Genomic DNA, 144179 nt, shown 5'->3' with positions numbered 1-144179 from the left:
GGGAACCCCCCCACTTTACTTAATAGAGATTGCGCCGCGTTGTGGGGGCGTTGTGGGGGTGGGGGGTTGTAACCCCCACATTTTACTGAAAACTTAACTTTTTCCCTGTTTTTAGGGAAAAAGTTAAGTTTACAGTAAAATGTGGAGGGTTACAACCCCCCAAACCCCCCCACAACGCTGGCACGATATCTATTAAGTAAACTGTGGGGGCTCCCCAACAAAACCCCCCGTCGGAGCCCCTAAAAACTGTAATTTTCTTCGGCGCGCGCCTCCATCTTGCGCTCAGTTGTCGGCGCACGCCTTTGTCTTTCGCCGAGTTGTCTATGAACCATTTTTACATTTAAAAACACTGCTATTTAGATGTGTGAAGGCCATGGTAGCGATTCCCTCATGGCATATGTGACGCAGCCCATTCAATTCCTATGGGCTACGTCGCATTTGCCAGTACTCATTACCACGGCTTTGTGAAAGGGGCCCCACGCAAGCTCCTCTAATGAGCTTCTTTAGCTGCAGGACAAATAGTAGGGTTTTATGCCTATTCAAATTATGATGCTCGAGTTCATTCATCCAAAGTTCATCTATTCTCACTGTACAGCAAAGATGAATGCTACTATATGCAACTCTGATGAGAGAAAAACAGCACAAGAGCTCCCCATACTGCCTTCGAGCATGTGTTTATTTATTTATGAAAATGTATTTATTGATGTCAAAATACCTATTGCTAACAATTCAGTTGGTAAGAAGAGCTGAGGGTCAATCATACTGATAATAAGTAACTGGTAGGAAAGTGATACAGAAATATCTGCCATTGACATTATAAAAGACGGGTAATCATGTCTAACTGGTCAGTTCCCGGTGCCAGTTCGTTGGGGAGGGCCATCATTGGCGGGATGGGAGTTACTTTTTTTCTTTTTTTTAATGGGGCAGATAGTGTGCATGTGTAACATTACAGCATCTGTGACCATAAAAAAAAAAGAGCTAAACTAAGATTAGACAGGTAAACGACTGATCTTGAGCAGTCGCTTTTTTTGGATCGCTAAAAGCGATCACTGTTTTTTTGTGCATTGGGAAGCCATGTTAGAGCATCAGTCGTGCTGCTTGTTTACATGGCATTTCAATATTAGTGCATGGTCGGATTGGGGAATGAGCAATTGTGCAGAAAACCATCGGATTGGCAAATGCGATCATCGCTAAAGCTGTCAAAATAGTTTTAGTGACGATCCGTTGGCTTTAGTGCATCTGGGTCTAAATAAGGATCTTTAAATTTCCAAAATGGACTTGCTGGGGGCCAGGAAAACTGAAGAAGGGGAGAAGGAAGGGAAATTCAAACTAATGTTACGAGAGAATGAAAAGCTACAGGATATAAAAAGGGAACTTTTGGCCTGACATTTAGCGGAACTGAAACCTATCAGATTTTTTTTTTCTTCTGTTTGTTTGAGCCTCGTATTTGTTTTGATGGAATTAGGCCCTGCAAATTGAGGCAGTGCTGAAGAGGCAGCTGAGCTTTAAGGCTGGACAGAGAGACCATTGTGAAGTACAGTAACCAGCCAAGTGGACTGGAATTCAAAGGGCCGGTGAGTTTTCTGGTTGGAGGAGATACCTTTATTGAATTTCTGTTGTTTAAAGGAGCTGATAGCCACAGTAATGGAACCGGAGCAAACTGTTTGTGTTCTGCTCTAATAAACTATATTAATTACCTTTTTCTGGAGTATAACTTGATTGGTGTGAGACTGAAACGGAATCACTGGTGCAGAATCGAACACGGTTCTAGGAAGTGATTCAATGTAGCTGTTCACACTGTTTTATTTCATCCATTTGCATCCTTGTTCTCTTGAATACTTTCTCGGCTTTTCTTATCATTGCCAGATACTATCTATCTTCTTTCTGTGATCTTTTGTAATTTATGAACACTAGACTCTATCAGGCCAATATTCAAAGCAATTTAATGGGCCAGGAACGGCTCCTGGTCAGTTAAATAGTATTTTAGTGCCTAACTGCAGATGCTCAGTGAGAGATAACTGGCTATCTCTTGCTAAATATTCTCAGTTACTGCTAGTCAGTAACCCCAAAATTCTATAAAAAGTGTTATAAATGCATGCAGAGTTTTGGTCACCTACCCAAATTGCATGTGCAATATAATTAAATAATGAGGTAACTAGCACTAATTGGCATTTTAACAAGCAATTATTGGTGCTGTTTAAAATCAATTACCTGTTGCCTAAATTTGTCCACACAATTTTTAGTCCTTTGAAAAAAAAAAAAAAATTGGAGGATAGTAGCACTGAATAGATGTATTAATTTAAACACTGGTGCTCGTAATTAAACAAAAATGCATACCCTCATCTGAATATTCCTCGCTACATTGAAAGGAGTTACATTTTGAAAAGGATACAGCACTAAGTGAAAGAGAATCCCATTAGAATGGTCAACCCTGTTGTATGTCCGTTTAATTAAAAAATCATGAGCCAATATTCAGGCCATGGGGAGTGGGGGTGGAGGGCAGACCAGCTACTTCCCACAGTCGGTGGCAGATTCGGAAATTCATTGTCAGGGTCATATCTGACCATCAGCATTGGCTGTCTGGCTAAGATATAATGGCCGATAGACCTGCTGCATAGGTGAGTCTATCTGGCTGCTGGACTTAGCCGGTCAGCCAATGAACATTGGTGGTAACTGGCTATGTTATGCGACGTAGCCGGTGACCAGGATATTCAGTGAGAGATAGCCAGCTATTTTCCTGTGATAGAGTGGGGCAGCTTGCTCAGGAGAAGGGTTGCATAGCCATACAGACAGACCACACTCTGGGCATTCAAGAAAAAAAAACTTTTATTCAACAGTAGAGCAGAACCTGTTTCTTCACAGGCTCCTATAAATTTGTGTTCTTCAAATAAAACGGTTAGGCTTTTCCCCAGTCTTTCTCAAACACAAGTCCCCTTCTCCATAGGGCATGCCACGCCCCAAACAGTCTTTATTCCATGTGCAGGGAACAGTTAGGCAGCATGATGTCCCAGGTCTTAGCAGGCACCAGAACAAAGGCAGGTTTTTTAAAAGCAGTAGAGTCTTACCTTCTACAAACTTGGTCAATGCCAGGCCCTTCGACCAGCTTCTCCAGCTCCTAGGTTCCCTCTAGTACACACCCCTCTCTTCCTGGGTCTGGCTTGGCCTTTTAAGTTCCTCTGAGTCACTTCCTGGTTTCCTACTTTTCTCCCCTCCCCCCTCCCTGGGAGAAACTCTTTCTCAGTGCTGCTGTGGTTGTGAAACAAATTAGCCAGGAGGGAGAGTGCCGAGTTTTCCTGAAGTTTATTCTGAGTTTGAGCAGTAGTGTCACCCAGGGGAAGTGGCAGGGTTTCATACACTCTGTCATATTCCCCCTCGTCCTCTTCTCCACCCTTCCCTGCTCCTTGCCCCCTGCCATGTGCATGTCCCTTCACTTCCCCTGTACATGTTTAGCTTCCTGCCTGACGATGCCAGGTTTTGAAAAGTCGCCCGGACCCCAGGACACATCCTCAAAAGGGAAATCCATAAGTCTGGTAACTCTAGCAGGGAGAGCCCCGGCCAGCTGAGCCAACAGAGAGAACAGCAGCCATAGGAGGAGGTGTACCTACCACAAATAGCATGCATATAATGTGCATGTTAAGAACATAAGTAGTGCCTCCGCTGGGTCAGACCTGAGGTCCATCATGCCCAGCAGTCTGCTCATGCAGCGGCCCAACAGGTCCAGGACCTGTGCAGTAATCCTCTATCTATACCCCTCTATCTCCTTTTCCAACAGAAAATTGTCCAATCCTTTCTTGAACCCCAATACCGTACTCTGTCTTATCACACCTTCTGTAAGCGCATTCCAGGTGTCCACCACACGTTGGGTGAAGAAAAACTTCCTAGCATTTGTTTTGAATCTGTCCCCTTTCAACTTTTCCGAATGCCCTCTTGTTCTTTTATTTGTTGAAATTTTGAAGAACTTGTCCCTATCCACTTTCTCTATGTCCTTCATGATCTTGTAAGTCTCTATCATATCCCCTCTAAGTCTCCTCTTCTCCAGGGATAAAAGCCCCAGTTTCTCCAATCTCTCAGCGTATGAAAGGTTTTCCATACCTTTTATCAGATGTGTCACTCTCCTCTGAACCCTCTCGAGTATTGCCATATCCTTCTTAAGGTACGGCAACCAATATTAGAAACATAGAAACATAGAAAGATGACGGCAGAAAAGGGCCACAGCCCATCAAGTCTGCCCACTCCATTTACCCACCCTATTAAGTCTGAGTGCTAATGACTTAGTTCCTTAACTCGACCGTCGCAGGGATCCCACGTGGATGTCCCATTTATTCTTAAAGTCGAGCACACTGGTGGCCTTGATCACCTGCACCGGAAGTTTGTTCCAGTGATCTATCACCCTTTCTGTGAAGAAATACTTCCTGATGTCACCACTAAATTTCCCTCCTCTGAGTTTGAGTGGGTGCCCCCTTGTGACCGAGGGTCCCTTGGGAAAGAATATATCGTTTTCCACCTCTACACAACCTGTGACGTACTTGAATGTCTCGATCATGTCACCCCTTTCCCTGCGCTCCTCTAGGGTATAGAGCTGCAGCTTGCCCAGTCTTTCTTCGTATGAGAGACCCTTGAGTCCAGCGACCATCCTAGTGGCCATCCGTTGGACCGACTCAGCTCGAAGCACATCTTTCCGGTAATGTGGCCTCCAGAATTGCACACAGTATTCCAGATGAGGTCTCACCATGGTTCTGTAGAGTGGCATTATGACTTCAGGTTTGCGGCTGACGAAGCTTCTATTGATACATCCCATCATTTGTCTTGCCTTGGATGAGGCCTTCTCTACTTGTTTGGCAGCCTTCATGTCTACGCTGATGATCACTCCCAAGTCCCGTTCTTCTGAAGTCTTAGCTAGTATTTCTCCATTCAAGGTGTATGTTCTGCATGGATTTCTGCTACCGAGATGCATGACCTTACACTTCTTAGCGTTGAAGCCCAGCTGCCATGTTGAGGACCAGTTTTCCAATGTGATCAGATCCTGCATCATACTATCTTTGAGATTGCTTTCACCTACTATATTACACAGTTTGGCGTCGTCGGCAAACAGTGCTACTTTACCCTATAGTCCTCGGGTCAAGTCCCTTATGAATATGTTGAAAAGGGATGGTCCCAGGACTGAGCCCTGCGGCACTCCGCTAGTCACTTCCGATGTCTCAGAGAGGGTGCCATTGACCACCACCCTCTGAAGTCTTCCACTCAGCCACTCCTTGACCCATGCAGTTAGTTTCTCACCTAACCCCATTGATTTCATCTTGTTTAATAGTCTACGGTGTGGGACACTGTCAAAGGCTTTACTGAAATCCAAGTACACTATGGCCAGAGACTCTCCCAAGTCCAGCTTTCCTGTCACCCAGTCAAAGAAGCTGATAATATTGGACGCAGTACTCCAGATGCGGACGCACCATCGCCCGATACAACAGCAGGATAACTTCTTTCATTCTCGTTGTAATACCCTTCTTGATTATACCTAGCATTCTATTCACTCTCTTAGCGGCTGCTGCGCACTGTGCTATCGGCTTCATTGTCATGTCCACCATTACCCCCAAGTCCCTTTCTTGGGTACTCTCATTCAATAACATCCCTCCCATCGTATAGTTGTACCTCAGGTTTCTGCTTCCTACATTTAATACTTTACATTTCTCAGCGTTGAACTTCATCTACCATCTTGTTGCCCATTCCCCTAGTTTGTTCAAGTCCCTTTGTAATTCTTCGCAGTCCTCTTTAGTTCGAGCTCCACTAAATAGTTTGGTGTTGTCTGCGAACTTTATCTCGCACTTCGTCCCTATTTCTAGATCATTTATAAATATATTAAATAGCAGTGGTCCGAGCACCGATCCCTGCGGAACACAACTCGTGACCCTTCTCCAGTCCGAATAGTGGCCCTTTACTCCTACCCTCTGTTTCCTACCCACCAACCAAGTGTGATAGTGTCCTGAGAATCACCAGTAAAACAAAAATCACTCTTACCATGGTATTTTTTTTACCATGGTGTTGGAGCTTAGAGAATCTGGCGCTTAATCCTAATTTCTCCAAGTTCAAACTTCTCTCTTCCCCTGGATATTGTGGCTGCCTTATAACCCTCCACCATCTTCTTCCAGCCATTTGAATTCCTTTCTTCTCTGACTTCAAGCACTGGAATTCACCCCCAAGAGGGGTTGTTTTTTTTACCGTGTGTTACTAAAACTCACAGTTTGCTCCTTTTTTTTATCTGGCTGTAAGATAAACATCCATAGGCTCATCTGGGGAAGTTTTCTTTTCCTGGTTAGGAAGGCTCTCCCATTCCATTTCACTTGTATCAGCTGAGAGTATCTTTAACCAGCTGTCAAGCTCACTGCCAGGGGGGATCTTCAAAACTTGGAGCAGTGCTAGCTGGCCTAGGCTCTCTTTTAGATTCCCAAGGAGATTGCCATTCCACTTTTCCCAATCCAGTCCTACTTTCCTCTTCAATACGGCTAATCCCAGATGGAGTGGGCCAGTCTCTGCAGTCATGGAAGTTAAGTTTTTCAGTTCATCGATCAGAGAGGTTTGGGAGAGGGGAGCTCTCTTCTCACTGAGGGCCAGATTCTCTAAGACTCCAACGCAAGGTTAAAAATGCCATAGTGGGAGCAATTTTTCTTGTACTGGCAATTCTCAGCACAATTTCATGCAAATTATATGCATGTTATTTGCACAGAAAATTGCCAGTTATCAGCACCTGGCAGCCTGTCATAGGAAAGCCTAGCAGAGCTGCACAGAGGCGGCTTAAGTCATCTTGGGGGTGGGCTAGGGACCCATGGAAAGGAGTACCCAGGCCCATAAGCTACTGTAATCACTGCATTCATGGTGAAACATGTGCACTCCCCCCAAAACCTTGCCATATAAGTGGCTCTTGCAGCCATAAGGGCTATTGGGGTTGTAGACAGGTGGGTATACCGTATAGTACATTTTGGGGGTGTTTTGGGGGGCTCACCATGACCTATAAGGGAGCTGTAGTGAGATGTTTTGGGGCACCCTTTTTGTGAAGTTCACAGCAGTGCCCTGTAAAGTACCCCACTATTCAGGTGCCATGTCTGGGTGTCCAGTCCATCACTTTGCTGACCCTTCCCACATCCAACAGGGCTTATTCTAGGCGTTTTTGACTTGGACGAAAATGTGGTATAAAGATGGACGATTTAGCAGCTTGGACCATCAGACAGCTGGACATATAGTTAGACGATTTTCGGGAAAAAAAATATTTTTTGAAAATGTGGTCTAAGCTGTGTCTGACTTTGGACGACTTGTGACTTAGGTGAAAACGGACTTAGACGTTTCTTTCGATTATGCCTCTCCACATTTTTGAATTTTACACTGTTATAACTTAACCTGGAAGAGCAATCACAAGACATTAAATTTTTTTAAAAAGTGCATTGTCTCCCCTTCATAATGTAGCCCTTGCATATATCCAGTGAGGACAGATACCCAAGGGACCTACTACTCCTGTCAACTAAAAGACAACAATAACAGAATATATTATATTCTTAATACAATGAACTAAGCCTTTACGACTTAATGCAGTAAGAAGCATCTCTTTAAACGTCCAAATCTTTTCACAGATAATTGTATTGGTCTTGCATATGATTCCTGGTGCATTTGTGTGAGAGGAATTTACTGCACTTTTCTGGCTGCTTATTCCCTATAGTTCTCAAACTACATCACCAAATCAGACCTCAGAGAAATGAACAGTAGTTATAAATAAGAATTAATACGGCAAAAAATATCCACATGATCCCTTCAAGGATTAAACAGTTTAGTGTCTTCATTTTCAAGCTGCAGGTTAGTTGTGTGTATTGCTAATGATTTGAGGAAGTCCTTATTTTACAATCAAATGAATAAGCATGGGTGAATATTTGGAGGAAATAGGCAGCATTTGACATTTTCTCGATTTGCTGTGAAAGGCTCTCAGCCAAACGGGCAAGATGTCAGCTGTAGTTAAGAAAATTGGTAGAGCATATGCCAGAAGAAGACAGAACCTTTTTTTTTTTTCCAATATCAAATCATACATTTTCAAATGCAGAATAATTGATGCCTGGAAGTTGCTTGCAGAGTCCTTTTTAGCTCCTTGTTGAAGGTTATTTCATAATGACTCTGACTGAAAATTCAAAGTTAATATTAAGCAACTTCATACAGGAACCTGAGAGATTCAGTAACCATATCAGTCTTTTATTTAAGAAAGTGCCCCAGTGTGCTAGGTGCCATGCTGAGATAATTGGTGTCTTGCGGATTCTTGTTAGCTGAGAGCAAAGCTGCCATGTTGCCCAGTTCCCGAAGGGAGATTTTTAGGCCATTCCTGGACTTCTGACAATCACTATGGAACCTGCAGCACTGACTTCAGTGAGTAGAATCAGTGACTACTAATACCTCTATGCTCTTGAATATGTGTTCAAAATCAAAGCTGACCACATCAAAATCAAAGTTGGCTATAAATGGCGCCTACCGGTAGGTACCTAGATCGGGGCACCTACCTAACTTATCAAGCCGCATAAGAGTTTTTTTTATCACCAACATCTGTGGTAAAAGCTCCTATGCTTATAGAATTCCTATGAGTGTTGGAGCTTTTACCACAGTGGTCAATGATAAAAGAAACCCTTACGCAGCTTGATGAAAGGGGGCCTTAATTTTTTTTTTTAATTGATAAATTGGCACTGATACTTAAAAGCATCATGAAAAACCAATTAAAAAATTTTTTTTTTTAATTAATGGCAAGAACATAAGAATTGCCGCTGCTGGGTCAGACCAGAGGTCCATCGTGTACCAGCAGTCCGCTCACACGGACTTAGGTCAAAGACCAGTGCCTAACTGAGACTAGCCTTACCTGTGTATGTTCTAGTTCAGCAGGAACTTGTCCAACTTTGTTTTGAATCCCTGGAGGGTGTTTTCCCCTATAACAACCTCCGGAAGAGCGTTCCAGCTCTCCATCACTCTCTGGGTGAAGAACTTCCTTACATTTGTACGGAATCTATCCCCTTTTAACTTTAGAGAGTGCCCTCTCGTTTTCCCCACCTTGGAGAGGGTGAACCTGTCTTTATCTACTAAGTCTATTCCCTTCATTATCTCGCCTCTCAGTCTCCTCTTTTCAATGGAGAAGAGGCCCAGTTTCTCTAATCTCTCATTGTATGGCAACTCCTCCAGCCCCTTAACCATTTTAGTCGCTCTTCTCTGGACCCTTTCAAGTAGTACCGTGTCCTTCTTCATGTATGGCGACCAGTGCTGGATGCAGTATTCCAGGTGAAGGCGTGCCATGGCTCAGATAACCTTCTCCGATCTGTTCGTGATCTGCTTCTTAATCATTCCTAGCATTCTGTTCGCCGTTTTCGCTGCCGCCGTGCATTGCGCAGACAGCTTCATTGACTTGTCAACCAGTACTCCCAAGTCTCTTTCCTGCAGGGTCTCTCCAAGTACTGCACCAGACATCCTGTTTTCGTGTATAAAATTTTTGTTACCCCCCTTTTTTTTTTTTACTAACTCAGATCAGAAGGAAGAAGGTGTTACCTTTGAAAGCTAATCATAAACTATATTAAGGTCCCCTTTTATCAAGCTGCTTTAGGGTTTTTTATTGCCAGATGCTGCAGTAAAAACTCTGATGCTTATAGAATTCCTATGAGCATCGGAGCTTTTACCGCAGCAGCCAGTGATAAAAAACCCTAATGCAGCTTGATAAAAGGGGACCTTAATGTAGTTTATGATTAGCTTTCAAAGGTAACGCCTTCTTCCTTCTGATCTGAGGAAGAAGGGACTAACTTCAAGAGTTAATCATAAACTACATTGAGTCCAATAAAAATGGTATTATATTTATTTCTGCTTTCAAACTTTTGGTTCAGTCGCTATTGCAATATCATTTATTTAACAAGCTCTAAGAAAAATATGGCCAGACTGAAATTGATTCAGAATACTGCAGTTAGATTGATCTACGGCTTGAAGAAATATGATCATGTGACTCCATTTTATCTTGAGCTGCATTGGCTTCCTGTAGAGGCTCGTGTTGTCTTTAAATTGGGTTATCTTTGCTACAAAGTTGCCTTCGGTTCAGCCCCGCTTTATCTAGCCGATAGATTTCTTGTAGCATCCAATAATAACAATAGACGATCACGTGCCCTTTTCACTTTCCCCTCTGTTAAGGGGTGTAAAAGCAAGAAATATCTTGACCATATACTTTCATACCAAGCAGCTTCCTATGACAAAGAATTTCAATCGTTGTTCATTACATCTTGTTCTTACGAACATTCCAGAAATCAGTTGAAAACCTTCCTCTTTTCAAAATATCCATTGTACTTTTTCATTTTATAACTTTTTGTAAACTGCATCAAACTTATGGTTATATGGTCTAGAAATTCAATGTTACGTTATGTTTTTGTTTTATTTCTGCATATTATCTTGAAGAGTGACCTAACACGGCCACTACACCATTTCACTACAAAATAAATTAGCCAGTAGAAAACAACTCAGTAGGCGCCTACAACTGTGATATAGGTGTGTACACTAAAGCGCCTACCTGGAGGGGCAGAGTTTGGCGTGGATTGAGTTAGGTGCCAGTAGGTGCCTACAGCGCTGCATATACCTTTCAGCACTGTAAAAATGATAAATAGTAGTAGTAGCAATTGTAATAGCTTAGGTACCAGGCTAAAACTCATTCATTCTATCGTTTCTCTCTTAGACCTCCCCACCTACCCCCATCCATCAACATCTTGGTCGCCGTACCTGAAGAAGGACACGGTACTACTCGAAAGGGTCCAGAGAAGAGCGACTAAAATAGTTAATGGATTGGAGGAGTTGCCGTACAGTGAGAGATTGGAGAAACTGGGCCTCTTCTCCCTTGAAAAGAGGAGACTTGAGAGGGGACATGATCGAAACATTCAAAATACTGAAGAGAATAGACTTAGTAGATAAAGACAGGTTGTTCACCCTCTCCAAGGTAGAGAGAACAAGAGGGCACTCTCTAAAGTTAAAAGGGGATAGATTACGTACAAACGTAAGGAAGTTCTTCTTCACCCAGAGAGTGGTGGAGAGCTGTTATAGGGGAAAACACCCTCCAGGGATTCAAGACAAAGTTGGACAAGTTCCTGCTAAACTGGTGAGACTGGACTCATTTGGAGCACTGGTCTTGACCTAGGGGCCGCTGTGTGAGCGGACTGCTGGGCAGGATGGACCACTGGTCAGAGCCAGCAGCGGCAATTCTTATGTTCTTATGTTCACTTTTTAGTTATCTCCCACATTAATTACTGCAACGCCCTGTATCAAGGCATTATGCAAAATAAAATTTGCCGGCTTCATCTCTTACAAAACACTGCAGTTAAATTAATTTTCAAAGCAAAAAAATTTGACCATGTCACCCCCTCTTCTGGCTACCCATCCCTCACCGTATCACCTACAAAACACTTCTACTAACATTCAAAATCAAACTGTCCAATTCACCAGCTTTCATCGCTAAACTTCTAATTCCTTATGCTCCTTTCCAAACTCTTAGATCCAACACTCAAAATCTACTTACAATCTCATCTATCCATGAATTATTTCTTGACACAACCCGTAAAACTATCTTTTCGGTCACTGCCCCCTCGCTATAATGCCCTTCCATCGGACCTCCAACTAGAAACCTCTCTTGAAAAGTTCAAGTCTAAACTGAAAACATTCCTTTTCAAAGACGCCTACGACTTTTGATTTTTCTCCTTTTCAATTAGAGTCCAAAATGTTTTCCATGCAGTTGGTAATACTAAATTAAAACGCTTCTTTTGAAGTGAACCCTACCCTCTTGTTTCAATTCCCTTCCCTCGCATCCCTCCCTCTTATGGTTTCTTATTTTAAATCTCGATGTACTTATTCACTTACCAGTTCCCGCCTCAACCCTTATTGGTTCCAGTAAGTCAGTTTGCTCTGTTCTCCCTTCTAAATTTCTTTTCAATTTTTTTTAAATAACATTGATAATTGTTAACCGTTTAGGTATATATTTGATAAACGGTATATCAAAGATTAAATAAATTTGGTAAACTTGGAAACATGGCACATGCTTACCACAGGATTTTAAAAAAACTCTACTGCAGGGTGCACTCAGGTATCTCTCAATGCTTCTCACGCACTAAAAACAGAATTTATTTAGGAAGGGAGAGTGTGGCGCAGCTGTTAAAGCTACAGCCTCAACACCCTGAGGTTGTGGGTTTAAACTCACACTGCTCCTTGTGACTCTGGGAAAGTCACTTAATCCCCCCATTGCCCCAGGTACATTAGACAGATTATGAGCCCAACTGGGACAGACAGGGGAAAATGCTGGAGTACCTGAATATATTCATGTAAACCGTTCTGAGCTTCCTTAGGAGAATGGTATAGAAATTGAATGAATGAATAGATTAGCACTGGGGTCATCAGTGGCATAGTAAGTGTGGTGGGGGGGGCCACTGGCACCCTTCCTCCTCTCCGTCCCCGCCTCTTCCCACACCTCCCCTCGCGCATGCCCCCTTCCCTTCTCCCATGCCTCTAGGTGTTCACCGCCATGAGCAACAACTTTAACGTGCTGCGCGCGACCGCTTCATCTCTCCCGCTGATGTTACTTCCGGGTGCTGGTAATAGACAGTGACATCAGCGGGAGAGCTGATGGGGTTGTGAGGAGCACATTGAAGTTCTTGTTGTTCAAGGGAAGGGGGCGTGCGTACAGCAGAGGGCAGTGGGAAAGGGGCGGAGACGAGGGCAGGGGAGGGGCGCCTCTCACCCTCACTACACCACTGGGGATCTTGTCTAATCGGTTAGCCCAGCTATATTGCCGCATAGTTCGTGCATGAGCCCTTACTGCCTGAAAAATAGGTGTCTGTAAATGCTCACGCGCTAATGGGGAAATCAGCATGTGGCCATTATTGGGGAATAATGAAAAATGGTGCATTTTACTGCCACGCTAAAAATGGCCTCAGCACACAGGGAAGACCTGAGCCAGGCATAGTGCTGGCCACATTTTAGCGCAGCTTGGTAAAAGGGCCCCAAAGTAACACCGTCAATGTCGACAGATATATAGACCCGCACAGTCCATTCAATTTGCCTAACAAATGGCTAGCATTGAATTTCGCACTCTACATAAGTTCCACTTCTTCATGATTAAACATGTTAGCATTTCTGTGAGAGTAAAAAAAAAAGGAAAGAAAGAATGTACACTGAAAAGGAAAATTTAATAAAAGGTTATTTCTTTTAAAAATAGTTACTGTTTTTGAAATCATCATCTTTCTTTTTTGAAAAGAAAAAAAAAAGGTTATTTTTATGTGTACATTTTTTATTTGTTTCTATCTTTTTTGGTGTGGTGCACCTGCCTCTGTATTCTACCATAGCTCTGTGAGAGGATACAAGATGTATCCTTCATTCTCTCCCACCCCCTCTCTAAACAGGAAAACATATCTAAAGTGCCACCATCCACTTCAGTGCTGTCAGACCTACAGTAGCTTTGAGAGTGCATCCTTTTTTATATACCTTCCTATAGTTTGTGGTGGAGGAATATTGAAACCCTATGTATTCTGTGTGACACAAATAGATTGAGAGCAGAAGCCTATGGATCACAGTGACTGACTGCTCTGGCCTGAGGTACAGTTGCTTAGCAACCTCCCAGTCAGAAAATTCCTTCTTCCATTTTTGTCTATATTGTTAAAGCTTGTAGGCACATTTCATCAATTTTAATTTTCTGCATTGTATCTGAATATGTGGAAGGGACTCAGTCTACCAAGTCGCTCAAAAGTAGTCACTGTGTTATATGATGACCTCATTCACCACACTACAAATATAATACCTCTAAAATATTCCTAAACAATGGGTATACTAAATAGCTGAAAAGAAGGATTTCTTCCCTTATCAAAAGGATATTATAGATGATAATTGTTACTAATTTCATTATTATCAGGGTTTATTTGGTACTTTAAAAATATTTCTGAGAGGTAGTCCCAAGATGGTGGTGGGACTGTATCTTGGGTTCTGATCTCTTGGTATTTAGTGTGTTTCACTTTTTCTTGAACTATGGGGGAAAGGAAGGTTAAAGGCAGTGCTTACGCCAAAGCTCTGGCTAATTCTTCTTCGTTTAGAGGTCCAATGGACTTGATGTCACCCTTGTGGCGCCTATTGTAGATTCTCTGGCAGCACCTGAGTTGCTGGGAGGTTTAGCAGAGAAACGTTTTCTTGGTGCCTTTCTTGATTTGGAAGTACCCATCAGACCAGTGTTACAGATTCCTTCTAAACAACCTGGACTGTATATCACGGAAGCTGCCCAAGGACTTCTGGTATAGTCAGATGCCACCAGCATTGTAGAACTTGAAAGCTGGTATACCCTGTTATAAGTCTCCAGCTGAAGAGCAAGCAAGCTGAGATAGGGGTAATAGAGATGACAAAAGGAACAGCGTACTGAGAAGGGGATCTGGATGCTATTCTATCCCAGAAATTTCTTCAAATCTCATTTTCTGCAGATTTTCAGGTAAGTGAATCCTTTCGATCAACTACTACAAGCATAAGAAGGTCTCCTTAGAGAGAAAGTTATTTATGATCACAATTCCAAGCATTCTGGTTTCTCGGGAAGATTACAGAGATTGAATTAGAGCGTATAGGTTTCAAACAAATTTGAATGTTTGCAATCTATTTCTGATAGACTGCAGGAAGAGAAAGGGACCCTTATTTGTGATATGATGAATTTAAGATCTAGAATAGAAAATGTTTAATGAACACTCTGAGATTTATACATTTTCCCAAGTCCCCATTAATTTCACCTTTGGACTTACTGAAAAAATATTTTTTGAAGTTCTTAAAATTCTTGACTGCATGTCCATTTGTTCATCAGGCTTTTCTTCCATCCTTCCAGAACAAACCATCTGAAGCAGAAGCTAGGAAGTATCTTTAGGTTCTCTTAATCCCTTGGACATTCTAAGTACTTATCAATATTTGGACATTCAAGTAGCAACTTATATTGTGGATTTTGTGTTGTCTCCTAACAGGAATTAAATACTTAAACTCTTAAAATTTACTTGCAGTTCCAAAAAGGGGGCATGACGATGGGAGGCTCTTGGGTGGATCTGAGTTGTTCCTACAATTTATACACACAGTTATAGAATAAGGGGGAATCCGTGCCTAATTTACCCCCTCTTTTACAAAGCCTTGCTAGCGTTTTTAGTGCTGGCAACCGCAATAACAGCTCTGACGCTCATAGAGTTCCTATGAGCGTCCAAGCTGTTACTGCTACAGCCGGCGCTAAAAACATTAGCACGGTTTTGTAAAGGAGGGGGTTATGCACATATATTTACACCTTATTTCAGTTAGTGCAAATGGCAGTGCCTAAAGTTACATCCAAAAATGGAATTCACAAAAAGAAATATTTTTTCAATTCTTAAAGGAAGAGCACTTCTTCTCAATCCATTGCCCCAACAATTTATATTATGATATCATATCAATCTTTATTTAGTCTTATAAATTTTCATTTTTCTTCTTATTTGTAGAAAGGGAGAAAAGACCTCAGACAGGTTTCTGGTACTTACAAAACAGCCGGAACAGCTGTTCCGCTGAATGAAACCATGCTATAATCATTGGTCCTCCTCCTCCTCCTTAGCTGCTCTAATGTGCAAATTCAGCAATCAAATCTCTTAAAAATTCTTAAATAGTTGTGTTAAATATATAATTTCAATTATCAAGGCCACTTATCTTATTATTTTGATGCTAACTCTAACGAGCCCGTTCGCCCATTTTCTTCTTCAGAGAACCAGTTCAAAAAATTGAGACTGGAAACATACCAGTCCCCCTGTTACATTGTAGTCACAAGTGCAATTCAGAAGGACACCAACTCTTCGATCTCATAAATGTACTGTTGCTTATATGACCGCTGCTACCGTGCCACAAATAATGGCGTCTCACCATTATTAATGGTACGGTAGCAGCGGTTATAAAGATGTCTGGGTCTTCAACATCTAAGCACTCTGAGGGACATAATCGAAAGGGACGTCTAAGTCCGTGTTCGTCTAACTCGCAAGTCGTCCAAAGTAAAAAAACAGCCTAGGACACATTTTCAAAAAATACGTCCAAAATTTTTTTTCTTTCGAAAATTGGTTAATTATACGTCCTGCAGATCTGATCATCCAAGTCGCTAAATCGTCCATCTATATACTACATTTTCGTCCAACTTTTCATCCAAGTCAAAAATGCCTAAAACAAGCCCTGTTGGATGTGGGAGGGGTCTGCAAAGTGATGGACTGAACACCCAGACATGGCACCTAAATAGTGGGGTACCTTACAGGGCACTGCTGTGAACTTCACAAAAAGGGTGCCATGTCTCCTCCTCACTACAGTTCCCTTATAGGTCACAGTGAGCCCCCCCAACCACCTCCAGAATCTCCTAGATCTACTTATCTACCACCCCAATAGCCCTTATGGCTACAGAAGCCACTTTTATGCCAGTACAAAAGGGTTTTGGGGGTGTATAGGGGAGTGCACATGTTTAAGTATCAATGCAGTGATTACAGAGATTTATGGGCATGGGTCCTCCTCTGCATGAGTTCCTAACTCACCCCCAAAATGGCTTAAGCCACCTCTGTGCTGGACGACTAGGCTTTCCTATGCCAGGCTGCCAGGTGATGATGGTCTGGAGGCTGAATTTTAAAGATGTGATTAATATTGTTATGGTGGTGGGGGGTCGGTGATCACTGGGGTAGTGTGTGGGGGTCTGTTTTATGTGTTTGCAGTGCTTATCTGGTGACTTTAGTTAGGTTTTTCTGACTTAGACCATGTTTTACATGGTCTAAGTCATAACATCCAAGTTCCGTTGATCCTGGGCTGTATAACTTTTGGTTATACATGCTGTACGACTAAGTCTAAGCCGGCCCACGTCCCGCCCAACTCCCGCCCTCGACACTCCTCCTGAAACGCCCCATTTAGCTTTGGTCATTCAGCGGCACTATGAAGGAATAGGTCGTTTAGAAATACGTCCAAAACCCGTTTTTATTATCGGCGGTTTTTGGACGTTTTTCTCTTTCGATTATGAGCCCCTCTCTGTTTATGTCAAATGTTTTGGTTTAGTAAGTGAAAAAGATAACAATATGTATGTTAAGTGTAAGTTGTAGCTGGTAAGCCACAAACCTGAGAGCAATGAAGTGGGCATCACTACCAGCAAAGAAATAAAATCTTGTTCAATCATAGTAAGATAGTGACAGCAGATAAAGACCCAAAGAGTCCATCCAGTCTGCTCTATAAATCAATCATTTAATTTAAATGGACCTTTTTCTTAGATATTTCTGTGCCGGAAACCCAGAGCTCTGCGTGGTAGTGTGCTTAGGTTCTATCTATTTGAGACTCTGTCATAGCTCACTCTAGCCCATCTTAACCATCCCAGCCATCGAAGCCCTCCCCAGCCTGTCCTCAACTGAATGTCCATATACAGGATATTTCTAGGCCAGAAACCCAGAGCCCTGCCTGATAGTGTGCTTAGGTTCTATCTACTAGAGTCTCCGTCAAAGCTCACTACAACCCATCTTATCCACCCCAGCCATCGAAGCCCTCCCCAGCTTGTCCTCAACTAAATGTCCATATACGGGACACAGACTGTGTGACCAGCGAGATCAGTTACGTGTCATAAAAATCTGGTTGGATATCTTGAAGATAAATTTAGCAAAATGAAAGAAACCCTAACAGCTCATTTGAGCAACAAGCCACGTTTGCATAAGTGCTAGTATTCGGATAAGTCATAATCACATTTTCTTCAGTGTGACTGTTCACTGGTTAAACAAAACTTCTCTATAGCACAACTCTGCTGCTCTTACATGTTAGTGTATAAAGGGGCTTAATTTGATGAAGTGGTCAAAAGAGCTTGCAGCAAATTAATAGAGATAAAGCATTTGGTGAAACATGTTGGCAAAGTCATTCCTACTTATATGGCAACTAAGTTAAGTACATAATTTAAGATAATAAAAATATAAATGTAATTTAAGAAAGATATTTATACCTAAAAGGGAAAAGATCCAGTGATAATTAGACACTCAAAGCTTTAGGCAATGAAGCGTTTGAGCCTAGAGTGGCGTCACTGAGGATCTGAAGTAAGAGACAATAGTGGGGGAATGGAGTGTCTATATTGCATATATAATATATAATGTATAAAAGGACGACACACTTATGATTTGATAGCATCAACTCTTGAGACTGTCCATAATAAATATTATCTGCGACCACATTGACTCAGCTAATCATTACTTGTTTCTCATTTTGTGCCTTTTTTTGTCTCGTAACGGGGGAGAGGGGATGGCTAGCCGCTAGAGGGATAGCCATCCTTCCTGCCAATTTTCGCTAGCACAGGGGATGGGGATTCATTTATCAAGAGTGCATTTATCAAGGGTCATTGGGGAGGATCGTCATCATTGGGAGGAGTGAGGTTTTTTTTCCTTTTTTTAAAATGGGGCACATATTGTGCATTTGTAACACGCACAGCATCTGTGCCCATTAAAGAAAGAAAAAAAAAGGTTTCCTGCCCCAAACAGCTCAGTGGCAGGAGGCTTTCCCCTGCCTCTCAGCTGTTCAGGCTTCCCCTGCCAGCTCTGCGCATGTGTGAGAGTCAGTGATCAAATGGACATCAGCGTCTGGGATTACAACAAAAATCTGCGTGAATCATTTGCATGCAAACTTTTTAGTGCATCAATAGCTCTTTCTGAATCAGCCAAAAACTCAGATCGGAGCAGACCCACACGGTCTTACCAATCCTCTTAGTGTATCAAGGCCTTAGTCCTCAATCTAGAACATATGGTCCATCAAGGCCAGTAGCCAGTTCTCACGGTGGCTAATCCAGGTCACTAGTACCTGACCAAAACCCAAAGAGTAGCAACATTCCAGAATCTCAAAGAATAGCAAGATTCTGGAACCCCAATGAGAGCAACATTCTAGAGCTGAGATTGTGATGTCATAATGCCTCATTCCACAGTGCCTCAGAGCCAACCTCATCAGTGATGTTACAATGGCTTAATTGTTCTATACTTGGCTCACGTAAGAACATAAGAATAGCCATACTGGGTCAGACCAATGGTCCATCGAACCCAGTAGCCCGTTCTCACAGTGGGCCAATCCAGGTCACTAGTACCTGGCTAAAACCCAAAGAAAAGCAACATTCCATGCTACCGATCCAGGGCAAGCAGAGGCTTCCCCCATGTCTTAATAACAGACTATGGACTTTTCCTCCAGGAATATGTCCAAACCTTTCTTCTGAATCAGAAGACATTGTATTTTTACAAATATAGGCAAGGTCTTGATAGTTGCAATACAGCAGAAGAAAAGTAAGCTTTACCACCACACTAATGACGTGCTATGTATACTCTAAACTTGGTAGTTGTTAATGACTCAGAAGATGCTTGTAACGATACAACATACATGAAGATTTTTTTTCAAAGCTCAGTGGCAAAGTGTTCAGCGTTATGAAACAACACAAGTCAAACTGCTCAGGCAGCTGATATTTTACAAGAAAAATGCAATAAGCAGCTGATTGTTCCTAATGCAACATGTTGGAACTCTTTCTTCTATGATGTTGAGAAAATTGATTCCATTGTTGTTAATCTGCTGAATGAATTGTGCACAGCTTTCTTAGTAACTGAACTCAGACATTATACTTAATCTTAACCAAAAGGCCGAGAATCGATGTGACTGGACTTAGAGAGGATGAAATAATTTTTTATGAGTGGGTACTGCCATGTCATGAGTCCACTAGCAGCTGCTCTGGATATCCTACAAAATGAAGGAAAGTGTTACTTGATGTTTTTGTTGCCCACTTTGGTCATGTTAATAACAGAGCTGACTAACGTTGGTACAGACCTTAAATACACCACATCTCTGATTCATGAACTTGTGGGCTTGATGAGTAGTTTGGTAATTATCTTGACCACAAAGATTTGGTTCTGGCTGCAGTTATGCTGACACAGTTTCATCTTCATTGGGTGTTGAAGGCATCAAAATGAAGATGAAATGCAATAAACTTCTTTTTGAAGCAATGAAGACACTAACAACTAGGAACATAGAAATATGATGGCAGATAAAGGTCAAATGGACCATCCAGTCTGCCATCTACAGCATCCACCATCTCCTCCTCTCCCTAAGAGATCCCACGTGCCTGTCCCATGCTTTCTTGAATTTGGACACAGTCTTTGTCTCCACCTCCTTTACCAGAAGCCTATTCCATGTATCAACCATCTTTTGTGTAAAAAAGTATTTACTTAGATTACTCCTGAGCCTATCACCTTTTAACTTCATCCTATACCCTCTCATTCCAGAGCTTCCTTTCAAATGAATGAAACTCACCTCATGCGCATTTATCATATCTCCCCTATCCCACCTTTCCTCTAAAGTATGCATATTGAGATCTTTAAGTCTGTCCCCATATGCCTCATGACAAAGATCACTGACCATTTTAGTAGCATTCCTCTGGATCAGCTCCATCCTGTTTATATCTTTTCGAAGGTACGGTTTCCAGAATATTCTAAATGAGGTCTTATCAGAGTCTTATACAGAAACATCAATACTTCTTTTTTCCTACTGGCCATACCTCTCCCTATGCACCCTAACATCCTTCTAGCTTTCGCCCTCGACTTTTCAACATGTTGGGCCACCTTAAGATCATTACATGCTATCACTCTCAAGTCCCACTCCTCTTTCATGCACGGAAGTTCTTCACCCTAAACTATACTGTTCCCTTGTGATTTTGCAGCCCAAATGCATGACCTTACATTTCTTAGCATTAAATCTTAGCTGCCAAATTTCAGACCATTCTTCAAGCTTCACTAGGTCCTTCCTCATGTTATTCACACCATCAGAGGTATCTACTCTATTGCTGATTTTGGTGTCATCCATAAAGAGGCAAATCTTACCTGACAGCCCTTCAGCAATATCACTGACAAAAATGTTGCCTTCCACTAAACCAATTCCTGGCCTAGTCTGTCACTTTGGGACCCATCCCATGGGCACCCAGTTTATTTATTAGACATCTGTGTGGAACACTGTGAAAGGCTTTGCTAAAATCTAAATACACCACATCTAGCGCACTCCCTCTATCCAATTCTCTGGTCACCCAGTCAAAGAAATTGATCAGATTTGTCTGACAAGACCTACCTCTAGTGAATCCATGTTGCCTCAGGTCCTGTAATCCACTGGATTCCAGAAACTTCTTTTTTTTTTTTTTTTTATTTCTTTATTCATTATAAATTTTCAAACAAGTGTACAATAAATCACTTCATAATATACATTTCCACTTGAAATTATTACAAATTTCACACCACAAGAATTATCTCCCTCAACCCCATACATATAACTTTATAAATATCCAACACTTTTAAACCCCCCACCCCCCACCTCCACACATACATAATAAATGGGGTTAAATACAATTTATTTATTATAATAATCTATTTACTATAATAATCTATTAATGGCCCCCAAACATCTTTAAATTTATTAAAATATCATTTTTTAATTGCCAATGTTTTTTCCATTTCATACATATGACACACCGAACTCCACCAAAAGCAGTAATTTAACCCTCTATAATCCTTCCAATTGTATGTTATTTGTTGAATGGCAACTCCTGTTAAAATCTATGAGGCAGACATGGTTTTTCCTGTTACATAGAGCTCTCTGGACCCCTGTTCGTTTACAAAAATTGGATTGCTCTAAGTCTAATAGATGCTGGCATTGTCATCTCGAGCCTGGAACTCTAGATCATTTATTATTTTATTGCCCTTTTATTAATTGTTTTTGGAAATTGATCTGGAGTCAAATAAATTGTATGTTGGAAAATCATGTAGCCCTGTCCTATGACACAATTTTATTTGGGGTGTCTATGAGGGCTAAGTGTCAGTTATCCTCTAATAATAACAAGCTTTTAATGATTCCAGAAACTTCAATATTCTCTGTTTTAAAAGTGTTTCCATTAATTTGCTGAGCATCAAAGTCAAATTGGAGCATTTAGTGCCCCAGGCTGTGGTAGAAACCTTTACCACATTTTAGTAAAACAGGGCTTAAGTTAGGCATCTAGATCGGCTAGGCACCTAACTTTATGTGTCCTGTATAAAATCAGGGCCAAAGGCCCAGATTCTCAAAAATCTACTGAAGGTTAGTCACCGACAGGCACCTAGATCGCAGGAAGGACCCTAGGTGCTGGAATGCAGGCCTGTAAAACTTAGCCTACACTTCTGGTGCCTAGGGTCCTTGGGAGCTGCAATTCTAGAAGCAGTACCTGTCAGTGATTGGCATGTGGCAGGTGCCCGTTTTTTAGGCATGTGCTTACAGAATCCAGGCCAAAATTGCTACAAAATGAAATGAAAATTCTCATAAATGACACAGAAAACCACACAAAAAAAACATTTTCTGTTTATCCAGCTATATAGCACTAGTCTTATAGCCTGTTACATTAACGGGTGCTAGAATATATATGTGTATGTCTGTTTTTATTTTTTTTTCTCTCTCCTTAGTCACTTTCTGTATTTCTGTGTGTCTTTTTTTTTTTTTTTTCCTTGGCTGTCCACTACCACCCCTTGCCTGCTCCCCCTGTCCATTCTCCCTTCCTTTTACCTCCCCTGTGTTCTCCACCACCCCATCACTGCTCATCTTATCCAGCAGAAGCCCTTCTCTCTTTGTTTTACCTCCCCCTGTCCATCATCACCTCCTTCCTGCTCCCCCTGTCCAGCAGTAGGCCTGTCTTTATTTTTCTGCCCCCCCCCCTGTTCATCAGCACCTCTTCCCCTGTTCATCAACCCCTTTTCTGCCCTCCATTTCCGTGTGTTGCAGCATTTGGGTGGGCCTGAGCCTAAAGTGATTGGGCATGAGACCCCCATCCCCTGCCCAGCATCTCTGCTTCCTCTCCTCTCCCCCCACCCAGGTGACCAGGAATCTTTCAACTCTCTGCCTTCTCGCTCATCCATACCTTTGAAAGTCTCCATTTTTTTATTTTGATTTGATTTGAGACATCCGACTCGGGTCGCCGCGGCCGACATCCGACTCGGGCCGCCGCGGTCAACATCCGCCACGGGGGGGATGAGGAAGAGAGAGAGCGGAGAGGCGGCGACGGCAAAGTTAGTGTAAGGGAGATGCTGCGTCTTTCAACAGGGAGCAGGACAGAGCGTAAGCCGTGCATGCGCACTTCCTATGTGTCGCTACAGCTCATGGAATACCGGCGCACACATAGCGGCCTAGCGTTTTATTATATTAGATAGTACTATACACATATGTACAGTATATTAATATTGGCTGGGACTAATAGTAGAAATAACTTCTTTTAATTCAAGAGCATATATCATTGATGCAATGGAATTGCTATATGCAGCAGACTTGATTTAATGCTTAGGAAGACAATGGCACAGAAGTACTTTTACCCCCCACATTCGGCAAACAAATGTAGATTTAGCAATACTGTTAAAAAAAATAAAAGCTAGCGATATAATGAAGTGTTTCATTCAGGATAACAACCAATGAGTTTAGAACACAAGTTTGTAAATGTTGAGTACAAAGGTGAAACAAAGTCAGTGACGATCCTGGTAATGACCATGACTCATATCAAACATTGCAGTTCAAGGAACTTTGGAACTACGACGTTTTATTGTCAGACTGTCATTTCAGTTTCGTAATTATTACAGATATGTTTTATATATTAGCCATCATGATTAGAGTCAGTACTGCATAGAGTTGTTTGGTATTGGTAGGAAGGGAAAACCAAGAAAGTAATGAGGTCAGATTTTTGTTATCTGCGAAAAGAGATAACCAAGTCTCAGTCTGCTTGTCTGGCATTGCCGCCTGTATGTCTCAATGCCATCCGAGACTGAACATGGCAAAGACCGAGCTTCTTCTTTCCCCCCATGTTCTATTTCTGTGAATAACACTCTCCTCCTCCCTTGTCAGTTCCTAACCTTGGGGAAATCTTTGATGCCTCTCTTTTTTTCTCCATAGACTTTATATCACAAACATCCGGTTAAATATAATATTCACCCATTCATAAATGAATATTCATAAGGAAATACTTTGATACTCGATCCTCAGAGGGTTGATCTCCTGTTGGTTCAGTGCCCTAACTAAGACCAGCCCTACCTGCGTACGCTCCGGTTCAGCAGGAACTTGTCTAACTTTGTCTTGAATCCCTGGAGGGTGTTTTCCCCTGTGGGTGTAGAAGAGAACCAAAAAAGTATAGTGGATGAATAGGAAAATAAGTGCCTATGTTGGAAAAGCTCCTTGATGCCAGCAACGATGGATGGATCTGTTGCAATAACAGGAAGATGCTTGATCAACTGGGCACGTGATGGAAGGATGTTGCAGGTGGTAGGCATCTGATCAGCAGACAAGACTCCTGTTGCCACATCAAAGTCAGGCAAGACACAAATGATGTCATTTAACAGTAGTTCGTTTAAATCCAAAAGCAGGTTCTACGGCTGGGCCTATTCTGTGGAACACCATGACTGGCACTCTGAGGTTTTGTTTATAATCTGCTACAATTCATAAAATTGCTTATCTTTTTGCACAGGCGTTTTGCTGTTAGATCGCTACTTCGCAACGATAATTATGTTACCATCATTAAGACCCTCATGCTATAGTCTTTAGATTTTTTACCTCTGCTTTTTACCTGATACAGTATGTACTTGGTCTTTTAAGACTGTATGTATTTTAAACTGTGTACGTGAATTGTGAGCTGTTTTGGTAAAAATGTGAATTATAACATGTTTTAAATACATAAATAAATACAGGGTTGTTGGGGGTTTTTTGGTGGGGGCGGGGGGTTTAATTATTAAACTCAGTTGCCAGTTATCTAAGATGTGTTAAGTTTTTACATATTGATACTAGCATTTTATAAATACTATTCCATCTAATTGGAATAGTCTGTCTAAGGGCTAGATTCATTAAGCTTTGCGAGCCTTCTCCAACCAGTTTGCCAGCCTTCTCCGTCCCTGACCCTATTCACTAACCTCCTGGCCAATCAACCTCCTACCCAATCTGATCCGCCCATGCAAATGAGGGGAAATAGCATGCTTAAGTAGGAAGGCAACAATTCACCAAACAGAAGAAGGAACACCGATTGGGCTGGCTGATCCAAAAAGAAGCGACTGCTGAGAACCAGTCGCTACCGACTCTCCTGCTCTCTGCCGCCCTGTCCCTGCCAACTCTCCTGCTCTCTGCCATCCTGTCCCTGCCGACTCTCCTGCTCTCTGCTGCCCTGTCCCTGCCGACTCTCCTGCTCTCTGCCGCCCTGTCCCTGCCAACTCTCCTGCTCTCTGCCGCCCTGTCCCTGCCGACTCTCCTGCACTCTGCCGCCCTGTCCCTGCCGACTCTCCTGCACTCTGCCGCCCTGTCCCTGCCGACTCTCCTGCACTCTGCCGCCCTGTCCCTGCCAACTCTCCTGCTCTCTGCCATCCTGTCCCTGCCGACTCTCCTGCTCTCTGCCGCCCTGTCCCTGCCAACTCTCCTGCTCTCTGCCATCCTGTCCCTGCCGACTCTCCTGCTCTCTGCCGCCCTGTCCCTGCCAACTCTCCTGCTCTCTGCCGCCCTGTCCCTGCTGACTCTCCTGCTCTCTGCCGCCCTGACCCTGCCAACTCTCCTGCTCTCTGCCATCCTGTCCCTGCTGACTCTCCTGCTCTCTGCCGCCCTGTCCCTGCCAACTCTCCTGCTCTCTGCCATCCTGTCCCTGCTGACTCTCCTGCTCTCTGCCGCCCTGTCCCTGCCAACTCTCCTGCTCTCTGCCATCCTGTCCCTGCCGACTCTCCTGCTCTCTGCCATCCTGTCCCTGCCAACTCTCCTGCTCTCTGCCGCCCTGTCCCTGCCAACTCTCCTGCTCTCTGCCATCCTGTCCCTGCCAACTCTCCTGCTCTCTGCCATCCTGTCCCTGCTGACTCTCCTGCTCTCTGCCGCCCTGTCCCTGCCAACTCTCCTGCTCTCTGCCATCCTGTCCCTGCCGACTCTCCTGCTCTCTGCCGCCCTGTCCCTGCCAACTCTCCTGCTCTCTGCCATCCTGTCCCTGCCGACTCTCCTGCTCTCTGCTGCCCTGTCCCTGCCGACTCTCCTGCTCTCTGCCGCCCTGTCCCTGCCAACTCTCCTGCTCTCTGCCATCCTGTCCCTGCCGACTCTCCTGCTCTCTGCCGCCCTGTCCCTGCCGACTCTCCTGCTCTCTGCCGCCCTGTCCCTGCCAACTCTCCTGCTCTCTGCCATCCTGTCCCTGCCGACTCTCCTGCTCTCTGCTGCCCTGTCCCTGCCGACTCTCCTGCTCTCTGCCGCCCTGTCCCTGCCGACTCTCCTGCTCTCTGCCGCCCTGTCCCTGCAGTGCGAGCCCATGGTTTTAACCCATGGGCTAAAAGTGTGTTCTGTTCCCTCTGCAGTGTCCACTCAAAACTGGAGCCACACCCCCCCCCTTTGTTTTGACCTCACTTGTGCGGTCTGCGCGTGCTTCTGGATCGCTCTGCAGCGATCCGTGGGGTCGCTGTGGGGCGTGCCTCTAATCAAATTAATTTGCATGAGGACGCGTAATGAATCAGTCGCCCAGCAAGTCTCAGCCACGGATTGCCCAACAAGGTGAGCTTTAGTGAATCTAGCCCTTAGTCTCTAAGTCTTGAGCTTTTAGAGAATGACACAAGGACACAGTTTGTATCCCCATCCCTGCCCTGCCTCTACCCCGCAGGCTCTGTCCTCGCCCCTATCCAGTAGTTAATTATGGATACCAGTCCCTGTGTCATTCTCTATGCAGCTCTTCTGTATTGCTCCACTCCTCTCTATCCCTCTATCTCTTCCCACAAACTTGTTTGTCAAGTACTGTAAGTCTCTCTTCACCTGCTCAGTACCAATGCCTGTTTTAATCATTCCCACAATAATTAATTCCCTGACAATTACCCTGATTGTAAGCTCTGTCTCATACTGGTTTAGTGTACAGTGCTGTGTAATAATAATAATAACTTTATTTTTGTATACCGCTGCAATCTGATGACTTCTCAGCGGTTTACATCAAAGAGAGACTGGACAATCAATGAAATACAAGATACAGATAATAGTACAGTAAAATGCTAAAAGATAATTAGAATAGAATTATTGCAATTATAAAGAATTATTACAATTAATGTAATTTCTATTTAAGAGATATATCTATCAAATAGTACAGTTGTAATTTCTTTCCAAAAATCACCATAGGTCATCTTAGCTGCACTAATGTAATTACCATACCAGAACTGCTTTTACTAGCTTAAAACATAAAAGTCCTATCCAAAAATTACCTGTATCTACAACCAGTAATCTTTACATCTAGTAGCACTATAGAAATGATACATGGTTGTAGTAGTAAAAGGGAGCAATTAATTATGTTTCAGAGACTTTGATTAGTAATATTAAAACTTTGAGGTAATTCTACAAAGGGAGCACACTAGCCTACACACTTCAGCTACATAAATCACATTTTTGAAGTTTGAAAGGACAAGATAAACTGTTGCATACATCAATGAAAGAAGAGCAAGCAAGAGGACTACACAGAACGGAGGTGTTAGATCTCACATAATAATAATAATAATAACTTTATTTTTTGTATACCGTCATACCCAAGGAGTTCTAGGCGGTTTACATTAGATTAACAAAAAATTACAAGTGGTTTAAAAAAAAAAGAGAGCCCAGTTGCATTTTTCCAACGTACAAGATAGCTATGGCATATCGAAAGTGATTTCATAGCTCTGGGCAACAGGGTGAAACAGGTCAGTTTTCCCCTCAGTCCTCCCTGTTGAGGGTAAAGGCTGAGTCACTGTATCATTTCCTCTACCATAATCTCCCCTACCCTGTAATGTCCTGTCTAAATTAGATTGTAAGCTCTTCAGAGCAGGGACTGTCTATTGACAGTGCTATGCCTTTTCAGCGCTATAGAAATAATAAATCAAGTTCAAGTTCAAGTTCAATTTTATTTGATGAATCGCCTATAACAATTTCTAAGCGATGTACAATTTAAAACATCATATGAGATAACAGACTCTATTAAAAACAAAACTTTTTTTAACAAGTTTTAAAGAAAAACAATAATTTATAACATACAATGTTAGAACTTAAGGGGTAACATGACTAACTAGTTACAGTAGGAAAGAGGGGCACATAATAGTAAAAAAATAGTGAAAAATAGTAGTAATATCCTGAAGATGAATGCATGGCAATGTGGATGGAGTTATTAAGAGCAACTTTAGAGGGCTATTGTTCTAATGAATTGTTTCCTTTAATTAATCTGTTAGATTCATTTAGGGAAAGTCACAGGTGCAATTATCTGCTTTCAGGATTTCCCTCTATTAAACATAAATCATATTTAACAAATTCATTTATTTATTCTTCAGTGAAACTTTGGAATAATTTGCCAAATGACCTCTGCTCATCTATATGTTATTTTCGCTTAAGAAACTCGGTGAAATCACATTTGTTTCCAATAGGGTTTTTTTTTCTCTCTGTTTTTATAGTGATGATTATATTTTATTGTAATTTCCGCTCTTACCACAACCTATGGCAATGCGTTCCAGAGCTCAACTATTCTCTGAGTGAAAAAACATTTCCCCCTATTGGTTTTAAAAGTATTTCTCTCTAACTTCGTCGAGTGTTCCCTAATCTTTCTAATTTTTGACGGAGTGAAAAATCGATCCACGTGTACCCGTTCTACCCCACTCCAGCTATGCAGATTTTCCTTAGAAAATATGATTAATGATTATAGGTGTTTAGACTCCGTCTAATACATTGACATACAAAATACACATTTACCCTTGAATTCTATAAAATGTGCTAAAGGTTGTGTGGCTGATTCTATAAAGGGCGCCTAACTTAATCGGCAAAATATCCTTAATAGGCTCAATAATTGCTAAAAATATATATATATATATATATATATATATATATATATATGTAATATAATAAAACGCTAGGCCGCGCATGCGCACTTCCTATGTGTGCGCCGGTTTTCCATGAGCTGTAGCGACACATAGGAAGTGCGCATGCGCGGCTTACAGTCTGTCCTGTTGAAAGACGCAGCGGTTGCTATTCGCACAATCCCTGCCTGCGTTCCCTCCCTTCCAGTAACTTTGCCGTCGCCGCCTCTCCGTTCTCTCTCTTCCTCCCCCCCCCCCCGAGACGGATGTCGACCGAGGCGGCCCGAGTTGGATGTCGGCCGCGGCGGCACAAGAATGCAGGGTGGAAGAGGCGCTTGCGCTGGGTAGAAGAGGTGCTTGTGCCGGCGCAAACAGGTGGCTGAGGCCCGCAGCCAGTCTGGGAGAAGAAGATGTGCATGATGAAAGGTTCCTCGGCCAAGAACACAGCAGCCCGGCCCACAAACAGACCACCACATGCCTGCATCAAAATCTTCAGCAAGACTGCTGGAAGGGGGCGGAGCTCCTCTTTTGAGTCTGCCCTGGCAGGGAGAAGAAGTACTACTAGACAGGGGGGATCAGGTAAGGGGTGCTGCTGGACAGGGGAGAGGTAATTCTAGCACTCGTTAATGTAACAGGCTAAAAAACTAGTATATATATATATATATATATATATATGAATTGGGTGATAGGTGCCTATCCAGTTCTATATGAGATAGGTGCCTATCGCATGGTGCTTAGCGATGCCTAACACCTAAGTGAGCGATTCTATAGGTGGAGCATGAGTTAGGTGCCACTAAGCACAATTCTCCAGAAACTTAGGTGCTCATATTGTAAGCCTTTAAAACTGTCGCCTACATTTCAAGTGCCTAAGGGGTCCTTTTATCAAGCCGCGCTAGCTGGGTTAGAGCGTCGGATATTTCATCACGCGCTAACCCCCGTGGCCAGCTACAAAAACTAACGCCTGCTCAATGCAGGCATTAGCGTCTAGCGCAGCAGGTGGTTTAACGTGCGTTAAGCCCCTACCGCAGCCTGATAAAAGGACCCCTAAGTTTTTACATAGGTGCCGCTAGCTGCAATTCTGTAAATGGTGCCTAAGTGTGATTGACACACGGCCGGTGTCATTTATTTAGGCACCAGATGATTTAGGCGCCATTTGTAGAATTAGCCCCTGTGTGTGTACCTGGAAGGCATGATTTTGGATTACTCTTTGGGACCTCCTCTAAATTAAACCATTTGTGAGACGTGTGTGGCAGTGCTAGCTCTGAATTCTACAACCTGTTTGCAGTTTTTGCATTCACCAAATTGTTGTAGCATTGGTATGAGTAATCTGTCACTGAGAGTTGGATTCTCTAAAGTCACCGTGCATTTAATGATGGCGCTAAATCATCGCTAAATGCATGCATTTTGCCACCTGATTATTAAAATGACTCACCACGGTCTTTTCCATGCTTTTGGCCTCCGATTGTACTATGCAAACATTATACAATGAGGTCATTAATATTAAAATGACCTCTCTGGGTGATTCTTAAAAAAGAACGCCCCTCCAAGGAATCAAGGCCAATATTTACCGGCAGGGTCTGAGCTGTTGTAGCCTTACTTTCCTGTTGGTGCCTCAATGCTGATTAGCTCAGGCACTGACAGGAAAATAAAACAGATCAGACCTGCTACCATGAATGTCCCCGATTCTTCTTAAATGGAGCCCAAAAAAAGCCTGGTAGACTAATACCCATCCCCTGCCTTTGATGCCCCCCACCCCATGCAGATAAGCATGAGGAATCCCCACTCCCTCCTGCTGCAGGGTCAGAGGACCCCCTGACTACAAGCTCCTCCATGACATCCTCAAGTCTAGTGGTCTAGTGGGTCATCTCCCCTCCGAGCCCCCATCCTAACCCCCCCAAATACACCCTTGCTGCAAGGACCCCCACAATAGCCTCCCCCCATCACTCAGACTTGGTGGTTTAGTGGGCCGTCCCCCTCCAACCCCTCCTTAGACCCCACCATACCATTTTTTAGAAGACCAGCAGGAGGGATCCTCACTCCCTCTCACAAGCAGGCCTGCCTCTTAAAATGGCAGGCTGATATGATCCATGTACCTAAGACCCCGCCCATAGGAGTGGTCTTAGGTGCCTGGGCCAATCAGGCCTTAGGCTCATGTGGGATGGGACAGAGAGGGGCAGGCCTACCTCATTTGTACAGAGGGGGGCATGCCAGCCGGACGATGAGAAGACCCGGCTGGCTGGCCACCTTTCAAGGTGAGCCCAGGGGGTTCCAGGAAGGGGAGTTGGGGGTTTCTGTTGGGGGGGGTCCATGGAGGGGGGTTCATTAGGGGGGTCTGGCAGGAGCACCCTCCTGCCGGCAATCATTGGAGAGGGGGGGTTTGTTGGGGGGTCCGGCAGGAGGGATTGGGCTCCCTTCTGCCGCGATTGTTCGGGGGGGCGGTCTTCAGGCAGGAGAGGTTGGGTTCCCTCCTGCCATGATCTATATAGGGGGTGGGTAGTCTTTGGGCAGGAGGGGTTGGGCTCCCTCCAGCCGTGATTGTTTGGGGGGAGATTAGCCGCCGCGGCCGCTATACTTATTGCGCTATACTTATTGTCGCAATAAGTATAGCGGCTGTGTCTACAGTAACCGGCTTCTGTAACATGGATGTCAATTACAGAATCGGGTCTATTTTGGGTGAGCGTAGGCCCGATTCTGTATAGGACGCCCATCTCAGGTGTCCTATACAGAATCCGGGCCTTAAGAATATATATGATCAATTTACAACTTTAGTGACAGAACGAATTGTGGGAACAACTAAGAAATCTCTGTCCTGTGATCTCAAAGAATGAGAGGTTATATATATCTGCAGAAGAGAAGCAATCACCTTAGGCAATAGGTAATGTACAGATTTGAATACCGGTTAAAAGCTTGAATTGTATTCTCCATATAATCGGCAACCAGTGAAGTTTGGCCAGTAGAGGTGTAACATGGGTATAGCGGGGCAATCTAGCTATTACCCTAGCAGAGGTATTCTGAGCCACTTGAAGCGCTCTAGGTGATGTCTTCGGCAAGCCACAAAAAAAGAGCGTTACAATAATCTAGGTGTGGAAAGACATATCTCTGCATAACTAATCTAAAGTTCGCAGCTGACAGCAAATCCCGTAATTTAAGTACCATCCTAATTTTGGAAAAAACAGTCTCAACTCCTGAAGCGATGTGGCTACAAAATTTTAAAGATGTATCTAGAATTACTCCCAAACTTTTAATTTCCTGCCTTATTAGGATGGTTACACCGACATACACAAAGTTCAGCGGAGCTCCTTCAATGCCAGTGGGGAAAGCTATAAAATCTTTTGTCATTTACCTGTTTCTATTGTGGACATCGAGACTAATGCATATCCTGGTCTTTGTCACAATCACTATGCTGTCACTATTGGCTCTTTCTACACATCCAGGGACCCTACCCATGTAGAGAATGACAAAGGGATTTGTTCCTATCCCCGCAGGATCCATTCCCGCGAGGCTTGTGCAGATGAGGACAGAGCTTTCAAGGACGGGGCAGGGACAGGGACAGGTCAGAAATGGAGATTGATCCTGAGGGACTGGGGACAAATTTGTCCCCATGTCATTCTCTACAGTGCAGTGTTTGATCTTATCTCTTGCCGATGTCACAGAGCTAACCCGTTCCACTCTAGGAAGGACTCCACTAGCCCAAATTCTGACCTGCTTGAACATGCTGAAAAAATCAGTAAAAATAATGAAATACAAGAAGCAGGGCCGGATTTTCCTATAGGCTAACTAGGCTTCAGCCTAGGGCCTCAAGATCCGTGTCACATTTTTTCTGTGGAACATGCCTATTGTGTGTTAATTGCAAATCTGCGCTTTTTTAGTTCATTGTCCTACGGTGTACTCCAACACAACAAAGGGCAATTTAACCCCATAGCTGGCATGAATAGTGCTGAACTTTGTGAATCAGCCCCCATGTTGTAGCCAATGAAATTCTGGGTGGCAACAAGCATGATGGGCAAGATATGCAGGTACCTAGAAGTGAGGCAATCTGTAAAGATTTCTTAACTACCGTGAGCAAAGATGGAGTTTTGAATTAAATGCGGTCAGCCCATTTGGACTGTACGCAGAGCTTGAATGGATGACGTCATTTTGAAAGTAGGAGGGGTTTGTCTGGTGCTCTGTGATTGGTTGAACGAGTGTGGTTATCATTTTTAAAGGGTGAACTGAGACAACACCATTTTAGAACAGCACGGAGAATGTGGTGATATGCTCTAAATGGTGAAAATCTATACTTGAATGCTTTATTAATATGGATACTGATGGTGTTTTAAATAATGCTGACAGTATGTTTAATATTTTAGGGGAGATTCCTTGAGACAGCACGTTTGCGAAACGCGAATTCACGTCGGAGTCCCATTCAGTTTGACAACTAAGATAAGTTATTTGGGGCATTAAGTTGTATTATTTGTAAGCGGACGATGAGGAGGCTTGCTACAGGATATTCGAACTTTACATGAAATATGACGTTCGAGTGTAGCTGCTGAGGTCACAGTTGAATTGTGATAATTATACTAAGGGATCCTTTTACTAAGGCATACTAGCTGTTTAAGCATGCGCGAAATGCTAACACATCCATAGATTATAATGGATGTGGTAGCGTTAAGCGCACGCTAAAACAGCTAGCGTGCCTTAGTAAAAGGACCCCTAAATGACATAATTGAGATGAAGAAGTTTATTATAATTTTCTAGCTATTGGTGAGATTATTATATTAGGTGAACTTACTGTAACAATGAAGTGTGCCCAAATAAAGCCACTGTCAAACCTTCTGGTATGGATGATTGGAAGTTAACCTGTGCCATATGTTAGTAAACAGAAAATCACAAGAGCATCCCTCAGCACAACATTAATGTCAAAACACTTTATAATGTAACCAAATTACAATTAGAAGACCCATTTTATAAAAGTAAGCCAGATCATAAAGGACATGGACTCTAAGTTGGGTCAAGGGTTCACCTTGATATGGGAACACTTCTGGTATATGCTCACACACCGATGGCACGTAGTCGACTTTTGAATACTTGACATGTTGCTATTTGCTCTACAGCAGGGGTGCCCAGTACGTCGATCGCGATTGACCAGTAGATCGGGAAGGCAGCACGAGTCAACCCGGGCTCCATGATAGACTCGTGTTGCCATCCCGATCTACCGGGCCGATCAGCCTTCCTCTCCCCGACGTCCCCCACCGCTGCCCCAAGCTCTCCCTGCAGAAGCGTCGGACCGACCAGCATTCCTCTCCCCGACGTCAATTCTGACATCAGAGAGGAAGATCTGGGCCAGCCAATCACTGCCTGGCTGGCCCGGAACTTCCTCTCCGATGTCAGAATTGATGTCGGGGAGCGGAATGCTGGTCATCGCGACGCTTCTGCAGGGAGAGCTTGGGGCGGCGGTGGCTTTGGGGCCTGTTCCCCGATGGCGGCAGCAAACCTAGTGGTTTGGGGGCGAACAGGGAGAAAGAAAGAAAGAAAGGGGGCAGGCAAAGAGACAGAAAGAAGGGGGCAGAGAAACAAAGAAAAAGGGAAACAGAAAGAAAGGGGGGACAGGGAGACAGAAAGAAAGGGGGCATAGAGAGAGAGAGAGAGAAAGAAAGGGAGGCAGGGAGACAGAAAGAAAGAAGGGGGCAGGGAGAAAGAAAGAAAAAGTTGGGGGAGAGAATGAGGTCTGGTAGAGAGGAAGCATACAGGAGGCTAAAAGAAGGGAAGAAATAGTGGATGCACAGTCAGAAGAAGAAAGTGCAACCAGAGACTCATGAAATCACCAGACAATAAAGGTAGGAAAAATGATTTTATTTTCAATTTAGTGATCAAAATGTGTCCATTTTGAGAATTTATATTTGCTGTCTATATTTTGCACTATGGCTCCCTTTTACTAAACCGCAATAGCAGTTTTTAGCGCAGGGAGCCTATGAGCGTCGAGAGCAGCACGGGGCATGCAGCACAGCTCCCTGCGCTAAAAACTGCTATCGCGGTTCAGTAAAAAGGGAGGGGGTATATTTGTCCATTTTTGTATGGTTGTTACTGAGGTTACATTGCATAGAGTCATCTGCCTTGACCTCTTTGGAAAAAACCCTGGAATATGAATGATAATTAACATTTTCTCTGCCTTTCAGTGTGCTTTGTGTTTTTTTAAAATTTTATTGTTCGTAGATCATTTTGACTTGGTCGCAAGCCCAAAAATATGTGACCACTCATCATGAATACCCACCTGGCATGGGTATTTCGGGAGAGGGAGGGAGGATTGTGGGGGGGTTTGTATAAGTGGAGGGTTTGTATAGGGGTGGAGGGAGGTTCTTTCCTGTTTACTAATGTACTATGCTCTGTGACTGATTTCATTATGAGCTGGATTAGTCTTGTCTTGTTACTTATGACTTGATAGTTTTTTTGGGGTGATCATATTGACTAATGTTTGTATGTTTACTTTTACTTTGAAATGAATAAAGATGATTTTAAAAAAGTAAAGCCAGGTCGATTTTACTAATACTGTTTTGAATGTACTTTAAAAATGGGAAATTCTTGAATTGACTCTTTTTTTACTCTTCCTGTTTCCATCTGTTTTCTTGCTTCCATAATCCTATCAAAGAGACCTTTCAGTGATGTATATATTCACACTACATAGACACATACACTACAGTCAATTGTAAATGTAAGCATAAAGCTGCTTAATAAACTATAATTTCATGGTTACCTATCCATAGCTATAAGTATTCTGTATCAGTGCAATATATATCATTTATGAAAAGTTCCGTCTTTTGAACACATCTTAAAACTTTATTTGCCCATTATGAATTATACAAATACTTACATAGAAAAGCTGTGACCCTGTTATCTTGTTATGATAAAAGGGAAACAGCGGTTTAGCGATAATTAAGATGTGGTACTGCCAATGTGTGCGATACTCATGCCCAGAAATGTTTCTCTACCATACACCTCATTGTAATCCCCCGATTTTATGTTTCATTTACATGTTATATAAACTAGGCTTTACATGTGACTTTTTAACGAGCGACTCTTAAATTCCTTCAAACCAAATACCTGTTGATTCTATGTAAAGGATGGATTATAGTAAATTCAATAATGTCTCCGTCCTTAAATATGAAATACAATTTCTTTTTTGTAATTCTTTATTAGTTTTCAATTATTAACAGTGCAATACAGTGAATTTAAACATAAACGAATCAAACAAAAGCACTTTAAATATACAAATATTTCAACAACAAGCATTTTCACACACCCCCTCCTCCCCTTAACTAATGAAAATAAAACCACATGTATAATGTCAATAAAATGTGCCATTTCTAATATGTGCTCCTTTTTCTGGAAAAGCTGACACCCCTCCGTCCACCTACTGGCTCTTTTCTCCTGACCTTTAGCTTCCCTTTGACCTAGGAGGGTGACACCGGCAGACCATGTATCAAGTGACCTCATTAGACTTCAGCACCTCCAAGATACTGCAAGGTAACCGGGGGGAGGGAGAATGGGGAAACAAAGGATATAAGAAAAGGAGGGAGAGAGAGAGAAGAATACAAGACAGAGAGAGAGGGAGAAACAAGGAGAAGAATGAATACACAGACAATGAGAAAGAGACATAAGGTGGGGGGAGAGACAAGGATGCCCATTTCCCCATGTCAAGTAGTACTTAAAACTTCTGCAAGTCCCAGAACTTTCCTAGAAAGTTGACAGTTAAAAAAACCAACATCCGCACAAAAAAAGCAAGGTACTTCCTGGAAGTTAAAATGTTTACTTGATGGAATCATTATAATAATCGGAAGTTTTTTCACATGAAATAAAATGAAAATCTGCATTAAGGGGCTCCTGATGAGTCGCCCCAAATAATGCAATGTTTAGAAAATAATTTCTTACTGAAAGCTGACTATGGCGTCATATGGCAGGAGGAGATATTAACTTGTGCCATACCAAGTGACGAAATATCAGCTACATGAGAGCAGAACTTGGCCAGTTCTACAACATTTCTATGTTACAAATAAATAAATAAATAAAAGTAGGGAATCACAGGGCCCTTGATGATATGAGGTTTCAGTTCGTAAACCAAAAATCGATTAGAAATGCTCGTTTCTCCAACAATCGCAGCTGCCTAATTCATCAGTGACTAATTAAATCAAAAGATCTCCTGTCCCTTTTCCTAAGGAAAAAAAAAAAAAAAAAAAGAGTTCACATTGGGAATATATTTAAATGTATTAAAATTGGACCACTATTCAACAAAGAGTGAAAACAGCTGATTTGCCCCGGGTGACTTAATGAGAGAAATCATCAGACATCCGTTTGTTTTGCCATTCTCCTTTTCCTGAATTATGATTCCAAATTCTGTTCATCCTAAGTGGCGTTTCATTTCCACTTAAACCGTGGATTAAGTTTAAGAAAGTCAAATCTACATAGTTGCATTCGGAAACAAAGAACTATAATAGAACCCAAACTAATCCAACTATAGACAGTTATTATTATTATTATTATATTTACATTTAAAAAAATTTATTAAAGGTGTCTGACGAGATTATGTAGCTCTAGAAATGGTTTCTATTCGTTTGATTTGGGGAAACTGCCTTTTTTGGTTTGTTTATATGTATATATCCATGTATTTCTATAGTTTTGGTAACCTGGCAACAGTTTAACTCCGTGCCTTACTGTAGAAGATGAGTTGTCTTTGGTAAACTGCTGGAAAAGACCCGTTTTCCAGACTTTTGACTTTAGCAGCTGTCCTCAACATAGATGTGAAAACAGTCTGAAGTCTCTACAACCTCAAATGATTTCTACCAGATCGCTAGATTTTGTTCTCTATTTGATTTTAAGCTTTTACTAAAAATGTGTATTTAAACTCTTTATTCAGAATTGGACTGAAACTCGGTGGTGTCATTTTCTAATTTTCTCTTTCTTCTTTGGAGTAATGTACCTTAAACTGCTCCAGCATGACCAATCCAAACCAGCTTTCACTACTTTTCTACAAATGTGTTATATATCTCATTCATTATTATTATTATTATCCATGCAAGCATTACTTGCAAATGTGTAAAAAGATTTAGAGAAAGATTCATTTAAATTCATTTCACATCGACTAAAATAACTAGCAACAGGTTTCTACATTTTAATTATAATATTTGATGTCATTATACTAAATGATGAAATTACTTCCTGTTCCATTTGTGTATCATCTTCATCATCACCACAAAGATGCAGATTTTAGCATCAGTTTGCAGATATAATTTCTACAACAAAATCTTACACTGCTGTAAAACCACTTATTTCACATATTTTCTCAAAATCATATGGAAGCATATTTTTAAATGCCTTGAAAGATAGTTTCAAATATTAGAGCATGAAATGAAATATATATATATCAAATGTATTTAAAAGATTGATCCATACATAAATCATAATGGAAAAATGATTTAATGATAAATGTATGTATATTTAAATTTTTCTAATTAAATGCCTAGTATTTAATGGTTCATTAATTGTACAAATGTTCGTCGGATTTTGCAGTTCCTTGTACATTTAAAAAGGAACATTTAACTTTAAAAAAGTTTGCACAATTGACATTAATTAGTCTAACGGTCCCTATATATTTAGTTCATTAAAAAATAACTTTTACTGTATTCTAAAATACATATACAGATCTGCTAGTTAAAAGAAAGAAAACCTTGAAATTATTGTTTTTGCCCAATACAAATAAGAATGGCTTAGTACCGTTCTGGATAGATTTCCAGTCTTACCGGATAGAAAGGGTTTTACAAGTTTGGTGTAATCAACCCCCCTCCCCCCCTCCAGTAAAGGATACATTTTAAGAAGTAATACATTAAAAGCGACGTCAGAGGTTAGTGTCCAAGGTCAGCTTTAAAACATCTCCACATTAAAGGGAGCTAAAATTGCCCCTTTTACGATCAACTGCAACTTTTGCCTTTCTTTAGAAACAGTAACAAAAAAGATTTCACGCATAACCTGATGTGAACAAAGCGACCTCACGCCAGTTCTTCTTTTGTGCAATGACAAAAGTGGGGGGACGAGGAGGAGGGAGGGCGAGGACTTCACTGGAAACCCCTACGAATTGAGGGAAAAGAAAACTTCACTTTTAGGAAGTTTTGGGGGTTGTGCTTTTTCATGCCTTCAGGTAAATATTCATTCCTCATCAGCTCCCCCGCCTCCACCCCCTCATTTTAATTTATTCAGAGAAAATGATATTTTATTAAGAAATGCAATTAGCTGTTTGTATGTATTGTGTACTGTTTTAAGTTCTCCTCATGTGTGTCCTCGCAGGGGAAAGTCCTTATTCTTAACATACCAGGGGCCGCTGAAAAGTTCTCAGCCCCAACCAAGACGGGGAATGATGTGGAGCCAAAAAAACCTTACAATTAGTCCACTTTTTTCTTGACACTTTTCGTGTCGGTGAAATGGAGTGTCAAGAAAAGTGTGGAATAACTTGTAAAATTCATGATTCCACATCATTCTCTTCTTGGAAGGGCTGAAAACTTTTCAGCGGCCCCTGTATAATAACTTCTAAAGCAGTGGTCTCAAACTCGCGGCCCGGGGGCCACATGCGGCCCGCCAGGTACTATTTTGAGGCCCTCAGTATGTTTATCATAATCACAAAAGTAAAATAAAACAGTCTCTCGATCATATGTCTCTTTAGCTATAAATGACAATATTATTATTGGAGACTTGGCCAAAAGGAAAGATTTATAAACTATGAAGAGTTTTACCTCATGCAAAATTGTCATTTCTTTACTAAGTCATTAACTATTTTTTCTGCGGCCCTCCAAGTACCTACAAATCCACAATGTGGCCCTGCAAAGGGTTTGAGTTTGAGACCACTGTTCTAAAGCATCGAAAACTGAGAACTTTGCAAGAAGATGGGGGGGGGGGGGTGGAGGAAGGAGGGGAAGAGAAGCTGCATATGCAAAGTTAAGTAACTGGAAATGATTGGTAACCATTCTTGTCGTTTCCATAGATAACATTATCATAGAATAAGCAAGCCCGAGAGCTAGTCTCGACGGGCGCCCCTAACGCGGGGCTGGGTGGCCCGCCGAGGCGCCCGTCGGGCTAGTTAGAAAGAGAGCGGGGGGGAGGGGGCGGTTCGTGGTCGCAGGACCACTTCCGCCTCTCGGGGCGTCGCAGCCGAGGAGGATTGTGGGAGGGAGGGGTACAAAGGGAGCATGCTCGGAGGACTCAAACCTTTTGGTCCTCCGAGACTGTGTTCCTCGTGTCGGGTCCGTCTTGCGAGAGCGGCCTGCCGACTTCGGGAGTTTTGCGGGTCGGTTGCTGGCTCTCCGTGTGCGTTCCCACCTCGTGTCGGGTCCGTCTTGCGGGAGCGGCCGCCGATTCACGGAATTTGCGAGTCGGTTGCTGGCTCTTCCGTGACCAGTCGGCGCGATGGAACACTCGTCTGCGGATTCGGCCGGGGACCTTGCTGAGCTGTCCCTGCTGGCGGGGGATTCCTTTGACGAGGGAGACCTAGCCCCGGTAAGTGTGACGGCGAGCGGGGGTAGGGCCTTGCCTCCCAGGCGGTCCCGTTCGGCAGCACGAACGGCAATCGCACTGGAGATAGCAGGGGCCATACCGGTAGCGCAGGAACGTGCGGGTTCGACCCGCAGGGGTAGGGGCCGTCGGCCGGGACCACGCACACGTGGCAGGCCCTCGGCAGGGAGAGGGGTGGCAACGACCGCGCCTGCTGCGGATTCCGGGCCCCAGGAGATGCCTCAGGGAGAGGGAGAGGAGTTTGATGCGTCGATAGACGATCAACCGGGTTTGGGAGATACGCCGCTAACTGGGGGCTCGAGCAATGCCAGCGGACGTCCGGGAGCTCCCGCTCACCCGGCTACTTCGGGTGCCGCTAGTGGATCACAGGTGGGCATAGGCATAGCGGGTGGTTGGTCTCCGTGGGGCATGTGGGGCTCTCCGTGGGCGATGGGCCCGTGGGCTTCGGTCCCCCCTCCGTTTCCGACGGTGGGCCCTCCGTCGCATTGGGGTCCGGGTTGTATGGGAAGTTTTAGGGGGGGCGAGATCCCTGGTGGGGTTGCAGGGTCTGCGGGGATAACTTACCCTCCAGCTGTGCCGGTTGCTGGCCCCTGTCCGGATTTCTCCCCACAGGAGGCCGCCGCTGGACGCGTTGTCATGGACGGGACATCTACTGCGGGACCGGTTCACGAGAGACCTGCTGGAGCCGTGCGGACGAGCGGTGTGGATACTGCTCGGATCACTCAGCATCCTGCTACGGTGGTAGCTGCGGACGGCGCCACTTCAGAAGCGGCCGACGGCGGATGCGGACCTGGAGCTGTCCGGACTACGGGTAACAAGGCCCTCGTGGCTGGGGTAGATAAGCGGGGGAGGAAGAGGGGTAAGGGTAGGAAGCGCCGTAAGGACAGGGATTCTTCCTCGTCCTCTTCCTCTACATCAACATATTCTTCCTCTTCTTCTTCGTCGTCCTCTTCGGGGTCCCAGCGGCGGGTAGCGAGTGGGGGTCCAGTGCATGAGGGGGAGGATCGGGGAGCACCGGCCTTGGTGGCGCTATCGGAATTGTGGGAGAAGGTCCCGCGGTCCGTACGACGTAGAATTAGGAGGCGTACATGCGTAGACATCTTCGCGCTCATGGAGGGTCGGGTGCGCGGTAGAAAGAAGAAGGGTAAAAAGGAGGGCGAAAAACCCAAGGTGGGAGCAGTGTCGCGTAATATTGTTAATTGGACGCGCGCGTTTATGAGATTGGCTAGTGTCTGGGGGAGGGAGAGACCGCAGGATTACGGCCTCCTATTGGCTTACGCGGACTCCGTATTAGACGCTTACCAGCGCTTCGGAGGTTGGGCGTGGCTAAACTACGATGAAGCGTTTCGTGATAAGATGGAGGAGAACAGGCACATGTCATGGGGTACGCAAGACATTAATCTCTGGCTCACCCATATGGCGAAGCCGGGAGGGTTGGGCCCTGGAACTTCGGGCAAGCAGGTGCAACAAACAATGGGCGCGGGACGCTCCTTTCGGCCGCCCGGAAGTGCGGGTGCCGGGGGAGGGCCGGGCATCTGCTGGCAGTTTAATAAATCAACCTGCGCCTTTACCGATTGCCGCTTTCGACACGCGTGTTCCCTGTGCGGCCAGGGACATCCGGCTACCAAGTGCCCCAAGAAAGGAGTCGGCATGCCTCCTCCCCCGGGTAAGTGAGTCGGGGCCACATGGGTTGCCCACCCCGGTTAGGGTAGGTGCCATGCGGCCGTGGCTAGCTCAGTATCGGGATTCAAAGGCGGCAGAGGTACTATTGGGGGGGTTTAGCGAGGGATTTGTGATACCGTGCGTTTTGCCATTAGCTAATGTTCAGGCTTCCAACGCTTCTTCGGTGTCTCAGCTGCGGGCGGAGGTGCGCCGGAAGTTGACGGAGGAACTCGAGTTGGGACGGATGGCGGGGCCATTTCGCGATCGTCCGTTCCCGATTATGGTGTTGTCCCCCCTGGCGATTATACCAAAAAAGGAGCAAGGTAAATATCGTTTAATTCACAACTTGTCCAGGCCGGTGGGACTTTCGGTGAACGACGGCATACCGCGCGATCTCTGTTCTGTACGTTACGCGTCCTTTGACAGTGCCCTCGGCCTCATTCGACGGGCGGGCCCTTTGGCTTTGTTGGCTAAGGTGGACATCGAATCGGCTTTTCGGCTATTGCCGGTACATCCGGCATCGTACCCGTTGTTAGGTTTTAAGTTTGAGGGTGCCTTCTATTTTGATAGATGCCTGCCGATGGGGTGCTCCATTTCATGTGCCTTTTTCGAATTGTTTAGTTCCTTTTTGCACTGGGTCACGGTACGGCGGGCAGGGAAGGACGCAGTAGTGCACTATTTGGATGATTTCCTTTTTGTAGGGGAAGCGGCTACCTATGATTGCTTGCTATTGAAGACTACATTTGAGACCATAGCTGCAGAATTCGGTGTCCCGTTGTCGGATGATAAATCGGAGGGTCCCTCCACATGTCTCACCTTTCTGGGGATCGAGGTCGACACCGCTGCGATGGTTACGCGTCTTCCACAATGCAAGGTGCGGCAGTTGTTGGATTTGATATCGCTGGTGAGGGGTGCTCGTAAGCCTACTCTGCGGATGGTACAGTCTCTTTTGGGGTCTCTGAATTTCGCTTGTAGGGTGCTACCTATGGGTCGCCCCTTTTCCCGTCGCCTGGCGGCGTCGACAGCCGGCGTTCGGGATCGCAGACACTTCGTGCGGATTTCGGCCGGTATACGGGCCGACTTGCGGATGTGGTCTCTGTTTCTCGAGCGCTTCAATGGTTCGCTCCCTATTCAACAGCCAGAGGTTACTAATTTGGATCTCGAATTGCAATCGGATGCGGCGGGGGGTGTCGGCTTCGGTCTTTACTTCCAGGGAGAATGGTGCGCGGCTGCGTGGCCTGAGGCTTGGCGGCAGGCGGGTATTACCCGTAATGTCACCCTGCTGGAGCTTTTTCCGCTATTAGTGGCTTGCGAGTTGTGGCCGGACAGGTTGAAGAACAGGCGGGTAGTGTTTTGGTGTGACAATATGGGGGTCGTGGAGGTAGTAAACAGGCAGACTGCAAAATGCTTACGGGTAACGGCGTTAATGCGTGAGCTCGTCGTGCGCTGTTTGCGACTTAACCTGTTCATTCGGGCGCGGCACGTTCCTGGAGTAAAAAACAGACTTGCTGACGCTCTTTCTCGTTTTCGCCTTTTGCAGTTTCGACAGCTGGCGCCGGGAGCACAGCCGGAAGGATTGCAGATGCCAGCGCATTTGTGGAGCCTGGTGGGGAGCGGATCTGGCACCTCTTGCGACTATCGGTAGCTCAGTCTACGTGGGCCCGGTACAACAGGGGCTTTATAACGGTATCTGGTTTTCTTCAGTATCAGGGATGGACCCCAGGACCTGTGTCTGAGAGGCAGCTGGCTGATTTCTTGGCCTCGTCGCAGCTTCAGGGCTGCTCTCGAAGCGCGGCGACAGGTCATCTGGCGGGCTTCGCATTCTTCTGCAGGGCCTTTGGGTGGTCTTGCCCGTCGTCAAGTTTTCTGCCTCGTCGGATGTTGGCGGCATGGGGTAGGATGGCTCCGCGAGTGCCTGACTCTCGTTTGCCTATTACCCATGAGCTGCTGGTGGATCGCGTCAACGTGCTGCATCAGGTGACGAGATCGGGTTTTGAGACATGCTTGTTTCGGGCAGCATTCTCCTTATCCTTCTTCGGAGCGCTGCGGGTGGGCGAGCTGCTGGTCCACCCGTCGGATGTGCGGGGACTGCGTGGCCTACTGCGCAGTCAGGTGTGTATCACCGGTACCACGCTACGAGTGTTCATTGCTCGTTCAAAGGCCGATCAGCTGGGCAGGGGGCGATCGTTGATCCTGCATCAGGTGGAGGGTTGTACGTCATGCCCCGTCCGATCGCTGGCTGCCTACATGGCGATCCGTCCTTCCTCGGGCTCGGCGCTCTTGGTGCACGAAGACGGCACGCTTCTCTCACGGTATCAGTTCCTGGCAGTGTTGCGTCTGGCTTTGGGTGCCTGTGGTGAGGACCCGGCCAGTTACGGCACTCACTCATTTCGTATTGGGGCGGCTACCAGTGCGTTTGCGGCGGGAGTTCCGGACGCGGCCATTCGTCAGCTGGGTAGGTGGTCGTCTGATGCGTATCGTGGCTATATTCGACCGGCAGGCTCACTTCGCCGAGGATCACGGTTGAGGGGAATTGAATAGCGGATACTGGTGGGGGGCTGGGGGACGGGACGGAGGTATGGTTGGGAGTTGAAGGGTAAGGGTGGGGGGGGTTCCCTACAGGACTCCCAGTTACAAACTTCGGACAGCGGAAGTTGATGTATTACTTGCTTAATTGCCTTGCAGGTGCGGTGCAGCGGGTACTATCGGTGTGGATTTTCGGGCATTCCTTCATCCACTGGGCTGGGGAACGGGCGGTGGTCCGGCCAGGAGGTCGACATCTGGGACTCGGGCATCGCGGTGTCTTTGTCTCCTGGTGGGGGCAGAGGGGCATGCGCTGGCACCAATTGCTCCCTCTGCTGAACGATCTTCGGTGGCGTCCACGGCGTCCAGATCTATTGATTCTACACCTGGGGGGCAACGACGTTGATGCGCTGAGTGGCAAGCATCTCATTGACTTGGTAATTGGAGATTTGAGAGTGGTTCAGGGCTGGTTCCCCGGAGCGCGGTTGGTCTGGTCCGATATCATCCCGCGACCCAGCCGATTGGCGTCTCGGAGATGGACCAGGGGGCTCGTTAAGGTTAATAGGCAGGTCGGTCGATGGGTGGAGTCCCGGGGTGGTATCCAGGTTAGGCACGACTGGGTGGACGTGTCTTGTGGGGGATTGTTTTATAGGGATCGGATCCATCTGTCCGATGTGGGCTGGGATTTGTTATTGGACGACCTCGCCACCTGTTGTGAGCGAGTGTTGGTCTCCTAGCCGCAGCTCTGTTCCTGGTGGGGTGGGGCCTGTAACTGGTTACAGGCCTGTGGCGGTATCCCGAGCTACTCGCTACTGGGGCTCATCAAGGGATGAGCGGTGGGCCGGCTGGGAGCCGTGCCCGGTGGGTCGGTTGACCCTGGATAATGGGGCATGTGTGGGACATGCCACCCCTCAGACCCTAGCTTGGATGGCGGGGTCGGGGGCCAATTACTTCGGAGGGTAGCTCGGGATCAGGTAACAATGGTGATACCATTGTTATGGGGTTTGTCAATGTTTTGGTTTGGATGTTAACTTATGTATATTTAATTATGTTGAATTCTTGAATATGTTATTATTCAATAAACAGGGCTGCGGCCAGGTATTTACCAACTAAGGTGTGTTTTGTCTTCTTGGGGTTAGTTAGAGGGGTGTTAAGGAACAGGAGGCGGGCCACTCCAGGTACCGCTGTTATAAGCAAGCCCGAGAGCTAGTCTCGACGGGCGCCCCTAACGCGGGGCTGGGTGGCCCGCCGAGGCGCCCGTCGGGCTAGTTAGAAAGAGAGCGGGGGGGAGGGGGCGGTTCGTGGTCGCAGGACCACTTCCGCCTCTCGGGGCGTCGCAGCCGAGGAGGATTGTGGGAGGGAGGGGTACAAAGGGAGCATGCTCGGAGGACTCAAACCTTTTGGTCCTCCGAGACTGTGTTCCCACCCGCCCGCCCATTAGGTTGGGGTGCGTGGGATGGATGGGGGCGGTATCCCGAGCTACTCGCTACTGGGGCTCATCAAGGGATGAGCGGTGGGCCGGCTGGGAGCCGTGCCCGGTGGGTCGGTTGACCCTGGATAATGGGGCATGTGTGGGACATGCCACCCCTCAGACCCTAGCTTGGATGGCGGGGTCGGGGGCCAATTACTTCGGAGGGTAGCTCGGGATCAGGTAACAATGGTGATACCATTGTTATGGGGTTTGTCAATGTTTTGGTTTGGATGTTAACTTATGTATATTTAATTATGTTGAATTCTTGAATATGTTATTATTCAATAAACAGGGCTGCGGCCAGGTATTTACCAACTAAGGTGTGTTTTGTCTTCTTGGGGTTAGTTAGAGGGGTGTTAAGGAACAGGAGGCGGGCCACTCCAGGTACCGCTGTTAAAGAAGGACGATTTTTTTTTCTCCGAAGTTATCTTTTCTATATGTTACTGATTAAAATTAAACAACTACTGAGCTGTGGTTTAAGGTCAGAGGTACCGAACCAAACTGACTTTTTGAGGAAACTAATCTTCTGCCAATGTTTCTTTTTTTTTTTAATCTTTATTGATTTTCAAACTTTGACAGTGCAATACAAATAACTGAACATAAAATACTGCATAAAAGGCACTATTAATTACACAAGTAATACATAAAACAATCATTTTTTTCACACACCCTCCTCCCAATTATTAATACAAAAAAACATATTATATGTCTACAATATTATAATTAAGTAATTTTAATCCTCATAATACACTTCCCTCCCCTCTTAACTCTGTTATTCAGAAGACGTCAGAACTGGGGCTCGACCAAAAACCTTTCCTGAGCGCCAGATGCCAGCTAAATACAAAAGACCGCAATTTCTAGACACTCTGAACCACACTGCAATAAGTAGGTTTCCCGTAGTCCTGAGTCTCACATCTAATAATAGTGTTTGAATTTATTTATTTATTTCTTTATTAGCAATTAGCTGGAAAAGTTCTAGGCTTGCATTTACCGTTCACAGAATCGGTAGCGTTACTTTCCAGTTTCGCACAACTTATCTCTGTTTTGGGAAAATCAAAGCTATGGTGTTTGTGTACAGCTAGATCGGATTGAAGTAAAGTTACAGGTGCTATGTTTATTTGGGGGGGAAAAAATTAGATTTCAGTAAAGACCATTGTCAGTTTTCCCGTAGAGATAAAACTAGGGTCTTTTCTTTCCTTTACATCTTGAAAATGTTTCAGCTATTTATCATAATGGATATCAAGCCCCTCTATCCATTTGTGAATTGAGGATATCTCTTCAAAACCTTGTTTTAGGCTTAATAATATTCAGATAAAAAAAAGGAATGGTCATATTTCAGACATACTGACATGATCTATATGCATGTATTTATGTGTATGCATGTTTGGATATAGGTAGATAGCTGTAGTTATAATTTCATGATGACAGAGCCCTAATTTATGTACAGTTAGTACAAGGATTCTGTCTCTCCTAAAAATTCCCCTGGAATATTGAAACTGCATTGGTTGTCAGATTAATACTAACGCTTGAGGCCTTTCTGTAAACCCATTACTAGTCGATGCCTGGAAAAAAAAATGCACTCAGTTCTAGAAGAAAAAACAACAACAATCTCATCGCCACACGAACAAAAAACTTTTATTGCATTGTCCTTATTCTCAGAATTAGAAAAGATGATATTAACTTACCACAGGCTGGATGATATGTTTGAAATGGAGGACTTATTTTCCTGAAGATCTCTTGTTTGGTAGCTGTACAGACAGATGCAATCCATGGGCGAAGCTGATTGCCAGTAAAGCTATAGATTAGCATGGGGTCTGCAGCACACAGATTCTGATCAATACTCCTGCACTCACATGCCAGATGGTTTTGGAAAGCACAAAATAAAATAGTCCAAATCAGCCCTCCACTATTATCTCCTTTTTTTTTTTTTTTTGACTTCACGGATAAACCTATTTGGATAATAAACATGACCTGATGACGACCTTTTCTCCTATACAGAATTAAAACACTTCACTGCTCTGCCACTCTTATATAATATGGCTTTAAAGCAAAGCATTTTGTTCGTTTATGAAGATTTCTTCTTCTTTTTTTAACTCTCTTTAATTTGCATAAGGCCAGCTATTGCTTTTATCTTTGCTATTCTAAATAATCCATAATAACTCTCTGCTTTTTATATACACATAGTGTGACTTTTTTTTAATCTTCCAACCTGTAAATAACTTGTCTGTGAAGCAGAAACTTATGTCCATATTAATATAATAATCATAGGGGCAAATATTTGGGGCATCGACTTTAATGTTAGTTCTCCCATTCTATTCTAAAATAATATTTGAACTTTAAAAATCATTTTTATTTCTGAAAATTCAGATGTACATCAAGAAGAATTAGTCTTGTACACTGTAGTCATTGCTGCTCTAAAACTGATGCAAAACAAATTTCTGAATTAAATTGTATTTTAACATGGTCTTGAGTCTACCCAAACTCCTGCATGAGCATGGAGGATTTGAAAGTTCAGAAAGTGCTGTATTCTTTTATTCTTAATCAGATCTGAATATTAATATGAACCATTCTCATTATTTAAAAAAAAATTATAAAGATTGTTTTTAAAATATAAAAACAAGAAAGAGCAAGAGAAATAAAAGGCTGTTTTTATCTGTTTTATATTTTAAAAAATTTGCATTTGTTTGCAGTTCACTCAAACATTACTCATTTTTTTCATATTTATAGATAATGTGCAAATTTTAAAAAAAACATCAAGAAAAATATGTTCGAATATTCAAAATGAAATAGCATTACAGGAGAAGCTGGATGATTATCTCGACGTTAAAGGCAGTAAGTGCAGAAACAAATTAAAGAATTCATTTTGGCCCAGGAAAGAGTGGTACTGTGTACATTTCACCTTTAAACTCTGAAGCACGTGACCGTTCACAGGCACGCAATTGGAGCCTACTTCAGCGGCTTCACTTTGATTAGAATAGAGGAACTGGTAAAACTGTTACTGTTCTAACTTATCATAGGAATACATGGGCTTCTCTTGTTGGCGCTGCTGAAAAGTAACTTGTCATTCATTATCGACCTCTAAGGATAAAACCTTGAGCCCAAAGAACAGTCTTGGCGTTTTTTCTTTATGAGTTAGCGATCTACTTAAGGATAATTTCAAAGGACTTCATCGATTCATTGAAGGATACAAGTATCTCAAAAGCGCCTTTTACAATCAGAACAGTGCTGGGAGCCTTTAAGCAGTCTTGCAAAATTAAATGTGAACTTGTTGCAATTAATTAGAATTATAGTGTAAACAATCACGTGTTTGGTCATCTGCTTTATAAACCTGATTTGCAGGTCTATGAAGCAGCTAGAAAGCCTATTTTGGCATTCAAAAGTCATTTTGTAAAGATATTCGAACGAAGATTATTAAATCATACAGTAAGCAGGTCATCATTATGTTAATGTGAACCTGTTCTTTTACTATGTGGGGGTGAGATCTCTATTTTTGAAAAGAAAGGGAAAGACTTACAAAAGGTCAGTAAGAATATACTGGTTTCACAATACATTAAAGCCTCATGGCCATACAAGGACAATTTCGTGCAGTTTTCTTGGGGTGGTGTGTTTTGGTTTTTTTTTTTTTTATCAAGTTATCTCTAACAGCTGGAAGTGGTTGCAGGGGGCTGTCTTAAGAAGACCCCCTGCTCTTCTTTTGACAGCTGATCAAAAGAAAATAGGTCACGCTTTTCAAACTTATGTCCACCCTGTCCTTAATTACTGTTCCTTTAAACAAAGGCAACATCTGCGCAACCTCAGCTAGCTCAAATCTTCAGAGTACGAAAAAGAACAACCTGCTCCTGAAAAATCTGTTACGTTCAGGTTTATAGATATGGAATATTTTCCATTGTCCTTTTTTTTTTTTTTTTTTCATTGCCATCGATTTTCTGTCAGCCTTTGCAGTTAATTCAGTCACAGAAAGAATTTAAAACACGTAAAGCTAAAATATGCTTATGGGATCTCCCAATCCTTATTAGTGGAATTAGTGACGTAATTAAAAACTTAACTAGTTATATGCTGCTATAAATTTGTTTGAATTGTTTACCATAATGCAGAATTTATATTTAAAAAAAATAAATATAGGCAGTTGACTGTTATCAATATGTACAGATTTGAATGGCTGTATATAATAAAATTAAATGAGTATCATGGTCTTATATAAATATACATAAAAGTGAACAGTTGATGTTACTTTGTGCTCCTTTACTGTATTCAATTTTTAATGCAAATTTCCAGCGTCCCCTGCAGATAATTCCATATGCCCATCCAAAACCCAGTTTGGCTTGTGAAAGACTGTATAAAAAATACAAATATGAATAGATAATAAACAAAAATCATAGTTTTACATTATTGATACTGTGAATCCCGAATTTAAAAAAAAAAAAAATTTTGTAATAATATTGTCGATTTGCAGGTCACGTTTGTTTGTTTATTTTTAATCAGTCTTTCATTTCAGAAGCACGTGCCTACAGACAGAGAGAGTATGACTGAAGAAATTACAATTATTTTTCCCTCTTGTTTCGCAGTCTGACTGGCATTGTGTCTTTGAGGTCCTAAATAGCAATATGTCTTTCACATTACCTGTAGATATAGTGCAGTTTTGTTTCAGCTTTCAATAGATGAAAGCGTGCTGTACGGCTTGTGTTACAGGGGTTGAGTGAAAGTTTCCGGTCGCTAATTGTTTTTAGTGGTAAGGAGGGGGGGGGGAAGGGGGAACCCTTCCTTCTCTTTCCCACCCCCTTCCCCCGCCATCCACACACACACACATTGACGTTTAGCGATTTCAACAGCAAAACCACTGAAATCTCAGCCAACCCTGAAAAGTCTCAGGCCCCGCCCCCCGCCCTCCTCATTGGCCGCACGCTTCCGACGCCGAAATAATTCGAACCGCGGCGGCTGGAGCGGTTGGCCGGGGCGGCCGTCCTTTTCGCGGAGTCCCGCCTCCCGGAGGCCTGGGTAGGCTGCCCGAGAGACAGCAGAGCTCGTCCTGGACAGCTCCGGCAGCCCCCAACAGAAAGACGTAAGAGGAGGAAAGGGCTCGGACATGGCGAGGAGGAGCGCTGCTGGCCCGTCTGCTACCGGGGATCGGTGATTTCCACACACACACACACCTCTCTCTCCCTCCCTCCCTCCCCCATACACGCACTCTCCACGCACAGAACCCAGAAACTGAGAGGCCTTAAAGATTACGCCGCCCGCTCCCCCCCCCCCCCACCCCACATCCATCTTTCACCAGAATCCAGGAAATCGATGGACTGAATGAAGACTGCCTACAACGCCTATAGATGCCTAACCAAAGATCTGGATGCCTGCGCCATGAACCCGGAGATGACAATGGACACGATTGGCAGCTTGCATGGCGGGGCCAGCCATGAGCAGGATCTGCTGAGCGGCCACAGCCCGCATCCCAGCCGGAGCGCCGCCAACCTCAGGCTCCACCAGGACCTGGCTTCCGCCTCCTCGCGCTCTGCCATGGTGTCCAGCATGGCTTCCATCCTCGACGGGGCCGGGGATTACCGTCCGGAGCTCTCGATCCCTCTCCATCACGCCATGAGCATGCCCTGTGACACTTCGCCTCCCGGGATGGGCATGAGTAGCACCTACACCACTTTAACGCCACTCCAGCCCCTGCCACCTATTTCCACCGTGTCCGACAAATTCCACCACCCGCACCATCACCCTCACCACCACCATCACCACCACCACCACCACCAGCGTCTTTCTGGCAATGTCAGTGGAAGTTTCACCCTCATGCGGGATGACAGAGGTTTACCAGCTATGAATAATCTTTACAGCCCCTACAAGGAAATGACTGGCATGGGGCAAAGTTTGTCCCCTTTAGCTGGCACTCCACTCGGGAATGGCTTAGGATCCATCCACAGCACCCAACAGAGCCTCCATAATTATGGACCGCCTGGTCATGACAAAATGCTTAGCCCAAACTTTGATGCCCACACTGCCATGCTGGCCAGGGGGGATCAGCATCTCTCCAGGAGTCTTGCCACCCCTCCTGCGACTATGATGTCGCACTTGAATGGTATACACCACCCTTCTCCCCCTGGCCACACACAGTCTCATGGGCCCATGCTGGCCTCCGGCCGAGAAAGGCCTCCTTCCTCCTCGGGATCTCAAATTAACAACTCTGGGCAGTTAGAGGAAATCAACACCAAAGAAGTGGCACAAAGGATCACCGCAGAGCTCAAGCGTTACAGCATTCCTCAGGCTATCTTTGCTCAGAGGGTGCTGTGTCGTTCACAGGGTACCCTTTCAGACCTTCTAAGAAATCCCAAACCTTGGAGTAAATTGAAATCTGGACGGGAGACCTTCAGGAGAATGTGGAAATGGCTGCAGGAACCTGAGTTCCAGCGAATGTCAGCCTTAAGGCTCGCAGGTAAGGTCAGGGACCAAAAACGGTATCACAGTGAATGAGAACATGTAAAGATAATAATGGAGACAAAGTACATCTAATGTTATTGTGCACGTCATAGCCATACTACTTATGTAGTTCCCTGCGAAATCATCTTCAGGTTTAAGTGCTGGCCTTGACTTTCCTGTTGCCTTCTTCCCCACTGAGTGGTTTTAGCTTAGCTTGGCATTTGGACTACTAGATGCTACTGGAATTTCTTCTTTTATGACTGTTGAAAGGGCATTGGCATCCTACTCTTCACATTTTGCAGGGGTCTTTGCCAACATCCAGAATTTTATTCTACAGATTCTATTTCACTGGCCAGGAATCTTCAAATAAAACAATGAGAAAAGCATTAGCCCCAGAAATAGAGCCCTAAAAAAAGAGACTTGTTCTTTTACCATATGTGTGTGTGTGTATATATATATATATATATTTTTTTTTTTTCTCATGAAATAATGCCTGATCATATGGTTTATTAGTCTGGAAGGCAATCATTATTGTATGCCAACTCTTGGGAAATTTCTTTGCCAAGATGTAGACTCACCACAGCTAAAAACTTTTTTTTTTTTTTTTGCTTTTCTTACTAACCTACGATCGTATTATAGAACTATTATCCCAATGAGTACATGATGTATTATGATGCATATGTTAGATTTTTAAAAAAAAAATTTTTTAAATCGTGTGTTGGCAGATTGAAAACAATTCTGATTAATAGTAGGAAGTGTAGTATATGAAAGCTCAAGTACTCTCCAACTGAGATATTGCTTTAAGTAGTTTAAAAACTCATTTTGCTAGGTCATTTGCACATAAGCGCAGATTTTTTTTTTTTGGTCTTGGTGGAGAGTAGGTAGCGTTGGTTGTTTGGTGTTTTGTGTTTTTTTTTTGTCTCAGAAAAGACAAGCAAAAGGACAATTGCTCTGGGTATAATTATTGTTCCAGTGCGGGATGCCTCCTCTAGCGGGCGGAAAAGTGAAGTACAGCGCTCTATTGTTCTAAGATTACTGGAATAAGTCGATTAAAGATTGCTATGTAGAAAATCGGAAATGAGAGCGTTAAGAAAATTAAATCTAGTTTAAGTAAACACAAGGAAATTGTGGTTTAATAAGGCTACACTTCTGTAATTGGCATACACCCGGATAAAGGAATCTTTAAAATGTAGCCATCGATGTTGTGCAGTGGATCTGTCTTTTGTTAGGAAAATCTTTGTTCTGAAACATTATTTACGGATGAAAATCAGAAATCCTGGTTCTTCTGTCTTTTCTTATATGTTTGAAGAATACTCAACTAATGGGGTGTATCAATATGTCACATAGTTTTCCTGCACTTTAGGTTCACAAATTTACAAGACGAAAAACAGATTAGTAATGAAATAAGCTCCTGTGGAATAAAAATGTTTCAAGTAACTGTGTGGTAACAGGGTCAAGTATAACAGATATATATAGCACACCTTCTCTTATATCTGTCACATTCCCCTGCACTCTAATTTAAATCTGAAGCAATTCCTCTTTGGTAGTATTGATTAGTGGAAGGTTTAAAAAAACACACCTTTCTTTAGAAAGCTTGTTTTAAAAAAATCCTTAAATCCTTCCTTGATTTGTTGGAATTTCTTGTTGTTGCCGCTACCATAGTCTCATTTTAGGGGGAATTTGTTGGGGGTAAATCTGCAGCAAGAGATTTCACTAGTATTTTTTTTTGGGGGGGGGGTAGGTGTGTGTGAGAAAGAATACTTTTTAAGATAAATCCATTTCTTCAATAATATTGTAGATCTTTTATATCGGGTCGCTGATGCAGATGTGCACTTGACATATGGTATTATTATTGTTTGCGGTATGGTAATACTGTACTAGCAACACGATGTCCCCTCCTCATTTAAATTCGAACGATTATTATTAGGCCTATCAATTAGATACTAAACATCAAACGGCATTCCACGACTGGCCAAGAGAAATGATTAGTATTTCTTGGATAGAAAGTCTTCCTCTTATCTGTGACTCGGAATTTTTTTCTCTGTGTTCTGATTTTCTATAATGGTATCCAAGGAGAGATGACGCTGTGCCTAATTAATATACATTAGGTGATTGGGAAACATATTTACATCAAAGGCTAGAGGTATTCATAGGTTCTGTGGCGGCAGCGAGAGACACAGTACTGCTATGCTCACATTTACATACGTGATGTCCTCAGCTTGTTGGTGGTGTCTTAAAGGTAAGGCAAAGAGCTCTTGCTTTTGGAACCTTTCATGTATTAAGTGGTGTTAAGGGGTGATTGCACGTCATCGCAAGGGGTTTGTTTGTCAGTGTTAGTCTCCTTTGGTAAAATATGCACAGTCTGGGATTTGGGTGAGTGGGTGAAGCTACATGGATAGAAAGCGAGCTGAAGCTATCTCCATGAATTATTGATAGAAATCTCTGCAGGGCCCAGAGCTGGAGATGTGGCAGCTTCACTTTCCTTGGGGTTAACCAGGCACAAGCTGGGTCTTTTGTTCTAAATCCTTTGCTGTAAATCACTGCTGCTGCCTCTTTCAGGAAGGCGCGCACGACCACCTTGTGATTTTCGTTTTTTTTTAACTGCAGTGGTTTTTTGGGGTGGTGGTTTTTTTGTGCTTTTTGTTTTTAGCTGATGGCCTTGTTTGGGCTTCAATTACTAGCAGAGGGCTGGCAAGCTAATTTTGTTCTGTGCTTCAAGACTATAAAAAATTCATAGTTTCTTCTCGCACAGTATGACACAGGGTTGTGTTTATCGTACTTGAATATTCTCATAGTCTGCTAGAAAATGCTTAGCTTTATACTTTAAAATCAGAAGCTAAAATGAAATATTCATGGCCTAGAGGGTTTTATGTATGTAGATTTGGCTGCATTTTATAATAGGGGGTTTTTTTTGTCTTTAATGTTTGTTACATTTCTTTGTAATTACCTAGTAAAATGAATACCAATTCAAATTCTAGAAGACAGTTGGGTTGTGAACTGTGGAAAATAACCCCTTTCAATGATCTAACACTCTACCCTTTTCACTTCCTAATAGTACTAATAATTATAGTCATTTTTCTATAATTATTAATTACTATTGCTACTGTTTTGTTGCATTAATAATCCTAAGAACATACTTGAACAAAGATTTTCTGCGATATTTCAGTTACAAAGACCCTCACAGTAAAATAGGCAAATAAGGTTTCATAATCAATACCCAAAATGTTCGAAGCATTTTACCAGGGGCCGCTGAAAAGTTCTCAGCCCAGCCAAGGAGAGAATGATGTGGAGTCGTGAAACTTCCAAGTTATTCTACACTTCTCTCGACGCGTATCATTGAAACGAAAAGTGTCAAGAAATGTGTGGAACAACAGGCAAGTTTCATGGCTCCACATCATTCTCTTCTGGGCTGGGCTGAGAACTTTTCAGGGGTCCCTGCAATTAAAATTATGTCGTTAAAGTGGCTAATTGCACTGAGTAACTTTTCTGGTAGCTGCGTGTGCTGAATAATGGAGAGCCCGGTGCAGATATGAAAGTATTTTGAGTCCTCGGTTACGTAGTACATTTATTAAATTGAATTCATTCAGTTCAACCTTTTTGCTTGTAACCTTAGTTTTTGACAAGTGCATTTATTTATTTTAACCCCCAATAAGCAATAAATAATGTCTCTGGCTTGCACTGTGACTTTTCTATTTTCTGTAACAAATTTTTGAATTCTTTTAGTTACAATATTATTGTTAAAGCGGAACCCTATGGGTTTCAGGCTGTATGTGGTGATAGAGGTGCCTTGCGTGAAAACTCTTTTGTTGTTGTTATATGCGCCTATTTTTATATTGTCTCCGATTCTTGTGGTATTTCATAATATTTCTGCCTTGTCCCCAACAAAGAACTATACCTAGCTGGCACCGTTTAATTCTTTATCTTTACCTCACAGTTAAGCATATTAGAAGGCAAAGAGAGAAACTTGTTACATATGTAAAAATTTCTCTCTTGACGACCTGATTCGATTGATGTTTGCGAATAGCTCAAGCCTGGCCTAGGCTTTTAAAATCCCTCGTGAATCAATAACACCTTTCTACTACGCATTAGTGATGGATCCTCGAGAACTGGCGAGTATAGAAAGACACCGTACTCATGTAAACAAACAGGAGATCAAGATTCCAAGCCAGAGGCGTCCGCGTTTTCATCTTTCTTCCAAACTTTTGCACGGGGTGTGGGTTGTGTGTCACTTTTCTGAAACAAATGTGTAGACGGAGGCAGATCGATGCTGATAATGTTTAGAAGATTAAAAGAGCATTAATGCTGGCAACCATAACGTAAACGTGTGGACCCAGATTCCATTGATCTGGAACCTGATCCAACCTGTTTCCAGTAAAGCTGATGGCGCTCTTTTCCCAGCACAGTGTGCTCCCCGTCGTCTCACCTGTCTCCGACTTTCTTATCATCTCTTTCCCTTTTGGGGTCCCGAGATAGCTTGAATTGACTGATTGTGAAGCTGATTGTGCAAGATGATGATTGCATGGCGCGTCACTGGGGTTTTTGCCTCTTTATTTGGGTATTTATTTATTTATATTTGACAAACACATTTTTTCCTTTCCATTGAAAGCGCACATAAAGAAAACCAAGAAAAAAAAAATCCTTCTCAGCCCATATTCACGTGGGATCTATAGGGGAGTAAAAGTCAGGGAGTGGGTCATTGGTATGGGCAGACTCGATGGGTTATGGCCCTTTTCTGCCGTCAATTTCTATGTTTCTATGTTTCTGTTGAGTAGTAAATTACCTATTTGTTAATTTGAAAAGCAAATATTGTATCTGATCGTTTGCTTGTCTATAGAACTGTCATTAAATTTGCAACTAAAGCAAGGGGCACACCATAACAAACCTATGAACTAGATTTGACAGACTCCAGAACGTGTTACTTATAATTAAGATGGATGCGGGTCTCGCAGTTGATATACCACCATTTTGTGTTGCAAACTAAGCAGTTTACATATTATATACAGGTACTTTCTAAAATAATGAGTTATAAGTTGCAAACCTGGTTATTTATGGATAAATATATATGAAGCTTTCCTCCATTTATTAAAATATAAAATTATATGATTCCGCACTTTTTAATGTTTCCGTTTCAGCAAAATGATCTATCGACCCCACCGAAGTACTGCAAGAGGTTTTGAGAAATCCTAGAAACACGGCCTCTACCGCTTTCTGATTTTTGTCCAACATGATTTGAAACGGTCAATAAATGAATTAGCAAGATTTGCTATAAGCAGAACTTTTTAAATTTCAAAACGTAAACCTTTTTTTTAAAAAATTAAATTATAGTAAGATTATCTGTGGAGGAGGAATCTGGAAGAAAGCACATCTTTAATAATAATCTGCTGTTTTAGCTAAAGAATGTTTACGTTGCATGCTTTCTATTTCTACCTAATTTGCTTTTTTCTACTGACTTTATCTGCTAAGCAAAAGCTTTGTCCCTTTTGACCTGGGACTGTTTGAGCCCTGCATAGTGTGGGACCGAATAGCTTTCGCCTCCGGTTTCTAAACAACTGCGGAGCTCAGTGCAGTGCAAGGCCCTCCCGCACCTACAGTCCAAGAATGCCTGTTTTTTTTCGATAGGTAAAGGTGAAAATGCAAGTTAGGAAGAGGCTACTGCCTGGAACAGTCCAGAAATGGTGGTGGGATCGGGGGTGGAAACTGGGAATGGTATCGTATTTGTAAAGCCCTAACCTTCGGTGAATTTCAGGCCCCTTTCAATTGGCCAGTTCTATTGGTCATCTCTTCAGTTTGAATTCAGGTAGACACCTTCAGGCTACTTATTTAATATATAATATATTTGCTGATTTATTATTTATTCTCATTTTAAAGCTGCGTGTATGCATTCACCATAGCTTGATGGGGAGGGGGAGGGAGCTGGGCAACCGGGAAGGAACGCCTGATTTGACAGTTTGTGCTTAGAATCAGGTTTAGCAAAGCCCAGTGTCTATTTTCAATGGAGAAAGCACCGACCTACAAAAAATGGTGTCGTTTTTTTGTGCAAATGAGCAAGGGTGATGCAAACCTCCTATAACCTATCAATCATAGGAAGTTTGGAGAAAATTGAGTCATTAACGTATTAAGAAGAATTTGTTTTATTTGCTCCCCAAATGAGAAAAAAGTCTTAAGCATTGGGGTTATTTTTTGGGGGGGGAGCAGGGTTATTTTAGAACTGCTGATTTGATTAAAAGAACCTCCATAACTTTTCACCCCAGGGGCATTGCTGAATTTTCAAGGTGCTTACTTTGAAAATTTGCCCTGGGGGAAAAAACTGCACACTTATACTGATAATTTATGCAGATACTTTTTCTGAGAAAAGAAAAAGAAAACATACACATAAATTATGAAAATTTAAAAGCATGCACTTAGGGCTCCTTTTACTAAGGTGCGCTAGCGTTTTTAGCACATGCAGGAAATTATCGCGCACTACGCTTCTAGAACTAACGCCAGCAATGTAGCGCTCTAGAACTAATGCGCGTTAAAGCCCTAGTGCACCTTAGTAAATGGAGCCCTTAGGGCCTGTTTTACGAAGCCGCACTAGATATTTAAAGGGCTTCGGGGCCGTTGCCGCGCAGCAGCCGCTAGCGTGGCTTCGTAAAACAAGGGATTCATTTCAAATACCAGCCAACAGGTGGGCTTTTCCCCTGGCAGGGGGGAAGAAATAGGTACTACCAGTGAGTGCTGAAAAGTTCTCAGCCCAACGAACCCACTTCCTAAATTCTAAGCATTATTTTGCCACTGTAGCTGAAAAAGTGTTATCTTTTTTTCCTGAAGCGCCAATTTGCAGAAATGAAATTCTCTGTTTTTTTTACATTGTTTCAGATCATTGATTGAGCCATATCCACTTCATTCTCTTCTTGGTTGGGCTGAGAACTTGTCAGCCCCCCATCTAAATGGCACCACCCTTTTTCTGTTATGTGAATATAGATCAGGTAGTTCTAAAAAATTTTAACTGCACAAAATTGTCCTCCCCATCACTGTTTCACATGAGCAGCAACAGATGATATCAGGCAATTAAAAATGTGTAGCATGCCCTGGATGAGTTAAAAGAGCATAGCACCTTCCTAGTACCTGGGCCATGTGCAAAGATTGCTTAAAGCAACAGTGCCCCCTTTTGGTCAAACTTGAATGAAGCTATAAGGTGACTTCTTTTCTCTGTTAAGTATTCTAGCCCGTTCTTTCATTTTCATGCTTCTTGTTTATGGATAGAATTTAAATGTAGCTCTCGGATTAGTCCAATTTGCAGACAAAACCTGGAGCCACTCTCTTTTCTGATTTAAATTGATGAGATGAGTAGTTTAGGATGTGCTAGGAGAAAGACTTCAACACAATTGGAATTAAAAAAAAAAGTTTAAAAAATGAAGCCAGAGGAAAATATAGAACTCCTACAAGGTTTGCGGAAAGACATTTAAATATTTTTTAGGGGGGGTTGTTTCAATGAGTTATTTCTGTTAATACATTACTTGGGGTGTGTTGTTGCACATGCATACACAACAGGTTGTGCAACTAAAAATCTTAAAATGTTGCTTTGAAGAGAGCAAGAGAGCTACTTTGATTTTTGAGCTTCATTTGGGTTAAAATGTATTTATTTATATTCCACAATTCTATGCGGATTACAAATTATTCCCTATCTGTCCTGGCGGGCTCACACTGTATCTAATGTACCTGGGGCACTGGGGAATTAAGTGAGTTGCCCAGGGTCACAAGGAGCAGTGTGGGATTTGAACCCACAACCCCAGGGTGCTGGGGCTGTAGCTCTAACCACTGCACCCTCCCCCCCCCCCCACCAAATGTAAAAGAAACAGAAGGCACTGTGAAGTCATGGAGCAGTCGTGAATATCTATTATAACACGGCCATGCATTGTTATTATTAAGCGTTTGTGTAGCACTTCCATTTGTACCTAGCGCTATCCATAGATATATAGAAACATTGAGTTATGTAATGACGGTGTTTCATGACAAATCACAATGCTTGATGACCCAAGGTCATTTTAAACCTTATGGGGCTCATTTTCAAAGCACTTAGACAAAGTACCATAGGTTTCTATGGTACCATAGGTTTCTATGGTAATTTGTGTGTCTAAGTGCTTTGAAAATGAACCCCTATATCTCCTGTGTCCAAAAACAATGTTAGGAAGATTGAAGTCTAACAATTTTCAGGCATACATTTGCACTTTGTCAACCCTCTCTTTGGAAAACTGGATGATTTGTGTGTCTGTTATTGTAAATCTGGTTGCATTTAAACAGTAGATAAATGGCAAGACTTTCAGAGGCACTGTACATAGTGTATTGTGAAAGAGTGAACTTTTTGTAATCAGAGACCGGAGTTACAGACTAGGGGGGGACACAGGTCAGGTAAGGCAGTTTACCAACCTTATCAGTCTGGTTAAAGTATACTGTAAAACGTTAACAGAAACCTAAGATTCCTTCATGATGGGAATCTATTATGGGTAACACATTTTAAGCTCTTATGTAATTGATTGCCTGATCGATTTATGATCTCCCTTAATAATTCTAAATATCTATAGATTTCAAACATTCTATAAGTACAGAACAGTAAAAGAAAAAAAAACAACTTACCTTCATCCTGAAGTGCAAAGAACCAAAATGTTCAATGAGATCTTTAGCGTAAGTCTGTACAGCCTGGTGTACTTAATGACTGATTAGCTGAGATAATCTTTAGCAGGTTTTAGGAGATTATACATGTTCTTATCTGAATTTGCAAGTTGTGTTATCATCTTAAAAATAAGCTTGTATTTCAAGGTTTTAGTAGTAATTTATCTTGGGGTGGGGGGTGGGGGGTTTCTCTCAACTCTTTTCTGTGTGTTCTGTCATGTAACCAGAGAGGGTGTGGAGCTAATATAATTTATAGGGGAATGGAATGGTAATGCCTTTGTTTCATTCAGCGGTAGAACATCTGACATCTTTTAGAGAAAGAAAATTCATATTTACTGAATTTTTGGTTTTGATGTTGTTATTGGAATGGTGTACAAAACTAATTCCGTTTCAATCATCTTTAATATCTGAGTTCTAGGAATTATGTTCTTATGGAAATATTTCTGTATATACAGTATTGTTGCTTGCATTTGTTTTGATAAGCCATATATCTTAGAATGATTCTGTTATTTGCCCAGATCTTATAGTGTTATAAGAAAACAAAGCAGGACATAATACAAGTGGGGAAGGGACTGTACACATCAACCTTTTGGGCAATTATAATTTATTGAAAATAATCATAAAAACATATCACATATATAAAATATGTGAAACACCAACCCCCCTCTTCTACTAAACCGCGCTAGCGGTTTTAGTGCAGGGAGCCGCGTTGAATGGCCCGCTCTGCTCCCGACGCTCATAGGAACTCAATGAGCGTCGGGAGCAGCATGGGCCATTCAGCGCTAAAAACGCTATAGCAGTTTAGTAGAAGAGGCCCCAAGTCTTATATAGAGTCTTTTCACTTATATCTTTGGACCAAAGATATATCACTTATATATATAAAGATATACCACTTATATCTTATATCACTTATATCCTATATAGCAGGGGTGTCCAACCTGCGGCCCCGTGAAGTATTTTGTGCGGCCCCGGTGCGGTAAGTGTTTTAGTGCACACTATATATATTAGCACGCACTAACCACGTGCTAAACGCTAACGCGTGCATGTTAGTCTATGGACGCGTTAGTGGTTAGCGCGTGTATATATTTAGTGTGTGCTAAAACACATAGCACACCTTAGTAAAACAGAAGGGTTGGTGTTTCACATATTTTATATATGTGTTATGTTTTTATGATTATTTTCAATAAATTATAATTGCCCAAAAGGTTGATGTGTACAGTCCCTTCCCCACTTGTTTTTTGTCCTGTTTTGCTTTGCGTGGGGTTGAGTTTTCCTGTTTTTTTTTGTGGCGTGTAGAAGAAAACAATGGTCCGATATTAGATAAGGAGAGACTGAGAGATTGAAAGCTAGGATTATCCCTTAGGATTACATTCCTAAAACAGGCTGTAAAAGAACATTAAAAGCAGACAGAAATGTCCAATAACTTTTGAACATTGTTAAAATTACATCCTTAATGTTAAAAAAGGAAGCCCAGCATTGTGAGCATCAGGATTGATCTGATTCCTTTTAGGATGATTACTGTTGCAATAAAAGGCAGATTTTGTTTTGGCTATAGATAGTCATTCCTTTCAGGTAATTCAATTATGCTTGTACTTGGTCCTGTGTAATCAAATATAGATGTTTTCTTCAAGAAGAAAAGAATTTTAAATGCAATTTGATGTTGAAGTTTGAGGGTATCTTGGGCTATTAGTAGTGGTAGAGTAGTAGTTCTAATATATCTTCCTGTCTGACAAATCACAGTCAGTACTGACTGATTTTAACACTATTAACTGGGGCCCCATAATAATAATTATTATTATTACATAGCAAGGGCTAAAAAGTGAATGTACCTGGTATCTTTACTCAAACTTGTACTCCTGCATCATCGTAGTAGTAGGAGTGGCAGCCTGGGTGCCATGTAAATTTTAGAGCTCATTCTGAGCTTAGCCTGTTAGAAAATCCGTTGTAAACACACATTCATTGATTTGCATTCGTCAAAGAGGAAAGTTAAACCAGTGAAAAGAAAAGCAGTTACCGCTTTATGCAAGGCCAGGGAAACCTTTTATATCGATCCTATCGATCCAACCTTTCCCTTTAAGAAAACCACACAGTTAAAGCCCCTTGCTCAATGGATTTTCCCTTCATGCTGGCCGGATTCCCTTTTATTGTTGTCATCTAGGATATCAGTGCATAAGACTTGAAATCCTAAGAAAACCAAACAGGAAATATGTGAGAATAAGTATTGTAAGCAGGGCCAGAACCTTGGAATAATTATCAACTCAATCTATGATTAATTGAACAAAATTCTGTTGTAATCTGGACATAAGTTTAGTTTTGCTATTTAATAACTTATTGCCCACTTAAATAGACAAAGGCATCTAATCAGTAGAATATAGGCATAGGAGGGAAGCCTTATTTCACCACATTCCAGTATTCGTGTATATGATTAAAGTGATCGTTTTTTCTTGTTCTTGTTTGGCATATATGACTTTCTTATTGTGCCCCTTTTGCTTGTAGAGCATTGTCTTAAGTACTTCTCGTTCTTCCTTCTGCATCTTTGGGAGAAATAAAGCTCTATAGCTCTGCATTATTGATTTGTTATTTGATCTGTGAGGAGGCCTGCCAGTTGCAGATTTGTGATAGAAGGAAAAAAAATATTAATGACCCTTAGGTGAGATAATGTGTTTATCTGTTTTGTGAGTTCAAAGGGCAGAGTTCAACTATGGTTCAGGTTAATTGAACACGAAGCAAAGATCTAATGGTAGCGATCCTTCTTAGGCAACAAACCTTGAACTGATGCTTTTGTCAGACAGAAGGTTTGTTCAGTAGCATACATACCATGCAAAGTGCAGAGTCAAAGCACAAAGTAAAATGCACTCTTTATTATCGCCGAGGTAAATTGTTTAGTTAAACTGGGTACTGATATGCCTTGTGTAAAACCTTGGCGTCCCTGTGGGTGAGAAATGTTTTCTCATTGGATAATTGCTTTATTGGGGCTGGTGAAGTGAGGTGTACAGCAGCTGTAGCTTATACCGAGAATCAGCTTAGGGTAATGTGCTCCTGTTAGAATGCAGCACAGCATTTGTCTGTCTTGGCTTCCTGCAAGTACTATTAACCCATCAATACTGTTTACTGGCTTTAAAAATCAAAGGTCACAACCAACTGTACTATGCAAACAATAATAGTTCATAGCAAGAGCAGACGACAGTAAAAGCAATCGCGACACATTGCAAAGAGCTTTTTTATTTTTAATCTCTATCAAAACGATTGCATCATGCTCAGACGTTTCTCTAGTGCAGAGTAATGCTAAACGATTTTCACATAATAATACGTAATGCATAATAATCATATGGCACAGAATACGTGCATTTGGAATCATTTTTATGGGTGCATGATGCAAAAGCCATGTTTTAATAGAGAACACATTTAAGTCATACAAAAAAATGAATGGTAATACATTTTGAAAAAAAAAATACAAAAAACCAACAACCCTCTAATGAGTGATTGCAAGAGACTTTAAGTGCCTTTTTTGTAAAAGGGGCTAGATCTGCTGTCGGTTGTTGCTTGTGCAGCTAAATTGGAGCGCCATCTGCTGGACATTGGTATTTCATGTTATTTTACTTCTACTAGGGGGTGCTGAGAAGTTCTCAGCCCAACCAACCAACTTCCTAAATTCTGAGCGTTATTTTGCCATTGTAACTGAAAAGTGTATCTTATTTCATTAAGTGCCAATTTGCAGAAACAAATTCTATGTTTTTTTTACATCATTTCAGATCATTGATTGAACCATATCCACGTCATTCTCTTCTTGGATGGGCTGAGAACTTTTCAGCACCCCCTCCACAAATGGAAACCACCAATTTTGTTGGATACTTAAAAAAAAATAAAACTACATTTTTTTTGAAATCTGCAGTTCTAAGAAAGAGTTATTGCCGAATCAATTCAGTTGATTCTAAGCATATAGTAACAAATGCTTGCCATTTTCCAATAGATGCTAAGCCTGCTTTTTAAATTTTGCTGTCCCAATATTTCAGTACCATGGACAGTTATCGGTTGGCAATACAGTATATATAAAGGAGCTAGTAGTGCATGCAGAGTTTCTGTTTTAAGTGGAAAGCTGCTGCAATTATTTCCTGCTCGCTTCTCTTATATGGGGGCTTTTATTTTTAGAGTTTCAAATTCCATTTGGTGGGATTTAAGAACTTTAGTGTATTTTTCTATATTCTAGTTATATCCATTTCAACTGATTTATTAATTAAAATAGACTGTAAAAATGAGTGCTCTAGGAATATTTAGGACAATATCATCCTAAAATATGCAATCTTATTTGACTATATGGTAACTAGCCCTACAGTATGCATCCTTTGACTCCAAAGTAAGTAAGAAGAAATTACAATTTCATGAATGTTTACAAATACTGTATGCCATTTCACTTTACTGTGCTTCAGAAATGGAATTACTGGAGCTGTAATGCAACTGTGGCACTATGGCACAAAGACAAACATGGCAAATAGGAATTAGGAGAATAAATTCTGAGTGGTGCAAGGTGGAAAGTGAGATTCCACAGAGATCTGTACTGATTCACCAGCTTGACAGCAAAATTATAGTAGCAGGACAAATAATCCAGCAATCAGATAAAGAAAATCTGCAAGGGGAACTGAATGCTAAAGCAATGGATCTATGAAATGGCAAATGTGATTTAGCGTAGACAAGTGTAAGGTCATGTCTTTAGGGAACAGAAATAAACCAGCCATTTGTAAATTGGGATGGAAATATTTTGGAACATCTGGGTCAGGAAAAGAACTTGGACTAACTAAAATGGCATTGCAAAGTCAAGAAGTAAATGGCAAGGTAGCACACGTCCTAACATGTTAGAGTTGTATGATTACTAACAAAGAACATGAAAGCTTGATGGACATTGAGAGAGAATAACTTTGTTGAAATAATTCAGGAGACATTTCAGTGCTGACAAGGGTTTTAAAGATAGTTTATGAATTCAAATTTTTAACCTTTGTTTATTTTTCCACTTTTCCCTGATTCTATATTTGGCGCTCAAAGTTGTGTGTGCTAATCTTGGCCCACGCTCAATTTGTGTGCACAATTTAATTGGGTAACAAGCCAACTAACACCAAAAATTGAGTGCTAACAATTATAGGTGCTAATTGACAGCAATTTGGATTTACATCCACATCTTGTTAGGTGTTTTCAATAAAGATGCATGTGTAAATTTTTGGGCATGCAACTGAAAAGGAGGTATGGTTATGGGGGGGAGTCATGGGCAGGTCAGGGGTATTCATCAAAGATACATGCTCTATTATAGAATTCAGGAGAAACTAATTTACACTTGATGATTGTACACCAGATTTCACCCAAAGTTGGGTGCGGATCCTGGCACTACACACCTATCTCAGAGCGCCATTTACAAAATAATGCTCAGCAGTCATTGCTTTATTGACACCCAATTTTGAGTTTCTTTTATTGAATCTAGTTCTTTATGGGGTCCTTTTATTAAGGCATACTAATTGATTTAGCGCGTGCTAAATGCTAAGGTATCCATTATATTCTATGGGCACCTTAGCATTTAGCGTGTGCTAAATCAGTTAGCACGCCTTAATAAAAGGACGCCTATGTTATGTACTGGATTGGATTCAAATTGTACCAAGAAGTATTTATCTTCTATATATGAAGGAGACATACTTAAGATATGATCAAATGAATCAGTTGAATACATATCTGCACATTCATCACAAATGTTTTTATTTTATAAATTTTATTGATTTATAATATATATCACAAGTAATACACTTGTTACAGAAATACAGAACATAAAATTTTTCCAAGAAACAACAGTCCAATTCCTTTTCATCACAAATGTTTTTATTGAGCTTCCTCCTTTTTTCATCTATCAGTTTCATTTTGTAAATTCAATGTAGCTCATATATAGTAGAGTATATAGGCAGAACATGCTAGGAGCTTCATTAATGTACTCTTTTCCAAATATGCACTGGCCCACAAGAGTTTATTCACCCATATATCATTTCTATTCATCATTCTTCATCCCAAAATCCCAAATACACTTAGCATTGTCCATTTTGCATTCTTTTTCAAATGCTCATTCTCTTTACTAATTCCTGTAATTGCCTTTTTAAATCTACTTCACTTGTTGTCCGTAGTAGGTTAAAGACTTTGGTATTCAGACGTCCCGAAAACTACTTTAGCATACAATTTGGAATAGGTTTTCAGGAGAAATGAAACCCGGCTACTAATAATGGATGTAGGACAAGGATATTTAAAGAAAGCACAGTTTAAACAAGATAGCATTCTCCAGTTCCCTAAGTAAATAATAGGGAAAAGAAGAACTGGAATCCAGGAGATGAGATGAATACAGAGAAAAGTGCTAGAGTTAGGGATGAGAGAACCTGACTCTTCTTACAGGCACATTTTGTGACTTTTGGCCAAACCTTCACATGTTTGTAATCAGCTATCCATGGACATGGGACCTAGAAGACCTAGAGTTCAAAATGTAGTAATAAGACTACTGAAAAACCTACAATCCCATGCCCCAGTCTCTCCAGCACTGATATCGGCCCACTGGCTGCCCATAACTAAACGCTGCATTTTCAAAGGCCTAGTGTTGGCATATAAATCCCTCTACAACATGACACCCAAATACTTCTCAGAGAAACTTCCTCTCTACACCCCAAAAGAGAATGCTACGTTCCCAAGATGAAATATGCCTACATACACCACCAGGACACTCCCTCCAACTCCGGACAGCTTGGAAACGATACTATTCCCATTTCTTACCAAACCTCTGCAACAGCCTACCTCCTCATATCAGAGCCCTTAAAGGACTTCTTAACTTTAGAAAAGCTGTAAAAACCGATATTTTTGCCTAGTCACTTCCTCAACCCTTCACCAGCATCAGTAAGTAATCCTATACGAAGTTATATTGCAACACACTATATGTAAACCCAGTATTGTAACACTGTGAATGTAAACTGTAACCCGTTCTGAGCTCTTTGGGGAGGACAGGATATACACTTCCCCCTCCGTATTCATGGGGGTTAGGGGCAGAGCCGGCCCGCAAATATGGAAAAACCGTGAATAATATTCAGGCCGGTTCTGCCCTTATCCCTGGCTTCCCATGGCTATTTTTAGCCCTGTAAGCCCTCCCTTAAGCCACAGGGCTCAGTCTTGGGCCTGATGCTGTTTAATATCTTTGTAAGGGACCCGACTCAGGGGCTTCGAGGCAAAATTATATTATTTGCCGATGACGCTAAACTATGCAATGTTGTGGCCAAGGCAACAGAACCTGACAGCGCAACCAGGCACAACACTATGGAACAGGACCTACTTTTACTGGAACAATGGTCCAGTACTTGGCAACTAAACTTTAATGCCAAAAAATGTGAAGTAATGCATCTTGGAAGCGGAAATCCATGCAGAACATACACCTTGAACGGTGAAAACTTAACAAAAAGTACTGCAGAACGGTACTTGGGAGTACTCATCCGAGAAGACATGAAAGCTGCAAATCAGGTGGAGAAAGCTTCAGCAAAGGCTAAACAAATGCTGGGTTGCATCAGAAGGAGCTTTATCAGCCGAAAGCCTGAAGTCATACTGCCGTTGTAAAGATCCATGGTGAGACCATACCTGGAGTACTGTGTCCAGTTCTGGAGGCCGCATTATCAAAAAGATGTGAAGAGAATGGAGTCAATCCAGAAAATGGCCACCAGGATGGTCTCAGGACTTAAAGATCTCCCATATGGAGAACGTCTGACTAGACTGCGCTTATATTCTCTCGAAGAGCGCAGAGAAAGGGGGGACATGATAGAAACATTCAAATACATCACGGGCCGCATTGAAGTGGAGGAAGAAATCTTTTTTTCTTAAGGGTCCCACGGCGACAAGAGGGCATCTGCTAAAACTTAAAGGGGGAAGATTTCATGGAGACACCAGGAAATACTTCATGATCGATGGAATGGTCTACCAAGCCAGGTGGTCAAGGCCAGTAGCGTGCTTGACTTCAAGAGACGAACAAGTGGGACAAACAAGTGGGGTTGCTACAGAGTTATGCTTATAAGATGGATTCTCATGGGAGGGAGGACTCTTGAGTGGGCAGACTTGTTGAGGTCAGATTTGGTGAAGGAGGGTTCTTGAGTGGGCAGACTTGTTGGGCCCTTTTCTGCCGTCATACTCTATGTTTCTATGTTTCTATATGTTTCTACCTGGTGGTCTAGTGGTTTTTCAGGCAGGAGCAATCTTTCCACGCTCCTGCCCCGTGCAGATCGCTCACAGGAAATGGCTGCCTTGAGCTCCCGTAGTCTCTCGAGCCATTTCCTGTGAACGATCTGCACGGAGCATGAACGTGGGAAAATCGCTCCTGCCTGAAAACCCGCTAGACCACCAGGTAAGACTTACAGGGCTGAAAAAATCCTGAAAAATTAAAATTTATTTTTTGGTCAAAAATCGCGAATAACCGAATCCGTAGATACAGAATTCGCAAATACGGAGGGGGAAGTGTAAATCTAAATAAATAAATATGTGGATTCAGAAGGAAATAGATATCAAAAAGAAGGGTTATGACCACTGCCTAGTATTCTAACAGGGCTGTGATGAGGAATTAGAAAGCTTTACCATGCTCATTCCCAGTCCTTTCTTCTTGACCATGAAAACATTTTGCCTCCTGGGAGATGGGGAAAAAGTGAGCCTCACTGTATGTCAGATGTTCTCACACTTGCCAAATGGCAGTGAAATATTATTTACATAGCATACATGTGAATGCAGAATTAGTATTTGACACACAAGCTATATGTTGACCTTGCCGTTACACTGGAGGAGTCTGTAAGGTGCATTCAGTTTGTTGTTCCTAATAGGCTTGCAGATATTTATCATGTCTTGTCTGTCATCTCAATATCAAACAGCTGCACCAGATTGTGCTCAAAGGTTGACCTTTCTACAAGAACTTCTGTGGGTCAATCAATGTCTTCCCATTTAGACTAGCTTGGGTTATGCAGGAGGAGAGGGTGAATATCTGGATAAATAAGGAGTCATGGGGGATAAGAGCCCAAATCCCCCTCTGCTTGCAGTAGGTTTGTGGGGGATATCTCCCACCACCACCTTAGATCTATTTTCTAATTCCCTCATTCGTTACATGGGGATTGAGGGGAAGTAAGGGCTATCCAGGGGACAGAGCTAGTGAATGATAGAAATTAACTAGGGCAGGGGTGGGCAAACTGTGACCTATGGGCCTATGGGGGTGCAAGTGTCCTGTTACCCATTTGAGAAAGTGGCAACCACATTTCAAAGGAAGTGACATCACTATAGTAAGTAGGTCTTCTTTTACTGGAGGCTTCCCTTGAAAGAGTAGCCCACCATTTAGGCGGAACCTTTTCCCACCTCTGAACTAGAGATTGAAAAAAGTAATAGAAAATAAGGAATCCTTTAATCAGTAACACTGATATCTTCTGCAGTAACACCTACCTCAGGAATTGCAGTATCCTGCACTGGTACTTTGACATTAGTATGATCTTCAAGACAAGTTGTCCTTTAGACTTAACCTTATTCATATATGATATCATATTCCATATTACCACTTTCTCATCAAAACTATCATTTGCCTTATACCTATCTTTGCTAAGAGAATTAGTTGGTTCCTCTGATTCCTCTAGGAAGTGATCTTACAAATGCATATCTACAATAAGGCCCTGATTCTGTATAGGACGCCCGGGAGAGATGTCCTATACAGAATCGGGCCTAAACTAACCCCGATTCTGTAACCGGCGTCTATGTTACAGATGCCAGTTAGAGAATCAGGTTAGAGTAGAGGCGGCCGCTACATTTATCGCGGCAAGGGATAAGTATAGCGACCGCCTGTCCGATCGCCGGCAGGAGGGTGCTGAACCCCACCTGCCGGAAAGCCGCCCCCACCCCCCCGAAACTCTAGATTGCTAGCAGGAGGGTGCTGAACCCCTCCTGCCAGAAAGCCACCCCTGCCCCCCAAAAACTCTAGTTCGCCGGCAGGAGGGTGCCGAACCCCTCCTGCCGGAACCTCCCCAAACTCCCAATCGCCGGCAGGAGGGTGCCCATCCCCTCCTGCCGGAAAGCCGGACCCCCCCATGCTAACGACCTCCCGCTCGATGACTCCCCTAACCTCCCCCCCAACTAACCTTCCCCCCAACTAACCTTTAAATGTTGGCCAGCTGGACGGGTCTTGCTGCCGTCCAGTCGACAGGACCGCCTCGTCAAAATGAGACGGGCCCGCCCGTTCCCGGCCCATCCCCACTAACCCTAAGGTGTGATTGGCCCAGGCTTGTAGGCACCTGGGCCAATCAGGCCTTAGGATTAGTGAGGATGGGCGGACCCGCTATGCCTAAGGCCTGATTGGTCCAGGCTTCTAGAGCCTGGGCCAATCAGGCCTTAGACTTAGGGATAAAAGGATACAATAGACTATAGGCCTTAGACTTAGGCCTATACAATAGGCCTTAGACTTAGGGATAAAAGGACACAATAAGCTAGGAAGGATGATTATGAAAAAGTGGTGGGTACGGGAAAAGAGTTTAGGTCTGGATGAGGGGGGTGAGAAAATATTGAGAACAGACTAATGGAAGAGAATGGACTGGTGGGAATAAGTTGGCTTGTATAAGAGCATAAGAATAGCCTTACTGGGTCAATCCAATGGTCCATCATGCCCAGTAGCCTGTTCTCACAGTGGCCAATCCAGGTCACTAGTACCTGGCCAAAACCCAAAGAGTAGCAACATTCCATTCAGAATCCTAAAGAATAGCAAGATTCTGGAATCCCAAAGAGTAACAAAAGATTCCGGAACCCCAAAGAGTAGCAACATTCCATGCTAACAATCCAGGGTAAACAGAGGCTTCCCCCAAGTCTTAATAACAGACTAAGGACTTTTCCTCCAGGAATTTGTCCAAACCTTTCTTAAAACCAGCTACACTATCCGCTTTTACCACAACCTCAAAACATTGATTTTATTTATCTAAGATGGCAACTTTCAGAAACCATTTACTTGAATAAATTGACTTTCTGGAAATTGCCCACCTTTTGCCCAATTAAAAGTACATGCAGGAATCAACAGTACACACATTTTTAAATGGGTGAAAAATAGGCTGTTCTTAGGAGAATGTTTAGATTTGAGAATGAAAGTACATTTCAGTTCTACCGGCCTTATAGTCAAGGCAAAACATAACCACAGAAATGTCAGGTCTAGATGTCTATGGGTATTTTTGTTTGCTGGTAAAATAATGCAAATACTTTGTATTAGTGTGGACTGTTTCCCCTCCATAAGAATGGAAACTAACTAAAATAATAAATACCTGTATTTATGAATGATCAGTAATCAGGGGGAAAAAAGTCCTAAGATTATATTTTGCATATGTTTTAGAGAGAAAAATGACCTGTTGATGCTGAATGATTCTTGGCTAAACTGAAGGAATCTGGTAGACTTTTGCAGTCCATACTGCGTCCTAGCTCTGATATTTTGCACATTTTGAGAAGCCTGTTAATGTATAAACCAATCCAGTAGTAAGTGCCAGTTATTTCTACGTCAAGCTAAATTCTAAATAGCTTCATTCAAATAACATCATTATTATTCACTATTTATTTCAATGTACATTCTTCTTCTTATTCACTTCTTCAATTGAATCATTATCAGCATCAAAAAATGTACTTTCAGCTTGTATCTGTTATGTGTAGATAAAGTGGAGATTATAGATTTGCTAACCAATTATTGTGCATAATTGTCAAATATTTTTATTAGGGAAAGGGGATGGGACGTGATATACTGCCTTTCTGTGGTTATAATCAAAATCCTGAAGGGCATAGAGAAGGTCGACAGGGACAGATTCTTCAGACTGTGGGGAACCACAAGTACAAGGGGGCATTCGGAGAAATTGAAAGGGGACAGGTTTAGAACAAACGCTAGGAAGTTCTTTTTTACCCAGAGGGTGGTGGACACATGTAACGCGCTTCCGGAGGTTTTGATAGGCCAGAGCACGCTACAGGGGTTCAAGGAAGGTTTAGATAGATTCCTAAAAGATAAGGGGATTGAGGGGTATAGATAGAAGTAGAGGTAGGTTATAGGAATAGTCAGGGACCACTTCACCCTCATGGGCCGCCGCAGGAGCGGACCGCTGGGCGCGATGGACCTCTGGTCTGACCCAGTGGAGGCAACTTCTTATGTTCTTACTTCTTCTTATGTTCTTATGGTTTATATTTTATATACAGGTACTTATTTTGTACCTGGGACAATAGAGGGCTAAGTTTGTTTATTTATTTATTCAGTTTTCTATACGATTCTCCTAAGAGTGCTCAGAACGGTTTACATGAATTTATTCAGGTACTCAAACATTTTTCCCTGTCTGTCCCAGTGGGCTCACAATCTATCTAATGTACCTGGGGCAAATAAGAACATAAGAAATGCCTTCACCAGATCAGACCGAGGTCCATCCAGTCCGGTGATCCGCACACGCGGCGGCCCATTTAGGTACTCCTATTTAGAAACCCGGATTTACTGTATCCCTCAATATGATATGCAAGAAGGTGTGCATCCAACTTGCGCTTGAATCCCAGTACAGTAGTCTCCTGGAAGGATTAAGTGACTTGCCCAGGGTCCAAAGGAGCAGCGTGGGTTTGAACCCACAACTTTTAACCACGTACCACACTCTCCCTCCAAATGACTTGACCAAAGTCATAAGGAGCAGTAGTGGGAATTGAACAAAGGTTCTCAGGCCACTGCACTAACCATATAGGAGCCAACTTTTCAAAATGATTGCGGGTGCTCAAGCTTCTTACCAGATCCCACCCAAGCTCTGCCCCTGACCCTGCCCCCATAATAATAGTTCTAATTCAAATGCCATTTTTTCCATTCATTTTCCATATATACACACACAATATAATCGTATTAATAATATATAATGGTTAATCACAAAATTACTTGAGAACCAACAGGAGAAACTTTCGTCACACCAGTGAACAGCAAACAACACAACAAAGGTGACCAATTGGTGCTCAGTCTCATTAATTGTAATTGACTCGACACGATTGTGTTTCGGCCCACAAGGGCCTGCCTCAGGAGTCTTGTTGTGAAATCATGACAGTTAAGACGTGCAAATTCACAAAATCTTTCCAATCATTTTATGAAACACCACACCTTTGTAAACTGGAATGTGCTTTCTGTAGAGATAAAACCAACACTGCTGCTCGAAAAACCAGGGAAACTATGATGAAATGATGAAATGTGAAAAAGAGCAATAGCAAGGCTAAAAATATGCATGCAGCATGGAAATGGTTTAAAAATATTCTGAAAGCCCAGATTAAATGTATTCCTTACATTAGAAAGGCTCAAGGAACCCCAAATGTGTGCCAGCATACTTAACAGCTTAGGTAAACGAGGCAATTAAAGATTTTTTTAAAGATAGAAAGCAGATCCAATGAGGAAGATAAAAAAGGACATAAGCATTGATAAGTTAGATTAAGAAAGAAATGGAAAAGCATGATATGTTTTTGTTCGTTTTCCATTGGAAACAAGAAACCTGCACAGGAGTCATTTGAGCCACTAGATCAGTGGTTCCCAAACCTGTCCTGGGGGACCCCCAGCCAGTCAGGTTTTCAAGATATCCCTAATGAATATGCATGAGAGAGATTTGCATACCTGTCACTTCCATTATATACAAATCTCTCTCATGCATATTCATTAGGGATATCTTGAAAACCTGACTGGCTGGGGGTCCCCCAGGACAGGTTTGGGAACTACTGCACTAGATAATCACAGTGTAAAGGGTGCTAAGATAGGGTTACCAGATGTCTGGGAAAACCCAGACATAGCCCCTTTTTACAGGACTGTCCAGGTACCCGGACAGACTTTCCAAAACCCAGCAGTTGTCCGGGTTTTGGAAAGCTCTGGTCGTATCTGGAGGGCCTCTGAGCATGCGTGGACAAAGTCACAAGCATCCGCGCGTGTTCAGAGGCCCCCAGACACAGCCCAGAGGTCAGAAATGAAGAAAGTGTGGCTTTAGCGCAGGGCAGGGCCAGGACAAAATGGGCCGGAGGTGGAATCGGGATGGGTCATGGGTCCAGGATTTTATCAAACAAAATATGATAACCCTATTCTAAGGGAGAATGAAGCCATGGCAGAAAATCTACATGAACTCTTTGCTTTCTTTGCAAAATGCGCTCCCGAGAAAGGTGATGGAGAGTAAAACTGTGACTGAGTTCAAAGAAGTGTGGGATGAACACAGAGGATTTAGAATCAGAAAATAATATTAAATATTGAATTAAGGCCAGTACTGGGCAGACTTGCACGGTTTGTGTCTGTATATGGCCGTTTGGTGGAGGATGGGCTGGGGAGGGCTTCAATGGCTGGGAGGGTGTAGATGGGCTGGAGTAAGTCTTAACAGAGATTTCGGCAGTTGGAACCCAAACACAGTACCGGGTAAAGCTTTGGATTCTTGCCCAGAAATAGCTAAGAAGAAAAAAATTAAAAAATTTAAATTGAATCAGATTGGGCAGACTGGATGGACCATTCGGGTCTTTATCTGCCGTCATCTACTATGTTACTATGTTAAGAGGATATTGAGAGTTACCCGCACCAGACATGTTCTATGACGGTGATGATTCAAAGACACAAAAGCTAATGACTGTGAAACTGGAAGGTATAATAGCTCAAACTAACAAATTAAAAACTAACAACTTTCCAGGACCTGATAGCATTTACCTCACAGTTCTGGAGAAATAAATAAGAGATTAAATTGCAGACCTGTCACCCCTCGAGTTGTGGCAGGATTGGTGACCCAGGGGGCCATGAGATGAGTGTGTGTGGGGGGGGGGGTTCCAAATAGGAGGAAGGGGACTAGGATTTGTGCCATTCTAAAGTGAGGGCTCCTACCCCATGATGGCTAATGAGAAACCCCTCTTGGACGAAGGGGCACGCCCAAGAAGTGACTAGTAGTACCCACTTGCTTGAACGGCGAAAGGGGGCAGGAGCAGTCATCGGGGCCCAAAAAGCTTGGGCAGTGGCTCAGGCCAAGTGTGAGTAGAGCATAGTTTGAACGGCGATGCCTACTCATATACAATGTCCCCATGTCTCCAATTAGATCAGACCACCACACTCCATGCTGTTCTATTGGGGCCATTCCATGAGACAGTTTGATAGTGAAACGCGAATTCACGTCGGAGTCCCTCCTTGCTACTAACTAAAATAAGTTCCTGATGGCACTGTATTATACAGTTTATTAAATGAATAAGTATTGACCGATGAGGAGGCTCGCTACAGTAAACTCGAACTTTACATGAATAAGACAGTTTGAGCGTAGCCGCTGAGGTCAGCATTGAAAGATACTATGAGATTAGAAATTTATGACCAAGTATTTAAAAATGCTAATTGAAGAGCTTTTGAAATATTGAACAAAATGAGAAAAGAGTTTTGTTGAACTTGCTGCAAGAATGTAGCGATTTTTTTGGACTGTGCTATATGAATTTTGCTTCACTCATAAATTTTTGAATTAATATATTGGGCTTAAGTATTTGGTCATTATACATATATATGCACAAATCATTTACCTTACTCATTCCTTTGATTGACCCAGCAATAAAGAATACTATAACCCTATATCTCTTCATTATACTTATTTATATCTTATACCTCTATAAATATACTGTACATATTAAATATTTGATTGCCATTTAAATGTATCATAATTTCAACAGCCTTAGTAATTCCTTCTTCACCGTAACATGTATGAACGGTGAAGTAGTGAGCTATTTCCACCATATTTCTACACCGCCCCCTCTCCCCCCCCACCCCACACACACATACACCGATGATTCTTATTAATTAAAGTAATCTGAGCACAGGAAGGCTTTCATTCCTTTCTTGAATTTTTTGGTATCTTTTTCTAGTTCTAATTCCTTTGGTAAGGAGTTTCACCACATTGGAGCCACCACTGAGAAAGATGTGAAACAGATGTGAATACTGTGTTTCCCCGAAAATAAGACAGGGGCTTAGATTAATTTGTGCTCCAAAAAACACACTTGGGCTTATTTTCAGGGAAACATGTTATCAACCCTTGACACTTGCCTTCTTATACCTATCGCTCCCATCCATTTGTGCACCTGAACACCACCGACTCTCCCACCCACCATGTTATACCTATCCCTCCCTCCCATCCCTTTGTGCACCAGAACTCCACCAACATCACTGATGACATCATCAGTGATGCGGCAGAGGGAAGGCCCTGGCGGGGAAGGCCACAAAGCAGCCCATTCAGAGTGCTGCCACCGTTTTTGAGGCTTCAGAGGTATGTAAAGTGGTGTTCTTGTGCACAAAGGGATGAGAGGGAGGGTTCTTAACTAGGGCTTATTTTTGGGGTGGGGCTTATATTAGGACCTACCCTGAAAATCATGCTAGGGCTTATTTCGGGGTAGGGCTTATTTTCGGGGAAACAGGATAAATGTGTCACGTAAGGAAAACTTGTATTGTAAAATCTTGCACCATAACTATGGCAAATCCAACCTGTAAATTGTCTATGTGTCAATTAGGATAAAACTTGTACTGGAAAACTTGCACTGTAAGGATGGTCAATTTTAACTGGTAAACTGTATAGACCCCTAGTAAGTGTCAAGCTAGGATAAAAACTTGTATCATAAACTGGTACTGAAATGAAGGCAAATCTAGTCCAAATTGTAACCTGTTAATTGTATACGGGCAGTCCCCGGGTTAAGAATGAGTTACGTTTTTAAAGCTGTTCTTAAGTCAGATATGTATGTAACTCAGAACTTATAGATTTTAAGATTCTTGCTGCTTAACCTCTGCTGCCTACAGACAAAAGGACGGTCTGGATGGTCTTGGGGCTCAAGGATCTCACGTATGAAGAAAGGCTGAATAAATTGCAGCCGTACTCACTTGAGGAACGAAGAGAGAGGGGAGACACGATTGAGACGTTTAAGTATGTCACGGGCCATATCGAGTCGGAAGATGGTCTCTTCTGTCTCATAGGACCCTCGACCACCAGAGGGCATCCGCTGAAAATCAGGGGAGGGAAGTTTCATGGCGATTCCAGAAAGTACTTCTTCACCAAAAGAGTGGTCGGTCATTGGAACGAGCTCCCACTGCAGGTGATTGAGGCCAGTAGTGTGCCGGATTTTAAAAGAAAATGGGACATTCACGCGGGATCTCTAAGGGAGTAAAGTCAGGGGGGGCGGGTCTTTGGAATGGGCAGACTTGGTGGACTATGGCCCTTTTCTGCCGTCATTTTCTATGTTTCTATGTTTCTAACTGTCCCTACCAGTGTTACCTCTAAGATACAGCATGCACAACCATGCATCATTCCTGAATCTGCTGCTGGAGAAGTGTAGGAGCCTATGCCAATGGAAATACTGTTCAGTGAAATCAGACGAAGCTGCAACTGCGTTTTTAAGTACGAGTCGTACTTTAGTCAGGTGTCTGTAACTCGGGGACTGCCTGTACTATATATGTTTAACCTGTAACCCATTCTGAGCTCTGTGGGGACAAAAGGATGGAAAATGAAATAAATAAATAAATAAATATTGTGAGCCAGCCACTGCAGAGCATCTGCTTATGTGTTATGTTACTGCATTATAATATTAATATAAGAGTACATGTACATTGTGTGTGAGCATTACAGCCACTAACACATACATTAAATGTGGGTGTTAACACTAGTGTTCTTTAATAGGCTCCTAAATTTGTATCTGTCAAAAATTAAAAGTCTTTCAGAAGGCATTTGACAAAGTCCCTCCTGAGAAGCAACTCAGGAAATTAAGTCATGGGATAGGAGGTAATGTCCTAATGTAAACTGGGAGCTGATTAAAAGATAGGAAGCAACGGGACTAATTGGTCAGTTTTCCTAATGGAGATAAGTGAATAGTGGAGTGCCCCAGGGATCTGTACCAGGATCAATACTGTTTAACATATTCATTTTATAGAGAGGTTGTGATTTTCAAGCTTCACAGATAAATAGCAATGAAACACCACAATGCAAAATAAATAAATAAATTGAGGTTTATTGGATAAATATTAAAAACACCTCTTCCCTTAGTATTGACTTATCCATCCCCAGGCTTGTTTGGTATCTTCAACTCCGTTTTTGAAGTCTTTCTGCACTGACAACTCCTAAATGACTCAAACATACATATTTGATTCCACTGGAAAAGGTGCCGGTGGCACAAAAACGCCGATCAACACTAGCATTTATTATGTGCCCTCAAAGAATTCCTAATTAAATAGAGAATGAACACATAAATATAAAATTTAAAAGCACATAAGAACAGAAGCCATAATACGAGGGATCTTCAAAAAGTTTCCGCGCTTTGATTTTTTAAACACTATTTATTAACTATCTCAAAAGCAAATTACATGACTTTTCCACATAATCACCCTGTTGCTTGACTGACTAGTCACATGACATTCTGTGACAACGCCCTCTTACCACTTCTCCCACCCCGACCATTTCCCGCAAAAATATGAAAGTGCTACTAGTGAGGAGATCAAATTTGCACATGGCTCAAAAACATTCAAATAGGGAAAACATGAGCAAATTGTGCATAAGTACAAGTGGACCTTGGGAGACTGGGCATCTACCTGACAGATGAAATTTAGGGAGGAAATCACCAATAGGCACTAAGGCCCTGATTCTACAAAGTGCGTCCCGATTTTAGGCAGCTGTAGGCGTCCTACAGCTGTCTAATCAGCCAATCGGGATGCACGTTTTTAAAAAAAATGCTCCCCAGTCAGGCCGCCTATATTGAAAGCGCCTCCGGGAGCCTAGGGAGGCCCGCAAGATGCCTAAGCTCGCCTAGTAGAGGAAGAGACGCTTACAATGTAGGCCAACAAAATGCTGGTCTACATTGTAAGTAGACGCGGCAGCTATACTTATTGCGGCAAGGGATCTCTCTGCCGCTATAAGTATAGCGGGTCGCGGCCGCCTGTCCGATTGCCAGCAGGAGGGTGCCCAAACCCTCCTGCCAGAAGATGCACCCCCCAGCACTACCGACCGCCCCCCCCCCCCGACACTACCGATCGCTGGCAGGAGGGTGCCCAAACCCTCCTACCAGAAGATGCCCCCCCGACACTACTGATCGCTGGCAGGAGGGTGCCCAATCCCTCCTGCCCGAAGACGCACCCCCTCCGCACCCCCCCCCCCCCCCGCGCTAACAGCCCCCAAACCTCCACCCCACCAAACTAACCTTTTCTTTTGGTCAGACGGGTCTTGCCCGTCCAGCCGGCAGGCCTGCCTCGTCGAAATGAGGCGGGCCTGCCCCTTCCTGGCCCAACCCGCCGAAGCCTAAGACCTGATTGGCCTAGGCTCTAGAAGCCTGGACCAATCAGGCCTTAGGCATAGCGGGTCCGCCCATCACCACTTAATCTAAGGCCTGATTGGCCCAGACTCTAGGCGCCTGGTCTGTAACATGGACGCCGGTTACAGAATCGGGGTTTAGTGTAGGCCCGATTCTGAATAGGACACCTCTCCCGGACGTCCTATACAGAATCAGGGCCTAACTGCGTTAGCAAGCACTATACGCTAAGATACCCATTATATTACTATGGGCGTCTTAGCACTTAGCATGCGCTAATCGTTAGTGCATGCTAAATCATTTAACACCTATTGATGAATTCCCCCTGAATGTGGGTAAGTGTCAAATAATGGACAAAGGATAGAGTAGCCCTAACTATAGGTAAACAGTGATGAGCTATCACTTGGTAAAAGGATCTTAAAGGCTTAGATTCACTAAACTTAACGATGGTCGCAAAACCAACTGGTGGTTGTAAAAGGTGTGTGTGTGGGGGGAGAGGTAACAGTTAAGCAATAAATACGCCCTTTTACTAAGCTGCGCCTAATACACCTTAAAATGACACCTGTTGTCCACAAGCTAAACAAATTTTCTATTTTTTATGGAGGGGGGCATGTCAACAATATTTCTGGGATAAAACATGGTGATCTATCTTTTCAGAGGCCTGAAGGATAAGAACATAAGAATAGCCTTAGTGGGTCAGACCAATGGTCCATCAAGCCCAGTAGTCCATCCTCACAGTGGCCAATCCAGGTCACTAGTACCTGGCCAAAACCCAAAGAGTAGCGACATTCCATGCTACCGATCCAGGGCAAGCAGTGGCTCGTTGTTATGAAGAAGTTTCTGGGTGGAGAGGTCTTTCACTTTGAGGTTCAGTCATTTTTGGAGCTAAAAGGAGGGGAGAATTCACAGGCCCAGAGATTTGCTTCTGATCTGGGGATAGCAAAGAGTGCTATGGACTTTTCTAGTTTAGGTAGTTCTGGGAGCCGCAACTTCTCCAGTGGGATTTGTGGGTAGGATCCAGTGCAATAAGATAGTTAACTTTCCTGCACATTTTAGAAAACTGTTGAACGCTTATCTTTTTGCACAAGCATTTTTCTGCTGGCTGTACATTATTTTATATTGAATATCTAATAGAATGAGGAAGATATGTTTACATTTAGACCTCTGTCTCCTTTTGCTCTTGTCTGTGACATGCATTTTAAGATTTTATTTTTTATTTTTTTGCGTACTCAAAGATTGTGTATGTTAATTGTGAGCCGCTTTGGCTAAAAGCGAATACAAATGTTTTAAAGAAATAAATAAATATTACATTTGGGTCCAGCCTGACCATTAGGTAGATCAGGCATCCTCCTAGAACAGTGCAGTTTGGGGATCAGCAGCCAATGACTCATTGCTGCCAGTATGGGGCCTTGATCCTCTGCACATGCTCAAGACTTGCCACGATCGACCTCCATTTAAACTTCTTTTGGAGGAAAGGCCCGGCTTTGTTGTCAAGAAAGCAACTCAATTCATAGCAGTACTTTAAAGCAGTCATACTTGGGGCTCTTGGTTTAGATCAGGGATTTCAAAGTCCCTCCTTGAGGGCCGCAATCCAGTCGGGTTTTCAGGATTTCCCCAATGAATATGCATTGAAGCAGTGCACGCACATAGATCTCATGCATATTCATCGGGGAAATCCTGAAAACCCGACTGGATTGCGGCCCTCAAGGAGGGACTTTGAGACCCCTGGTTTAGATAGTGCAGTAGATACTTATAAAACACAGTTGTTAAAAAATTTACTAATGATAACTGTTAAATCTATATTAATCAATTGGAAAGATTTCTCTAAATTGGATTATAACAGTGGTTTCAAACACGCGGGCCGCATGCGGCCCCCCCAGGGACTATTTTGTGGCCCGCAATCTGTCCTCGACTAAAGAAGGGGTCTCCAATCTACTTCCCTTCCAACTGCCCTCCCCCAAGCCACCGCAATCGGGGAACAGGCCAGCGCCCAAGGTCTTACTTCTCCCTGCCCTCCCCCAAGCCACTACCATCGGGGAACAGGCCGCGCAGAGGTCTTAACTCTCCCTGTTTATCTTCTCCAGCTCGGAGCCGACCAATTCTCGCCACTCGACGTTAATTCTATCGTCGGGGAGGAAGTTCCGGGTCAGCCAATCGCTGCCTGGCTGGCCCAGAAGTTAGAATTGACGTCAGGTGGCGAGAATTGGTTGGCTCCACGCTGGAGAAGATAAGCAGGGAGAGTTAAGACGTCGGCGCGGCCTGTTCCCCGATGGTAGTGGCTTGGGGGAGGGCAGGGAGAAGTAAGACCTCGGGCACTGGTCTGTTCCCCGATTGCGGCTGTGGCGGCCTGTTCCCCGATGGTAGTGGCTTGGGGGAGGGCAGGGAGAAGTAGAGAAAGAAAGGGGGGACAGGGAGACAGAAAGAAAGAAGGGAGACGGGACACAGACAGAAAGGGGCATGGAGAGAGAAAGACAGAAAGAAAGGGGGCACGGAGAGAGAGAGAAAGAAAGAAGGGGGCAGGGTGAAAGAAATAAAAAGTTGGTGGAGGGAAGGATACAGATGCCAGACTAGGGGAAAGGAAGGAAGGAAGGAGGGAGAGAAATAGGGACAGAAGAAGAGGGAAATAGGGACAGAAGAAGAGAGAGACAGAAGGGAAGGTAAGACATGGAAACGTAGATTTTGAAAAGAAAGCAGTTAATGCCAAAGATGGATGCAATAATAAATAGGAGACTGACTATAATGATGATAATTACCAGTGAGGAGAAAGCGACTGACTCTTTGGAAAAATGCTCAGAGAAGTGAAACTCTGAAGAGGGGGTGAAAACCTCCTCTTGGGGGAAGAGTTTACCGTCCAGTCATTGCATTAATTTATGAAACATCACTTTCTGACCACTGGTAAAATGTTAAATTGTTCTTGCAAGCTCAACATGAAATATTCAAAATTTCTTATGCAAAAAATCTCTCTCGCTGGAAAAATGATGCAATGCACTTATCTGTGAGATATTCTTAAGAATCTTAAGGCTCTTAGGGGTCTCAACGCGGCCCCGCTTCGAGTTCTGCTTCAGGAGACCCAAATTCACGTTTTAAACCCTCTATGCAATCATAATGCCTTTCCAAGAGAAGATCTGAAAAATAATAAATCTTTATCAATACCACACAACGCAGAAGAATACTCAAACATACTGCGCTGAGGGGAATCATAACGTCTTATTGGCAAAAAGAAGAAGAAAGGAAGCACTAAAAACTCACATACCATTCACTGAATTCGGAAGTTCCAAACGACGGAGACCGCTACCCACCTCGCCCGATTTATACTGAAAAGAGGGGGAGGGGGAGGGTGACCTCCGTCGAAACGTGATGACGTCATAAACGTCAAAAGGTTACTGTTGCAAGCGAACAACTGTCACTGTAAATAAAGCCAATTGAAAAATGAAAAAAATGAGAAAGAGAAAAATGAAAAAACAATAAAAAATTGCAAAATTACAGGAAAGCAACCCATTCTATCTCATTGTTTAATCCATGAGGGTGCAACGTGTTTAATTCAAATATCCACTTCTGTTCTTTACGCCAAAGCAGTTTGGGTATATCACCCCCTCTAGTAATGACTACTGAATCCAATATGGAAAATTTCAAATCAACTACATTATGTTGATGTTGGAGCCAGTGTTGAACAAGGGGAGCTTCTTGTGTACCAGATTTAATTCTGCTAATGTGCTCTCCTATCCGAGTTTTGACACTCCGAATTGTACAGCCCACATATTGTAAACCGCACGGGCATTGTATTATATACACCACTTGCTTTGTGTTGCAATCTGAGGCCGTAGAGGTGGGTTTCTTTTTGGTAGTGAGGCTCATCTCTTGTAATGGAACACTATGCGGACACATTTTACAATGGCCGCACGGGTTATGCCCGCCCACGATGGTAAAAGCTTCCTCGGATGAGTGTATAAACTGTGAATGAACCAATCTTTGTTTTAAATTTTGGTTTTTGGAAAATGCAAAGCGGGGAAGTTCTTGAAACTCTGGGTGGTACTGCATGATATGCCAGTGTTGCTTAATGGTACGTTTGATGTGAAACGCTAAGTGTGAATATGGTAAAACGCACACTAAGGGTTGTTCCTCAGATTTAGGATGAGACTCTAGCAACAATGAACGATTGGCGTACAGCCCCCTCTTGTAGGCTTTGTGTATGACTCTGGCAGGATACCCTTTTTCTTTAAACCTCGCTTTCATGGCATCTGATTTTGAAATGTAATCCTGTACTGAGGTGCAAAGTCTATGAAGCCTTAAAAATTGCCCCGCAGGGATATTATCCCTCAGATGTTTTGGGTGAAAGCTGTCATATTGTAGGAGATTGTTCCGATCTGTGGGTTTGCAATATATAGTTGTCTGAAAGCTCCCATTGACCAGCAAAATATTAATGTCCAAAAAAGGCACTTGGTGATAATCTTTGGTCATGGTGAATTGCAAATTAGCATCACAGCTATTGAGCCATACTAAAAACTGATCCAATTCACTTGCAGTTCCCATCCATACTCCAAGGATATCATCAATATATCGTTTCCAAAACAACAGATGTTGCCAATATACTGAAGGATATAAAAAAGTCTTTTCAAACTTGGACACGTAGAGGCAGGCTATAGACGGAGCCATTTTAGCTCTCATGGCTGTGCCCTTGATTTGCTTGTAAAAAACATCTCCAAACTGAAAATAGTTCATGCCCAGCGCAATGGAAGCCAATGTGGTCAAAAATTCAATCCTGATGTCAGAAATGGGCAACGCCTGTAGTTCCACTTTGATGATGTCTATTGCTTCACGTTGGGGTATATTGGTATATAAGGCAGTGATATCCAAGGTAAAAAGTATGGCACCATTTGGAATATTGTTAAACATAGCCAAAAACTTAATTATGCTGGCTGAGTCCAAAACATATGAGGGTGCTAGGGAAACCCGATCTTTGAGATATGAATCCAAAATAGATGACAGGGGTTCTAGTACTGACCCTATGCCTGAAACTATCGGTCTACCTGGGGGGTTTGTTAGAGATTTGTGGATCTTTGGAACAAAGTAAATAACTGGGGTTTTGGGATGTTTACAGGATAAAAACCTATATTCCCTCTCGGTAATTACTCCCTTTTCAAGCCCCTGGACCAAACAATGTGAGATAACATCCTGGATATCCTCTATAGGATCTTGATACAGAGCCTCATAGTATGTAGTATCTGTCAGTTGGCGGTGGGCTTCTGCCACATATTGATCTGAATCTAAAATAACTACTCCTCCTCCCTTATCAGCTGGTCGAATGATGATACTGTTATCTGCGGCTAAAGAGTTTAAAGCCATCTGCTGTGATCGAGAGAGGTTAAACCGAAATGGGGAATTTTGATGTTCTAAAATTCCTACTTCCTTCAATATGAAGTTCTCAAAGGCCTGTATATGAGGATCCACGGTGCCAGGAGGGCACCATGTGGATTTATCCTGTAGTTTGAATTGTGCAGAAGTCTCTGAGTCTGACAGGATGTTATCTTGAGTGTTAGCCTCATCTTTATGAAAAAAATTTTTGAGTTTGCATTTCCTGATGAATTTAAATAGAGCGATACGGGTATCAAAAGGTTGATACTTGAAGGTACAAATGAAAGCCCCTTATCTAATAGTGATGTTTCCACAGAGGTGAGATTTCTATGGGAAAGATTGAAAATATTGGATGTTAGGGTTGGTTTCTCGTTTGTTTTGATCTGATTGGTCTTTTTATGGTGGGTTTTGGTCCCCCTTGAAAATGGACATTAGGGCCTGCAGTAGAGGCTTTCTGCTGTCTTTTATCAGTCGCTTTTATCAGTCGCTTTCTCCTCACTGGTAATTATCACCATTATAGTCAGTCTCCTATTTATTATTATAGCTATTTTACTGACTAGTGTTTATACACAAGTCCCTGTATTCGCCCTTAACAAAGATGGATGCAAGGCAGAAAGTGAAGATGGAGAGAAAACCAGTCAAAGGACAAGAAGACCCTGGAAACATAGTTAAATGCACAGAAAAATAAAGTCTCCAGACAACAAAGGTAGGGAAAATTTATTTTCAATATAGTGATTGAAATGTGTCAGTTTTGAGAAAGGAAAGATATTAAACTAGGGTACTTGGAGGGCCGCAGAAAAAATAGTTAATGACAATTTTGCATAAAGTAAAACTCTTTATAGTTTATAAATCTTTCCTTTAACTATTAAAGGAAAGATTTATAAACAATAAAGAGTTTTTTACCTCATGCAAAGTTGTCATTTCTTTAATAAGACATTAACTATTTTTTTCTGCGGCCCTCCAAGTACTACAAATCCAAAATGTGGCCCCACTAAGGGTTCGAGTTTGAGACCACTGGATTATAATATCTGGGGGAATATGCTGTGTTTGTATGCTAAATATGAAAACATTTTTGCTATTCGGTGTGGTAATTTGGGTAAATTTAGGGAAATATGAGAATCTGTTAGTAGGTATGGTAATTAATTATGGAATGTTTGTAATATATACATATATTTATCTGATTGTGTTATAATTTCAACTCCTAACTCCTACTCACGGCTGCCAGATACCTATATCTACTGTATCAGTTCCTCTACCATAATTTCCCCAATCCCGAAATGTCCTGTCTAAATTAGATTGTAAGCTCTTCTGAGCAGGGACCATCTATTTTATGTTAAAATGTACAGCGCTGCGTACGCCTTTCAGCGCTTTAGAAATAATAAATGCAACTTCCCAGGACTAATTAGAAGTTCTTATTATAAGTATTGTTATATTTGTATACTTTTAGGCTTGCTGTTATTTGTGTTATTTATTTTTATTTGTGTGTTTGTTTAAAATTTAATAAATTATTTATGGGAAAAAAAAGTACTCAAGCACTGCAAAACCACTGGATTTTTTGTTGCAGTGATAGCAACCTACAGATATTTAAAGATTAACAGCACAAAAGAATTATAACCAGAATTATAGAACCCTAGAGCTGTATAGTTCTTGTGATATATGCAGGCATCTTGCAATACCCCCCGATTCAGGCAGAAGCCAAAAGGCAGCTGTGTTGGGTTTTATGAATTTTTGTTCTATGTCTGTTCATTTAATCATTATTTGCTGGCAGACTTCTTGTAGATTGTCTGCCTCAGCATTGACCAGATTTCCCTCAATTTGATCTTTTTACCCAGTATTCGTACTGCTATAATGTGAATATAATATATTAGATATAGATTGATGTTAATTTAGGAGAATAGTAATACCTACATTGTATAAACCAGCACTGTACTGAATTTAAGGAAATATACTTAGACTACAATAGAATCTCAGTTAACTAGGTCTCAGTTAACTGGCACTCGCAACCAACCTGCAAAAAAAAAAAAAATGACCCTTGAAGCACCAGTGACAGCAGTCCTCAGCCGCAAACCCCCCCTCTCCCTCAAGTCCCAAAGAATTACAAGTGGTGATGATCCTGAGCTGCGAACCCCACCTTCCTCCTGACCCGGAGCACCAGCATGGCAGCGTCCTGAGCTGCAAATCCTCTCTCCTTTCCTCCCTCAAGCCCCAAATCAGCTGAGAGAGGAACCCCCTCTCTCATGCCCCGAAAGCACAAGCATGGCAGTGGTCCTGAACCGCAAAACTCTCCTCCCTCCCTCCTTCAAGCCCCTTAGTGGCAGAAGCAGGCGGCGGTCCTGAGCCATGAGCCCCTTGCTCCCTCCCTCTCTCCCTTCCTTATGCAAACGCAGCCGGTCAGCAGGAAGGTAACCTCAAAACAGGTTGCTCGCAGCTAGCCCTATCAGGGCCATTCCTCTGCCGCATCACTTAAGACGCATCAGAGGAAAGGCCCTGCTGGGGCTGGCCATGAGCAGCCTGTTTTGAGGCTGCGACCTGCTTACTGGCTGTGCTTCGGTAGAGGAGGGAGCGAGGGGGTCTGCGGCTCAGGACGCTGCCTACTTCTGCCACTAAGGGGCTTGAGGGAGAGAGGGAGGAGGGCTTTGCGGCTCAGGACCGTTGCCGCTGTGGTGCTTTGGGGCAGAAGGGGGAATTTGAGACTGGTTAGACAAGGTTTCTAACACATTCTCAATTAACCAGAAAAACTGTTATGTGCTGGATAGCTGTGATTCTACTGTATTAAGGAAGGACTAGATTCTTTTTTCAGATATAGAAGTTTATTTACAATACTATACAGGTAATACGGTAATTTTAGCTCTCAATTTAAGGATGTTACACAAGGGGAACATGCCACAACATAAATATTGTTAGAAAATCTGAATGAAATTAATTATGCAGGATTAGGAGGAACGCACTCTGATTAAGGCCCAGATGTGTTCTTTCTTCATATTGCTGCTTCTGGTTGGAGTGGTGAAGCAGGAGTCCAGTGATAGTCCAAAGAGCGTGATGCTAGGTGAAAAGTCCACTTTTATAATTCTTATGGGTTATAAGGAGCTGGGGTTATGTGGTATGTAGTAGCCCAATCACAATTCAGAGACAGTGGAGATGGAAGCATGGATCTGAGCTAGTTTGATCTTGTTTGACTGGTCACATGTTTTCCAGCTGATCAGATACTGAGGGCTCCTTGTACTAAGGTGCGCTAGCGTTTTTAGCGCATGCACAAAATTATCGCGTACTAAACCGCTCGGTACGCTTCTAGAATAATGCCAGCTCAATGCTGGCATTAAGGTCTAGCGTGCTGGCAATTTAGTACGTGCTATTCCGCGCGTTAAGACCCTAACGCACCTTAGTAAAAGGAGCCCCGAGTCTTGACAAGATTAAGAGGGTCGTTGTCCAGGGGTCTCAGGTAGCTGATATTTCTTTTGTTACACTCCAGACTCTTTGATTGCTGTCAATATACAAATACTGTTCTTGGATAAGACCTTAAGTAAATGTAAAGTTGCTACCTGTGAGGATTTAGGTGAGATAGTGGAATCTTTGTGCCCATCAGCTTCGGAGTCTTGTCTTTTATTATCTACTAGTCATTAAGCCCATTACATTAACGGGTGCTAGAATATGTCTATCTGTCTTTCTTTCTTTCTATGTATCTCTCTGCCCCTGTCTCTTTCTTCCTTTCTTTGTCTCTCTCCCTCCCACTGTCTGTCTTTCTTTCTTTCTGTCTCTCTCCCTGGCCCCCTTTGTCTGTCTGTGTTTCTTTCTTTCTGTCTCTCTCCCTGCCTGCTGTCTTTCATTCTCGTGCGCTGCCTGCCTGGCCCCCTTTTGTCTCCCCCCCCAAAGCAAACCAAGATTGCTCCCTGGCCCCCTTTCCCGCCCCCTTCTCCCACTTCCCTGTGCAGCAACAGCAGCATTCCCCTCCTTCCCTGTGCAGCAGCATTCCCCCTTCCCTGTACAGCAGCATTCCCCCACACTTCCCTGTACAGCAGCAGCATTCCCCCCTTTCCCTGTGTAGCAGCAGCATTCCACCCCTTCCCTGTGCACCCACCCCTTGCCTGCTCCCCCTGTTCCCTTCCTTTTCCCTCCCCCCATCCATCAGCATTCCTTTCCTGCTCCCCCTGTGCATACGCAAGGAATCTACTTGCCTCAAAGAAAAGCGCTGCACTGCGCTGTTGCTGGCCTCGGTGTCTTCTCTTCACTGCGGCCTAGATTTTTACAGTCAGGTATAGTGCCTGAGATTTGGAAGTCCGCTGTGGTGTGGCCAATTTTGAAAAAGCCATCCTTGGACTCAAAATACGCTAAGTAATTTCCGACATGTTTTCAATCTATCATTTATATCTACAGATTCAGAGACAGTGGTTTTATTGAAGTTGCAATATTTTGTTGAAAAACAGGGGGGTTGGGGTTCTCTGTTTTAGGCTGGTATTAGAAAGCTTCACAGTACTGTTTTTGATGCATTAGACCACTCTATTCTTTTGTCAAGGCTAGCTGAGAAGGGGATTTGTGATATAGCACTGTGTTGGTTTTCATCTTTCTTGGAACAAAGTGCGTTGTTGGGTTCTGAAATGTCTAAACCTAAGCACTTAAATATGGAATTTTGCAGGGTGCATTATTGTCATCACTTCTTTTTAATTTGTATATTAGACCTGTCATTGATATTGCATTTAAAATTTCAAATTCAGATACACTCATTTCCAGATGATATTCAGTTATATATCCCATTGGGATTAGACCTGGATGTACAATTACATAGAAGAATTAAGGTCTTGTTTAGCAGAAATTAAAGATTGGATGACTCTGAACAAACTCCAAGTGAATGCATCTAAAACCAAACTTCTTTGGGTACAATTTCATGTCAGTTAAATAACGAAGAAAATATTTCTAGATGATAGTTTCATAGTTGGTAGTGAAAGGCTTACTGTTGGCTGTTATAAATTGTTTACCTTGAAGAAGGGTCACTGCAAGAAATATCATTGGGATGTTGGCTGCTTAATAGGTAAAAGCATGCCAGTCTCACATATTTGTAGCCTCAATGGAGGTATTCACCCATATTTGCACTGAATATTGACTAAGCTACTTACATTTAAGCTGACAAAAAAAGGATATTATTGACCATGGGGGAGGGGTTAGAAGGATGCTAAGACCTGCAAGGAGTGAGATGGGTTAGAAAGATTCCAGCACCAATGGGGTAGGGTAGGGAGATTCTAGGACCTACAGGGGTGGTGGGTGTACAGCCATACTAGGAGTTGCTGGAGAGAGGGGATAGAGAAATGATGGAACCCTCAGGGGAGGAGAAATGGAGTTAGAGAGATGCTGGACCTGAAAGGGGGGGGGGGGCAGAGAAAGAGAGAGATACCAGACATGCTGGGGAGGGAAGAGAGGAGGAAAATAAATGGAATGGAGGGAATAGTGAGAGAGGGAGACCCTGGAATAAGTGGAGAGAAAAGAGAGAGACTGGACCATAAAAAAGGGGGGGGGGAAGATGCTGAACCAGTGGAGGGAGAGGTTGATGCCAGTCTGTGGAGGGAGAGGGAAAATGAATGGACACTGGGCTCGGGTAGGCAGTGTGAAAGGAAGGGAACAAAGTGGTGTCAAGCTGGATAAGTGAAGGGATAGGGAAATTGAGAGGGCAGATGCTAAACATGAGGAGAAGGGAGGATAGTAGACAGAGAGAAAGAAGAAACATCAAAATGACTGGAGACCCTGGAAGAAAGTTAAGAAAACAGAGAAAAACAGAAAAGAGAAATAACAAAGGTAGAAAATAATATTTTTTAATCTGAATTTATTAATTGTAATATGTCAGCTTTAGGAAATGTGCATGTCTGATATCTTGCATTTCATTTTCTTTTTCTATTATTATACCAGGTTTTCATCTGGAATGTGTTTGATTTTGAAAGGTTTATTTACTGCAGCTTTGAAGGAGTTTCTACTCTTCTCCTCCCTCCCCTTTCCCCCAGCTCTCACCACCTTGGAATAGATGGCATTATAGAGGAGCCCAACTTAATTTTTTCACCCAGGACCCATTTAGTTCTTGCTACACCACTGTCCTGGTCCTACAACCTTTTAACTTCATCCCTCATATTCATATTTCAATTGAAATAGACTTTCCTCTTGTACATTGATGAGACAGAGATTTATTTATTTAAAATATTTATTATCTGCCTAAAAACCTAGGCAGCTCACAAAATTACAAACATAATCACATTAAAGTAAACATTTAAAAACTCTTCTAAAATTATATTCTTATCGCACCATAAAGTAACAGCAATAAACAAGATGCTTTCTCAATACGTGGTTCTTTTTTTTTAGAAAATTGCCTGAACAAAAAAAAAGTTTTCAACAATTTTCTAAACTGCAAAATATTACTACATAATCTTAAATTCCCAGGCAAAGTATTCCACATAATTGGTCCTGCCACTGAAAAAGGTTATTTCACTGTCTCAATATAATGTACTGAAAAAAAACCCCAATTATGAAGATTTAATTAAACTAATGAAGGAAAGAATCTCAGAATTGCCACTCCAAGGATCATAATAAATATCATCCAAATAGGAAATCGTGGCATGGGTATCTTTCATTGATTCAAAGCCTTCATATACTACCGTGACCTAATTAATCACTAATTAAGAAATATATATGTATCATACACTACTCAAAAATTCATTATTATTAATGTGTATTAACTATTTAGTTTATTTAATATTTAATTTATATTCTTTTATTTATTTATATTAAAAAACTTTTTAATTTCAGAACTGTGCAAAAATAGCAAAACACAGAACTTATGCAAAATCGCTTATCAAATATGCACAATAAGCATATAGCTATATAAAACAAGCGAAATAACTTGTGCATAGCTTGCAATTAACATCAGTTGAAGCTTAAATCCAGCACTTATCTTTTCAACTTGATGTTTATGGGCAGCGGCATTCAGTCTAACACCGCTGAAGCCCCGTGGTTTTGGTTCCAACGGGAACCCGTTTCGCCACCATAAAGCGGCTTCCTCAGGGTTATTTTACACGGGCTGAAAAAGAATGAAATATAAGAAGCAATGATAAGCTTGTAAAATAACATCTTACACATAAGAAATAAAACACAGCGTACTCACTCAAAGCTTTAGCTGTTACGTTGTAGTATCACAGACCACAGTGAAAAAAAAATGGCGCTTATAACAATAGAACGCTGACACATGCGCATTAAAATGTTGACTGACATGCTATTTTGATTGGTTGAGGAGAGGTTACCTCTAATGAATGCAACAGCAGATTCATGAAAACAGCCTAGATCTTTCAGCATATACAATTTGCCTACTATTAAAAAAACCTTATCTATACTAATTAATCTGTGATCTGACCATATCACCTGCTGTACCTTTGGCCCAGATATTGTTACCCTCTCATTTAAAGATGGTATAAAGATTAAGTCAAGTACATGCCCTGCATCATGGGTAGCAACTTCAACAATCTGTTCCAAATCTACCTAAAAAGCAAATGTCTCTATCATAAAACCTCTCTCCTGCCTTTGGTCCAGAGTATACATTTTGAGGACTATAAATCTGTTCCCTTATGCTTTATGACAGAGACCAGTGATCAATTTTGCAGCCACACTCTGGACCGACTCCATCCTATTTATATCTTTTTGAAGGTGCGATCTTCAAAATTCCACACGTTATTCTAAATGGGGCCTCACCAGAGACTTATACAAGGGCACTATTACTTCCTTTTCCTGCTGTCCATTCCTCTCCCTGTGCACCTGGGCATCTTTCTAACTTTGGCCATTGCTTTTTCTACTTGTTTGGCTACCTTAAGATCATCAGATGTGATCAACTCCAAATCCTGCTCTTTTTTTGTACACAGAAAGTACTTCACCCCTATACTGTATCACTCCCCTGGATTTCTACAGCCCAAGTGCATGACCCTGCATTTAAGGTCTATATTCTTCAAGCAAAATATAGTTCTAACCTATATTATAATACATACACATAGGCCTACATACACATTGGGCTCCAAAACATCACACATGACACATAAAATCCAAAATGGGGAATTAGGATAACCACTCAGAATGATTTGGAAATAGAAAGACAGAAAGATTGATCATATGTAATTGTATGCATTTCTTCAAATTCGAAGTGCAGGTTCTCAATGAGCTCAACTTAACATACAGTAAATATTGTTATTTTTTTTGCTTACTAAATCAAAAAATTCAGCATAAGAATACTTAAATGTCAAAGACCCCAACCATCTTTATTATCACCTCGTGCTGCACGCTTGACCATTTTCATTCAAAAGGAAGTTTGTCAGAAACTAGAAGCAGCTCAATAATGGACCTAGTGACACAAAGAAAATTGGATGGATGAGACATTATATTATTAAATAGTGAAAAAAGTAATGATTAGAATTATTTCATTAAATTTGCACAAAAGTAATCATTACAGTTTCTCCTTTTATTAAAGTAATATATCACTGGTAATATATTAATGGTTTCAGAAAAGGTCAAGGAACAAGAGACATTATTGCCAATGTTAGATGGATATTGGAGAAGAGCAAGGAATACCAAAATCCCCTATACCTTTGCTTCATCGACTACAGCAAAGCCTTTGACTGTGGATCACAATAAACAATGGAGAACTCTAGTGCAAATGGGAATTCCCAAACACATAACTCAGCTGATAGAGAGCCTATATGAAAATCAAGAAGCTGCAGTGAGAACTGAATACAGCAACACTGTTTGGTTTCCAATAAAACATGGCGTCAGGCAAGGATGCATCTTGTCACCTTACCTGTTCAACCTGTATGGTGAAACCATCTTCAGAAAAGCAAATTTGGAAGAAGACAGTGTTGGTTTCAAAGTTGGTGGCCAAACTATAAACAACCTGCTCTATGCAGATGATACAACGCTCATCACCAGCAGCAAAGAAGATATGCTGAATCTACTGAGAAAAGTCAAAGCCGAAAGTCATAACATGGGATTAGAACTGAACATAAACAAGACGAAGATGAAAATGGAAAATGATGAAGATTTTGAACTTGAGGGTGATAAAATAGAAGTTATAAAGGATTTCAATCTCCTGGGCTCTTTTGTAAACAAAGAAGCAACTAGCAGGGAGAAAATGCTCTGCAGAATAGCACTTGGTCACTCTTCAATGAAGGCTCTCAACAAAGGATTCAAAGGCAAAGAGGTAACACTCCAGATGAAGATCAGAATTGTCCATGCACTCATTTTCTCAGTGGTCAGTTACGGATGCAAAAGCTAGACACCATGGAACAAGACAGAAAGATTGACTCATTTGAGCTTTGGTGCTAGAGAAGGATTTTAGGCATGCCATGGACCGCCAGAAGAACTAACAAATCGATTCTGAAAGGGATCAAACTGGCTATTTCACTTGAAGCCTATATGATGAAGTTATGACTGTCTTATTTTGGTCACACCATCAGAAGAGAGAGATCACTGGAGAAGGACATCATGTTTGGGAAGATCGAAGGAATCAGGCGAAGAGGGCGACCTGCGACCAGATGGCTGGATATGTTGAAAACAACCATGGGGATGACACTGGAGGACCTTTTTGTACTAGCAAAAAACCAATTTCTTTTTAGATCTGCAATTCTTCAAGTCTTTAGGACTCAAGCATGAGTCAATGGCACCTAACAACAACAATATATTAATACCCAGTGCTGGTCACTATTCTATAAAAAGAGGTCATATGTTCATACAAATGAATAGAATACCACCATTTATACACATTTGTGCCACCTACCACGAAGCAGCTTTTTATACAATTACCTCAAGGTTGATGTCTCTCAATGGGTTTGTTTTGCACATACCGTGACAGTAATGAACCTCCTTTCTAAGCTAGGGCATGTGATGTATGAACTCTGGAATATTCTATAAAAGGTGCCTAAAGTTAGGCACCCAACTTAATTAGTAAATTGATCTCAATAATGAGCTTTAACAATGAGTGAGTGGTGCAGTGGTTAGAGCTACAGCCTCAGCACCCTGAGGTTGTAGGTTCAAGTCCCATGCTGCTCCCTGTGACCCTGGGAAAGTCACTTAATCCCCTGTTACCCCAGGTACATTAGGTAGTGTGAGCCCACTGGAACAGATAGGGAAAAATGCTTGAATGCCTGAATGTAAACCGCGTGGAGGGGCATAATCTAAACAAACGTCTAAGTCCTCTTTTGGCCTAAGGCCCTAAATGCTGAAAGTAGCAGCAGGGAAAATGTCCATTCTCAAAAAAAAACATCCAAAATGAGGGTTTTTTTTTTTAGAATGGCCTGCCTCTACGTTCAGCAGTTTAAACAGCCAGACCACCACTACGTCTAAACTTGCAACACATAATCAACCAAAAAAAGCCTAAGTCCCACACGCCCAAAACAAGAGCTTTTAGGTGAAGGAGGGGGCCAGCCTTTGCCTAAAAGCTGAATTCTGTAACCGGTGTCTGTCAAAAACAACTCCGGTTACAGAATCCACCCCCTCCCCGCAATGATCACAGCAGGAGTGATAGCTCATCTCCCCTGCCGCGATCGATCCACCCCTAAATTGCCGCGATCAACAGCCCCCTGAACTTCTGCGACAGGAGATACCCTCCTTTCCACGATGCACCCCCCTACCCAGGGCCGCCATCAGGGCAGTACTACCAGTCCTGAATTCAGGGGCCCGGAGCTGACAGGGGGCCCGGGCTCCCCCAGGGTCCTAGGCCACAGTCTAGGGAGGGGGCGGGCCGCCCCAGGTGCACAGGAGAGAGCTGGACGATGAACCCGCGGAGTTCAATACATCTCGAGCCGCGAGGCTCGTCTTCTGTCCCTACCTGCCCTGCCGCTCACATATAGCCGATCGGAAGTGTTCCCTGATGTCAGCGCTGACGTCGGAGGGAGGGCTTAAGCAAAGCCTGCCCTCCGACGTCAGCGCTGACGTCGAGAATACTTCCGGTCGGCTATTTGTGCGCGGTAGGGCAGGCAGGAAACAGAAGACAAGCCTCGCGGCTCGAGCTCCGTTTTGCTGAGAAAATTGCAAAGATGGGCTGGGAGGCAAACGCGGAACACAAAAGGGGAGAGGGAGTGCGTTTTGCACACAAGGCATGAACTTGGGAGAGAGGAAGGGAGGGAAAGAGATGCTGAGGTGGGGGAGGGAATGGGTTTTTGGCACAGAAGGCATCGGCTTGGGAGAGAGGAAGGGAGGAAAAGAGATGGTAGTGTACACGGGGAATAGAAGAAAGGAGAATTTTTGGTCATAGGGAGGGAGTGAGGTACAGATAGTGGCATACCAAGGTGGGGGAGGGTGTCCACCCTGCCCCGCCCCGGGTTTATGTCCCAAGGGGGTGCACAGCTGGCCACCCTCCAGTGTTCTCCCTAGGCCGGCAAACTGCGGCTCTTTAGCCACTTGAGTGCCACCGCCGCCATCGGGAACAGGCTGGCGCCGAGTTCTCCCTGCTTTTCCCTGTGGGGCCGACCAACTCTCGCCACTCGCGTCAATTCTGACGTCGGAGAGGACGTTCTGGGCCAGCCAATCGCTGCCTGGATGGCCTAGAACGTCCTCTCCGACGTTAGAATTGACGTCGGGTGGCGAGAGTTGGTCGGCCCCGCGGGGAAGAGAAGCAGGGCAAACTCAGCGCCGGCCTGTTTCCGATGGCGGCAGTGGCAGCCTATTCCCCAGTGGCGGTGGCAGCATTTTCCCAATGGTGGTGGCATAGGGGAGGGCAGGGAGAAAGAAAGAAAGGGGGGGGGGACAGGAAGCCAGAAAGAAAGAAAGGGGGCAGGGTGAAACAAAGAAAAATGGGGCACGGAGAGAGAAAGACAGACATACAGAACGAAAGAGGGTGTGGAGAGAGAAAGAAAGGGGGCAGGGTGAGAGAGAGAGAAAAACAGACATACAGAAAGAAAGGGGGTATGGAGAGAGAGAAAAAGAAAGAAGGGGCAGGGTTAAACAAAGAAAAAGTTTGGGGAGGGAATGAGGTCTGGAGGAGAGGAAGCATACAGGAGGCTGAAAGAAGGGAAGAAATATTGGATGCACAGTCAGAAGAATAAAGTGCAACCAGAGACTGATGAAATTACCAAAGGTAGAAAAAATGATTTTATTTTCAATTTAGTGATGAAAATGTGTCTGCTTTGAGAATTTATATATGCTGTCTATATTTTGCACTATGGCCCCCTTTTACTAAACCGCAATAGCGTTTTTTAGCACAGGGAGCCTATGAGCGTTGAGAGCAGCGTGGGGCATTCAGCGCAGCTCCCTGCGCTAAAAACCGCTATCGCGTTTTAGTAAAAAGGGAGGGGGAAAATTTGTCTATTTTTGTATAGTTGTTACTGAGGTGACATTGCATAAAGTCATCTGCCTTGACCTCTTTGAAAACCCGCGGAATATAAATGATAATTAACATTTTCTCTGCGTACAGCGTGCTTTGTGTTTTTAAAATTTTATTGTTGGTAGATCATTTTGACTTGGCCACAAAGGTAAGGGGGCGGGAGGGGAGCTGCTGAAAGAGTCTACCTTGACATGGTTGCAGGCTTACAAATCTTTTGGTCAAAGAGTGCGGCGACAGAGAAAATTATGTGTGTATTCGGCCCATGGAAGAAGGGAGGGGTCGGGGGGGGTGAAGGGGTGCGTGGGGGGCCCAATAGGATTGCTCAGTAAGGGGCCCAGAAATTTCTGATGGCGGCCCTGCCCCTACCCCCCACTAAGATACAGGCAGGAGGGAGCCCAACCCCCTCATGCCCATGACGCACCCCCCATGACTGAATCCACGATCGACTCCGAACCCCGGGACCCCCCAACCAGCCCCCCCTCACTGACAAACTCCCCCTTACTCACAATCAGTTGGCCAGGCAGACGGGTCCCAAGCCCATCCTCCCGGCAGGGCTTCCACTGAATGGCAGGCCTTAGGGCCTGATTGGGCCAGGCGCCTAAGACCCCGCCCACAGGAGGGGCCTTAGGCGCCTGGGCCAACCAGAAGAGGCTCAGTAAGGGTGGAGCCTTAGGCACATGATCTCTCAGGTAATTCTTCCCATTAAAGAAATTTTGACAGCGGTGGAGTGGTGGTACTGAGGTCCGCAAAAAAGCTCTGACAAAGTTGTGTTTGAAGAACGGGTTATACTTGGGAAGTGGTGAGGATGTGTAAGTTAGGTATGATTTTCTAATGGGCACCTAAGTGTGATTGACATGCAATAGGCACCTAAGAACATAAGAACATAAGCAGTGCCTCCGCTGGGTCAGACCAGAGGTCCATCGTGCCCAGCTGTCCGCACACGCGGTGGCCCAACAGGTCCAGGACCTGAACTGTAATCCTCTATCTATATCCCTCTATCCCTTTTCCAGCAGGAAATTGTCCAATCTTTTCTTGAACCCCAGTACCGTATGCTGCCCTATTACGTCCTCTGGAAGCGCATTCCAAGTGTCCACCACACGTTGGGTGAAGAAGAACTTCCTAGCATTGGTTTTGAATCTGTCCCCTTTCAACTTTTCCGAATGCCCTCTTGTTTTTTTATTTTTCGAAAGTTTGAAGAATCTGTCCCTCTCCACTCTCTCTATGCCTTTCATGATCTTGTAAGTCTCTATTATATCCCCTCTAAGTCTCCTCTTCTCCAGGGAAAAGAGTCCCAGTTTTTCCAATCTCTCAGCGTATGAAAAGTTTTCCATCCCTTTTATCAGAAATGTCGTTCTCCTCTGAACCCTCTCGAGTAACGCCATATCTTTCTTAAGGTACGGCGACCAGTATTGGACGCAGTACTCCAGATGCGGACGCACCATCGCCCGATACAACGTTCTGGTTGTAATACCATTCTTGATTATGCCTAGCATTCTCTTTGCCTTTTTAGCGGCCGCTTAGCGCACTGTGCCGTCGGCTTCATTGTCATGTCCACCATTACCCCCAAGTCCCTTTCTTGGGTATTCTCCTTCAATAATATCCCTCCCATCGTATAGCTGTACTTCGGGTTTCTGCTTCCCACATGTAATACTTTACATTTCTCAACGTTGAACTTCATCTGCCATCTCGTCGCCTAACTTTTGTCACCTATTTTTTTTTTAGGCGCCAATTACAGAATCTGGCCTTCAGTCTCTCTAATTTACAGTTAACACTTGCTGGAGTTCATAAGATGTACCCCTATGGAAGAAATTCTAGAACTGTGTCCCTATGCACCTAGTGGGTGCCTGATAGGAGCATACCGTATTTTCACGCATATAACGCGCGCGTTATACGCGTTTTTACCTACCGCGCATACCCCTCGCGCGTTATATGCGTGAGCGCGGTATACAAAAGTTTTAAAACATAGTTCCCACCCCGCCCGACGCCCGATTCACCCCCCCCAGCAGGACCGCTCGCACCCCCACCCCGAACGACCGCTCGCACGCGCTCCCACCCGCACCCGCATCCACGATCGGAGCAAGAGGGAGCCCAAGCCCTCTTGCCCGGCCGACTCCCCGACGTCCGATACATTCCCCCCCCCCCCGGCAGGACCGCCGACTTCCCGACAATATCGGGCCAGAAGGGAGCCCAAACCCTCCTGGCCACGGCGACCCCCTAACCCCACCCCGCACTACATTACGGGCAGGAGGGATCCCAGGCCCTCCTGCCCTCGACGCAAACCCCCCTCCCCCCCAACGACCGCCCCCCCCAAGAACCTCCGACCGCCCCCCAGCCGACCCGCGATCCCCCTGGCGACCCCCACGCCCCCCCCCCCCCCCTTCCCCGTACCTTTGGTAGTTGGCCGGACAGACGGGAGCCAAACCCGCCTGTCCGGCAGGCAGCCAACGAAGGAATGAGGCCGGATTGGCCCATCCATCCTAAAGCTCCGCCTACTGGTGGGGCCTAAGGCGCGTGGGCCAATCAGAATAGGCCCTGGAGCCTTAGGTCCTACCTGGGGGCGCGGCCTGAGGCACATGGGCCCAACCCGACCATGTGCCTCAGGCCGCGCCCCCAGGTGGGACCTAAGGCTCCAGGGCCTATTCTGATTGGCCCACGCGCCTTAGGCCCCACCAGTAGGCGGAGCTTTAGGATGGATGGGCCAATCCGGCCTCATTCCTTCGTTGGCTGCCTGCCGGACAGGCGGGTTTGGCTCCCGTCTGTCCGGCCAACTACCAAAGGTACGGGGAAGGGGGGTGGGGCGGTCGTGGGGGTCGCCAGGGGGGTCGCGGGTCGGCGGGGGGGGCGGTCGGAGGTTCTTGGGGGGGCAGTCGTTGGGGGGGGGGGGGGGTTTGCGTCGAGGGCAGGAGGGCCTGGGATCCCTCCTGCCCGTAATGTAGTGCGGGGTGGGGTTAGGGGGTCGCCGTGGCCAGGAGGGTTTGGCTCCCTTCTGGCCCAACTACCAAAGGTACGGGGAAGGGGGGTGGGGGGGTCGTGGGGGTCGCCAGGGGGGTCGCGGGTCGGCTGGGGGGGGCGGTCGGAGGTTCTTGGGGGGGGGCGGTCGTTGGGGGGAGGGGGTTTGCGTCGAGGGCAGGAGGGCCTGGGATCCCTCCTGCCCGTAATGTAGTGCGGGGTGGGGTTAGGGGGTCGCCGTGGCCAGGAGGATTTGGGCTCCCTCCTGGCCCGATATTGTTGGGGAGTCGGCGGTCCTTCGGGGGGAGGGATGTATCGGACGTCGGGGGGGGGCATCAGGCTTTCAGGATGGGGACAGACCTTCAAGGGGGGACAGTGCACGGAAGTCAGGGGGGGTGAACGGAGAGTCGGGACAGCGCACGGAAAGTCAGGGCGGGCGAAAGGAGCGTCGGGCAGCATGCGCGGTATACCCGTGAGCGCGGTATACCAAAGTTTTTGTACATATCATCGTGATTTCTGCGCGCTATACCCGTGTGCGCGTTTTATACAGGTGCGCGTTATTTGCGTGAAAATACGGTAGTCTATAAAGGAAAATAGGTACCTGCTCTCCTTTAAAGAATACTTGTGTAACCGGTTATATACAAATGCAGTTAGGCAAGAGCACTTAAGCCAGCCTTTCAGAGATGCAGGCATAACTTATTGTGTAAGCTACGTGCATAAGTGTGAGTCTTGCCTACTATATGTGGATGTCTACCTGCCAATTCCATGCTATGTAAGATATATGTGGTTCAGTGGATTTCTGGCATATATGCATGTATATGTACATATATTTATATACAGCAATAAGAATATAAGAAAATAGAAACATGATGGCAGATAAAGGCTAAATGGCCCATCAATTCGCAGTAATCATTATCTGTTCCTCTCTCTAAGAGATCCCACGTGCCTATCCCATGCCTTCTTGAATTCAGACACAGTCTCTGTCTCCACCACTTCTACCAGGAGACTTTTCCACCCATCTACCACCCTTTCTGTAAAAGAATATTTCCTTAGATTACTCCTGAGCCCATCACCTTCCTGTAGGCATTCAGCCACCACCAGCGCCTCTCCTCCTCCCTGGCATCTCTCCTCTATATGCCTCATCTTTTTCTGCACCCCCCCCCCCCCCCACTGGCGGCTCAGGGCCTCGTCTGGAGGACTCTGCATCAATGTCCGCAAACTTCTGGGTGCCCTCGAGTCATGGCTACCAGTTTAGTGTTCTGTGGCTCGCAAAGTTTGCAAGACACTGGCATACCAGCATAGCTAACATTTCGGAAGTCAGAACTTGTGCCAGCCATAGAACTGATATAAGTTTGAGCATTCTATGTAGCTTACAGTATTCTGTAAATTACGTAGGTAAATGGGAGATTGCCTGTGTTCTACTAGTGCTCCACCGCTGTGTACATGATAGAAAATCATTTCATTAATAGCCAATCATATATATATTTGTATGGTTATTAATAGATGATTTTTTTTTTTTTTTTTTTTTTTTTTCACAAGAGCATGTTTTTACATATGGGTAAAGTGAGTCCAAGGATGTTATTGGACCTAGCTTGCAATGCCTGTAAAGCTGGCAGAGCAGTCTACAAAGCATAGTAATCCAAGATATACCTAGGTAATAGTCTAACACAGTGTTCTTCAACCTTTTGACACCTATGGACCAGCAGAAATAAAATAATTATTTTGTGGACCGGCACTGGTCCGCAGACCGGCGATTGAAGAACACTGGGCTAAGTCGTGGGCCAGACCCTGCCCAATCTCCGCCCCCGACCCCACCCCCATAATAGTACTAATTATAACACTATTTTTTCCATTCATTTCTCATATTTATATATACACACACACAATATATAATCTTATTAACAACACATAATGGTTAACCACAAAATTAGACTACACAAAGCACACTGTATGCTTCTCAACATTCATTTCTACCAGAAAACAGATAACCCCATGAAAATACAGGACCAAAAACTAAAAGTACTAATATATACAAACAAACCCAAAGATACAAGACACTGCATGTAGTACACTCCCCAGAAAAATAGAAACATATGCATTTCTTCCTGAACAGTGCAAAATACAGACACAGCAGATGTAAATTCTCAAAACTGAAACAATTCAATCACTAAATTCAAAATTAAAATCATTCCCTCTACCTTTGTTGTCTCCCTCCCTCCATGCTGTGCCTTACCTTCTGGCCTGCTCCCGCCTGCCGTTTTATGCCACCCCGGTGTTACCTTCGGTGTTATCTTCGGGCCAGCTCCCTCTTCCTCACTGCTGCAGTGCAGAAAGCCGACTTAGGCCGGTTTTTGGACATTTTTCTCTTTCGATTATGAGCCCCACTGTCTCGGGCCCGATGCACATGCCGGCCCTGTGGACCGGCAGGAAATTTCTGCAGACCGGTGGTTAAACACTGGTTTAACATATGCCAGGTAATCAATGGCTGAGGACTCCTAACATAGTAACATAGTAGATGACAGCAGATAAAGACCCGAATAGCCCATCCAGTCTGCCCAACCCTACCCACTCTTTAAATTACTGATTCAATTTAAATTTTATTTTTCTTCTTAGCTATTTCTGGGCAAGAATCCAAAGCTCTTCCCAGTACTGTGCTTAGGTTCCATCTACTAAAGTCTCCGTAAAAGCTCACTCCAGCCCATCTAAACCATCCCATCTATCGAAGCCCTCCCCTGCCCATCCTCAACCAAACTACACTTCCCCCTCCCCATTCGCGGTTTCCCTACTCGCAATTTCACATAATCGCAATTTTTTTGGGGGGGAGGAGGAGGGGGAAAAAACCCCATATTTTTGTCTTCCCCCAGCCATCCTGGTGGTCTAGCTGGTTTTCGGGGCAGGAGCGATCTTCCTACGCTCCTGCCCCGTGCAGATAGCCATTAGGAAATGGTTGTGGGGAGTTCCCGTATGGGAAAATTCAATCAGGTTTGTTTGGCACGATTTACCTTTCGTAAAGCCATATTTTCGCGGATCATGTAACCCATTAGATTCTAGGAAGTTCACTATCCTTTCAGCAACACTTCCATTATTTTTCCAACAACCGAAGTGAGGCTTACCGGCCTGTATTTCCCACTTCAACCACTTTTGTGAATAGGGACCATATCCGCTCTTCTCCAATCCCTAGGTACCACTCCTGTCTCCAGAGATTTGTTGAACAAATCTTTAATAGGACCCATCAGGACCTCTCTGAGCTCCCTGGATCCCGTCCGGTCCCATTGCTTTGTCCACCTTCAGTTTTTCAAGTTGTTCATAAACACTTTCCTCCTTGAATGGTGCAGAACCGATTCCATTTTCTTGCATAACTTTGCCAGACAATCTCAGTCCTTCTCCAGGATTTTCTTCTGTGAACACAGAACATAAGTATTTGTTTAGCACATTTGCTTTTTCCTCATCACTCTCCACATATCGGTTCATAGCATCTTTTAGGGGTCCTTTTATCAAGCCGCACTAGCGGGATTAGCGCGCTGGACATTTCATCACACGCTAACCCCCGCGGCCAGCTAAAAAACTAATGCCTGCTCAATGCAGGCATTAGCGGCTAGCGCGGCAGGCGGTATAACGTGCGGTTTTACGCACGTTAAACCCCTACTCCAGCTTGATAAAAGGACCCCTTAGTTTTGCAATTCCATTTTTCATCTTCCTTTTTTCACTAATATATCTGAAAAAAATTGTGTCTCCCTTTTTTACATTTATAGCCATTTGCTCTTCTGCCTGCACTTTCGCCAGACTTATCTCTCTCTTGGCTTCTTTCAGTTTCACCCGTTAGTCCTTTCTGTACTCCTCTTCTTGGGGGTTTTTATCTTTCAGGAATGCCAACTCTTTTGCCTTTATTTTCTCCGCCATTAGTTTAGAGAACCATGTCGGTTTCCTTTTTCTCTTGGTTTTATTTATTTTTTTTACATAAAGTTCCGTAGCCATTTTTATTGCTCCTTTCAACTTAGACCAGTGTTCTTCAACCACCGGTCTGTGGACCAGTGCCGGTCCACAGAAATTTCCTGCCGGTCCACAGGGCCAGCACGTGCATCAGGCCCAAAACAGTGTTCTTCAACCGCCGGTCCACAGTGCGATCGATGCGGCGTTATCTTCGAGCCAGCTCCCTCTTCCTAACTGATTCAGTGCACAAAGCCACGGGCAGTGGCTCCTATGGGCATCCTGCGCCTGTACCGGAAGTCTTCTCTCTGACATTGCAACATCAGAGGGAAGGCTTCCAGATGAGGCACGGGACGTGCAAGGTGCAATTAGTACTATTATGGGGGCGGGGTCTGGGGTGGAGATTGTGTAGAGATGGGCGGGGTCTGGCCCACGACTTAGCCCAGTGTTCTTCAACCGCCGGTCCATGGACCGATGCCGGTCCACAGAATAATTCTTTTATTTCTGCCGGTCCATTGGTATAAAAAGGTTGAAAAACACTGACTTAGACCACTGTTTTTCCACTTCTCTTATGTCCTCCCATCCTAACAGCTCTTTCTTCAGATACTCTCCCATTTTATTAAAGTCCACTTTAGCTGTTATCAAACCAAACTGTTTGATGATCACTACTTCCCAGGTGTGCACCCACTTGAACATTAGAGATACTCTTTCCATTTTCTGAGGACCAGATCCAATATCGCTTTTTCCCTCCTTACTCTTTAATATCAATTACTAAGACATAGATAAGTATATTGAAATGGAGGTTATATCAATTTTTGTTGAGTGCCATATGTCCTTTTGAGAGGGTTTTTTTGTTGTTGTTTTTTGATTCATAGTATCTCCCGATTCAGAGTATTTAAGAGCATAAGAATTGCCATACTGGGACAGACCGAAGGCCCATCAAGTCCAGTACTGTTTCCAAAAGTGGCCAACCCAGGTCCCAAGTATCTAGCTAGATCTCAGGCCAACTCAGATAAGCCATTTTTTATTTATTTTACCATTGTTAAAATGCTTTTTGTTAATGTGCATGATTGCCAGTTTTTCCACTCATTATATCCTATGGAATGGGGCTGAAGAATTTATACAACTGAGGCAGGGCTGTTCCTGATGTCTAAGCAAGCATATTTGGCTCAGTGCCCTTACTTCCTAATGGAATTATTTGTTGAGCATAATCCATGTACTTCCTATGTCTTTTTTGTATAGATAACCAGTGTAACCAGCACAACTTTACATGCTTGAAAAAGGATGTTGAGATGTGTGCATTTCAACATGGCCTCTCCCTAAAATTAAAATGAATGAATTAAGCTGAAAATGTATCTTAACGGAGGATAAATATCATAGACTGACATTCCAGATTGGAGAAGACAAGAAATTGTAAAATCATGTTAGAAGCAAAGATGTCTGCTGTGCCTCCAAAATTTGAGGTTATTTCTTATGCTCAATAGCGCATTAATATTTAAACCAACAAAACTATAGCACAAGTATTTATATATTTAATGCTGTCTACAAAACATTTTATTTTATTTATTTTATCCTGGGAAAAATGACAAAAGCTTGATTACTGTGAACCATGCTATAAATCACAGGGCGATAATTGCTCTAAAAATTTGGCAGGTTTTATGAGTAGCAACAGAGAGAAATAAGCGGGATGCCCTCCATAAATTCTTGCGTTTTAGCAAACCTTGACAATGTGTTTATTTGCATCTTCATTCAAATAGTTTCTTGTTACATAATGGTTTTGTACACAGTGGAATACTTAACCTGATTTATATTGATCTCAATTGCTTTCAGTTGTGCATACTTAATTCAGAGAGGTAATCGAATTGATTTCTGAGACCCGCTTTTTAAGAGATTGTACTACCGTAGATATACACGAGGTTGCTTTAACTAAATTATGTAAATAGGAAAAGAAAAACATTTTTAAACCTCTCGGAGTGCTTCTGACAGTCATTCCATTGTATTTGGTCTTGCCAGCATAATTAAATTTCCTTCACGTTGAGGTCTGTTTGAAATGAAATGGAGACATCATTTTTGCATTCCATCAAGACGACAACTTCCTCTAGCCAGGATTTATGCAGCAGAGGTATAAAACAATGCCCAAGTAAATCAATCTGCGTAGGAAACATGACAGACATTATGTAAATATACAAGTTAAAAGAATTGTTTTTTTCATGATACATTCTGCTGCAGTTAAAGCAGCAGCTTGCTGAAAATATAAAATATATACAAAATAAAAAAAGAAGCTGTAATGATATTAAAATGTTACCACTGTAAAAAATTCAGGGTTCTTGAAAAAAAAAATATACAGATAAATCTAAAAGCCAGAGAAAATGTCCCATAAATTGGTCTTGATCTCTTTTTTTGCTGTATAAAACAAACATGCTGTGTTGAATATGATCAGACATTATCATTTCCCTGGCTTAGAAGTTTTAGAAAATCAAGGGGTATGTTTGTATAGATTTTTTTTTCTTTTTTCTAAAGTCAATCTAGTCAACATTGAACTTGTGGCAATCAGCATTTGTTTAAATGCTGACCACTGAGGGCAGAATCAGCTCTGGATATTCAGCCCAGGCATCAGCATCGCATATCTGAGTCTAATTCAAAATGAGCTGGCTGCTGCAGCTTATGCTGATCCTGGCCAATATTCAGCCAGGATCCATATAAGACAGTGAGGCCTGGCTGAATATTGACTGGGACCAATATAAGTTATTTCATTGTTTCCCCTAGTCTCGATCCCCCATCCATTCCCCCTCCCAGCCACTAAGAACAACAAATCTGGATCCAAGCTCCCTACCTCTGGAAGCCCCTCTGAGCATACCTCAAGGTCCTTGGTGGTCCAGTGAGGTCCTGTGGACTGGAACGATGCCCAGTCATCCTTGTCCATTGTGGCTCTATTCTAATTATACATCCTGCAGATCTGATCATCCAAGTCCCTAAATCATCCATCTTTATACCACATTTTTGTCCAACTTTTCATCCAAGTCAAAAATGCCTAGAACAATCCCTGTTGGACGTGGGCTGCAAAGTGATGGACTCAACACCCAGACATGGCACCTAAATAGTGTGGTACCTTACATGGCACTGCTGTAAACTTCACAAAAAGGGTGCTATGTCTTCATCTCCCTTATAGGTCATGGTGAGCCCCCCAAACCACCTACAGAATCCCCTAGATCCACTTATCTATCACTCTAATAGCCCTTATGGTTGCAGGAGCCACTTATATGCCAATAAAAAAGGGTTTTGGGGGTGTATAGGGGAGTGCACATGTTTAAGTATCAATGCAGTAATTACAGGGGCTTATGGGCATGGTCCTCCTCTCTATAGGTCCCTAATCCACCCCCAAGATGGCTTAAGCTGCCTCTGTGCTGGACGACTAGGCTTTCCTATGCCAGGTGGCCAGGTGATGATGGTCTGGAGGCTGAAATTTAAAGTTGTGAATAAAATTTTTATGGGGGGGGTTGGTGATCATTGGGGTAGTGTGTGGGGGTCTGTGTTATGTGTTTGCAGTGCTTATCTGGTGAGTTTAGGTGGGTTTTTGTGACAGACTACCCCAGTGATCACCAACTCCCCTCCCCATAAAAATGGTTTAAGTCACAAAAACGTCCAAGTTCCGTCAAACCTGGGCTGTATCATGCTGTACGACTAAGTCTAAGCCGGCCCACGTCCCGCCCAACTCCCGCCCTCGACACTTCTCCTGAACCGCCCCATTTAGTGATGGTCATTCAGCGGCACTATGGAGGCCTAGGTCGCTTAGAAGTACATACGAAACCCAGTTTGATTATCGGCACTTGGACGTCTTTCGTTTATGATTGTCCAAGTGCCGACTTAGGCCGGTTTTTGGACGTTTTTCTCTTTTGATTATGAGCCCCATAGTGGCCAAAGAGGAAGAGTAGTGTATAGCCATCAGGGATCATGACCATGCAGCCAGCAGAATCATGTATGTAGCCTTGGAAAATGTACAAACTGCTGTTTCCCCAGATACATGTAACATGAGAAAAAAAGGGACATGTTAAGAATGTTTATGAATCCAAACATAAGAATGTCATGTTATGAAAAACAGGTTATCAATAGCAGCAAGATGGTACATCAAGATGTCAATTGTCAGGAGATATACAACTGTTTCCAAGACTACAGACAGCTGTGACTACTATGACATCACATATCAAAGATAAGTTATTTAAATGATTTTTAAAATGTATATACCGCATACAACATATGCGGTTTACGTATAAAAACATACATAAAAATTTGACAATACAAACATAATTGTTATAAAGCTGAATCCTACATAGTAACATAGTAGATGACAGCAGATAAAGACTTACTCCAGCCCATCTACACCCTCCCAGCCATTGAACCCTCCCCAGCCCATCCTCCACCAAACGGCCATACACAGACACAGACCGTGCAAGTCTGCCCAGTATTGGCCTAATTCAATATTTAATATTATTTTCTGATTCTAAATCCTCTGTGTTCATCCCACGCTTCTTTGAACTCGGTCACAGTTTTACTCTCCACCATCTCTCTCGGGAGCGCATTCCAGGCATCCACCACCCTCTCCGTATAGTAGAATTTCCTAACATTGCTCTTGAATCTACCACCCCTCAACCTCAAATTATGTCCTCTAGTTTTACCATTTTCCTTTCTCTGGAACAGATTTGGTTCTACGTCAATACCCTTCAAGTGTTTGAACGTCTGAATCATATCTCCTCTGTCCCTTCTTTCCTCTAGGGTATACATATTCAGGGCTTCCAGTCTCTCTTCATACGTCTTCTGGCGCAAGCCTCCTATCATTTTCGTCGCCCTCCTCTGGACCGCCTCAAGTCTTCTTACGTCTTTCGCCAGATACGGTCTCCAAAACTGAACACAATACTCCAAGTGGGGCCTCACCAATGACCTGTACAGGGGCATCAACACCTTCTTCCTTCTACGGACTATGCCTCTCTTTATACAGCCCAGCATCCTTCTAGCAGCAGCCACTGCCTTGTCACACTGTTTTTTCGCCTTTAGATCTTCGGACACTATCACCCCAAGGTCCCTCTCCCCGTCCGTGCATATCAGCTTCTCTCCTCCCAGCATATACCGCTTTTGCTGTAGACATTAACAGTTTAAGCTTTAAGCTGATGGGTAACAGGGTATGCAAACAGTTAGATCTCTAAATAGCAACACAAGTGCAGCTGAAGGAGGAAAGGGAGTGGGAGGGGGTGGAGACTAATAGGCTCGAGAAACATGAGGGAGTGGTCAGGGAACACAATAGACATTTGATGACCGACCACGGCAAGTGCTTTGAAAATGAGCCCCCCCCCTATGTTCTAATTTAGGGATGTGTGCACATGGGGGTGTTCATGCATGGGGAAGAAGAAGCCCCAAGTAGAAACTACCAGTGCCCAAGTGGTTATTGCTCTGCCACTGTATGGGGCTAAAATATCTTGTCTATGAATTGCCTCTTTGACTTTTTCCCAGCTGTTCATACTGATCAAATGTTTTGAGAAAAATGTTCAAATATCTGCTCGATCTTATCTAGACACCATCACTTTGTATGAATTCTTAGTGCGGTTTTCATAATGCCAAACTCATTTTAGACATTAAAAGGCTAAACCTGCTCCTAGAGAAGTTTTACTTCTGTTTCCTAAATGATATTAACCATTCTACGAGTCGAATAGGACACTGAATCTCTGAATTTCTGTTGGTGTGCTCAATTCAATTGCAAGACTGGATCGGTAGCATGGGATATTGCTATTCCTTAGGTTTTGGCCAGGTACTAGGGACCTGGATTGGCCACTGTGAGGATGGGCTACTGGGCTTGATGGACCATAGGTTTGACCCAGTCAGGCTATTCTTATGTTCTTATGCACTGATCAGTGTTTGGTTGGGGGAGGGTACACCTCTGAAGAATAGAATGGACAGAGCCAGGAATGCAGTGTCCAGTAAGATGAGATAAAATATGGATAATGAGGCTGATATTCTAACCGATTTAAGTAAGCTAGAGAGGCTCTGACCTACTTAAATTGTCTGTCACTGCCAATATTCAAAGGCATTAAACTTGACAGTGCCGCTGAATACTAGCTCTGACCAGCCACCAAAAGAGATAGCCGGTTGGGGTGGGCCAGAGGAAGGTGCTGAGGAGGAGCTGAGGCTTTATAGGTACCAGCGATATTCAGCCAGGGCCTGCATAAGATGTGGGTGAATTTAGGATAGCTCAAAAGCTGTTTTAAATTCACCCTCTTATTTTTTTGTGGACCCTGGCTGAATATTGGGCTGAGATCCACGTAGCCGTTGTTTTTTAATTGACCCCAGAACACTAGATCCTCCTCCCAACCCACCAGCAATACCTCCTTACCTCAGACTGTAGCATATCCTCACCCCCTGCCAGGCCCCCTATTCTCTTTCCCCCATGTCTAGGTAGCTCCCCCCCCCCCGGCTTACCTAAATACCTGGTGGTCTAGTTAGGGGCAGGAGCACGGTCTTCATGCTCCTGTCCCTATGTCGGCGCCTTGCAAAATGGCTATGGTGACCTCTTGTGGCAACTTGCAGTACTTCATGTAGTACTGTGAGCTGCTGTAAGAGGTTGTGGCAGCCATTTTGTGAGGCACTGGCAAAAAGGCAGGGGCATGAATCCATGCTCCTACCCTAACAATCCCCCACTGGACCACCAGGTATTTAGGTAGGCCTGGGGGCCCTGGCGGGAGAGTGAGGATGTACTTCAGGCTGGGGAGAGGCAGAGGGGCCATTGTTGGGAGGGGGATCAGGAGCTCTGGGGATATTTTTCTTTTTTGTAGAGACCCTCCGCATAGGCTGCTCAGACTTGTGCCCTAACATGGCCCAGCACTGAATATCAGGGCATAAGTAAGCCAGCACCAAACAACATTTTAGAAAATGCTGAGCGACCCTGGCTAAATATCAGGGGGGGGGATGTCTTTTTTTCTATTTATCTATTCTTCATTTTTTTCCCAGTCTTGGGTTTTTTTATTTTAATGTTGTTTATGTTTATTAAGTCTTTATATACCATCTTTACTAACAAAGGTCAAAGCAGTTTACAACTAAAAATTTAATAATGGCAAAGGGAAAATGAATGCCAAAAATGTTTAGAAAAGAGAGCGCACACAGACACACTAAAGAGAAACAATCTAAAACAGCGGTGCCCAATACGTTGATCGTGATCGACCGGTAGATAGGGAAGGCAACACGAGTCGATCGCGGAGCCCATCCCAGGCTCCGTGATAGACTCATGTTGCCATCCCGATCTACCGGGCCGATCAGCCTTCCTCCCCTGACGTCCCCCACCACTGCTCCAAGCTATCCCTGCAGAAGCGTCGGACTGACCAGCATTCCTCTCCCCGACGTCAATTCTAACATCGGAGAGGAAGTTCTGGGCCAGCCAATCGCTGCCTGGCTGACCCGGAACTTCCTCTCTGACTTCAGAATTGACGTTGGGGAGCGGAATGCTGGTCAGCGCGATGCTTCTGCAGGGAGAGCTTGGGGGCAACGGTGGCTTGGGGGCCTGTTCCCCGATGGTGACTGCAGCGACAAACCTAGTGGCTTGGGGGAAGGCAAGGAGAAAGAAAGAAAGAAAGGGGGCAGGCAGGGAGACAGAAAGAAGGGGGGCAGAGAGACAAAGAAAGAAAGGATAAAGAAAGAAAGGGGAACAGTGAGACAAAAAGAAAGGGGGCATGGAGAGAGAGAGAGAGAGAAACAAAGAAAGAAAGGGAGGCAGGGAGACAGAAAGAAAGAAAGAAGGAAAAAGTTGGGGGAGAGAATGAGGTCTAGAGAAGAGGAAGCATGCAGGAGGCTGAAAGAAGGGGAAAAATATTGGATGCACAGTCAGAAGAAAAAAGTGCAACCAGAGACTTATGAAATCACCAGACAACAAAAGTAGGAAAAATGATTGTATTTTCAATTTAGTGATCAAAATGTGTCCGTTTTCAGAATTTATATCTGCTGTCTATATTTTGCACTATGGATCCCTTTTACTAAACCGCAATAGCAGTTTTTAGCGCAGGGAGCCTATGAGCGTCAAGAACAGTGTGGGGCATTTAGCGCAGCTCCCTGTGCTAAAAACTGCTATCGCGGTTTAGTAAAAAGGGAGGGGGTATATTTCTCTATTTTTGTATGGTTGTTACTGAGGTGACATTGCAAAGTCATCTGCCTTGACCTCTTTGAAAACAAACCCAGAATATGAATGATAATTAACATTTTCTCTGCCTTTCAGCATGCTTTATGTTTTTTTAAAAAAATTGTATTGTAGGTAGATCATTTTAACTTGGTCATTTTAAAAGTAGCTCGCAAGCCCAAAAAGTGTGGGCACCCCTGATCTAAAACATAATGGACTAAAATTTCCAACATGCAAAGGGATCGAGCACCAGTGCAAATCAGCTGTCAAAGGCCACCCTGAAACAATGAGTTTTGTCTGCTCCCACATTCATGAGAGCAGATTGTTTTTAATAGAATATGTAAACAGAGTGTATTTCTTTAACTCAAGCTCCCAGTGTGCACTGCTGTATCCTCAGAGGGTTGCCTGCTTTTCTTGTGTGTGCAGATCAGATTGTTCCCCATTTGGTTTCATCTTTGAATTTGCTAGTCTAAATACAACTTAGCTAAGTTTGGAGCATCTTAAATAATAAAATGCTAGCCGCGCATGCGCACTTTTCCCTGATCCCTTTTCTGTCGGGATGTGGCAAGACAAGTGCGCATGCGCGCTTATTACGTCACTGAGAGCAGCGAATGCAGGAAGCGGAGTAAAACAAAAAAACAACCGAGCGAGCCGGGCCGCTGAGAAAGCATGGGAGGCCTGGCCCGGGCTGCGGACGGGTAAGGAGCTGGGGCAGTGAGCCTTCCCTGCGGCTGAAATGGAGCCTGGCCACCCTCCGCAACAGACCACAGGAGTCCGTGTCCTTTTCCGCTCACCCCCCTTCCCACGGACCCGACTACCTTGGCGATTCAAGCAGCGTGTGCACCAGTCTTCACACGCTGCTTCGGGCCCTTCTACTTCCCTGATTTGCTCTGCCGCGTCTCTGATGATGTCATCAGGGACGTGCCAGAGTAAATCAGAGCAGTAGAAGGACCCGAAGAAGCGTGTGAAGACTGGTGCACACGCTGCTTGAATCGCCGGGTAGGTAGTCAGGTCCGTGGGAAGGGAAGGGGGGGGCGCAAGGACTCTGGGGAGAATGGCAGACACCGGCCCTGTACTAACTCCGGTGGACAGGGGGAGCAGGAAGGGATGCTGATGGACAGGGGTGGGGGAAATGAAGGGAGGCCTATTGCTGGACAGAGGGAGCAGGAAGAGGTGATGATGGACAGGGGCTGGAAAAAGGAAGGGAGGCTTATTGCTTGACAGGGGGAACAGGAAGAGGTGCTGATGGACACGGGGGGGGGGAAATGAAGGGAGGCCTACTGCTGGACAGGGGGAGCAGGAAGAGGTGCTGATGGACACGGGGGGGAATGGAGGCCTACTGCTGGACATGGGGAGCAGGAAGAGGTGCTGATGGACAGGGAGGAAATGAAGGGAGGCCTGCTGGACAGAGGGAGCAGGAAGAGGTGATGATGGACGGGGGGAATGGAATGGAGGCCTATTGTTGGACAGGGGGAGCAGCAAGAGGTGCTGATGGACACGGGGGGGGAATGAAGGGAGGCCTACTGCTGGACATGGGGGGCAGGAAGAGGTGCTGATGGACAGGGGAGGAAATGAAGGGAGGCCTACTGCTGGACAGAGGGAGTGCAGGAAGAGGTGATGATGGACGTGGGGGGAAAGGAATGGAGGCCTATTGTTGGACAGGGGGAGCAGGAAGAGGTGCTGATGGACACGGGGGGGGAATGAAGGGAGGCCTACTGCTGGACATGGGGAGCAGGAAGAGGTGCTGATGGACAGGGGGGGAAATGAAGGGAGGCCTACTGCTGGACAGAGGGAGCAGGAAGAGGTGATGATGGACACGGGGGAAAAATTAAGGGAGGCTTACTGCTGGACAGGGGGAGCAGGAAGAGGTGCTGATGGACAGGGAGGAGGTAAAACAAAGGGAGAAGGGCTGCTTCTGGATAAGGGGAGCAGTGAAGGGGTGGTGGTGGACACAGGGGAGGTAAAAATAAGGGAGAATGGACAGGAAAAAGCGGCTAAGGAGACAGAGAGAGAAAGAAATAAAGACAAACACACATATATTCTAGCACCCGTTATTGTAACGGGCTATAAAGCTAGTGATACTATATTATTCTTCACAGAGTATATGAAATGCACTCCTGGCCATTCCTATCTCTGAAATGTTCTGGTAGAGTGTGGTTTTTATAGAAAAAAAATTTACTTATTTCTTTGTTTTAAGTTTGTATTAAAGAAGTTTACTTAAGGAATACAGAGTCCAGTCTGGTAATATTATAGACTACAAGTTCAATGCATTTAAGCTGCTGACAATCCTCAGAGCCAGAGTGAGAGGTCACCTTAAATTGGCTAAAAGAAAGCTCCCCTAGGATACGCAAGGAAAAGGTGTTCCAGAGAATAGGTGCCAGAAAAAAAAAAGCAGCATATCGTGTACATTCTAGGTTTACACTGGTCGGTGATGGAAGGACCAGTTGTGAACAGAGGCTAGTGATCTGAGTGGTCTGTTTGGTGTATACAAAGAAATCATAGATAACTAGGGGCTCCTTTTACTAAGGTGCGCTAGCGTTTTTAGTGCATGCTCCAGATTAGCGCGCACTGCCCCCCGCGCTACGCGTAAAAACTAATGCCAGCTCAGTGGTGGCATTAGCGTCTTGCGCACTCAGCAATAGCGCACGCTTAAATGCTAGCACGGCTTAGTAAAAGGAGCCCTAGGTTTACCAGAATAAATGATCCTATGGGTCATGCACAGAATTTTAAAATATTGTGCAAGACAGGGAGCCCATGTAGTTAACGAAGAAGAGAAACATGATTATTTTAATCATTCCCTAGATAAAGGCAAAGTTGTTGCCAAAGCGTGTTCATCCTTGAGACTGAGCTGAGCGGTTTTTTTTTTTGTTCTCTCTGGCAGCCCCACATAGGTCATTTCATCACATGGCAGTGCCAGCGCTGACCAGCTCCCCTGTGGGGTATGGATACGCATAGTCACACAGAGGTAGCTGCCATTGTTGCCAGTCTTTTTCATCCATTTAGATGAGTTAGATGGATTCTGCTCCCTCTCATCAAAATTTCCTCTCGCTTTGACTTAGCTGCTCTTCTCGTCATATTGTCATCAAACAAAGGTCATGTTTTTCTGAGACAGCTGAGATTTTCTTGCTGCACACATCTTCATATTTTATCATTCATGGTCCATTTTCAAGGGCATTAGAATCTTTGTAAAAATAAACGCATATTGGGGGGGAGGGAGTCATGATGTCACTGTGTCACCATGCATTCCGCTCTTCCCTGCCTCCCCATAGACGGAATCTTATGGCTGCTTCTTTCTTCACCACCCCCTTCCATGACTCCTGCTTTCTGGTTCTTGTTTTCTGGTGACTGCTTTCCACTTCTTTCTAGACCTCATACCGTATATACTTGAATATAAACCGACCCAAATATAAACTGGGCCTCTACTTTCCTTCAAATTTGGCATCTTTGACACAGGGGCTGAAATTTGTCAATTTTCAGGGTCAATTATAAAAAGAGTCTTCCTATATCTTCCTAAAAACAACACTATTTGAAACAGAAAATTTTACTCTATAAGATTCATGCTTTTTGGTTTTGCAATGCCAATGTCATAAATGTACAAATTCACCTTAAAGTTAGGAATGCTTAGCAGTATGACATTGTGACAAATCCAGAGCTAATTCAGTTTTTGTCTCTGAATAGCCAGGATTTGCACTATGGCAGGTATGTAGTCCTGTCTCTTTAAGGCATAGAACTGTTGAAGCATAGGAGGGAAGCCTGCCCTGCACTGTGTAAAGCCTAAGCCTGTTTTCCCACCCTTGCTTTGGGGGCATGGCTTAGAGCTCCTGAAGAGCTAGCTCAGAGTACAGGAAGTGAGACGGAGGGAGAGAGACTGGGAGAATTGGTCAGAGCACAGACCTTCCAGGAGTCCAGTGTGAGTCTCCTAAAGATTTTCCTTCTGACTAGGATATGGAGGAAGAATCTCCTCTCAGCCCAGAGTCAGAGTTTCTCACATAACCTGAAGGTATGGAAATTGATACAGGTTTCCCAACATGTCAGGAGCCAGCTGAAGCCATGCAGATCAGTTAAATCTATAAGTTTGAAGTTGCCTGAGGTTTTTTCCATGAGCATTATTTGTTTAGTGTGAAACAAACCTAACCCAAGTTCTTAAGCTTATTTGGCCAGTGGCCTAAATAAACCTTTATTTTGATTTTTGGAAGCCATTCTGACGTGGTGTCGGTTTATTTGATCACTTGACTTACCTGTACCTGCACTACTAGGCAGTTGCCTAGGGTGGTTGAAAGACCTGACAGGAACCCTCAAGTTAGAGAGGGCACACTGGGGAGAATACAGTTCATGTCCCGAACACGCTAACCAAGCCGGTTGGGTGCTTAGGGGTGACAACATACAATGTTTGCATTTATGTTCGATAATTTGAATACCACTGTATTTCAAAGATTTGTAAAGGTTCTACAGTATTGTTGTAATATGTGTTTTTCAGATGGTGAGTGAGTTTAGGGGTCCTTTTACTAAGGCGCTACCCGATTTAGTGTGAGCTAATCGATTTAGCGCATGCTAACGATTAGCGCGTGCAAAATGCTAACACATCCATAGAATATAATGAGCGCGTTAGCATTTAGCATGCGCTAAATTGATTAGCACACGCTAAATTGGCTAGTGCACCTTGGTAAAAGAGGGGGTTAGTGATCAGTACTATATTTTTGCTCTATTTGCTGTTCATTCTCCAGTGATGACAGCGCTGGGTTTATCAGTTGGTTGCTATGTATAACATTTGTACATTATTCTTATTTTCCAGATATTAAAATAGTTTTTACACTCAGAATTGATAGGCTTAAGTGGCCCTTGTTGAACCCATTATTGCCAGTCATTTTAGCCATTTGTTTATTGCTTTGGCTCCATTCACGTGCTTTAGTTGGGTATTTAAAAAATTTTTGAACCGGTGGCAAGATATCTAATTCAGATTGTGTTTTTTGATTTTTAGGTTAGAATTGTCAGACTTTGAAGAGGATAACTTTGCTTCCCTGTTCAATTAGGCAAGGTACTAGTGCAAAAAAGGATGCATTGAAAAGATTGGAGGAATTTACTGATCATGAGCAGAAGTTATTGATCAGGCACTCAGGAGCAAAGCTAGATCAAGCATCCCAAGTTTGCCTTCGCCATGAAGCTCTTTTCCTCACTGAATATGAGTCTTGGCAAAATAAACCTTAATGTAAAGACAAGAATTAGAGCTTGGGATCCTATGGAAAAGAAATCCACAAACAGGCTTGGGAACCTGCGGAAAAGAAACCCACCTGTGGCTGTTATTGCATGGCGATTGGGATACTAGTTTGCATTTTTTTTCTACTTCGGCTTGTCTGCGGTGTTCTTTGCTCACATGTTTAAAGACAATAGACTGTTTTCAGTCCAATTCTTTATATGTGAGGTTGCAAACCATTGGATCCCTGAGGAAGGCGTGTTCGCCGAAACACGGACCGTGTAGGGTCCGGGTGGATTTTTATCACAATATTTTTTATCATTGTACTTTTTTAATTGAATTTTCAGGGTTTTATATGTCAGTGTTTAATAAATTATCTCCAGAACACCTGTATCCACAGTTTTTGGGGGTTTTTTCATCGGTGGATTGTTTTCACTGTGGATCATTGGGTCTCCCCATTTTTCTTTGTTGTGCTCATTTGGAAGCCAGTAGTGGCAAAGCCACCATGGATTAACGCAATATCTATTTCATATACATTTTCTAGCTTTGTGATAATAAGCACACAAAATATCCCACACATTTAAGCAAATTTATATTTCAATCAGGGTTGTATTACAAAACAAAAAATATAAATATTATAGAGTAATATTCAAATGATACTAATCTAATCTAATCTAAACCTTAAGTTTATATACCGCATCATCTCCATGAGAATGTAGCTCGACACGGTTTACAAGAACTTAAAATAGTGGGTAGAGAAGAAGAAAAAGGATTACATGAACTTATGTGTAGAAGGGGGGAGAGAAAGGGGGGAAGGATAGAGCTACAATTTGCTGAAAAGCCAGGTTTTCAGTTGTTTGCGGAATAACTGAAGGGAGCTCAGGTTCCGCAGCGGGATGGTGAGGTCGTTCCAAAGACCTGTGATTTTGAAGAGAAGGGATTTTCCCAGTTTGCCTGAATAGTGGATGCCGCGTGGAGAGGGGAAGGCTAGTTTAAGCCTTTGGGCAGTTCTGGAGGAGTCGGGACTGGAGGAGTTGAAAGACAGTGGGATAAGAGGAGGCAGGATTCCGTGAATGATCTTGAAAGCCAGGCAGGAACATTTGAAATGGATTCTGGAGATTATTGGGAGCCAATGAAGTTTGGCAAGGAGTGGGGAGGCATGGTCAGACTTGCGTTTTGAGAAGATCAGTTTGGCTGCAGTATTCTGGATTAGCTGGAGTCTTAGAATACTTTTTTTTTGATAGATTTAAGTAGATGGCGTTGCAGTAATCTAGTTTGGAGAGGATGATGGATTGGACAAGGATGGCAAAGTGTTGTTGGCTGAAGTAGGATCTAGCTTTCCTCAGCATGTGAAGGCTGAAAAAGCATGATTTTGCCAAGGAGTTGAGGTGGTCATTGAGGGAGAGAGAGGAATCGATAATGATACCAAGGACCTTGCATGAGAACTCGAGCTGTAGTGTATCGCCTGTGGGTAGTGTGAAAAGTGTGGGCAGGTGTTCGAATTTTGGGCCGAGCCAGAGTAGTTTTGTTTTAGATTCGTTTAGTTTCATCTGTACCGAGAGGGACCAGGCACGGAGTCTCATTATGCAAGCTGTAATGATACTAGTTAGAGAAAGATTGAGACAGACTTTATTTTATAATTGACCCTGAAAATTGACATATTTCAGCCCTTGTGTCGATGGTGCAAAATTTGAAGGCATGTTCTGATGAAGCTATTCATACTGAATTGCTGCAAATTTGACAGTGTAGTGTCCAGTGCAAGGATAATCTATGATAAAAATCTAAAGTCTGTATTTACTTTTTCTCTGGAGCTATAGCAGCTGATAAACTGGTCAAAATCTGTTACGACAAACTGCGACAAGTTTTAAGGCACGCTTTCAGCAAAATATTTAAACAGGCTTTTGTATCCATGATGCTCATACTAGCATCGCCGAAGCTAGTATAAAACTTCCCAAATTTCGTATTTTTCACTAATTATTGCTAGCTTTATGAGCAGCTAAAAATGACATATTATTCACTGCTGTGCACGATGCTACCAGCACCCAGTAAAACAAGGGTGTCTAGCTCAGTGATTATTGCAACAAAGGATCTGATATTCTGGGAATTTTTTTTTTTTTTTTTTTTTTTTTAATGTTGTGCTAGTTCTGCATATAAATTTTGAACAAAATCTGAGACATAATAGTGAGGAACCTTTTTTTTATTTTAGACCACTTGTTTGCATTTTTAATGTTTTGTTAGTGTCCCCTGAGGAAGGCGGTTTTAATAATGCCAAAACTTAGATCCTAGTTGGGACTATAACTAGGAATAAAAGCTTTTTTCATTAATAAAATTTACCCATTGGTTCAATAGATGTCTACCTTGCTTTCTATTGTATTTTTGGACTTTTAAGGCAGGGTATTCTCTTTGCTCGTTAGACCACTTGGTATGGAATGACCCCCTATACACCTTAAAAACTCACAAAACAGTTTACAAGTGTCTAGGGGCAGCCAGACTCTGTCCCAAACCACTAATGGAGAATGTTGAGGGAGGACAGAGAACATTGTGCTGCCGACTGCAGAGTGACAAAGAAGGGGAGGGGAGGGGGAGAGAAATGCTGCACCCGATTGGGGAGAGGGAGGGAGGAAGAAGGAAGACCAGGGAAGGGAGAAGAAATAAAAGAGAGATGCTAAACCATGGAGATGGAAATGAGGGAGGGGAAGGAAGGAAAGGAGATGTCAGGCCATGGAGGGGGAGAAAGAGATGCCAAGGCATGGGGGTGGAAAGGAAGGAGACAGAGATGCCAGACCAGTGAGAAAGGAAAGAGAGAGGGAAAGGAAAGAGAGGAGATATCAGAGCATGGAGGGAGAGGAAGAGATGGAAGGGAAGGAGAGGAGAGAGATGCCAGGGCATGGGAGGACGGAAGGGAAGGAGACTGAGATGCCAGACCATTGGGAAGGAAGGGAGGGAGGGAAAGGAGAGTCCAGGGCATGAAGGGAGAGATGGAAGGGAAAGAAAAGAGAGAGCATGGGGGAAGGGCACAAGGGCATGGGGGAAGGGAAGCAGATGCCAGAACATGGGTGAGTTGGGATATGAAAGAGGGGAAGAAGGAAAAAGGGAGAGATGCCAGAGCATGGGGGAGGAAATGGAGACAAAAAAAGAAAAATGGAAGGGACATAGAAAGAGGGTGGACGCTGGATGAAATGGAGAGTGAAGAGAAGATGAGGAACAAAGAAACCAGAGATGACAAAAGGTAGTAAAAGATTTTTTGCTGTTGCTTTAGAATAAAGTAGTATTGTACCTGTACTGATAAACATTTATAAATGGAAATAAGGAAATCTTTTATTGGACTAATTTTAATACATTTTTTACTAACTTTTGGAGATCAAAATCCCCTTCCTCAGGCAGTGGTGTACCATGGGAGGGGGAAGCAGAGTGGGCGGTTCGCCCTGGGTGTAGCTCCTGGGTGTAGCTCCTCCAATTCCTTTTTATATGGGGAGGATTAAAAAATTATCAGCCCCAGGTGTCACATACCCTAGGTACGCCACTGGTATTTAACCTGTGGATGAATAGCGTAGAGGTTAGAGCACTGACCTTCACATCCTAGAGTTCCTGGTTCAAATCCCCGTTCACAGAAGCACAAAACATCTAGCAGTAAGCCTTTTCTGTTTTTAACTTTCATTTACTCAGCACTGCACAGAAATGGGGCAAGGTACATACATCAATAGCAAATACAATATAAAAAGCATCAAATTACAAAAAGTAATGGAAATAAAAAGAGTGTTTTACCACTCAAATCATCTATAAACAACTCTGGCTCATGTTTCAATACTGCCAGCTTTATAAAATTGCAGGCATAGACATTTTTCAGCCCTAAACGTTTAGAGCTGCCGGCAATTTCAGAAACTTGGACATATCAAATAGCAACATTTGTAAGCCTCCTGCCTAGATGTTTTTGTAAGGCATATGTAAATGCTTGCCATTTTACAATCTTTGGTAGATGCTGCATGGGAAGGTTTGTACTGGTTCTCTTGTCTTGCAAGAGAAACTTTACCTTAGACCAAGGGTCGGCAAACTGTCGCTCACAAGTCTTGCATGTTTATTGTTTATTAAACTTGATACACCGCCTTAGTTGCAGCACAAGACGGTTTACAATAAAATACATCAAATAAAACAAAAAAAATGGAAAAGAACGCCATTGAAAATAGGATGGGACACTATTTTCATACAGAAACATAAAACCTTCCATAGTCCAACACTTCAAAATGTGTTCTCTACTAATTTGCTGAATTAAGAGAAGGCACGTTCAAAGAGGTAGGTTTTCAAAAGTACTCTAAATCGGGAATATGAGGATTCCAAGCGTAAACCAGTCGGTAAAGAGTTCCATAAAGCAGGAGCAATTGTAAAGAATGCTGAATTCCTGGTTCTCTGCCATTTCGTTTTTGAAGGATGAGGAATTACTAGTCCGTAGTCTCATAGAGATCGGAGGACCCGTGAAGGGGAATATAGAATAATTAAAGATACGAGATAGTCCGGAACACCGGAATGTAATGTTTTGTAAGTCAAAGTTAGTATTTTGAACTGTATCTGAAAATAGACTGGTAACCAATGTAACTTTTAATAAAGGAGTTACATGATCATATTTGCTCACATAAGAATTCTGCTGCAGTATTTTATAATGTGTGAAGACATGTGCCTGCGGCTCTCCAGGCCCCAACACTTTAATCTCCCTCCTAACTCCACGATCCCCCTCCCCTGCCCCGGGCCTACTGAGGTACCTGGTGGTCCAGCAGGGGTCTTTGTGGCAGGAGCGAAGCCCTCTCGCTCCTGCCTCCTCATGGCTGCCTTCTAAAATAGCTGCTGCGACCTCTCACAACTGCTCGTGGCATTTCCTGTAGTCCCATGAGCTGCCGCAACAGGTTGCAATAGCCATTTTAGAAGGCAGCTGTGAGGAGGCAGGAGCCACAAAGACTCCCACTGGACCACTAGTTCCTCGGTAGGCCAGGGGGGGGATTGTGGGGTTGGGAGGGAGATTAAAGGGTCAGGGCCTGGAGAAGCGAGAGAACCTTGGCTATGGGTTGGGGGAAGTTGCAGGGGAGTGAGAAGGGATGAGAGGTGCAGAGACCTGCAAGGAGTTGGGAGAGAAGTTACACCTTGTGGCTCTTTGTAAATCTTAGGTCAAACATTTTGGATAACATGGCTCTTTGCTATAAAAAGGTTGTTGACCACTGCCTTAGACCATTCAAGGGGTAATATAATGACTAACCTGAGAACCAGACAGGATCATAGAAGGGACCTTCTGCATTCCAGAGGGGGAAGGGAAGGAGACAAATGAGGGGCAAGAAGTATTTGGCATGGTATCGGAAGGTGGGGGAAGTAGCAGTTGTAGAGATAGAGGGGTTTCAGATAACAGATCTGAATGGTCAGAAATGGCAATCAGATTTACTTACTCAGTACCAATGCAAACAATCAAATTGACATGCTGAGGTGGCACTTATTTGTGATTTAAAGGTGGTCTAAGTCCAACCACATGTTCTTCTGGCATTGGAGGTACATCGTATGCTATCTGGAATTAGGGACAGACGTCATTGAGATAGTACCACCCTTGAACTCCATGCTACTACCCCTGATATGCCTCCACTGGCCATCTACATTTTGGCGTAAAATACTTGTTTATACATTTTGGCCTTTAAAAAAAGTGCCAGGACTGAGATGTTTAAAGAATGAATTACCCTAGTAAGATTACCCTAACAGTTACTATGAGGGTTCTTCAATAAGTTTCCGCACAACCATTTATTTTCACCATAAATGGTTGGAGCAAGAGAAGAGGAAAGAGGGCTGATCATAGAATGTCATGTGACCAGTCGGGCAACAAGGTGATTATGTGGAAAAGTCATGTAATTTGCTTTTCAGATATTTAATAAAGAGTATTTAAAAAAATAAAAGTGCAGAAATTTTTGAAGATCCCTTGTATTTTCCAAGTATATTCAGCACTGCAACCAGTGACAGCCACTGCTGAAAATGGGCATGATCTTCTATAATAAAATCCTAAGCGCGCACTTATAACACCGTGATCCCTGACAGCGTGATGTTTGACTCCGTGGCCGTGTTTGATTTTCATCGCATGCGGCGGTTTGCGGCGTGCAGTGGCTTGCGGCGCATGCGGCGGTTTGAGCTGCAGCAAGAACAACGGCAGGATGGTGTCCTTCGGCCTGGAGATGCGAAGTGTCCAGCTGCTACTGCTGCATAGAGAAGTGGAGGGGGAGAGGGAAAAGGGGCTGCTTTGAGGGGAGGGGTGTGCTGGGGGACAGGTTTGCTCGGTTTGCTCAGGGGGCCAGGGAGAGATAGGCAGGGGGCCAGGGAGAGAGACAGACAGAAAGAAAGACAGACAGACAAGGGGCCAGGGAGAGACACAGACAAAAAGAATGACAGACAGGGGGCCAGAGAGACAGACAGCAGCCAAGGAGCAAGAAAGAAAGACAGACAGGAGGACCAGGGAGAGACGCAGACAGAAAGAATTACAGACAGACAGGGGACCAGAGAGACAGACAGATAGACAGCGGCCAAAGAAAGAGAGACAAAGAAAAAAAGACAGACAGACAGCGGCCAAGGAGAGAGACAGAAAGACAGACAGAAAGCAGCCAAGGGGAGAGAGAGACAGAAAGAAAGAAAGAAAGACAGATAGTGGCTAAGGAGACAGAGAGACAGAAAGGAAGACAGACAGACACACCTATTCTAGCACCCGTTAATGGCTTAAAGACTAATATATATATAATAGCTGTACACTAGCATTGATATTCTCAGTATTCAGTAGTGTGGGAAGATGCAGGACTCATAATCTTACTCTGATCTTTCTCCAGTCTTCTGAATGTTTTAGCTCACTAAATATAATGGGGTTGATTTTATATGTGGTGCTTTGAGTTGCATTCACAAATTTGGATGCACATCCAATTTGCGTGTGCAACTTAATTGAAAACCAAGCTAATTAGCATTGATAATTGGCATCCTAGCAAGCAATTATTAGCAGTACAGTAAAGCCTTGGTTTACGAGCGTAATTCGTTCCGAAAACATGCTTGTAATCCAAAACACTCATATATCAAAGCGAATTTCCCCATAAGAAATAATGGAAACTCAGACAATTCATTTCCAAAACCCAAAAACTTTAATACAAAATACTATACAATACCTGTATTGCAAGACCTCGCTCATTTAAAACAGTCACTATACTCCCGCAGCGTCAGAGAGAGAAGAACTATCTTCTCAGTTGTGATGATGTGAAGTGTGTATACTGTATGCACTCGTATTGCAAGACTTTGCTCGTTTAGAACAGTCGCTACACTCTTGCAGTGTCAGAGAGAGAAGAACCATCGGCTCAGTTGTGAAGTATGTATACTGTATGTACTTGTATTGCAAGACCATGCTTATATATCAAGTTTAAATTTAATAAAATGTTTTGCAAAACACTTGCAAACCAAGTTACTTTATCATTCAAGAATCTATAGATCTATCATAATTTCATAATTCACTACATATTTTAAACATAAATTTGGGTGGGAGGGTTATTGGTCTGTAAGAATCTTGTAATATTTTAAGTGATGTCTATAGTGTAAATGTTCTATTTATTATTCTTCACTTTATTTTAAAATGAATAAAGATTACTAATCCAAACCAAGTTACTTGCAGTCCAAGGTTTTACTGTAATTGGATTTAATTAAAAAATTACATGTGTAAATTAATTTTAAGCATGAGTTCAAAAAGGGGGTGCAGAAATGGGAAGGTCATGAGCAGATTAAGGGCATTCTTTTAATTTATTCATTTAATGGTAGAATAAGGGGGGGATCTGTGTCTAATTTAGGTACAAGGGTTTGTACCATGTTTCAGTTGGTGCAAATCAGTATTTTGCAAACTGTGTGCCACGACAAGATTCCGTGTGTGCCGCGAGATGCTGGCGAAGAGGAGAGGTGCCAGCTGACTGCCTACAGCAGGGGCGTCCAAATGGTCAATCGCAATCGACCAGTAGATCGCAAAGGCAACGCGAGTTGATCGCGTTGCCTTTGTGATCTTTTTCTCCCTGCTGCTTCCCTGAGCCAGGCCTGGATGTTGGAGAGGAAGTTCTGGGCCAGCCAATCGCTGTCTGGCTGGCCTGGAATTTCCTGCCCGACGTTAGAATTGACGTCGGAGGTGAAGTCTTGTGGATCCGGTGCTTGTATACGCACCAGGCCTGACTCGGGAAAGCAGCAGGGAGAAATTGGTGTGGTGGCTTGGGAGCGCGGGTAGGGAAAGAATCGAGGAAGTGGAGAAATCGGCACAATGGCTTGTGGGGGGCAGGGGTAGAGAGAAAGAAAGACAGGCAGGCAAGGGGAAACAGAAAGAAAGACAGGCAGACAGGGGGAGAGAGAAAGAAAGGCAGAAAGAAAGAAATATTGGCTTTACAGAAGAAGGAAGTGAAACCAGAGACTCATGAAATCACCAGACAAAAAGGTAGGAAAAATGATTTTATTTTCAATTTAGTGATCAAAATATGTCCGTTTTGAGAATTTATATCTGCTGTCTATATTTTGCACTATGGCCCCCTTTTACTAAACCGCAATAGCGGTTTTTAGCGCAGGGAGCCTATGAGCATTGACAGCAGCGCAGGACATTCAGCGCAGCTTCCTGCGCTAAAAACCACTATCGCGGTTTAGTAAAAGGGGAGGGGGTATATTTGTCTATTTTTGTATAGTTGTTACTGAGGTGACATTGCATATTTTAAAGTCATTTGCCTTGACCTCTGAAAAAAACCCTGAATACAAATGATAATTACCATTTTCTCTGCGTACATTGTGCTTTGTGTTTTTTAAAATTTTATTGTTGGTAGATCATTTTGACTTGGTCATTTTAAAAGTAGCTCGCAAGCCAAAAAAGTGTGGGCACCCCTGGCCTACAGGATGTGCTTTTCGCAGCGAGAGGCACGATCTGTAGGCAGCCAGCCGGCGTTGGCATCTCTCCTCGCCGGTGCCTCTCCTTCTCTATGTGCCTCTCCTCTTAGAGCACACACCGCTCCCTCCCCCCTTCCACAATAGCGGCTTAGGACCCCATCTGTTGGGCCTTCACACATGCACGGACGTCGATGTGATGACATTACACATGCGCATGACGTCATTACATCAACATCCGTGCATTTCCGGATGCCCTCCAGCCGCAGCACAGGATTTAGTGTGCCGCAGCGTCCAGAAGCCTGCGAGACACTGGTGCAAATGAACAGGCATAAAGTTAGGCGTAATTCCTGGGTGTAAGCGCTATTATGTAAACCATGCTGAACTCTTAGCACCATTTGTAGAATAGTGCTGAGCATTTTATTTTCAGTGCTGATTTCTATAGGTGCCATATATAGAATTTACCCCAATTTGATTTACTGAGAGCAATTCTGTTCCTTATTTACTAGCATTTTTAGTGAAACTTCTAAAGAGAAACTCAAGCCAGAGTTTCAAGTTTATTAAAATTTTGATAAAACGCAAATCAAGACTTCTAAGTGTTTTACAGGAACGAAAGCGATCATATTCCTATTAGAGAATGACACGGGGAGCGATCCGCCCCCGCAGGGAGCCGTGGCGTGGCTGCGGTTTGGCTGCGGGTTATGGAGACTCCAAAGCCAAATCGCCGCAGACACGGGGACAAAAGTTTTCACCGCCCGCAAAAACGGTGAAAAGATTTGTCCCCGCAGGCCAATGTACCCCCTTCTAGGAACCGCTATTTACCTGTGTTTCACCGTGTTCGTGACCGGGTGTTTGATGTCTCCGCCATGTTGTCTGTCTCCTCCAACTCTCGATCCAACTTGCACGTTGCCGCATTGACTCCGCCCCCCAATATACTGGCTCCTCATTTGTCAGATCAAAGTAGGGGACCAATCGCTACTGCCGCACATGATATTTAATGGCTTGTAGTGCAGCAGTAGCGATTGTGATTTCGGAGCCGAGCAGAGGATTTGGATTTCGCAGCTTCTTGAAAACCTGAAAACTTCGTCGGTTACAAGCTGAGGTAAGGAAAGGAATGTTTGTGTAAAAAAAAAAAAACAGCTCCGTGCTGAGGTCTGGCTGAGCTACTCTTTCCAATAGCATACACATTCTCATGCTGAAATTTTCATTTGCTCTGATGCAGGTGAGATTATTTGCTTTTAGGGTCTCTTTTACTAAGCCACATTAGAGGTTTCTAGTAGGACCAGCTCCGTGCTGAAGTCTGGCTGGGCTACTCTTGCAGCACTGAGCTGGTTCTTTTTTTTTAATCAGAGTGCAAAGCGAATAAGATTATTTTATTTCCAACCCCTTTGCATGTAAGACTGTGTAGTTTTATGTCTGTGCATTGCTAGCCCCAGGGGTGGTGGAAGATTAGTGATTGAAAAATTGTATGAAAAATAAATATTTTAAATTTAGTGATAAAAATGTGTCAGTTTTGAGAATTTATATCAGTCTATTTTTCTATAGTTGTTTCAGAGGTGACATTGCATATTTTTGTCATCTGTCTAGACCTCTTCGAAAAATGAAACAAATATTAATTAATTTTTAAAGTTTTAAAGAATGTTTCCTTTATACGTAAATAAAGAAAAGTATATAAAATCGTACCCGTTTGAGGCTTTTATGTATGCAGCGGTGACGGTGATGGGGCGGTGAATGGGGTTGCAGTGGCGGTGATGGGGCGGTGAATGGGGTGGCAGTGGCGGTGACGGGGCGGTGAAGGGAATGGCGGTGACGGGGCGGTGCAGAGGATGGTGAGACGGGGACGGGGCGGTGACGGGGACCAATTTTTTCACCGTGTCATTCTCTAATTCCTATGTAATCAACTCCCTCCTGCCATTAGGGCAATTGATAACATACTTACCTTCCGGAAAGCAGTAAAGACACTTCTTTTCATGGACCGGATCAGTTCTTGTCTCAAACTTTGACAGACCTAGCTTCAACGTATCTTACCTCAGAACACCTGTGCCTGCTAACCAGTTCTTCTACCGTTCACTGCAGATATGTTAATACCCATTCGTGACTCCATGATTTATTTTCTTAGATTCTGCAAAGCATGTGTTCTTAGTCACATTCTCTATAAGTTGTAAGTTATTGATTCTTTAGCTTTGTGTTTTGATCCTGTAGCATGTTATTGACTCTGTAATGTACGTGCACTTCTCCCTCCGTATTCACGGTTTCAGCAATCACGGTTTCGATTATTCACAGTTTTTAGCTTGCTGGCTCCTCCCCTCCCAAATTACATCAGCTTGCATAGAGAAATCACTGATTCCAAGCATTTACAGAGAAAAAATTGCTGATTCCCAGCACTTTCTTCACCGTGTTTTGCCTCTCCTTCAGGAACAGGCCAGGTCTCCCACCATGTTATTCGCAGTTTCACCTTATTCACTATGGTTTTTAATAGAAAACAGCGGATAACATATGAAAAAGTTATTTGCGGTTTTTCTGAATTCGCGGGCCTGTTAATCCCCTATCACAGCGAATACGGAGGGAGAAGTGTATCTCTGTTCCTGAAAACTTTGTGTATGTATCTTTGTCACCTGTTCTGGGCTCCTGGGGAGGACGGGCTATAAACATGAATGAATAAATAGATATGCACAGATGGCAGTGAAGCCCCCCCCTGCCACGCTTGTGTACCCCTTCCCTTTGCCCCGTACCGCTTTAATTTTCCTGGCACGAGCAGTATTACGAACCTGGACTTGGACCTGGCCATGACATCAGAGAGAGCCGACACCAATGCGGGCAGCAAGCTCGTAATACTGCTCGCGCCAGGAAAATTAAAGAGGCACAGGGGAAGGGGCGCACATGCATGGCAGGGGGGTCGGGAAGGAGAACAGGTGCCAGTGCCCCCCCCGAAGATGGCACCCCCCTCCCTTTTCTACACCATTGACAGGTGGTTACTGCAAACAAATTTGAACAAATTTGCTATGATTAAGTTTAACAGTTTACATGTTATATGTGGTAATCGCAGAGAAACAAGATTCTATGTATGTGATATGGAAACTGCATAGTTGTATGCGGTATATAAATCTTTAAAGAAATAAATAAAATACATCCACTGAATATCTTCTGCGGGAGTTGGTGAATGAGAGAAGGGGGGTGTTATGCATATTTTTACCCACTGAAGTTATTTGAAACTTATGTCTACTTCTCTTTTTGTTTATGTTTTCTAAGCTTGCAAACGCAAAGAACAAGAACCGAACAAAGAAAGAAACAATTCCCAAAAGAAATCCCGACTGGTTTTCACGGATCTTCAACGTCGAACACTTTTTGCCATCTTTAAAGAGAACAAGCGTCCGTCCAAAGAAATGCAGATCACCATATCCCAGCAGCTGGGCCTGGAACTTACCACTGTCAGTAACTTCTTCATGAATGCCAGGAGGCGCAGCCTAGAGAAATGGCAGGACGATCTGAGTTCAGGAGGAAGCTCCTCGACCTCCAGCACTTGTACCAAAGCATGATGGAAGGAAGCATCTGAATTGGGCACAATTCAACTATAACCAAAAATTTTAAAAAAAAAAACCAAAAACATAAAAGGACTTTCCACAGGGGCCCTTCACTGGTGATGTGAAAGCTTGGGCCTCTTATACATAGCCGCCATAGCGATGCTGCCGTGGTAAATGCACCAAAACCTGTTCAATTCCTATTGGCTTCGGTGCGTTTACCGGAGCAGCATTGCTAGCTTTGTAAAAGGGGCCCTTGGTTTCCTTGGTAACAATGCAATTTCAAAGGTAAACATAGGACACTTTTATAATCATTTAATTCATTAGAAACCTTACATTAACACATTTAAGAATTAGCTGTTTCTTACAAAATGCAACATAGGATAGGCTTTGCAATTCAGAAATAAAAGGTTTGAAGGTCCATTATCAAAACATCAAAACAAAGACAGTAAAGATGTGATCCAGTAAGTGGTTGGTAGGACAAAAAGGAGAGTTGTTTTTTTTTTAATTCTAACATCTTACTTCCAGAAATACTTAGACTTTTCATAGCACAAGAAACCAAAACTAAAAACCACGAAAATGCAAACTACAGAGCACAAATTTTAATCACTCAAATAGGGATCCGAGAACCTGGTTTGTGAAAGCCAGGCTTTGTTATGCTGAAGCGTTCAAAGGCTAGAGTAATCCCTTTTATGATTTTTTATTTTTGTAATAAATGTATTGATTTGAAATTCACAGTCGGCCAAATTCAGTATACTTAATCTCAAAGTATCAAGCACAATTATGAGAGACGTAAGGAATGAATTAGCCAAGAGTCTCATCAAATTGGAAAGCTGTTAGTGGGAAGCAAATGAGTACAAAATCCAAGCACATTTTCTAGTCTGTCACCAAGTCAGAGCTTCGTATGCAAGGCAGGTACATACTCAGGAGATGCAGTTAACTGCTACCAGATGCAAAGTCAAGCTTTCAAGACACTTAGGCCCTGATTCTATAAAAGCCGCCAAAAGCTAAGCACCTATATTGGCATCTAACTTAATTGATGAATAGGCTTAATAGTGCTGATATTGGCACGCAACACCTCACAATCGGCTTTAATTGGACTTAATTGCAAGTTAGGTGCCTAACTTGAAAAACTCAATTCTATAAAAAGTAGGCACCTGTCTCAAAGCACTTACACTAAAAGTGGGCGTGATTAGGGGGGATCATGGGGGTGTTTTAGAGTTAGACGCCTCTTTGTGAATTAAGTGCCGTCAGGCTCTGATATGTGTGCCTAACTTTAGGCAATGAAAACCCTGGCATAAATTGGGGATACCTAAATTTTAGGATGATGAGCGCCACCAAAGCACGCTTAGGCAGCGCTAAGCTTTATGGAATTGGCACCTATATCTGTGCCTAACTGTAGGCGGCCTTTACAGAATCAGGGCCTTAGGGTCTTCCTAGCCAATTAATCAGCTGCTGTTTTTGTTTTCAATAATCTAGGAGGCTGACATTCAAAGGGTTTATGCTCCTGACTTTAACAATTAGCCTTCAAAATTGGCCTCTGAAAATTTACTTGGACTAAATGCCCAAATCTGTGCTCAAACTTTCACTATGCTTGTAAAGGGTTTAATGAAAAGGTCCTGTAGGGACAGGGCTAAGCCCCTAAATCTAAGTAAATGAAAGGTAGACCTCAGTTTTGGAGCATAACTTTTAAAGTCTTACATTTAGGTGAATTGTCAGCAGAAAACTTAGGCTACTTTGACTGAAAATGCAGAACAAAGTTAGGCACTTACAGGAGCCATCCTTTGTTTTAATACCAGGCCCTACTTCTGGCCACTATTACAGTTCTATTAATTCAAGACTTGATTGGATTTTTTTTCATTTATAAAATTCCCCTGTGAGATATTTTCAGGCAGAAAAGTAATTTGAGAATTTTGCAGATATTTTAGACATATTTGTATATAAAATATGTACTTCATAATCAATTCCCATTTAACTCTCCATACTCAGATTACCATCGGATTCCATAATTCCAAGAGAAGTTTATCGAATCCTGGTTTTACACTATCGGATTCTTGGATTTCTTAGAGAAATTGGAATGGAAAATCTCTAGATACAATGGAGTAAAACCAAATCTGGATCTGCCTGCCTGGAATCATGGAGCCAGTTGATAACCCGTATTCCATATACTGGATGTCATTTTTCTTTTTTTTTTTTTTTACCAACCATGAAACAGCACATCACATCAAAGAAACAAGATGAACCCATGTTTTTCAGGGGTTTTTATACTCTGCTATTATTGTGATTACTTTAGGAGTTAGAAAGCCTTTTATAATGAAACTAGCGCTTCAGGTTGGGTTTGGTTGTGCTGCTGGATTGAGAGTGAATACAAGAACAGCCAGAAAAGTTGTGAATGGATTAGCACAACCATACTTATCCCTAGTGCCACACAGCATCAGTTGTAGAAAGCCAAACTCGCTTAGGTTACGTCTGCTTATTTTGTGAGCACACTTGCCAGTGAATGGCCCCTGTCTGAACACTTGCTCTGTGTTCCAAACCAAAGTCAAAGGCTGTCTTGATTCTCTAAAGACACTTGAGACTTTTTATATGTACTACTTAAACTGAAACCAAAGAAACTTTTTCTGCACCTACTTCTGCGACAAACTGTTCCATAGAGGGAAAAAAATAAAAATAAATAACAAAGACTAAAAACAAGGAAGCCTGTCAGGAAACAACGAACACACTGTGTTTGGACAGACATCTTGGACATCTTAGGAAGCAGATTTCAAAGAAAGGGTTGAAAAAAAAAAAAATCAAAACCAAAACCTACAGTCTGTGGTTGCTGCTTCATTTGACACCGTGTTATCTTAAAGTTGAAGATTGTCTTTAATTTGTGCCTATGCAGTTAAAAAAAAAACAAGGAACAGCGCAACGTAAACCTCAGCAGCTACAATACCAAAGATAAGGATTTCTCACAATCTTTGTTTCAGTTCATTTGCTTTTCTCACATGGTTAAAAATGCTTTTGGCATCATTGATCTGTGTAAAGGGTAATCGGTCCGGTTTCTTTGAGCAAGGAAAGAAAAGGGTCGTATCATTTTCTACAATTTCTTCTCCCCTGTGGAATCATCCAGTGGATTCCACCGACTCCAAATATAGTGGAATATGTTGGGATACTATTTCAGTTGATCTCCACAGTGGATCTATTGGCCAACATGAGCAAAGAAATATTAGCTGGACTATGCCTCTTGTTCATTCTCAAGAGGTGTGAGGGAAAATTAAATCCACCCTGACGTACATAGAAACCTTTCTGTCTCTTGTGCACACAAGCCTTCTCTGAATTCTCTCCTTTCCACTCAACATTTCACGTCACACGTATGCATTCTGACTATTTCAGTAAACAAAACATAATTTCCTAAGTCTGAAAACAACAATGATTTGTACAAAATGTCCATTCTTCTGCTACCAGCTCAATCAGGTATCACTGTTAGCTTATTTTACCAACTGAGACCACCTAGGGAATTAAACAAGTTAGTTGAATTCCAGCCAAAGATTTTGGCAGTTGACTGAAGGCATAACTGCCTTCCCATCTTTCCCTCTTTGCTTACTATTTATAAAGGGGTTCTTTTACTAAGGGCTTCTTTTACTAAGCTGTGCTAGCGGTTTTAGCGGGCGCTACAATGCCCCGCGTGCTAGACGCTAATGCCTCCATAGAGCCAGCGTTAGTTTTTTCGTGCGCTAAAAATGCTACCGCAGCTTAGTAAAAGGAGCTCCAAGTTGCGCTACAAAAGTGTCCTGCGCTGCCGTTAGCATGTGGGTTTCCCATGTGCCGAGGCCACTTTATAGCCACCTCTAAACCGGCCAACATTGCCATTTTCCTATCAATGGACACGTGCAAATTGCAAAATTAGTGCAGGGCCATTAGCAGGTGAGCCCTCAACGCCAGTTATGCAGTAGACATTAAGGGGGGGATTCTATAATTGCCCAAGAACCAGCTGCTGATAGTGTGTCAATCACGAACCGGCGCTGATGATAGAATTTCGCTGCATTTTTTTTTTTTTTTTTTTACACCGGTGCCTTAAATGTAGGCCAGCATTTTAGAAGCCTACACATAAGGCACCAATGCTACACTTACGGAAGCGCCTAAGGCCACTTCCGGTGCAAGCCACGCCCATACCGGCCTTAGGCATCCTCATGCACCCCTAAGTGCTTCTGTAAGTGCAACGCCGGCACCTCCATTTTTATAGAAAATGTGCTTCTGGATTGGTTGGTTAGCTGGTGGTAGGGCACCCTTCGGCGTGTCTTCAAGAATTTCCCCCTAAGGGCTCCTGCACTAATCAGTCGGTTCGCTCCAGTGCCCACATGCTGAAGGGTTAGCTCAGGGCACAGTTACTCTCTGCCTCCAAACATGCCCCCATGCTGTGTGGGAAGCATGCGCTGTGCCCGCTGTTAGCATGTGACTCCAGAGCGCATGCCACTAGCATTATTTGAAAGCAGCTGTAAACACGCATCATTGTCTACTGCTGCTTAGTAAAAGAGCCCCAAAGAGAGAGAGAGAGATGAATATGAAAGCATATGTATTCTTACTGTGATAATTTTTTAATTGTGATTTCCTACCCTTAAATTCATATTCTTTTTCACATCCCAAAATCCTTAAGCACTTCAAAACTATATAAAATTGATAAACTACTGTATTTAGTGGCGTAGCGAGGGTGAGAGGTGCCCGGGGCGGTGGCGCCCCTCCCCTTTCTCCGCCCCACCCCGATCCGCTTCTTCTGCAACCCCTCCTGCCCCATGTGCACCCCTTCCTTTCCCCCATGCCTCTTTCACATTCACAGCATGGGCAGCAACTCCAGCCCGATCCGCTCCTTCCCCGTCCCCTCCTGCCCCGTGTGCACCCCTTCCCTTCTCCCATGCCTCTCTCACATTCACGGCATGAGCAGCAACTCCAGCCCGATCTGCTCCTGCCACGTCTGCACCCCTTCCCTTCCCCCATGCCTCTCTCACATGAGCAGCAACTCCAGCCTGATCTGCACCTTCCCCATCCCCTCCTGCCACGTGTGCACCCCTTCCCTTCCCCCATGCCTCTCTCACATTCACGGCATGAGCAGCAACTCCAGCCTGATCTGCTCCTTCCCTGTTCCCTCCTGCCACGTGTGCACCCCTTCCCTTCCCCCATGCCTCTCTCACATTCACGGCATGAGCAGCAACTCCAGCCCAATCCGCTCCTTCCCCGTCCCCTTCTGCCCCATGTGCACCCTTTCCCTTCCCCCATGCCTCTTTCACGGCATGAGCAGCAACTCCAGCCCGATCCGCTCCTTCCCCATCCCCTCCTGCCCCGTGTGCACCCCTTCCCTTCCCCCATGCCTCTCTCACATTCAAGGCATGAGCAGCAACTCCAGCCCGATCTGCTCCTTCCCCGTCCCTTTATGCCCCGTGTGCACCCTTTCCCTTCCCCCATGCCTCTTTCACGGCATGAGCAGTAACTCCAGCCTGCTGCTCCGCCAGCACCATATCTTCCTCTGACATCACTTCCAAGGCGCGGGTCCAGGAAGTGACATCAGAAGAAGAGCCGATGCTGGCGTGAGCAGCAGGTTGGGGTTGCTGCTCCCACCACGAACGTTGAAAAAGTACAGGGAAGGGAAGCGGCACACGCGGTAGTGGTGGGGGCAGGGAAGAAGGGGCGGAGAGGAGGATGGGCATTGGATCTCCAAACAAGAGGGCACCCGGGGTGGACCAACCCCGTCTCCCCTTACTATGCCACTAACTATTTTTTAACCAAAGATTTGAGAGAATCTCTTAAATTACCTGTCTCCGAGAGTGAATTGTGTGACAATAAGACACGGTATATGATTCCATTTGTTAGCACTAGTCAGAGCAATATGGTTTCCAGAAACCTGGGAATATTTCATGCTGATTTATAGCATAGTAATGCTTAACTTACACAAAAACAGTATCCCAACATCTTCACTGTGGATATTTGAAGTTTACATCATGGGCACATCCAAGATGAATTCAACTTTCAAGAAACCTTGGATATTGTTTAATCAGCCATGGAGGAACAAAGAGTATGCTTGATTACTTCGGTTGAATAGCTTTATTCTGGATCTCTCTTAACTAAAGCTAAATCCAAAGACCTGAGAAGGACTAAACCAGCAAAGCTCAAGCCTATTCAAAGTAGTAGGAGCCTCCTTTTATAAAGGGAGGCATATACTTAAGACATAGCTTTAGGGAAGTTGTGCTAGCTATGGAAAATATTTTTCTTGCTTGTCACAATAACTAAGTATTTTTAAGAACATGGGAAAACTTTATGGGTTACATTTATCTACTCTATATTTATTAATGGGATTTAAAGATGACAATTTTTTTATCACTTAAATTGTGTAAGACATACATTTTTTTAATCGCTCCTTTGAAACTGATTTTTATAATTATTGATAATGTGATTAATTTATTTTAAATCAGTTCTCACAAAATTATGTTCTTTGTATAATTATTTAATTTAATTTTAGCAGTTTTTATTCTTATTTATCAAATTGTTTTAGAGCATCTGTGATGAATTATTTTTGTTAATTCTTACACTTTATGGTTAGTTTGCTTTACAAAGCAGCCAAATTCTGTTACACACAGGGAAAAATACTGGTTACGCTAAACCTTTATAGTTGTCTTTTTAAAATTTGCTTTTAATCTTTTTCAAAATCAGGAATTTAAATTATTTACCATAAGTTATCTTCCCTCACCTTTTTTTTTTTTCAAAATGTGGGCTATACCTTTAATTGTTATGGCACGTGCCGCCTTCATAATATATCGTATTTATTTAATTTATTCAGCGTCTACCCCAGATGCACTTGTATAGTTTAGATTTTCTATTTAAACAACGGAAGCACTACATTATTTGTTGCTTTTAGACCAAGAGAGCATATTTTGTGGACAAGCAATGAATTTCACCCTGAAACTGTGCGTTCAGAAATCACAGCAAGACTCCACTGTATTTATACACCAAAGATTTGCCTGAACTTTATGGCTTCTACTGTGTAAGCTGAGACAACAGTTAAGAAATAAAACTGGCAAAAAAAAAAAACAGACAAAATGCCAAAACCCCAAAAGAGAGAAACCCTTAACTGCTTCCAAGAATGAACTGTGTGTAAAGAAAATAAACCAAAAAAAAAAAAAAAACCACAAAAAACTTTCTATTTCTAGTGAGAACCAAAGAGGCTACCTCACTGACTTTTTCCATTTGTAATTTTAATCGTGTTAATAACACCAAAGATACCAAAGATTTCTTTCTCTGTGCGGTCTGCATTTTGCTTGTGCTCTTTTTATGATTTTGAACTTTTCTTTCTTACAAATGTACAGCTGCAGCTCAGATACCCCAAAGAAATACTTGCATAGGGTTTGCTAATTTTGAGAATGTTTTCTCTTTTCTAATCCAATCATATATGGAAGGTCCTAAGCAGGGTTCCATACAGAGTCGCAGGTTTGCTTTACCTGAATGCATGTTTCTAAATGTCATTTCCCAAAGTTCAGTAAGAAAGAGGAATTGTATTGAAAGATAGTGGCTGGTAAAATTCTTTTCTTCCTACCTATCTTTGTTATTTTCATTAGGGTAGAATAATGGTCTAGTTTGGCTATGATTTAACAGAACTCCTAGGGCAGGGGTGTCAAAGTCCCTCCTCGAGGGCCGCAATCCAGTCGGGTTTTCAGGATTTCCCCAATGAATATGCATGAGATCTATTTGCATGCACTGCTTTCATTGTATGCTAATAATCTCATGCATATTCATTGGAGAAATCCTGAAAACCCAACTGGATTGCAACCCTCGAGGAAGGACTTTGACAACCCTGTCCTAGGGTATTATGTCACTTGCCCACTGACCTTTTTGAGTGAGCTCAAGTAGTTTGCAGTGCTTGCAGAACCCCATTGAAAACAAGTCATTTTCCTGTTCAATGCATTTAAAAAACAAGGTTTTTTTCAGTATTTATTCTTAATTTATTTGTCTCTAGGACTTGATCCAAGCAGAATCCAAATCCTAGGGCCATGCAAAGTGTTTTAAACATGTCCAACTCCAGAGTTAGTATATTAAACCACTAAATTCAGATTCTCCTTGCATAGGATTTATCCTGTATGCTCAGCAATTTATTTCTAAATTGGTCACCAATTCACTTCTCAGCAGTAAAAACCTTAACTATTTGTGCAGATACAGTATGGTCCAATTCAGTGTTCATGCTCTTTTGGGTCAGCTTAAATAAACTGTTATACATTACAAAATAGGATTTTAATTAGGACTTTCAAAAGACCATGCAACTTTTTAGACTCAACACATTATTGACATGTCTTCCAAAAATCTTGCGCAGATTTTGTTAAATATTATTAAACCAAAAACAAAGGAGTGAATATTGAGCTCATAGTGGTAAGCCACAAACTGAACGTGGTAAGCCCTTATCTGCCGTCTATTTCTATTTCTACGTTAATCCCAGATATTCAAAGCTAGGGCATGCACAGTTCCTGGCAATAAAAACCCAGGTAGGTCCACCAACCTGGAAATTAACCTGGCGTCAGCCAGTATTCAGACCTGTGCCGTGTTAGCTCAATGCATAAAGTTTGGACAGCTGTTTTGCTTTCCTAACTTAGGGGGTCTTTTACTAAGGCGTGCTAGCCAATTTAGCACGCGCTAAATGCTAACGCGTCCAAAGAATATAATGGGCGCATTAGCACTTAGCGTGCGCTAAATCAGCTAGCACGCCTTAGTAAAATACTCTATTAGGGCTCCTTTTACAAAGCTGCAGCAGCGGTTTCTACTGTGGGCCAGCAAGGCAAATGCTTCGACGCTCCTAGGGATTCTATGAGCATCAGAGTATTTCATTTGCCGGCTTGCGGTAGAAACCTCCATCGCAGCTTTGAATAAGCCAGCGTTTATGTGGTTACTTAGCTGGTCAGTGGACTGAAAATTGCTAACTAGCGACTCTGCTCTAAATCCCCTCCCCAGTCTACCTCTAACCTATGCGGTTAGGGGATGGCTGGTTAGTGGCAATATGCAGCGCCATTAACCAGTTCAGTGCCGCTGAACGTCAATGACCAGCTTACTGATCAAGATTTTATCCAGGCAGGGCCTTTGCTGCCCAATGAAACCCTTTCAAATATCAACCCCTAAATTCATAATTTTTATGGGTGAGTTTTCAAACAGTCCACCCTGGGGAAGCTTTCACTAGTACTTTTAAAACAAGGATTTAACCCTAGTTTTCAAAGTTGATACAGGCACGTACTTGAACCTTGAACTTTGCTGCAGTTACATAGTTACATGCTTGCATCTGATTTTTCTGCAGGCACATTGTCCAAGGAGAATAATGCTTGTAAAGCTAATAGAAATCCAGTTTTATTAATAATGCCCTTTTTTGGGGGGTGGGATCAGTTTACTAACACCACCCCCCCTTTTTTTTTTTTTTTTTTACTAAACTGCAGTAGAGGTTTCTACTGTGGTTCGGAGTGTTAAATGCTCCAGCACTGCACCGATGCTCATAAAATTCCTATGAATGTTGGCGTAGCGTCAGGAGCAGTTAGCACTCCGGGCTGCAGGAGAAACCTTAGTAAAAGGGGGCCTAAGGATTTTACATATTCTTCTCTTTATGCAGCTGTACTGCTTCCTAGCTCCCTCTGTAGGATCCGATGAGGAAAATACTGGTAGATATTATTTTAAATTAAGTGCTGTTAAAATTCTAAACAAGCACATCATAAAAACAAGAATATAACAGAAAGCAAACCTCTGCAAATTAGGCACATTGCTTTTTCTCTCTATGCACACAGCTCAGTGCTGCTTATGCCCTTTGTGGTGCAAAACACAGACTTTTAGCTGCATCGAGGGAGTGCTGTTTCCCCCAAGTGAAATGCTTTCTACCTGCAGAAATCACTTTGAAGCTTGTCCTTCCCAATAACACATAGCAAATTTTAAATCGAATGTTTTTTGTTCAATATCCATTTGACAATGCTGGCAGCTTTCTTTGAATTTGATTTTAAGCCTCTCAGAAAGCCCATAATCGCTAGTGCAACAGTATAACACGATGATATTTTTTGTTTTTCATAGATGCACAAAAATAGAGAAATTCCTTAGTATATTTAGCATTCTGATTCAATTAATGAAAATCCTAGCTATTGCCTAAGCTGTAAACCCATTCTGTATATTGCATTTTGCTATAGGCAGTGACAAAGACTCAGGTTCTTATTTTACGTTACCAACATGCTATTATGAAAGAGAACATAAGATTAGCCTTAATGGGTCCATTAAGCCCAGTAGCCCGTTCTCACAGTGGCCAATCTAGGTCACTAGTACCTTGCCAAACCCAAAGAATAGCAACATTCCATTCAGAATCCTGAACAATAGCAAGATTCCAGAATCCCAAAGAGTAACAAAAGATTCCGGAACCCCAAAGAGTAGCAACATTCCATGCTACTGATCCAGGGCAAGCAGTGGCTTCCCCCATGTATTTCTCAATAACAGACTATAGACTTTTCCTCCAGGAACTTGTCCAAACCTTTCTTAAAACCAGTTATGCTATCCACTCTTACCACAACCTCTGGCAACATATTCCAGGGCTTAACTATTCTCTGAGTGAAAAAATATTTCCTCCTTTTGGTTTTAAAACTATTTCCCTGTAACTTCATCGAGTGTCCCCCTAGTCTTTGAAATTTTTGATGGAGTGAAAAATCAATCCACTTGTACCCATTCTACTCCACTCAGGATTTTATAGACTTCAATCATATCTCCCCCTCAGCCGTAGTAGCAGATACAACTTAGGGTCCCTTTTGCAAAGCTGCAGTAGTGATGCTGCCACAGTAAATGCACTGAAGCCCAGAGCTTTTACTGCGGCAGCATCGCTCCTGCGGCTTTGTAAAAAGGGCTCTTAGAAAACATAACAAAGGATGCAAAATAATGGAAATCCACAGAGATAAGTAAAATAAAAGACCTGGTACTCTATTATATTGAGCTTGCTACTCAACTGACAAATGCAAATGTCTGGTAAAAATTAATATTAAAGTAATTTTGAATTATTCCCTTAAAATTTGCTCAAGCATTTAGTTGCAGAATTTTTTTTCTGACTAAGTAGGAGCCCTAGGTTTATAGAATACATTTTTGGTAATGTTTTATGAAATGTAAAGCATTGATTATCTGGACGAGAAAAAAATAGTCAATGGAGTGGCTAATATTTTTTTAAAATTCCATTTCTTGCCCTCTTTGCCCACTCCCTAGCAGATTCTCATTCCCTGGGATGAGTAAACTGGAATAAATGCAAATTAAATTGATTGGTTAATACCATGATGCGTTGGTCAGATCTTATCCTTTTGTCATAGAACTTGATGTATTTCAAACACAGAATAGAAATTCAGGGCGACCCATCTCAAAGGTAGCCCACATCAATATCTTCCCTCCTAAAGGGTGGAGTTATTAACATGAACTACTGTTAAAACAGGTTATTTTACCACTAATTTAGAACAGGTCTCATTTTATGCAATGAGATGTAGTTACTAATTACTTGGAGTAACAGTAAAATAACCCATCTTAACAGGAGCCCAATTTAATAACCTGCCCCTTTAATAGTCTTACTCCAAATAGGATTTAAGTTTGCATGCAGAAGGTATGTACAGCTGTATTGGGTTTATATGATAACCTCACTAGTCCACCTATTCTGTACTTCAGAACTGTAATCCTTCTTAATTTGCAAATCATCTTGAACCTATTTTGGCATAGAATGATCCAGAAATTGAAGATTAGATTAGAAGCTACAATGTGTTGCTTTCTTTCCCCCATCTGTAAGATCCTTCCTTAAAATGGTCTCTCTTTCCCCTCCCCTTTTCATTTGTCACGTATCACATGTTCTTAGGTCATTTAACCTGCATGTTCTCTACAGTCCAAAGCTGTTTGAAGCAGACCCTGAGTTCTTAAATACTGTAGGAACCTGCTATATAAAGTTACCTATGTCAATGCAAGCATCCTGTTTCCTTCTGCTTTTAAGTGTAGTATTTCCAGAAAGTGACCCAGAGCAGCCTTTTTGTGCATATACTGTCAGAGTGGAGCTTGAACTTGAAATCTTGGGATGTTTTTTTCAACTTGGCAGGATCCAAAGTGTGCAATGTGCATTACTTGAACAGATGAGACTCTTTCGTGGTGATCAACCATGACTGAGCACAGAGGGGAAAATTCTGTAAAAGGCGTCTAAAAAGATAATCACCTATAATGTAGGTGCCTATCTCTTGTCACACTTAGGCACCTATGACAGAATCAGCTTAACTTGAAACTTAGATGCCTGTAATGTAGGCCAGGGTTTTAAAGGCCTATATTATAGGCCCCGAAGTCCTTTAGAGAATCACATCTAGCGGCGCCTAAGTCCTTCTCCACCCCAAAACGCACCTACTTTGAAGTTTGGCGCATGTCTTTTGTAGAATCATGCCTATCACCCAATTAATTATTTTATTTTTTTCAATTGTGAGCTTGCTAGAGCTCATAAACGAAGCCAATTTACTAATTAAGTTAGGCCTATTTCTTTAGGCACCTCTTATAGAATTTCCCCCAGAATGCCTTGGAGAAGCAGATGTACTATAGTGCAATAATTCATTTATTCCATGATAAAGCACTCACCCTATATATAAACTATTTATTATGCAGCTTACAACATGATAAATGGAGTTACTGCAATTATGATCATATTTATCATGGTTGCTTTGGCAATGAACATGAAAAATGACCGATTGGGCATTCAACAGATATGTACTACATTATGAAAAGTTGTGCTATATCTTCTGCATAATAAATAAGTTAAATTACATCAGATATTAAAAAAACCCAAAACCAATCCTGCCACAGTAACCTAGTAAATGATGGCTGATAAAGATCAATATGATCTAGTGTGACCAATATCAATGTATCTTACTTTGGGTAAATGTGCATGGATTTCCCCACATGAAACTCAACATGCACTCCTTCTTCCTCTGTGTCCCTCTCCCAACTTTTTTTCAAAGTCGCACTACTGCTTTTATGGTTATAACTACTGCTCCATTTAAGTTACCCTAGTGGTTTCTCATAGATGGCATCATATCGCTGCTGATCCGGGCTGTAACTGCTGCTCCTAGTGTTTCATTTCCATCTTCTTGCTACTCGGAGTCTTCTGTATTTATCCCAAATTTTATTGATTTCCATTCATCTTTATTTTCGTTTCTTTAATGAGAACATTCCAGGCATCCACCTTTCTTTCAGTGAAAAAACGTTTTCTGATGTTGAGTCTATTCCCTTGGAGATTCTTGTCGTGACCCCTAGTTTTAGAACTTGCTCTCCTTTGAAAAGGGTTTGAGTACAAATGGAATTATGACTGTAAAAGAAGAAATTAAATATGACATTGATTCTGTGACAATCCAGCTTTAAGTTCATGATCTCATTTTGGGTCTTTTCTACTAAAGGGAAGGGAATGGTTACACATTGAAA

General features: G+C 43.1%; 1 protein-coding gene across 1 annotated transcript; it reads left to right on the top strand.

Moving 5' to 3' along the window:
* The first annotated feature begins 51112 nt into the window (after positions 1-51112).
* Positions 51113-132881, top strand: ONECUT2 (one cut homeobox 2). Its single transcript, XM_033929222.1, has 2 exons — positions 51113-52480; positions 130465-132881. The coding sequence occupies exons 1-2, from the start codon at positions 51349-51351 to the stop codon at positions 130749-130751; spliced, it is 1419 nt and encodes a 472-aa protein (XP_033785113.1). The 5' UTR covers positions 51113-51348; the 3' UTR covers positions 130752-132881.
* The last annotated feature ends 11298 nt before the right edge of the window (positions 132882-144179 follow it).

Source organism: Geotrypetes seraphini, chromosome 1, assembly GCF_902459505.1.
Source record: "Geotrypetes seraphini chromosome 1, aGeoSer1.1, whole genome shotgun sequence".
Classification (NCBI taxonomy): Eukaryota; Metazoa; Chordata; class Amphibia; order Gymnophiona; family Dermophiidae; genus Geotrypetes; species Geotrypetes seraphini.
This window is presented reverse-complemented; position numbering and strand designations above follow the sequence as displayed.

Coding starts and splice junctions, on each gene's coding strand:
- ONECUT2 (XM_033929222.1), top strand. CDS start 51,349: ATGAAGACTGCCTACAACGCCTATAGATGCCTAACCAAAGATCTGGAT. Junction 52,481..130,464: donor GTCAGCCTTAAGGCTCGCAG/GTAAGGTCAGGG, acceptor ATGTTTTCTAAG/CTTGCAAACGCAAAGAACAA.